Here is a 144,179-nt window from a genome sequence, read left to right as displayed (position 1 = left end):
TTTGTCTACACCCAGGCAGAGTGTGGGAAGGTCTGAGAAGGAGTGAGCGGGTAGAGGAGAGAGACAAAAGGGGGTTAGTTTGTGTTTGCCTTGGCTTTAAATTGTATTTTTTTTTTAATTTTTTTTCAACGTTTATTTATTTTTGGGACAGAAAGAGACAGAGCATGAACGGGGGAGGGGCAGAGAGAGAGGGAGACACAGAATCGGAAACAGGCTCCAGGCTCTGAGCCATCAGCCCAGAGCCCGATGCGGGGCTCGAACCCACGGACCGCGAGATCGTGACCTGTCTGAAGTCGGACGCTTAACCGACTGTGCCACCCAGGCGCCCCTAAATTGTATTTTTTTTAATGCACCAAGTAATGCATGTTCATTATGAAAACTTTTAAATATGCAGAGAACACAAAAAAGAGATACTTGAAAATTCTTTTTAAGTCCATCATTCAGGGAGAGCTTTCTGGTCTTTGGCAACTTGTATTGTTTATACTGTTTGTTTATTTGTTCTTAAAATAGATTTTACTTTTTAAGACAGTTTTAAATTTACAGAAAAAAACACGAGAGGATAGTACAGAGAGTTTCCATTTACTACATCACCCAATTTCCCGTATTATTAATATCTTACATTAATATCATACATTTGTTACAATTCATGACTTGTTGATGCATTATTATTAACCAAGGCCACAGTTTATTTATTTTTTTCATGTTTATTTATTTTTGAGAGAGACAGAGCATGAGTGGGGGAGGGGCAAAGAGAGAGAGGGAGAGACAGAATCTGAAGCAGGCTCCAGGCTCTGAGCTGCCAGCACAGATCCTGATGCGGGACTCAAACTCACAAACTGCGAGATCATGACCTGAACCAAAGTTGGATGCTTAACCAATTGAGCCATCAGGCGCCCCATAGTTTATTTACATTTCCTTGGTTTTTACCTATCATCCTTTTATTTTTCCAGGATTCTATCTGGAGACCACATTACATTTAGTTATCACATCACTATAGGCTTTCCTTGGCTATGACAATTTTTCATAGTTCCCTTGTTTTTGATGACTTGGCAATTTGGGGAGGGGGTCTAATCAGGTATATTGTAGAATTTCCCTCTATTGGAATTTGTCTGATGTTTTTCTCATGATTTAACTAGGGTTATAAGTTAGGGGAGGAAAGTCACAGGGGTAAAGTGCCATTCTCGTCACATAATATGGATACATATTATCAATATAACTTATGACTGTCATAAGTTGTGGTAGTGTTTCTCTGGTTTCTCCATTGGAAAGCTATTATTTTCTCCCCTCTTCCCATGTGTACTCTTTGGAAGCAAGTCACTATGCATAGCCTACACCAAAGGAATGAGAAACTCCCATGGTGTTTTAGACACTATGATTTTGAACAGTAGGAATTTACTAAAGGAAGCTACACTAATATGATTAACCTACCCTCTTATTCTACCAAGTATACTAAGTATATCACACATTGAATACTCACTGATTGCAGCTACTGTGTAGGACATCCTCATTATTCTGCTCCTACTCATTGAGCCATATACCTACTAGCCATTTCTATTTGTTCCCAAACCTACAAATGCTAATTGTATTTGACATTGTAACCATATTATTTAATTATTAGGCAATTCAATAAACTGCAAGTGATAAAAACTATTAACCAACCAGTGAACAAGCCTAACTGAAATTCATTAAGAAGCGTCTATGGTAGCGGCACCTGGGTGGCTCAATTGGTTAAGTGTCTGACTCTTGATTTCAGCTCTGGTCATATTCTCACTGTTTGTGAGATCAAACCCCGTTTTGGGCTCTGTGCTGACACAGTGGAGCCTGCTTGGGATTCTCTCTCTCCCTCTGTTCCTTCCCTGCTCTCTCTCTCTCTAAATATAAATAAACTTTAAAAAAAAAGGCTCTATTGTAATATTGTTTTATGTCCAAAAAGTCTTGCCTATATTCATTTTTTTTCTCTGCTAGATTAGAATCAGTTTGTGAGTCTAAAGATACTTTAAAAATCTTGTTGTGATTTTCAGTTTTGTTTCTATGAGGATGAACTTGGATGATTTGGAAAGAGCCAATAAAAAAGTCATTTTAAAATCACTACTTAATTAGAAATGGTTGGGTCAATCATTTCTGTTTACATTCTCATTCTTAAAACAAAAGCTCCTGAAACTGAAAACTGTGTGTTGTATTATGTGTACAGATTTTGCAAGGAAGATTATGCAGAATTCCAACCAGCAGATCTACACTCTAAGATGTTGTCCTCACAGCAAGTTTGGTGAGTAAATATGCACATATATGTTTTAAGTTAAAGTAAAATATTTGAAGTAGATATGAATTATATTTTATTATTTCCCACTTTATTAATAGTGCTTATTAACCTACCAGTTAGTAGGCCTAACCAAAATTCATTATGCAGTTTCTATTGTATGTCATATTGTTCTATGTCAAAAATGTCTTGCCAAATTTATTTATTTTCTCTGCTAGATCAATTTTAGAAGCAACTTGTCAAGATATATTAAAAACTTCTGTTGCAATTTACATTGGGATTTTTAAAATTTATTCATTAATTTGAGAAAATTGGCTTTATAATACACATTTTTATGATGGCACAAATCTCTCTCCTTTTATTCAAATCTTTTTTATATTCTTTAGTAAAGTGTCATAGTTTCACTACATAGCTGTTCTATGTTTTTTTTTAAGTTTATTTATTTTAAGAGAGAGAGAAAGTGTGAGCAGGGAGGGGCAGAAAGAGAGGGAGAGAGAGGATCCCAAGCAGGCTCTGCACTGACAGTGCAGAGCCCGATGCCTGGCTTGAACTCACAAAACACAAGATCATGACCTGAGTTGAAACCAAGAGTCAGATGCTTAACCGGCTCAGCGACCCAGGTGTCCCACTTTCTGTGTTTTTTATTAAGTATATGCCTAGGTATTATAAGGACTTTGTTGTTACAGTTAATATTATTAGATTTTCAAATTGGTTATTGTTGGATTTACAGGGAAACAATTATTGTGTGTCGATCTTGTATTTAGCACTGACATCTATTGATTTTAATAATTAAAAAAATATATTATCCTGAATTTTTTAAGTGATCATGTATAGGCTGCATGTAATGACAGTTTTATTTTTTCCTTTTGAATATTTGTATCACTTACTTTGTGTGTACTGAATTGGTCTGGATCTCTGGTAAAGTGTTGAATAACAGCAATAATCAAGGCGTCCTTCTTTGTTCCTCATTTTAATGGGCAAACTTCTGTTTTCACCATTCCTGGTAGATTAACCTACCTTCTTATTCTACCAAGAGTTTCCTTGTATCTCTATTTTGAAAAATAAGATTTTTATTTATAATGTTAACATATAAATTATATCCCTAGTGTTAACCACTTTTGCATTCCTGAAATAAATCCTATTTGGTCATAAGATATTATTCCTGTATTACATGGCTGTATTTAAGAATTTTACATCTAGTTTATACATACGATTGGCTTATAATTTGTCAGGTTTTGTTATTAGGATTACTATAGACTTTTTAAATGAGTTTTGTATTTTTCCATCTTTTTTCTCTGCTCTGGAACAATTTATATGTCATAAGGATTATCTGCAACTTTTAGGCTAGGTAGAGTTTACCCATGCATACACCTGGGTTTCATGACAAAAAATTTTCTAAACATTTCAATTCAGGAATATCATACACAGAGATAATTACTCAGTTTATAAGTGTGTGGCTTGATGAATTATCCCAAAGTTAGCATACTCTAATGACCACCAATAGACCAAGAAATAGGCCATCACTTATACCCCCAAAGCCCTCTCCTGTCTTTTCTCATTTGCTATCCCTACTTTCCTCCCCAAAGACAATTTCTGCTCTGACTTATACCACTTTAGATTAGTTTTGCTTTATTTTGCAATACAAATGAAAACATACAATATATATGATTTTGTGTGTTATTTTGCTTGGTGAGATTCATCTTGTCGTGTGAAGCAAGAGTTTTCTCATTTCAGTTGTCACATGGTATTTCATTATATAAAATTTGCCACAATTAATTTATCCACTATGCTATTGAGGGATATTTGAACTTTTCAATGTTAGACTATTATGAATAATCCAGCTTTGAACATTTTTGTACATGTCTTTTGAGCATACACATGCATAATTCTAGTAAAAATGAAAAAATAGGATCAATGGGTATGCATGTGTTAATCTTTAGTAGGTCCTAACAACCACTTTCCAAAATGATTATATAGGGGCGCCTGGGTGGCGCAGTCGGTTAAGCGTCCGACTTCAGCCAGGTCACGATCTCGCGGTCCGTGAGTTCGAGCCCCGCGTCCAGCTCTGGGCTGATGGCTCGGAGCCTGTTTCTGATTCTGTGTTTCCCTCTCTCTCTGCCCCTCCCCCGTTCATGCTCTGTCTCTCTCTGTCCCAAAAATAAATAAATGCTGAAAAAAAAATTTCAAAATAATTGTATAAATTTATACTCCTAAAACTAATGAATGAGAATTTTAGTTGTTTGATATGCTCACCAACACTTGGTATTATGAGCCTTTTTAAAATTAATATTTTAGCCATTCTTGTGGGTGTTTGGTTGTATTTCAGTCAGTTTAAGTTTGCCACACCTGATAACTGAGTTGAGCATGTGTTCTCACATGCTTTGGCAGCTTGGCCATACATTTTTCTGAATGTCTATTGGTGTCATTTGCCCATTTTTTTCCCACTTGGTTGTTTATCTTCTTCTTAGTGATGTATAAGATCATTGATTTTCAAATTAACTTCCTTTTCCCCCAAATATATGCACTTAAGGCCATTTACTTTCCCCTATTAGCTGGATCTTACATATGTTTATATGTCATATTTTCATAATAACAATGTTTAAAATATCTACTACTTCTTCTTTGTCCTAGGGGTTATTTAGAAGCATATTACTTAATTTCAATTTTATGCAGATTTTCTCATTATCTTTTGTTATTGACTTCTAGTTTAATCTACTATGGTCAGGACATAATCTGCATGATTTGAAAATGTTTTGAGGCTTGTTCTACAAAATAGCATACAGTCAATTTGGACATATATGTCTTGTCAAGTCCATATACACTTAAATGAATTCTATAGTTATTGGGCACTGTACTGTATATATGTAAATTAAGTCATTTGCTAATTATGCTGCTCAAATCTTTTATATCATCACTGGTTTTGTCTGCTTATTTTATATTTTTTAAAAAACATGTCTAAATTTCCCACTATGGAGCTTTATACTTATAATTTGTATACTTTTCTGCATATGATGTGTTTTGATAAAAAATTTACTAAATATTTCTCATTGTAGTTATGGGTTTGTCTATTCCTCCTTTAAGTTTTGTCAACGGTTGCTTCATATATTTTGAGATTGTGATTTTCTTTTGGTAAATGCAAATTTGCAATTTTTATATCTTTCTGGCAAAATGAGTTTCTTGATCATACTAAAATATCTTCCTTTTTCTCTGCTAAAGAGATATCTCTATATTTCTCACTTTAAAATTTACTTTGTCTGATATTAGCACACCTGAAAGTTTTGTTTTGGTTAGTGTTTTTATGGTATTTTTTTCATCCATTTATTCTTAACTCTTCTGTATTGTGATATTTATGGTATTTATTATGTAAGGAATATAGAGTTCAATTTTGTTTTTCATCTAGTCTGAGCATAGTTTTGTCAGCTGGACATTTTAGGTAATTACAGACGCATTTATGTTTAAATATATCATCTTACTACTTGACAGCTTACTGCTTGACAGATTAGACACAGCGGAGAAGAAGATAATTGAATGGGAAAATAGCTCAGAAAATAATTAAAGGTGCAAACAATGAGAAACAAAAGGGTACACAATATATAGGGAGAGTATATAGCAAGAGTATAGGTGAAAGACATAATATACGTGCAACTGGAGTCCCAGAAACAAAGCAAATTCCATGTTTTTCTTTTTTTAACTTTTTGGGAAGTATTTGTTTTAATCAATTTCTATTAGCTTGTAAAAAATATATATTTAACTTTATATATGTTATATGTTCATATGTTATTTGTTAATACATATATATGTTAATATGTATGTATATTTAACAAATTAATAGAATACACACACACACACACACACACACGTATATATTACTGCTTACCTTAGAGATTTTAACCTGCAATCTTTATCTTATTACGGTCTAATATAAATGAGTACTTTTTCTACTTTATAGAAAATTGCAGGTCCTTAGAACACTTTAACTCCATTTATCCCCTTGTAACTTTGTACTATAGTTGTTTGTAAATTATTTTCATATCGATTTGAACTTAAAAAAATTATATTTTTATGTAGTTAATATTTATTTCCATTTACCCATATACTTTTCCTTTCTATGGTTCTCATTTCTTTTTGAATCTCTGTGCTTCCATTTAGAAACATTCTCCTTCCACCTGAAAAATTCCCTTTTCTGTTTCTTTTAGCATAGGTTTGTTAATAAAGTTTCTCCAATTACTGCTTGCCTGAAATTTCTTTATTTCACCTTTATTGTTTTTTAAAACAGTTGTTTATTTTTTTAATGTTCATTGTTGAAAGAGAGAGAGAGAGAGAGAGGCTCTGAAAGTCAGCACAAAGCCCATCGCAAGCCTCCAACTCATGAACCATGAGATCATGACCTGAGCTGAAGTCAGATGCTTACCCAACTGAGCCACCAGACGCCCTTCACCTTTATTTTTGAAGTATATTTTGCTGGATATAGAATTCTAGATTGCCAATTATTCTCTTCAGCCCTTTGAAGACATCATTCAACTGTCTTCTAGCTTTTACAATTTATGTTGAGAATTAAGGTATCAGTGTTGTTTTTCTTCTTTTGAAGGTGATTTTTTTTCCTCTGCTGCTTTAAGATTTTTATGCTTTTTTTAAAAAAAGATTTCCTGCAGTGGCCCTAGGTGTGGATTTCTTTGGTTTATTCTGTTTAATGTTCAAAGGGTTTCTTAAACATGTGGGTTGATGTTTTATTTCACTGGGAAATTCTCATCCAGTATCTCCTCGAATACTATTTTTGTCTCATTTTTTCTCTCCTGGGATTTCAGTTAAATGTATACTAGTTCTTTTCACCCATTCCAGTAGTCTTATATTTTCTTTTATGTATTGTCAATCTTTTTTTCACACTTCTTCAGTTTGGATTTTTTTGGCCTATATTTCCATTAATCAAATTTCCCTTTGGCTGTGTTCATCTAATCTAATCTGCTGTCCAATCTGTTGCATTTTTAATTTCAATTATTGAATTTCTCAATTCTAAATTGCCACTCTCTATATAAAATCTTTTTTTTTTTGTATATAGTTTTCAGGTCTCTACCAAAGTAGTCATCTTTTCATTTGATTTATTTAACATATTTATGTTTTTTTAAAATAGGTTCAACCCTGAGATCAAGGGTTTCATGCTCTACCGACAGAGCCAGCCAGGCACCACTAATTTATTTTACATATTATTCATCTTTTTAAAAAAGTGTCTGTCTGATAAATACACTATATGAATGCTTTGTGGGTCCATTCATATTGTCTGCTATGTCTCTTTCTGTTATTTTGAATGCTTGTTTATTTGACAGGAGAGGGGGAAGTAGAGTACTAGACAGATTTTTTGTATAAAACATTGGAGAGATAATTTGACTTCCTAGATGGTATCTTCCTGCATAGAATTTATTGTTGTTGTTTCTTGTAGACATTTAGATTAGGGCTGATCAACTAGTCCAATAAAATACTTGAAGATGGGCTAGTGTTTGTGAGGGCTGGTCTAATTCTGGTTCACTGCTATTCCTAGGGTATAGCCTTTTGATATCTCAACTAAAAACCTGGGAGGCTAATTAGCACCTTTCTCTTGGGGAACTCTGAACCTCAAATACCGTTCTCCAAAACTTGAGAGGCTGCTGAAAGTTCTTTACTTGACTTCTTCGCCACAATTTTTGATCAAATGTCTCTAGGGGAAGAGCCATATAAAATGTTGGACTCCTCAATCTGAACTTCCTTTTTCTCTAGGTCCTTATTCTTATAAATATTTGCTTCCCTGGTAGCCCTCCAGTCCCTTGAGTAGATTATTTATTTTTGTGACATTTAACCTAGCTCTTCTAGTTGTTCTCGGGGACAGATTTGGTCTAAAACAGGCTGGAAGAAGCTTCCATTGCTGAAAGTAGGAAAGTTATAGCATTCCCTGATGCCGTTAAAAAAATTTTTTTTAATGTTTTTATTTTATTTTATTTTGAGAGAGACTGAGCACGAGAGGAGGAGGGGCAGAGAGAGAGGGAGACAGAATCTGAAGTAGTGTCCAAGCTCTGAGCTGTTAGCACAGAACCCATCACAGGGCTTAAACTCAGGAACTGTGAAATCATGACCTGACCCGAAGTCTGATGTTCGACCAATTGAGCCACCCAGGCACCCCATCCACCACTCCTGATGCTATTTTAAAATTTATCTTTCAGTACCTTTTCACTTTTTGATGTAATTATTGCTCTCAGTCAGGTTTTCTACACCTTTTGAGTAAGTCTTCTAGAAAATCATCCATTTTATTTAAGTTAAAGTTTATTGTTATAAAATTATATATGGTATTTATTCTCTTATAATTTAAAAAATGTATTGTGTCTTTTGCCATGTTTCCTTTCTCATTCTTGAGTTTCTAAAAATATGTGTTTTTTTTCTTTATCAGAGTTGGCAAATATTTATCTACTTTATTGTTCTGTTCAATAACCTGGTTTCTTGTTATATCAGTTAAGTTTATGGTTTAAAATATTTTTTTAGTGTTTATTTATTTATTTTCAGAGTGAGAGAGCATGAGGAGGGGAGGAGCAGAGAGAGAGGGAGAGAGAGAATCCCAAGCAGGCTCCACACTGTGAGTGCAGAGCCCCACTTGGGGCTCAAACCCACGAACCGTGAGATCATGACATGAGCTGAAATCAAGAGTCAGATGCTTAACCAACTGAGCCACCCAGGCACACCTAAGTTTATGGTTTTAATTTTTTTAAAAAAAAATTTGTTCTCTAGAGGATCTCAGTTTTGTTTTTTCATTTTCTTTCTTTCTTTCTTTCTTTTTCTTTCTTTCTTTCTTTCTTTCTTTCTTTCTTTCTTTCTTTTAGAGACAGAGAGAAAGTGAGCATGAGTGGGGTAGACGGGCAGAGGGGGAGAGAGAGAGAAAGAGAGAGGGGAAAAAAATCTTAAGCAAGCTCCATGCCCAGCATGGAGACTGAGCAGGGCTGGTCCCATGACCCTGGGATCATGACATGAGCCAAAATCAAAAGTTGGCTCAACCAAACTGAACCACCCAAGCACTAAGGATCTCAGTTTTAGGCCAAGTCAAGATGGTAACTTGGGAAATAATATTTAAAAAAATAAATAAATAAGCCTTCCCTTTGGTGTAAAAGAGTCAAGTTTCAATCCTGACACTATCATTGGCTATCTGTCTCATCTTAGGCAACTTTCTCCAAGTCTCTGAGCTTCACCTGTGAAAGGGCAATAATATCTATTCTATAGGATATTGTGAGATAGCACATTAAAGAATTTAGTACAGTGCAAGGTACATGGTTAAATACATAGTGGTTGTTATTATTTTGATGTGTGAACAACCGAGTAACAATATAATTAGAATTGTCATAACACAACTGCTGACAAATATTTAGGATGTCATGTAAAGTGATTACTCTGACAATAATGGAACATGGAAGATAAGAGCTAAGATTTAATTAGACAGACTTGGGTTTGGATCCTGGCTGTACCACTTACTTAGCTGTGTGAACTTGCACATGGTACTTAACATCTCTGAGCCTCAGTTTTCTCATCTGTAAAATGTGAATCATAATAGGATCATTTCAAGGGCTAGTCGATATAACACAAACAAAGTTCTTAATACAGGGCTTGGCACATAGTCTTTAATACATTTTAGCTATTGTTATTAAATTGCTAATTCCAGAAGGCAGGGCTAGAAACAACAAGTAGAGATCTCAATATAAGAAGGATGTTTCCAAAGATTAAAGTTCTCCAAAAAGGGAAAGATCTAGCATTGCAAGTAGTAAGTTACACATGAGTTAAACACTCAGTCTCCAAGGTGTTTTCAGCTCTGAGATTCTATGATTCCATGACAGTATCAGTGTTCCAGATCTTTCCCCCTTTCTAGATTCCTAAGCCATTTGCCTTTGCTATCTCACTTGGCAACTACTTTGTTACGCTATGTGTTCTTTTTGGCTTGTCTCTTCATTCATTTAATCACAGTGCAGGAAGCCCCATGCCAGATGTTGAGAATAAAGTGAGGAACAACGCTAGACACCCCCCGCCTCCCCTGAGGCTACAGTCCAGCAGGCAAGAGAGACATTAATCAACCAACCTTACTGACTACTGAGTGTGTGACTACAGCCTGAGATAAGAACCCTGAATATGAGAGAGCATGGAGAACCTGACCCAAACCCTCAGCTCAGGATTTCCCTGAGTAAGTGACATGTGAAGTGAGATTCACATTTGACTAAGAGAGACATTAATCAATCAACCTTACTTACTACTGAGTGTGTGACTACAGCCTGAGATAAGAACCCTGAATATGAGAGAGCATGGAGAACCTGACCCAGACCCCCAGCTCAGGATTTCCCTTGAGTAAGTGACATGTGAAGTGAGATTCACATTTGACTAGGATGGCTGAAGTAAAACAGGGAAATGAGCAAGTCTTGTCTTAGATGTCCATCCACTTCTCCTAAACCTCACATCTCTCGACTGGGGCTCATGCTACACGGCAGCCATTGCTTAGGCAATTCCTTATGTGGGGCATGTCGCCTGAAACCAATCCTCCCTGACTTGCTCGTACTAATCAGAACCTACCCATCTGGTGTCGCATTTCCTTATGCTTGGTTCAGCACTAAGTCAAGTTTAAGATGACACTTCTTTTCAATTAAATCGGTGCATTTTATCAAAGGCTTTAATGTGTTAAAGAAGAAGGATGAGTAATGAGGTCATTTCAGCCATTCTCTCAGGCTGGTAGAAGGGATATTTTTGGGCAGAGAGCCTTTCTCTTCCTCTAAACTACCTCACGCCATGGTTGTATACTTGACCTACCTACGCTGGAGTTCCACTCCGCCTCTCTACACCCCATCCCCCACCTCAAAGCCCCTCCATCTTCCCACACCCACAGATTCACCACAAAGAGCCCTGGGTCTCCCCTACACAAGCATTCACAGCCACAATGTGCTTTCTGCAGGGTTCCAGGGGAAAACAGCAGACAAAGGAATGTCTTCCACATGACCCAAAGAAGGAGACATTGTTGAGGAAGGGACACTTGCTCTGTTCAGCCTTTTCTCTTGGGTAGCAATTATTATCAGCTGCTGTCAGCTCCTCCTTCAAGGAAGAGAGAGCGTAAGGGGAACCGAAGGGTGCCTGCCTTGTCACCTCTGTGTCTGGCTCGGTCAGCTTCAGTTATCTGCCTCAAACTTCTCTCTTAGGTATAGGAATGCATAGAAGTGTTTTGTTTTTGGAGCAAATTGACTATGAAATGATAAATCAGAAAGGTTCTACTGAAATAGATATGAAAGACTTCTGTCTGCTTTAAAATGCTGCATGATATTAACTGTTTACCTTTTTTTCTCTTCCTCCTCATAAAAAAGAAATGCAGGCAGTACCATTTGGTGGTGGTGTTATTGTCACTACTATTTTTATAAAGTGTCACGTTGGCAATGATTATCTGTGTGCCTGCATGGTCTGCCTGGAGTCATGGAAGATTTATTTTGTGTCACCAATCACAAATTCACTGATGGGTGTGAGGGAGAGGAGCAGGGCTTGCAGTCTCAGAGAAGAAGTCAACCAGGGCTATTAAATGTAAAAAAATAGGGGCGCCTGGCTGGCTCAGTTGGAAGAACCTGCGCCTCTTGATCTCGGGGTTGTAGGTGTGAGTCCCATGTTAGGTGTAAAGATTACTTACATAAATAAAAATCTTAAAAAAATGAATACAAATTTAAAGTTTAAAAAGTATATTCGCGGGGTGGATAATCTACTTCTTCGGAGGATTTCAATAGGTTATCAATATAGGAATCAAGAGAAGTAGTGGGCAGTGTGGTGGACTAATGGTTTGGAGTGCTGGCTTGTAAGGCAGTAGAAGGCACTGCACTTATATGCAGGATGAAGGCCTACAGGAGTTCTAAAAGAAAGCTCCAGAATTGATCAAATATGCAGAACATGGGATTTTGGAAGCAAGACATCAAAATCACTCAGTTCAGAGAAGAGATAATTGAGAAGTGTTCAAGGATGTGAATGAGCCTCTAATCACTGATGTACTACTGTTGTTCTGGAATCCAAGGTTGTTTTGATATTCCATCAGTAGACATTTAACTAAGACATTTATGACCAGAATTGGTGCTTGGACCCTAACCTGCACTGATAAGGCAACTAACAGCAAGACAATCAGCATCTTAATGGTTAGTCACATCTTTGCTTAGAAGAAGGAATATGGAGAGGCACCTGGATGGCTCTGTTGGTTGAGCATCTGACTCTTGATCTCCACTCAGGTCATGATCTCACAGCTTCATGAGTTCAAGCTCCGTGTTGGGCTCTGCGCTGGCAGTGCAGATCTTGCTTGGGATTCTCCCTCTCTCTCTGCCCCTATCCCAGTCTGTCTGACTTTGTTGCTCTCAAATAAATAAATAAACTTTCAAAAAAAAGTATAGAAAATGAGAAATTACCTTTGGCTTTGAAAAGTAGGAGAGGATCACAAAAGAGACATTTGGGATGGGTTTTGAAGGATGACTAAGAGTTTGCCAGGCAGTAAAGGAAAGAGAGGGGAAAGATCATATGCAAAATACAGCTGTTCTGAAGAACATTATTTGTTTGGAGACTAAGGAAGCAGTTCTGTGGGCCTGTGTCAAAGGCTGATGTAAAAAATTAATAGAGACTTTATTGTACATTTACTGAGAACCAGGCAACATCCAAGCGCTTGAAGCATATTAACTAAACTAATTCCTACAACAGTCATGTGAGCTTTATTATTCCCTAACTGATAAGGAAAAGAAGATATATTAGAGAATAAAATGATTGTACCTTTTCATGTAGTTTTATGAGGAGCAGGATTAGGTGGGGGACAGAGGGCAATGAATCGGCTTCATTTTAAAGAAAGAAAAAGCGGGGCACCTGGGTGGTGCAGTCGGTTAAGCGTCCGACTTCAGCCAGGTCACGATCTCGCGGTCCGTGAGTTCGAGCCCCGCGTCGGGCTCTGGGCTGATGGCTCAGAGCCTGGAGCCTGCTTCCGATTCTGTGTCTCCCTCTCTCTCTGCCCCTCCCCCATTCATGCTCTGTCTCTCTCTGTCCCAAAAATAAATAAATGTTGAAAAAAAAATTAAAAAAAAAAAGAAAGAAAAAGCATGCTGTTTAGTATGCAGGAAGCCCCTCTTATCAGATATTTGCCAATCGTTCTTAATTGCCTTCAACTTACAGGATAGGTGTCGTAGTGTTCATGATCCAGGCTTCTTAACTCTGATAAGTCCAAAACATGTGCATTTAGGAAGAGCAGCTATTCATCTCTGTTTGAAATAAAAATGGGACAATTTGTGTCCTAAGTAAGATATTTACAAAAGTCAAGACTTGTTTTTCTTTAAGTACATGGCTCTCTCCCTTATTCAGAATTACTTATTCTACAACTTCCACTGCCTAGAATCAGGAATACTTCGGAACAGTCAAAATAGACATTGTATTGACTATGTACTAAAAATGCGTGGATGTTATTCAGACCCATTTCTTCTTGCCGACGTACAATTCTTATAAGCTATGATGCTTTATAAACTGCTTTCAAGTACATTATTTCATTTTAATTTTCACTCTAATTTTTGTGTACTTCCTTACTTTCTGGAAATAAAAGGTGCACAAGGCTCATTTTGGATATTTCCTGACCCAATGCTAAAATCGGCTATGTCTTCAAGAAGCCTGGTTCCTTTTCAGGGCGCCTGGGTGGCTCAGTAGGTTAGGTGTCCAGCTTCAGCTCAGGTCATGATCTCACGGTTCATGGGTTCAAGCTCTGTGTCAGGCTGTGTGCTGACAGCTCAGAGCCTGGAGCCTGCTTCAGATTCTGTGTTTCCCTCTCTTTCTCTCTGCCCCTCCCCTGCTTGTGCTCTCTCTCAAAAATAAATAAACATAAAAAAAATTGTTTAAAAAGTAGGTTTAAAAAGAGAGTGCTGTTAGAAGCCAAGGTCTGGGTATAAGGTGTGTCAATTTCTCCTGGAGTACCATTACTTTTAGGCAGACCAAGGAGATACATGTGCGTATGCTAGTCCATGCATGAATACATGTCTATAAGTGCTTCTGTGTATAACCATGCATGAATGTGAGTCCATACTAATGTCTCCAATTCTAATCCATTACTATGTGGTTTGTTTTGGCCCCCTCTTCTTGCTTATCTGTAATCTCCCACTCCAATAATAAAAACCTGGCCCCCGCAACTCACTTTCCATTTACTTAGTTGTTCATTACCAGGATACATGTATAGCAGAGTCAGAATACAGTGTTCAGGTAGTTTCTTTTGCCTTGAGTCTTATAGGCTCCATTTATTTCCCAAGTTATTGAAAGTTGTACATTACCTACTCCCTTCAGTAAGGTTGTTCGATTCATTTGTTACCGTTATGTTATTTTGATCACATAGGGCATTCTGAAACCTCTTAAATGATTTTTTAAAATTTACATACATTAAAAATTTATTCCTTGTTCTATGAAGATCTATGGATTTTGACAAATACCTAGTGTCATGCATCCACAATTAGTGTCATACAGAATAGTTTTACTGCCTTAAACCAAACCAAATCAAACCTGGGCTTTATCTATTCAACCTCCTCCTTTTCCCCCCAAACCCCTGGTAGCCACTGATTTTTTATTTTTACCATTGCTATAGTTTTTTCTTTTCAAACTGGCTTTCATTTATCCACATGTCTTTAAATATTTTTTTAATGTTTATTTTTGAGAGAGAGAGCATCAACAGGGGAAGGACAGAGAGAGAGGGAGACACAGAATCTGAAACAGCCTCCAGGCTCTGAGCTGTCAGCACAGAGCCGGATGCAGAGCTCAGACTCACAAACCACAAGATCATGATCTGAGTTGAAGTCAGATGCTTAACCGACTGAGCCACCCAGGTGCCCCTATCCATATGTCTTTAAATTAAGGTTCATCCATGTATTTTTGCCACTTTTTGTCTCATTTCTTTTTCTTTTTCTTTTTTTTTGTCACTGATTAATATTCCATTGCATGGATGTACCACAGTTTGTTTAAATCAATCATCTATTAAAGGATAACCTTGACATTGCCAGTTTTTGGTGATTATAAGTAAAGCTTCTATAAATATTTGTGTGCGAGTTTTGGTGTGGGCATAAATTTCAAATCACTTGAGTAAATACCTAGTAGCATGAATGTTTCATTTTGTAAGAAGCTGCCAAACCGTCTTCCAAAGTATTTGTACCATTTTGCATCCCTACCAGCCATGAAAGAAAGTTATTGCCCCACTTACTCACCAGCAACTGCTATTGTCAGAGTTCAGAGTTTCAGGCTTTCAAGTACGTGTGCAGCGGCTTTTCATTATTCTTTTAGCTGGAATTCTCTAATAATAAATAATGTGCAGCATTTTTAATATGCTTATTTGCCATCTGTATGTGTTCTTTAATGAGGTGTCTGTACAAATCTTTTGCCTATTTTTAATTGGGTAGTTTGTTTTCTTATTGTTGAGTTTTAAGTGTTCTTTGTACATTTTGCCTATGAGGTTTTTTTTTTTTATCAGTTACATGTTTTGCAAATATATTCTCTCTTGTCTGTGGCTTTTTAAAATTTGAGCATAGTTGACACACAATGTGACATTGCAGGCGTACAACATAGTGATCTGACAAGTTTTTACATTATGCTATATGCACCACCGAGTGTAGCTACCATCTGTCCTGACACATTACTATTATAATAACATTGACGATATTCTTTATGCTGTGCTGTCGCCTGTCTTTTGATTCAGCAATGTCCTCTATGGAGCAGATTTTAATTTCAGTCAAGTCCAACTTACCAAAGCTTTTGGTGTTGTACTGACTTATATATATTAAAGGATTTTCTACATCAAGCAAATATGTCTTCTGCAAAGACAAAAAATTTTTCTTTTGGCCAAATTTTATACCCTTTATTTCTTTTTCTTGCTTCTTTGTACGGGGTAAGACTTCTGGTACAATGTTGAATAGAAGGGGTGAGAGATGTTAATCCCATCCAGTAAATTAAAAAAATTAATATATATTTATGAAATATATATTTCAATTTGGTTATTTTATTTTATCTTTTTTTAAAACTTTTTTTAAAACATTTATTCATTTTTGAGAGGCAGAGCACAAGGGGGGGAGGGGCAGGGAGAGAGAGGGAGACACAGAATCTGAAGCAGGCTCTAGGCTCTGAGCTGTCAGCACAGAGCCCGATGCGGGGCTTGAACCCATGAACCGTGGGATCATGACCTGAGCCGAAGTCAGACATTCAACTGACTGAGCCACCCAGGCACCCCTATTTTTTATTTTATCTTTTAAAAAATGTTTATGTATTTATTTTTGATGGGGTGAGGAGCAGAGGGAGAGAGAGAGAATCTCAGGCAAGCTCCACACTGTCAGTGCAAAACTCGATCCCACAAACCATGAGGTCATGCATGACCTGAGCAGAAATCAAGGGTCGGACACTCAACTGAGTGAGCTACCCAGGAGCCCCAGAGTTTGGCTATTTTATATAGTTTCTACTTCTCTGTCAAGATTTCCTATTTGTTAATGTATTATTAGCATATTTTCCTTTATATATTTGAACATTGTGACTTTAAAATTCCTCATACTTGCCAAATACAATGTCTATATTCTTTTGCGGTTGATCTCCCTTGATTGCCTTTTCTTTGGAAAATGAGTCACATTTTTATGTTTCTTTGTATGTCTACTTATTTTGTATTATACCCTAGACACTGTATGTGGTAGAGATTCTGTATTCCTTTGAAGAAGGTTTAGTATTTAGTTTTAGTGGACAGTTAACTTACTTGGACCATGCTCCATGCTATGTGCCCTCTGAGTGTTGGCAAGAGCCACTGATAAATTACTTCAAGTTTAGCAGGAGTCTTTGGACCCTGCTACATAGATTTGTAATTCAGGAACCAGCCAGCATTTATATACAGATTTGGGGGCTTTTTCTTTGTGGCTGTCTCCAGTCTTGGATTTCTCCCTTCAATTCCCAGATGATTGGGATTCCCCAAATTATATCTTCTGGTACTGTAAGCTAGTTAGACTATTGATCCTATTTTTAATCACCCTGGTTGGGTGCTGAACAAAAAGCTGGAAAAAAGGAAAAAAAAATCCATAGGAATCAAAAGCGAAAGTAGACAAATGAGACTACATAGAAATTAAAAGCTTTTGTGCACAATCAACAGAGTGAAAAGGCAATCTATGGAATGGGAAAAAATACTTGCACACACACACACACACACACACACACATATATATATATACACATATATATATATATATTTTTGAGAGAGAGAGAGAGACCATGTATGCATGGGGAAGAGGTAGAGGGGGAGACAGATGGAGAGAGAGAGAGAGAGAGAGAGAGAGAGAGAGAAAATTGCAGTCAGGCTCCATGTACATCATGGAGCCCAATACAGGGCTCAATCCCACGACCCTGGGATCATGACCTGAGCTGGAATTAAGAGTCAGATGCTCCAGGCACCTGGGTGGCTCAGTCTCTTAAGCCCAGGTCATGATCTCACAGCCCGTGGGTTCAAACCCTACATTGGGCTCTGTGTTGATAGCTCAGAGCCTGGAGCCTGCTTTGGATACTGTGTCTCCCTCTCTCTGTCCCTCCCCCTGCTCATGCTCTGTGTGTGTCTCTCTCAATCTCTTTCTCTCACAAAAATAAATAAACATTAAAAAAAATTTTTAAAAGTCATATGATCAACCAACTGAGCCACCCAGGTGCCCCTGCAAATAAAATATTTTATAAGTAGTTAATATACAGAATATATAAAGAACTCGTAGAACTAACAAGCCAAAAAAAAAATCAAATAACCTGATTAAAAAATGGGCAAACTGGAATAAGCATTTCTCTAACAGTAGTATTGAATAGAAATATTATGCTATCTTTTCTTTTGGGGGGATGTTAATGTAAATGGTATTGTGTTTTTAACTTCACATTCTACTTGTTCATTGCTGGTATATAGAAAAGCAATTGGCTTTTGTATATTAACCTTATATGCTACCACCTTGCTAGAATCACTTTTCTAGTCCCCTCCTCCAGTAGTTTTTGGTATATTCTTTCAGACTTCCTACATAGGTAACTTATCATTTGCAAACAAAGACAATTTTATTTCTTCCTTCCCAATTCATATACCTTTTATTTCCTTTCTGTTTTTTTGTTTTAGCTAAGACTTCCAGTATGGTGTTGTAAGGAGCAAAGAGAAGAGACATTCTTTCCTTTTTCCTGATTTTAGGAGGAAAATTTCCTCTTTCTCACCATTAAATACGATGTCAACTGTAGGGCTTTCATAGGTGTTCTTTATCAAGTTGAGGAAGTTCTTCTCTATTCCTGGCTTATTGGTAGTTTAAATCATAAATGGGTGTTGGATTTTCCCAAATGCTTTTTCTTATCTATTGATGTAATCATGTGCCTGTTGATGTGAAGGATTACATTAATTGGTTTTCTGATGTTGAGTCAGCCTGCACACCTGGGATAAATCACATTCGGTCATGGTGAATAATTTTTTTAATGTATTGGATTAAATTTGCTAATATTTTGTTGACATTTTACATCTGTGTTCATGAGATATATTGGTCTATAGGTTTGTTTTTCTATAGTGTGTTTGTCTGTTTTTTTGTATTAGAGTAATGCTGGACTCATGGACAGAATTAGGAAGTACTTCATCTTCTTCTTTCTTCTGAAGAGATTGTACAAATATATAATTTCTTCCTTAGATATTTGGAAGAATTTACCAATGACCCAATCTGAGCCTAGTGCTTTCAGTTTGAGAAGGTTATTAATTATTGATTTAATTTCTTTAATAGATGTAGGTCTATTCAGATTGTCTATTTCTTCCTGTATGAGTTTTGGCAGATTGTGTCTTTCAAGGAATTGGCCCATTTCATCTAGGTTATCACATGTGTGGTCATGGAGTGGTTCATGATATTCCTTTATTGTCTTAATGTACATAGGGCTTGTAGTGATGTCTTCTCTTTCATTTCTGATATTAATATTGTGAGTCATTTTTCTCTCAACTAGCCTGGCTAAAAAAGATCAACTTTATTGATCTTTTTCAAAGAACTAACATTTGATTTTATTGATTTTCTCTATTGATATTATGTTTTAATTTCAGTGATTTCTGCTCTGATTTTTATTATTTCTTTTCTTGTGTTTACTTTGGGTTTAGTTTGTTCTTTTTTCTAGTTTTCTAAAGTGGAAGCTTAGTTACTGATTTTAGATATTTCTTCTTTTTCTTCTCCTCCTCCTCCTTCCCCTCCTCCTCCCCCTCCCCTCCTCCTACTCCTCCTTCTTCTTCTCTGTCTAATATATGCCTTCGCTGCTATAAATCTCCCTTTAGGCACTGCACTGTTTTTTCAGCATCCCCAAAATTTTGACTAGTTATATTTTCACTTTTATTTAGCTCAAAATTTTTTTTAAATATATCTTTAGATTTCTTCTTTGACCCTTGCATTGTTTAGAAGTGTTTTGTTTGATCTTCAAGTATTCAAATATTTGGGGATTTTCCACCTATCTGCTATCAATTTCTAGCCTAATTCCATTGTAGTCTAAGAATAGATATTGTGTTAATTCTATTCTTTTAAATTTCTCAAAGTGTATTTTATGGCCAAGAGTGTGGTTTATCTTGGTGAATATTGCATGTGAGCTTGAGAAGAATGTGTATTCAGTGTTGTTGGATGTAGTAATCTATAGATGTTCATTCTATTCAGTCAGTTGATAGTGCTGTTGAGTTCAATTATGTCTTTACTGATTTTGTCTTCTGGATCTGTCCATTTCCAAAAAAAGGGTACTGAGGTCTCCAACTCTGATGGTGAATTTATCTATTTCTCTTTGCAGTCTATCAGTTCTGGCTTCATGAATTTTGATGCTCTATTGTTAAATGCATACACTTTAAGAATTGTTATGCATTCTTGGAGTATTGACACCTTTTTCATTATGTAATGCCCCTCTTTATTTCTGATAACTGTCTTTGTTCTGAAATCTGCTCTCTCTGAAATTAATATAACTATTCCTGCTTTATTTTGTTTAGTGTTAGCATGATGTACTTTTCTCCATCTATCTCGAAAACTCAGGTTTAAAATGATTATTGATATAGTTGGATTAATATCTACTACATATGTTACTGCTTTCTTTACATTGGTCTTGGTCTTTATTCCTATTTTTGTTTTCCTATTTTTTCTGCCCTTTTTTGCCTATTCCTATTTTTTCTGCTTTTTTTGTGGTAAAAAAAACATGCAACATGAAATCTATCTTCTTACACATTTGTAAGTGTACAATACTGTTAACTATATGCACGTTGTTGAGCAGAGGATCTCTAGAAATTTTTCATCTTGCATGATTAAAAGCATAGACCCACTGAACAGCAAAGCCCTCTTCCCCCTCCCCTACACCCTGGCAACCACCATTCTATTTTCTGCTCCTATGGGTTTAACTACCTTAGACACCTCATATAAGTGGGATCATGTGTATTTTTCTTCTATGACTAGTATACTTCACTAAGCAAATATCTCAATATTCACTCATGTCTAGCATATGACAGAACTTTCTGCTTTTATAAGACTGACTAATATTACATTGTATGTGTATACCATATTTTCTTTGTCCATCCACCTCTTGCCTACTGTGAATAATGCTACAATCAACATTGCAAATATCTCTTCAGACTCTGTTTTCAATTCTTTTGGATGGATACACAGAAGTAGGATTGCTGAGTCATGTGATGTTCTATTTTTAATTTTTTGAGGATCCTCTAGTTTTCAATAGCAATTGCACTATTTTACTATCCCATCAACAGTGCAAGAGATTTCCCATTTCTCACATTCTTAGCCACAGTAGTTCTTTTCTTTTTATCATAGCAATCCTAATGGGTATGAGGTAATATCTCATTGTGGTTCTGATTTCCATTTCTCTGATAGTGATGTTGAGCATCTTTTCATATACCTATTGGTCATTTGTATGCTTTCTTTGGATAAATGCCTATTCAAGTTTTTTGCCCGTTTTTAAATCAGTTTATTTTGTTTTGTTTTGTATTGTCTCCTACTTAGTTGTGAGAGTTCCCTTGGATATTAATACCTTATCATATAAATGGTTTGAAACTATTTTCTCCTATTCCATAAATTGTCTTTTAAGTTTGTTAATTATTTCCTTTGCTGCAGTTTTTTTTAATTCTGATATAGTCCACTTGTCTAGTTTTGTTTTTTCATATTCTTTCCCTTTTGTGGTTTCTATTATTCCATTTTCTGCCCTTTCTTAGCATATCAATACTTGTTTTTTGCTTGTTTAGTGGTTGTCTTAGAGTTTGCAATATGCATTTACAATTAACCCAGTCTACTTTCAAATAAAACTATAGTTCAAGTACCTCACCCATAGTGCAAGTACCCTATAATAGCAAAATAATCCTAATTCCTACTTCCCATTTCTTTTTTTATTCCTGTCATTCATTTCATATTTATATATATTATAATATTATATATACTTATATATTAATAATACATTAATATTATATATAATTCAGTGTTGCTATTATTATTTTGAAAAAACTGTTATCTTTTGGGTGAATTAAGACTAAGAAGAATAAAAGCACTTATTTTATCTTTACTTATTTCTTCTCTAATGTACTTCCTTTCTTTATGTGATTCTAAGTTTCTGATCTGCATAATTTTCCTTCTCTCTGAAGAACTTTTAACATTTCTTCCAAGGTCGATCTACTGGCAATGAATTCCCTTAATGATTGTCTAAGAACATTTTTATTTATTCTTTACTTTTGAAGGATAATTTTGTAGTATACAGAATTCTAGTTTGGGGTTTTCTCTCTCAACACTTCGAATATTTTACTCCTCTTTCTTCTTGCTTATATGGTTTCTAAGATGTAATTCTTATCTTTGTTTCTTTATAGATAAAGTGTTTTCCTCCCTCTGGCTACTGTGAAGAGCTTTGTCTCTATTTTTGATTTTCTGCAGTTTGAATATGATATGCCTAGTTGTAGTTTTTGTGACATCTATCCTGCTTGGGATTCCTTGAGTTTCCTGGATCTGTGGTTTGATGTTTGATATTAATTTGGAGAAATTCTCAGTCACTATTTTTCAAATATTTCTTTTGTTCCTTCTTTCTTTTTCTTCTCCTATTGGTATTTCCATTGCACATACGTTATACCTTTTGTGGTTGTCCTGCAGGTCTTGAATAATTTTTTTACACTCTTTTTTCTTCTTCCTTTTCTGTTTTGGAAATGATTTCTATTGAGATATCCTCAAGCTCAGAGATTGTTTCCTCAGCTGTGTCCAATCTACTAATGAGCCCATCAAAGGCATTATTCATTTCTGTTACAGTGTTTTCAATCTCTAGCCTTTCTTTTTTATTCTTTCTTAAAATTTGCATTTCTCTGCATACATTGCTGATCTACTTTATTCATTAGAGTCATTAGAATATTAATTGTAGTTGTTTTAAATTCCCAGTCTGATCACTCTAACATCCCTGCCACATTGAGTCTGGTTCTGATGCTTGACCCATCTCTTTAAACTTTGTTTTTTGCTTCTTGGTGTGATTTGTTAAGTTTTTTCTTGCTAGTTGGACATGATATCCTGGGTAAAAGGAATTGTAGTAAACAAGTTTTTAATAATGTGGTGGTGAGTGGTGAGGTGTGGGGGGAGGGGAAGACTTTTATAGTCCTATGATTAGGTCTGTTTTTTAGTGAGCCTGTGCCCCAGACTGTGAATTCATAAGTGCCATTCACTCCCCCACTCCCATGCCTTAGGAGGGACAAGATGTCTAGAGTGGCTGGAGTTTAGTATTTTCCCTCCCCCATGAGGAAGGTTAGTGTAAGTGGAGTTGGCTATTTCCCTTCCCTACATGGATAGCCAGAACAGGTTGTAGTTAGCTATTTCCCTTTGCCTATTGGATCATCTCTGATAAGACCTCAGTAGGCTAGATTCTGGTAAATTTTTTTTCTTACAGACAGGCCTGGAAGAACAGAGTTCTCTGGTACATCTTAAAATGACCCCTTTCCTTTTCCTTTCCCCTGGCCAGATGCATGAGGGGATTTTTCTCTGATACTCACTGTGAGTACCTGGTCAAGATCCTGGAGGTAAAACTGACAAAAAGGAGAGGGCCCCCTCTGAGTTTTTACCTCTCAGACTTGTCCATCCTGAGCCTTTAGCAACTTGTCCATCCTGAGACTTTGTTGGTTACAGTTTAACATGTCCAACTGCAGTACTGGCTCCCATGTAGGTTTCTACTCCAGTAAGTTGTGATTTTCTATATTTGCCTTCAATTTTTCTGTATTTCCCTCCAATTTTGGGGGCGGTAGCTTGCCTTGTGACTTCACTTCTCTGATGGATCTAAGAAGACATGTTGATTTTTTTTAGTTTGTTCGGCTTTTTCTAGTTGTAGGGATGGAGTAATGACTTCTAAGCTCTTTATGTGCCAGATCACAAACCAGAAGTCTATGATACCCTTTCCATTCTTTATATGCACAAAGATCTGACTCTTAAGTAGTCCTTAAGCAAGGAATTGCTATTCTGCTAGAGTGTTAGGTAGCAGATGAAATGTGAGTATCACATGCCCACAGTGCATGGAGCTCACCAGGTTATTAATCTGCTTGCCTGGAGGAAATTATCTTAGATCAGTGATAGTTCTCAATCAAGAGAGATTTTATTCTCCATGGAATATTTGGTAATGTCACGTTTTTGATTGTCACAACGGGGGAAGCTGCTATAGGCAACTATTAGGTGGAGGATGCCACTAACCATTCCTCATTGAGCAGAACAGCCCCCCACACCCCAGCAAAAAATTATCCAGTCCCAGATGTCAATAAGTGAGACTGAGAAACCTTGTCCTGAGTTAAACTTGAAGTTTTCTTCTCCTCCATCTTCAATAAAACCAGTGTTGAACCAACTTGTTGCCTTGAATGCTATTTTACAACTTTGAAATTCAACTATTCTCTTGATTATTTTTAGGTCTTGCCACCATTATTAGGGTATGAGTCAAGATTCAGCCAACAATGCACTGAGTATCTATGACCCACCAGGCAGCATGCCTATTACTTTCTCTTGTTATCTTGCTTCATTCATCTTCATTAAATATTAATTGAGCCCTTCATACATGCCAGGTACACTACTTCAACGTGAAAGAAGGATTGTTTTCCCTGCTTTTACAGATGAGGAAGCTGAAGCTCAGAGAGGTTACCTGATGTAACCCAAATCATATAGCTCAGAATTGGCTTGTCAGTCAGATACATATGCTGAGAGAAGCCACCATAGCCTTCTCTCTGCTGAGAGTTGTGGGTGCCCATATGCTCTGGCTAACTGAGGCTAGCTACTAGCATCAGCATCTGTCAAAGTTTGGGAAACTGAGGCAGGGTTGAGGAAGCGACACCATGAGTGGCAAAGAGAGGAATAGAACCCAATGTTCCAAGTCCCCACCCAGGTGCTCTGCAGGCCTCCCAGAGAGCATGAATGGGTTTTGATGGGGATAATAGTCTCTCTCCAAATACACTCACTGCTAGCCTTTCTTATTGAGCAATTCAGCTTTCAAATGCTCAGTACATTAGACCAAAGGATGGGTGTTTTGTCTTCTTTTTCCCCCTGGCTTTTTCTTTTTTAGGGAAAGCAATTTGCTCCTTTCTGATTTAGAATGAGATCTGGCAAGTAAGTGCTTGTTCTCCCTCCTTCCCTTGTTTCCCCACTCCCTCCCCACCCTTCAGTTTAAAAACAAGTTGTGGGGAGAGGGAGGGGGAAAAAGAACACAGGATCCATGCTAAGCAAAACTATTTGCATAAGCTGTACACTTGGTTCTCAGAGCCTGAGCTGATCTAACCTATGACAAATTCCTCCGTCTCGGCCACCTGCCAGCTGCGTTTTCATCGGGGCTGGCAGGACAACTGAAGTCTACATTCTGTACTAATTAACGACCTTCGGGGAGAAGACCACCAATTGCAATGCCAGCACACTTTGCTTGTTAAAGGGGACAGGGGGCCGTGTTGGACAAGGCCCAGGCTTTTTTCTTTAGGGTGGTGGGCGGGTAAGCAGGCCAGGAGGAGTGAGGGGTGGACAGGGTTGGGGGGTGCAGTAAACATACCAGAAAGACAAACTCAAAGTTGTAGTAACAGTTGAGAAGACATCTGCACATGCCAGAACATTGTCGTGAACTCTGGCTTCTTCAAGGTAACTCTTTAGCAAGTAGGAAAGGGGCCTAGGAGTATGGGGCTATCTTTTGGGGAAAAGACTTTGGTCCTGAGAGTGGCAGGCAGAGCCCATGCTACACAGGGCAGCCAGGTCTGAAAACATTAGGGTTGCTTTATCTGTGCCTGCCAGTCATCCCCACAGAGCAAACAGTCATCAGCTTTTGGTAGCATCACCTTGTGGTACAAGGATCAGAGATATGGGTCTACAAGCCATGCTTCAAGAAAAATCTTCTCCCCCAAGATCCCATCCATTTCATTTTTCTTTACTATTGGGGCTTGGGGACATGATAAGAGGACATTCTCAAAGAAAGTGGGGACAAGGAGAAGACTCATCCATGAATCTCCCCATCTAACTCAGTTGCTCATTTATGTACTGGCAAACGTCACACTGCCTTTGCCACTTTGTGTGTATTCTTGTAGCCATCCTTCATTTTCTTCTCCTGGATGCAGGAGGCCTCCAACTATGACACATGAAGGCTGAGGAGACTCTATGAGATCATTTCACATACCCTTCTGGCTCCAAGAATTACTCTTTAGAAACTAACCCTAGGTGGGTGATGACACAGTAAGCTTTTAAAGAATGAAGAAGTGTCCCCCAGGGTCCTGCTTGTCCACTCGTATGTTGGGTGGTGTAGGGAATCTCTTTGTCCAACAGAAATGTTCCTGGCTGATGCTCCTTGGCCTAGGACCTCCTGCCCACCTGCCCAGCAGTGTCACTCCTTGAGGGAAAACAGAGCCTTTGGTCTTCCAACTCACCTCCTCACACCTCAATCTCCAAAGTCTGTGACATGGAATTAGTTTCTTTCTTATAGGCACATCCATTCGAACTGTGGGAGGTAAAAGAAGGGCCAATTGTCCCTTCCCTCAGGAGGAGCCTGGAGTAGAAAGGTGGGGTGTCCCTCTGCTCACCCTTATTCCCTGTAGGCCCCCAACCACCCCCATAACACCAGCCCCATGCTTCATTAAGGGAGCACAATGTGTCCCCGTGGTCGCCTGCCAGCCGGGATGTCCTGTGTGACAGCAGATGCAAAGAGAATGAACAGGCGGCTGAAAGAGCTGGGGACAAAAAGAGCACATTGTCCAGAGCTCTGAAAGGGCTGCCTGAGAGGGGACATATGCATCTGAAAAAAATACCCCAGTGGGTCCCCCCCTTGCTGGCCTCAGCCCGCCCTCACCCAAACCTTCAACTGATGCTGCACAATGGCGTCTCTAGGCCCAGCAGGGCCAGGCCAGCTCCAGGCTAACAGCAGACACAGAGGTTAGAGGGTGAGTGCGAGGCACAGGTTCCCTCCAGGAAACTCTCTACCCCTGTCCCCTATCACTGAACTGCAGAAGACCAGAGCTGGGAGTGTCTGTAGAAATTACCTGGCCTCCCTCCCTCACTTTGCAGGTGAAAGAGGCTGAGGTTCAAGATAGGTGAGGCCAGGATTCCTGGGCACCCAAGTCTCCTACTGCCTGCTCTGCTCTGCTTTGGGTGCCACAGATGCATCAGAGAATGAGGGTGGACTTTCCAAAGGGGTTAGGTATTCTCACTAATCCTCCCTCTGCTGCTCTGCCAGGGTATGGAGCCAAAACTCAGCTCAGGAAGTGATTGCATCATATCCGTAAGAATCCCAGGGCTTGGTTGGATTTCCGAGTTTGGAGCCCCAAGAAATGGGAGAAGAATTAAAAGAGCTTACAAACAAGCTGCTATTTTGTGAGAGACGACTTCATGGTTTTGCAAAAGGAAAAGTATACGGGTTTACAAGTCAAATGTAAGAGTCCAAGTCCTCTATTCTGTTTTGTGAACTCAGACAATCCATGGAACTGCCGCAACTTCAACTTCAAAGTTAGAAAATTAGGGCTAATGCCAGTGTCAGTACCTTTACTGATAACCAATTCTGGTACTAACAATCATACTAGCAATAGCTGCCCTGCCTCTCCCAGGGAGCCACTCGAAGATCAAATGTGATACCATGAGTGAAAGTTCTTTGTAGACAATACATCACTATATAAATTAGAATATTATTTTTAACACTAGAAAGCTTGGGGAAAGCTGTAATGCATGGCCCAGGACAATATTTCTTTGGAAGATACTTTCTAATCAGAAATTGCTTCTTGAGTTTTTGGAGGAGGGGAGAAGGACTTAGTGGAAGTCAAGGTTCTTTTTAAAATCAATTATAAATTGATAAATCCTTTTAACCATAATGGCAGAGAAACTTTCTGGAAAACCAACTCTCCTAGTCAAGGAAGGTGTCCGTAGAAGCACTCAAACTTTAGCCTGTCTCCAGTGAATTTTATGACATGAGAAAGTTCCCCTCCACCTGGGGCCACTTCCTCTTTCCTCCTCAGCCCCTCCCAAGGTGTACTTAAGTGGACCCCACAGACTCAGACTGCGTCCCCAGGAGAAATGAGCTCACCGGCTGTATGCTAGCAGATGTGGGGAAGTCTGTGTGGTCTCTCACAACAGCTGTTCAGAATTCTTTTCCCCTGAAAGTTTCCATTCTGTATATGGGGAGGTGGGCAGGGGGGAAGGGCAAGCCGGCAGGCAAGGAAAGAATGTCGGCTCTCCACCCTGTTTTGGAGCTGTTTTGTTTCTTTGAGATCTCAGTGTTTCAGAGACAGTGTACATGCTGGAAGATGTCATAAATGAGTTTGTTTTGTTCCAGATGTATGACACCAGGATCTCCGGCTTGGATTATACATATTGTGTTGCCATGCCAACATACACACACACACACACACACACACGCACACACATGCTAGTATCCCAAACCGTGCTCAACACTGGGGAGGGAATGAGGGGCCTCAGAGAAATATTTTTTTTTTTGTCTCAAAGGAATTTCCCATGTGAAGTCAAGTAACATATTCCTGAATCAATTAGAGGCCTGGTAAATATCACACTGCCCGGAACCCAGAAGAAGGAGTGTTCTTTTTGGACAGGGCTAATCAGAAGAGAGTTAGGGTGAAGGTGGGACTTGAGCTGGCTGGAAAGGAGGGTATAGCTTGGGCAGAAAGACAAAGGCTGGACACCCAAACAGGGTAAAAGGGTATACAAGGTGGCAGAAGTGGGATGAGCCCCTTTCTCCTACCCACGGGCATCCTACATATGTCCAGAAGTCTACTTAAAGATTCCTAGAGCAGAGAAGACCAACTCGTCTATCCCTATCTCCAAATGGCTTCATGACCAAGTCATCCTCTCTCATTCATAAAGCTTATTCCAGAATCTCTAGCACGTTGTTCTAGAGTTTTACAACTGTAACTGTCAACAAATCTTTCCTCATACTTGCTTTTAATTCCTCTGGCAGCATGGTATTCACAACCTGAAAGCAAGTCTTAAATTTGTTTAAACCAATGGCTCCAGAGAGGTACTGTGTATAGGGTGAAAGGAACTCACTCAGCAAACACTAACAAACACCTATGGTGTGTCAGGCTATACATTAGGCTCTAAGCATTCAGAAGTTAGGATTTTCTTCCCTTTAAGATGTTCATAGTGTAGTAAGCAATTAAAGCATAATGTCAGAAAGCCCATTATAAAATATAAGCAAAAAGAATTCACATGAATGTTACTGTTTGGGGTTTGGGAGATGATAAGGAAGGTTGCATGGAAGAGGTTATAGTTGCGCTGGATTTTGAAGGATGAATAGCGGTTTGCCAGGTAGACATAGGAGAAACTGATGTTCTAGGCACAGGGATCAGTAGGTGTGAATATGTGAGGGATAGACAAGCATCCCCTCCTTATTTCCTCCTTTACTGTCATAAAGTCAATTTAGCATAAGCTAAAAGAACAAAAAATGAAAGACCAAACACATAAATAGCACAACACTTCACAGAAATAAACCTTAGAGGCACACAGGGTCTTTCATTAATTGGTTGGTGCCCAAGACAGTGTCTGAGACTGATGGTGAGGTCAAAGTTCTTAGCAGAGTGCCCAAGCATGTGAAGGCCACTTGATCATTCACTTATTTATAGACTACTCTGAGAAAAGGGATTCCAATGGAGGTAATGAAAGCCTTAGCTAAATCCATGAAAGATAGAATCATAACAAGAAGAGGGGTATAATGTTGGTGTAATGAAAGAAGACATGTTTGTGTATTGTGGCCCTTGGTCTCTTCTCAAATGTTTCTGTTACATAATATAAGTCTGGTTTCCTTCCTCATTGAGCTGGAAGAGACACACACTACAACAATAGTAAGTATGATGGCAATGGTGGCAATGGAAACTTACCATGGACCACGCTCTGCTCTACATGCTTTGTATTTATTAACTCACTTAATCCTCATGATCCTGTAAGGTAAGTGTGATTATTAGCCCCTTTTTATAGACAAGGAAACTGGAGAGTCAACTCAAGCAATTTACCCAGGATCACCTAGCTAATGGTTATCAGAGCCTGCAGGTGAGCTTAGGTGGCCTGGTCCCAGAGCCCAGATGCCAATCCATGACCTTCTGGGTCTTCTTCCAGTGATATAGGACAAACAAGAACCCTTTCCCTGCACCCTTGATGCCTATTTACTGAGTCTCAAATGATAAAAATCATTGTTATTATAACTGCCTTCTGGAAGTCCTTTCCTCCCACCCTCACTTCTTCCAAATATCAGAATAGGGGTGGTGGCAGAGGAAAAGCGGACCCCCCAACTAAGATGTTGTTTGATGATTTGAAAGGGGTTCTGAGCATCTCTGTGTCCCTGCCTTTTTCTTTTGCTGGGGGGATTACAAGCCCCACTTTGACCTTTTGCTTTACTTCTCCAAAGCCTTGCAAGAAAGATTATCTCATTATAAAGATGAGAAACTGAGGCATGAGGGCAACAATTCATGTACCAGTCATAAGACCCTGAGAACATCAAGGCAAGATAAGACAGCAACTCCTATTATATAGTTCCCCTGACCACACAGCTCATGTCACTAGCATCACTAGCCCAGCGCCAGGTGAGAACAGATGGCGGCCATGTGACACATCTGCCTCTGTCTCCCGTTCCTGCTCCAAGACCGACTTCACACATCCATGAGGGCATTCTCTTCCACTGAGTTTGGATGCTGCCTCAGAAGACTTTTTTCTTTTTTTCTAAATTTTAAAAAAATGTTTATTTATTTTTGAGAGAGAGAGAGAGAGAGAGAGCATGAGTGGGGGAGGGGCAGAGAGAGAGGAAGACAGAATCTGAAGCAGACTCCAGGCTCTGCGCTCTCAGCACAGAGCCTGATGTGGAGCTCGAACCCACAGACCACAAGATCATGACCTGAGCTGAAGTCGGACGCTCAACTGACTTAGCCACCCAGGTGCCCCAGAAGACTTCTTTCTCAGTTGAGTGCTTCAAGTGGTCACTACATCTCAATCTGATTTGACCCATGAGATAAAACCCTTTTGATATCCCTGGACCAGCCATTAGCCGTTTGAAGGCTAAGAAGTCCTTGGGGCCCCTCTTAGATCTAGAACCAATATACCACCTCTGAGGAGAGCTGGACATTTTCTCACTGCAAGGCTGTTGGGCTAGCTAGTGTTTCTCTCCTCTTTTATGGGACCTGAGCTAGAGGAACAAACATCTGAGTAGTGGCCTTACTTGAGGTTAGATAAATGAACTTTTATTGTGTGTCAGTCCCTGTTAAAAATGAGATATAACAATCCCCAAAGCTTCTGCTTAGGATTGTACAGAATATATTCAGACTACAATGTGAATGGCACCCCAGAGGGTTGAGCAGTGCACAGTCTGTACCACTGTCCCTTGATGCCCTCATTATTCCTCCCTTAGGGAGCTCATAATTGAGTTGGGGTAATGATATCTAAATAAACAACCATAATTCAGTCTCATCAGCGCTATCACTGACGCACATCCAAAGAATACAGCAAAGGAGGAAACCAGTATCTCCCCATCTGAGAGCTGGGAAAGTCTTCATAGCATAAGTGCCTTTAAAGCTAAGCATTGAACAATGAATAGGAGCTCCTCCAAGACAGCAGGAAAGAAATGGCATTCTGGGTAGAGGAGCCGGAATGCAGAAAGGCATAAGTGCATGGCAAATGGTTTATCATGTGTGTAGAGAGGAGGGGGTTGTGGGGATGCGGGGAGTTCACTCACTCTGTTTTCAGACCACACGGGCTATGCCTGAGTGCCTGCAGTTAGATCAGGCCACTCCCAGGAATCTTCTTGTCTGTACTGCTCAAGGCTGTCTGGAGAGGAAAGGTCCTCAGAGACAAGCATGTCCAATCAGAGAGGAGATGGAGAGATTTATTTTTTTTAAGGCAACCCCCCCACACACACCTCAGTCCCACAGTACATCAGTGTGTGAAAGTCAGAGCACCGATTCACAGCTTTCTGGGAGTGAGGTGAGAGCAAGGCTATTCCCAGAGGCTCCAGTCTCTGTTTGTGCAGACAGCATGGAATCTTTTCAAGCCATGACCATGTGGCATCCGCTGTTTCCCTCCAGGAAAATTCATAACATGGTGAGGAATGGGCCAGGTTGGTCTGCCAGGGAAGGGGCAGACGTTCTGGGGCCCTGCCCGTTGTGGTGGTCAATCCACTTGAGAGACTGTAGCAGTTAAAGGCTCAGTCTCAAGCTGAACATAAAAGCAGTCCCCAGGTTGAGGAGAGGGAAGCAAGAAAGGGCTTTTAGGGACCAAACCTTCCTCAAGGAAAACGCTCCAAGGACAAATAAATCCACTCCTAAGCCAGATAAATCCCCAGGCACTCGGCCACTGAGCGAAGTGTCCATCATCTCTGGCAAGGGTTCGTTTTTCTCCTGCAGCCATGGGGGAAAAGTGCAGACAAAGTCCCAGTAGGCTCAAGCCACAGGGCAAATGCTGGCTGACCATCTGGGCCAGGACGATTCTGTCAAAACTAGATTTGGGGTACCTGTCGCTGTTCCAAACACTTCAGGGACTGTCCTTGTCTATGAGTAGAATCCAAAATCCTCACTGTGGCTTATTTAGATCCATCACTACCTCCCTCTGTCGTTCAGCTGCTGCACCATTGGCCTATTCTCACTCCCCACGGGTGGCTCTCCCTTCCCTGGGAAGTTCACTGTTCCCTGAGCTCATCACAGCCATAGTGCTGCACTGCCAGCCGGCAAAGCCCGTCCGTCCCTCCCTTCTGAGCTGTTGAAAATGCAGCCTACCCCCACCCCCCACACCCACAGCTGACTCACATGTTGCCCCTTCTATACTGCTAAGTCATGATCCCTCCTCTTGTTCCTCCACATGACTGCACTATGTTGGTCCCTACCTTATTTTGATCAAAGATAAATTCAATTTGTAAAAAAAAAGTATGCAAGGTTGTATCTCTTTCATTGGATTTCGAATTTCTTAAGGGCAGGGACCAATCTCCCACAGTGTTCATGTAAGTGTCTTACACTTAGTCACCATGTGCCTACTGGAAAAAAGGAGTGAGGGAAGGAAGGGAGGATGGAGAGGTAGAGAGAAGAAAGGAAAGAAGACTACTGTTTTTTTTTTGAAGACTACTGTTTTTTTTTTTAATTGTTTAATGTTCATTTATTTTAGAGAGAGAGTGTGTGTGTGTGTGTGTGTGTGTGAGCGGGGGAAAGGCAGAGAGAGAGGGAGACACAGAATCCGAAGCAGGCTCCAGGCTCTGAGCTGTCAGCATAGAGCCTGATGTGGGGCTTGAACTCACAAACCATGAGACCATGACCTGAGTTGAAGTCTGACGCTTAACTGACTGAGTCACCCATGCACCCCCAAAGACTACTGTTTAATGAGGTGTTTTTTTTAAATTTTTTTAAGTTTACTTATTTATTTTGAGAGAGAGAGATGAGAGCACAAGTGAAGGAGGGGCAGAAAGAGAGAGGGAGATAATCCCAAGCAGGCTCTACAGAGTGCAGAGCCAATGTGGGGCTCGAACCCACAAACCGTGAGATCAGGGCCTGAGCCAAAGTCGGATACTTAACCGACTAAGCCACCCAGATGCCCCTAATGAGGTGATTTCTTATTCTTGAAAGCAGACCTTACCAATATCGCCTTCTTGTATAGATATAATCAATTCTGTCTGAAAGAGAAACCCTGTAAGCCAGATGTTTTCACAAAGATATCTATGTGTGATGTGGCATCACATATTTGAATACATGAAAAATGATAGTTGCTTTTCATAAAATGTTTCCTTTTTTTTTTTCAATAAAGATTTCACAGGCCCCTACACTGTGTCGGGCACTACACAAAAAGAGACTGAAACATGGGGGCAGATATGAGCTATGTCCTCTAGAAGCTCCGAGTCTATAGAAAAGGGAAAGGCATGAGCCAAAATATCAAATGCAAGGTGAAAATCCTTACACAAGGTGAGGGCTGGTGAAGAGGGAGGTTTACCTCCAGCCTGCAGAGATGGGAAAGCGGGGCTTTCTGCCTTGAAGGTCTGGGGAGGAATTGCAAATCTGTTTGTTTATTGCCAAAGAATGCTTGCCTTGGAAACTGGAGAGTGCCTCAGATTCAGTCCCAGTGATAGAGTGTCTCTAAACTGGGTCAGGGACAAAGACAAAGGACAGACGATACCATAAATAACAAACTTATAGGGCAGAAGGTGTCAGCTCAAGTATTTAGAGGCTCTCTGCGAGAGAGAGGGAACCAGGGGTGTAATCCTTGGATGAGAGAGGTTTAGGAAAACTTCAAAACCAAAAAGTCAATTAATTATTGAACTCAGCACTTTTCTTTCTTTCCTGGCATGTTACACCTTCTTCCAAATTGATTTCCCCAACTTCAATCTCTCCCTGGTCTTACCTACCCTCCACAGTATTGCAAGGTTGATTTCCTCAGACAACGCTTTGACCACGTTATTTCTCTTGTTACAAATGTAATAGTTCCATTGAAAAAGAATAAAAGTAAAATTTTCATGGGCTAAGTCATTTTAGCTGCAGCCTGTTTTAACAATGCCCCCAAGTGATTCTGAGGCATGCTAAGATTTGCAAATTATTGCCATATGGCTTATCTCTTCTCCCAAGGAAGTATATGTATCTTCTGAGGCAAGAGCCCTCCCTAGTATATCTCAGAGTCCCTCAGCTCAGAGGCTGGCACATGGCAGATGTTCTAGAAATCATGGAAAGGTAACATATATATTCAAAAGTTGCTTGTCAAGTGGAGTGCTGGGTGCAGAGGGAAATGGAGCAGAATTAGATGTGTTAATGGGCGTTTGTTCATTTTTTCTATCCCCCCCTTTTCTCCCATGACTTATTTACTCCATAACTGGAAGCCTGTACTTCCCACTTCTTTTCACTCGTTTTGCCCATCGCCCCACCACTCTGTCCTCTGGCAACCACAAGTTGTCTGTATTGATGGGTCTGTTTCTGTTTTATTGTTTGTTTCTTTGTACTTAAAAAAAAATCCACATGTAAGTGAAATCGTATAGTATTTGTCCCTCTCTGACTTATTTCGCTTAGCATAATACCCTCGAGATCCATCCGCGTTGTCACAAATGGCAAGATCTTAATCTTTTTTGTGACTGAGTAATATTTATTGTATATATACATACTATGCCTTCTCTACCAATTCATCTTCCGATGGATGGGCATTTAGTTTGCTTTTACATTTTTACTATTTTATTTATTTCTTAAAATGTTTATTTTTGAGAGAGAGTGCAAACAGGGAAGGGGTAGAGAGAGGGGGGGGGGCAGATGGTCCAAAGTGGGCTCTGCCCTGACAACAGCAAATCCGATATGGGGCTTGAACTCACAAACCACAAGATTATGACCAAAGCCAAAGTTGGACGCTCAACCGACTGAGCCACCCAGGTGCCCCATATTTGACTGTTTTAAATAATGCTGTGATGAACATACAGGTGTATGTATCTTTTCAAGCTAGTATTTTCATTTCCTTTGGGTAAATACCCAGGAGTGGAAATCATCTGATTTCTATTTTTAGTTTTCGGAGGACCATCCATACTGTTTTCCATAGTAGCTGATCCAATTTGCATTCCCACCAACAGGGCACAAGGGTTCCCTTTTCTCCACACCTTCGCCGACACTTGTCATTTCTTGCCTTTTTGATGCTAGCCATTCTGACTGGTGTGAGGTGATATCTCATTGTGGTTTTGATTTGCGTGTCTCTGATGATCAGTGATGTTGAGCATCTTTTCATGTGTCTGTTGGCCATCTGGATGTCTACTGTGCATTTGTTTTGAGTCTATTGGAGGAGACAGAATTGACACATGCAGCAAGTGAGAATAACACAGTGCTAGTCTGTAGGGGGCAGTTCCTAAAAGCAACACAAGCATAGAAAAGGGGATGAGCCCGGGTGGCTTAATTTTATGTCTTTATACGACTGAACTCTTCTTTCACAGTGCTTGTTTTATTCCTTATATGTCTAGGAGTAGGTGTCCAGCAAACCAGAGGATGATGATGATGATGATGGCAACAGTAACAGTCCTATTACTACTTGTGATAATAATAGCTAACCTGTATGAGGTGCCACTAGCATTTTATATAGGTAGCTTATGCAACCCTCACAGCAACCCAACGGTAGATACCAAGGAGGGGTTGAAGTTGGGGAAATCAATTCAGAAGTTACTGCAACGTGCTAAGTAACTCAATGAGATAATGTTATTATCTGAGTCTATTACTGAGGCACAGGGAAGTTAGGGGAGATTCTACTGATGTGAAGCAACAATCAGGTTGAACACTTCTGTGGACCGAAAGGGCTGAGAAGGGATAGCTAGGGTTCCAGCAAAGTGCAGGATGGGACTTTAGACTAAACGGAAATTCATGATGTCTTCAGCAGGAGTCTTTCTGGATGGCTGCAGCTCCATATTTGGGCTTCCATGAGCTTTCTGGCTCTGCGATTAGCTCGCTTTCCCACCTCCAGGGGAGACCTCCCTTTTTCTTTATCCATTCTGCTTTAACCCATTTCACCATCCTCCTGTCCCTTTAGAAACCCCCAGATACTTCTAGGAGTGATATACTGACATCTCATCGCCCCTTTTCTTCCTTTGCCCCTGGCTTGGATAAGCTCACCATTAACACTGAGGATCTTTGAGGTCTCTCCTCCATCCTAGAACATTCTTTTCATTTCTTTTTTTCTATCCCATCAGGTATGGAACAACAAGTTCCTATGGCTCCCCTTACGTCTGGATTTTAAAAACAGATGCACAGAGAGTTAGAGTTCAGTGTGATCCCGCGGGGTGGATGCTTTAGGAGACTTGCAGCAGCTAAGTTTTATGCCATCTCTGACTTACTGTGTGACCTTGGGGCCAGCCACTTGCCCTCTCTGTGTCTCAGTCCCCCGCGGTGGGATCATAATATCTACCGCCAAGCAGTGCTCAGAGCATGAATGAATTATTATCCTGAACGCCCTCTGAGCTTCTGGGACAAAGGTGCTATGTTAATACACAGTATCCCTCTTCTTCTTCTTCTCATTAGTATTATTCAAACCCAGATGGCATTATTATTGTTGTTGATTGACAGCCCCGCATAGCCCCATTCACGGGTGTCAGAGAGCCAGGCGGTAGTTAACACAAGCAAAAACCATGTTTAAAACAAAGCCCAAGGAACACTCCAATAGTGTGTGCCTTGGGTTGCTATTAAAGCCAGAGCAGCTGCATGGCATCGCGGAGGGACAGGGCAAGGAAATGCATCCCGGAGCACAAAGAGGGGAAAGTGGGTCTTGACACTGATCATATAATCGTGCTGGGCTTTTATAGACACTGGGAGGCCTCAAACAGAATAAATGCTTGAACTTTATCCACGGTTTACAGGCAGCGGCTGTAAAGGTCTTTGTTGCTGTTGCTGCCATGTTAATGACCCAGCTTGGGGCGCTGCCGCGGCCGCCGGCCGCTTCTTCCAAAGAAAACAAATCAAAGTGAGTAACTCGATGTCCAGCAATGAGTTTTCCATTATATAAAAATAAGTATAAATCTTTCCCAGTTGGGCAGCCGTACTGCGACGTCGGAGGCTGGTAAAGGGGTCAAGGGAGCTAGACGCTTTGAACCCCTGAACCAGCACATCAAAAAGAGGCTCCTTCTCTTTGTTAATTGCAAAATAAACAGATAAAAATAAACTGTGGTGTTCTGGCTCTGTGGACAGTGTTTGCACCAAAGGAGAGAAGATCGGAGGCAGCCTGGGAGGGGCAACAGGGTCCCTTGATCTGATTCTCTGTTCCTTTTCCACCCTGCCTACACTGGTAAAACCCCAGGAGTAACTGACCCTCAACCAGCAGAGACATTAATCTTCAGCTACAGGGCCTGCCTTGCAACATTGGAAAAGTTCAGTCAAAGTGGTATCGTGGGCAGGTACAATTTAGTGCCTCGGAAGCTTTAAAAAATGATGGTCCATAAATATTCTGATCGTTTTAACAGAACTTGGGAGTCCTTGGTAGCGTGAGGAAGCTGAAAAGTGGAGGCAGCATGCCTTTGGTGGAGGTTTGGACAAGCGGGAGCTCCTAGCACATGAGAAAATGGATGAACTAGGGTAGCTGGGAGGAGGAGAGGCAAGCATGTGAAAGAAGGTAGGGTGGAAGTGGAGGGAGAAAGCAGGGACAACGAAGCAAGAGAGAAGTCTGGGGGAGCTTGTCCCTGGTTGGCGGGGGGGGGGGGGGGGGGGGGGGGGAGGGCGGTGAAGGGAGTGACAGGGACAGAGTTAGTATCAAGGGAAGGAAGTTACACATCTGTGGGCCCAGGGAGGGAAGACTTGGATGGGGAGACAGATGATTCCTGAAGGGTGCTGTTTATAGGGTCTGGGACCCATCCTCTTCCCATACCTATTCTTCCTTCAGTCACAGCAGAAAGAACACAATGTGCTGCTTGAATGTGGCAGTCTCCCAAAACAGAACTCATCACCCCCAACAAAAATAAATGTGTTCCTTTTACCCACACACTTACTGAGTTTTCATACTCTTCTTCCTCACCAAGTCTCTTTCCTTCCCTGGATCCTCCAGACTATCTCTTCTTCTCCACCAGGTGGGTATTCATCTATCCATCTTTTCACTCAGTCACCATGATGGAACCCATCCTGTGCTACCTTCCAGAAACCATACAAGCTGTTTTAGATGCTAATAAGGTAAGGTCTCTGTCCTGAAGCTGCTCTCTTCCCAGCGTCAGAGACAAACTGGTGCCATCATAAGTGCTTGAAGCATGGGGTGGGTCAGGAACAAGATCAGGTGAAAGGGAAATCACTGGATTATGAGATGAGGAGACTGGAGGGCAGGGTGTGGGGTGAGGAGTGACTGGTTAGGAGGCCTTGTCATCTCTGAAGCAAAAGGCCACTTGGTCTGAGCTATGCCAGAGGGAGCAAAGAAGGCAGACTATCTAAAAAGGTGGAATCAGGAGCGCCTGGGTGGCTCAGTCGGTTAAGTGTCTGACTTCAGCTCAGGTCATGATCTCACAGCTTGTGGGTTGGAGTCCCGTATCGGGACAGCTCAGAGCCTGGAGCCTGCTACTGATTCTGTGTCTCTCTCTCCCTCTGCCCCTCCCCTGCTCATGCTCTCTCTCTCTCTCGGAAGTAAATAAACATTTAAAACATTAAAAATAATAATAAAATAAAAATGTAGAATCACCTAGAGAGGGAGGTGTGAGAAAGGCAAGGAGAGGAAACCTTTCAGAATTCTAGCAAGTGTAATTAACTCCCTCCTCACCCCGAAGTGTGTCTAACACCCTCTGCGTGTCTCTGCTTTTGCTGCCTCCCCCCCTTACTTTCCTCCCCCAGGCATGTTCCCAGTGATTTCAAACTTTCCTCTCCATTCCCCAACATTCCTTCTCCTTCAGATCTCATTCTCACCTCCATATTCTCTCCTTTTTTCCGCTTCCCTGCTCTTCCCAGGGGGCTCCGCAGTGACATCCTACTGACCAGGGCTGCTGGAGGGAAGTGTGGAAGGATTCTCCTGGGAAGCACGACGAGGGAGATTGGGGCCCAGAGAGGAGACAGACCCAGAGAGATGAGGTCAAGGGTGCATTTGAGGCAGAAATTAAATTAAATTAAACTGGTCTTGTTTCTTCCCTGACATAGTCTGTTGGGAACAGATTTAATGTGGTCCCTGGAGATTTCACATTCCATGGTCCTAAATTTGAGATTTTGTTATAGTGTGGGAGAGAACCTAATTCCTAAAAGGGCACGAGGGAAGCTTCCCTTCCTGTACCCCCCACCTCCCAGGGAGCGGGAACCTACATTCCTGATTCTAAACACCTCAGGAAAGACCAGCACAGCCTTCAGAGAGACGACAAGGAGTCGTTTCTGTGGTTTTCCACACTGGTGGGTCCAGAGTGGTTTACTAAACATCTGCTAGATGTTCTGCTTAGCTTATGCATATGTGTATTGCTCATACATTATGTGTCTTCTACTCCTGACATCAACCTTGTGAAATAACTGTGATTAGAATTCCACCTCAGAAATGCAAATACTGGGGCTGGCGGAATTAAGAGACTAAGCCATGTTCGCAGGAGGCCTCAGCCAGCAGCCTTTCCCACTCGGCCAGTGCTCTTCAAAAATAAAAGTAAAGCATTCCTAACCCATATTAGCCTGATGTACATTTAATCTGACATTTCTTCATTCTCTCTCCTAAAATGTTAGAAACAGATTCACTTTCTGGGTTTTGCCCGTAGCACATTTAAAATGTTTCCCATATAATTATGACACTTTTCCCCAGATGAAACATTTGGTATCCTGGAAAGGGTTTGGTTGCTTGGTTGGTTGGTTTTTGAAGGATGACATCAAATAAAGTCTTTCACTCATCTCATCTTCCAGACCTTTCCCAAGAGAAGCTCCTCGGAGGAACTGATCTCTGGGCCGATATGTGAGTATTCTTTCCCAGGACTGCCCCAAGGGGCAGGCATTCTGGAAGAAAACTGTCTGCCTCCCCTGCATGGAAGGGGACCAGAAGCAGGCTTGATGGGCAGTGGCTGGAGGTGTAAATGGGCAAGGGGGCTCAAAGTAGGGGTGCAGAAGGTGAGAGAGAAGTGGAACACTGCTGTAATTAAAAAAAAAAAAAGATAGAAACTATGAAAGTGGCTTTGGGAGAGTGGAGGACAGAAGCTGGAAGGCCCTTGATGAAGGTACTGGTAAAAATCCAGAAGATCTCCAAAACACTGTTAGCAGAAGCCTGATATCCTTCCAGAAAGCATCAAAGATTAAGGAAAAATGAGGCAAAGGTAACTGGAAATTAGAGACAAAAGGATCCCTCTTTTGCAGTGGCAGAAAGGTTAACCACACTCTTGCCTGCAGTGATGTGGAAAATAGAAAAGGTACCTCATGAACTGGGTGGCCTGGCTGAGGAGATTTCCGGACACCATTCAAGGTTCCCCTGGCTTCTTCCTTCTGCTTGTATTAAAATCTGACAGGAGAGGGATAAGCTCAAGGAGGGAAATAAAGTTAAATATAAAGGAGGCGAATCTGCATTGTTGGACTATCCCCTGCCTCTTCGAGCTGAAAAGCAACGTTAAACTAAGAATGGCTTCTAGACAAAAATACAATTCAGGGAATACTCAGAATAACACATTGGAAAGATGAAACTGAGATGGTGGTGATAAAGTCCTTTGTGAAGACCTTGGAAAGATTTAAACTAAGAAAACTATTTGGTCAAAACCAAAAACAAACAAAAACACAGGACTTTTAAGGACCCTTGGCAGCCTCAGCAGAAGCCGAGGTACAGAATGGTTTATCATGAAAAGATTTGTGAATGTGGCCTTTTTCCTTCCCCTAATTGCATGAACCACAATAAGATTCACAGGAGGCTCCCAAAGATTTAAAGAGAATTATAAAAACAGAAACATCACCAGTTTGGACTAAAAGAGAGAAAGAAAAGTACCAAAAAAAAAAAAAAAAAAAGTCTTTGGATCTCCAAACTTCTATAGGGCCGAGAAAACTCAGTAGCAAATATGGGCTACCTTTTACAGAAAAAGAAGAATGTGACAGAGGGCAGAGCCAAGAACCACAGAGAATAATTCCCAGGGCTTTATCTCTCATGAGAGGACTGACCACATGTGCCCTGCCACAGAATTACTTTAGACCTTGCATTCCTATTTGCCTCCTGTTTTCCCCCTTTCTGGGTGGAGTGTCTATAGCGGCTATCCCACACCTGTGCGTAGGATTGAATGTTGGGTGTGGCAGAGGGGTACAGATAGCTGCTCCCTTTAATTCCCAGGTTTTCAGATAGAAACGAGCTGTGCTGGGGGAATGGTGTTCATATCTCTATAGAATACACCTTCCTTGGCACTTTGCACACTCTGTTCCCCCTCCCTAGAGTTGTCTTCCCTTTGTTTCTCTACCTGGATAACTCACTCTCATTCTCTAAGATTCAGTTCAAAAATCAGTTCCTCCATGAAGCCTTCCCAGCTTCACCAGTTAAAGTTAGTGGCTAGGTTTGCTGTCTTTCTACAGGACCTACCATGGCTTTACTTTCTGTCTTCTCCACTGGCCCATGAGTTCAAAAATGGCAGGGACGATGTTTTATCACTTTTGTTGTTTACAGAAACTCATTGCAAAATTAGTACAGATGTTCAGCACATACATGATGGTAAACAAACATGAAACATATATATTTAAACAGATAGCATGCCATCTTTGAAGAGAGTGAGTTAAGAAAACCTAAATGGTGTGCTTAATAACTGAGGCATGGAGAAGAGGAAGTTTGATAAGCGTGGAGCTGCGGTCCTGTCTGGAGGTCAGTGTCTTTGATTTGGTGTTTGGAAAATCTGAATGTACTTGCCAGGTGGTAAGAGTATACAGGAAAGACACAGCTTCATTTCTTTGGGTGCAGGTGAGGAATTTTTTTCTCCTCAGCATACAATCAGTGACTTCTAACTCAATCTCAATCTCACAGAACATGAAGGGGGAACCAGGGGTTCTGGAGATGTGAACATCATCAAATTCCCAGAGACCACCTTAGACCTAAAATGTTCTGTTTGGAGAAACCAACTTGGAAACAAACTTGTGTTAAGCTCCATGTGACCAGAAACTTGCTGTGTCTTCCTTTGTCACCACTGGCACATAGTAGGCATAAGAACATTTCGTTAATGGTTGATTATTGGCATATGGGAAGGAGGAAGAAAGGAAGGGAGAAGGTTAAGGGATCTCTTTAGAAATTTTCTAATGTAGATTCAGTGAGCAGGATTTTTTTTTTAAATGAATGGTGTGGATTTCTGGAGTGGGGGTGATATTGTAAAGGAGGTTTTACACCACCACAATAGTGATCTCCAATACCCATGGTCTCAGACTTTTCTCCAGAAGGCCCCTTACATCTGGATGTGACTCTGCTCTCCCCTAATTCTTAGTTAAGGCTCATTTCTGACAAAGTAGGAGACAGAAGCCCATGCCTCCTGCTGTCATGGAAAACTCCATCTGAATGCCAGGGAACCAGAGTCTTGAGGGCAGATGATTCATGTTGGGCCCAAAATAAGATTTACTGAAATGATTGATATTTCTGTTCTTTTTCTGTCTCTCCTCGTGAGAATCTTATAGCTGAGATGTAAGAATTATCACAAATACACAAATATGTGTATCCCAGACTACATAGAACAACATAGGGAGCCACTTGCAAGATACATTTTAAGAGGGGCTGGTGAGGGCTCTTTCCTCCTCCACCTGCAGCACAAAGCTGCCACTGGCCAATACAGTGGCTTTGTAGAAGTTAGAAAAACGATTTTTTCCTTCGAGAAGATGGCAGCTCTGTGCCAGGGTACATGGCTTAGCGGATAGAGGGTAGAATGGGTTTATGGCGTCACCCACCCTGTTAGCTTCAAGTTCCTCAGTGAAAACAAGTCTACACATTCCCAGATGAAAGCCTGTTGTCATGGAGTCCAAAGTTCCACCATTTGGATTCCATTCTTTATGACTGGATGAAAGTAGTGTTCCCTCCTTCATCAAGTGCAAGCGCCCCTGCATCGTGACCAGGGCTGCATCGACACCAGGCTCCTATCAGCCATCACTGCATTACTCTACCAGATGACAAGAATTCGGGGCAACAACATGGGAGGAGCCACCAGGCAGAGGCAGGAACTAGTGCAAGGCCCAAGGAGGAACAGACGGGCTTGTAGGAGGAACTTAGTGGCCCTGGGAGGCTGAAGTTCTGGGGCAGAGGGTGGGAATGGTAGGGTGAGACTGAAGGTCGGTCAGACCAGACCACATTCACCTATGTCCTTGTAATGGGTTTTAACGTGGCTTATAGCAACTTTAAAATTACACGTATAGCTTGCATTATATCTCTATTGGGCAGAAATAGAACTTACTCTCGACATTAACGCAGTGCCTAGCACCTAGCAGGTGCTCATATACAGGACTTGAAGTGAGATGAAACTAAATGTACCACAATTACATGTCTAAGAACTGTGGTTGATACCCTTTCCTTCAGCAGTACTTCTTTCTCTAATTTTTGTTATTTTATTTTTTTCCAGTTCTATTGAGATATAATTGACATGCATCCCTGGATAAGTATAATGGTTTGACTTACCTCTATCGTGAATCTTGTTCTCCTTTGCAAAAATTCATATGGATACTTAGCATGAAAAATTAAGACAATGAGCCAAAAGATACCCCTAGATACTTTTTCTGTAAATAAAAAATTCCCCACGTCCCTCTCCCTTATCTCCTTCTCTGGGATATGCCATAATTGCTCAAGTACAGTGAGATAGTTGGCTGTACAAGTAGAAAAGACAATTTATTAACTTTGGATCCTTTTTGTAGATGGTGAAATTGATTCAGAATTCTAAATTGTTTAGGGGCACCTGGCTGACTCAGTCAGCGGAACATGACTCTTGATCTCGGGATGGTGGGTTTGAGCTCGGTGTTGGGTGTAGAGACTACTTAAAAATAAAATGTTTAAAAAAAATTCTAAATTGTCCAAACTCTAAATCCTTTTTGAGGGCTTACCATGGATTCAAAGTCAGTATCTATAGGAAATACAGCACAGAGCAGAGGAAGTAGTTAATGCCTTTTTGTTAAGTGAAATTGAATGAATAAAGCCTTGAGCCTGAATTAAGAATGTGCTGGGAAATAGAGATTTGGAGAAAAATTTTAGGCTTTTTTCCCCCCTGAATTACCAGGGATATGAAATCTCGAATAAATTTCATCTGGAGTTTTCAGGAAGCTGGGACAACTAGTGGAATCAGGAATAAAGTTGTAACGTGACATGGGACAATCGCTTCTCGTTCTCAGCTCTGTTACCCACAGTTCCCGCATGCAGCTTTGGTGTGACTCAGCCCTGTGTCCCAGAGTGAGCCCTCCGTGACAGTGGGCCAGGTGAGAGATGGCGCGTGCAGAAGGAGGTGGCTCCCAAAGAAGCTCCAGGGGCGGAGGTGCAGGCAGGAAGCAGGCGTAGACAGGTAGGTGCCAGAGGAGACTGTGGTTTTAGGGGAGTTTTTGTTTGTTTGCTTAATTACTTGTTAGAATGGATTTAGTTTCTCTCCCCAGAAGAGATACAGATTCAAGATGAATTTTAGATGTTTTTAGAACAAAAATGCTACTCAGTTGAATTTCTGTTTTTGCCATAGCCGTGCAACTGAGCTGGAGGAAAAGAAAGCACAAGTATCCCGCACCCAGACTGAAACTGTTTTTTGTTTTTTCCGTGTCACAGAGCCTTCATTCTGTTCCTGAGGAAGAAATAGTATCCTGAAGGAGTCCAGAAAAGTTGGACAATTAAGTAAATATTTTTGCTCAAAAAACATGCCATTTGGTGCCATTTTCCTTGATAAATTATCTTCTCCTTGTCAAAAAGGGACCAAAAAAATGTAACCCTTCTCCTGAGATAGAATCATAATGAACAGAAAGATACAATTGGGCTTTTATAGATGTTAAAGCATTTAAACATACTAGACCTTGAAGTAATTAAGCTTTTTTCCATCATATTTTTAACATTCCTGAAATGGAAAAAAAAAAAAAAAACAAACAACCAACCCAGCGCTCATGCTAACATCTCTTCTCTTTTTAAAAGAATGCTGTGAAATTGAGGAAGGAAATGAGACGGTTTGTCCCTAATCGTCTTGCCTTAATAGTTGTAAAGGCCACACTTTTACAGAAGTATATTAGGCTATCTAAACTGGTTTCATGCAGAATTAACTTAATGGCCATGATACAAGACAACCTTCATGGAAAAACTGTGTCCACTGCTTTCCCCCTACTTACACAGTCGCTCAGAGCAGACACTTAGCTAAACAACAATTGACCACCGAGGTAGCAATATGGCAGTAAGTCACACGTCTTGTGTGTTCACTCAGTCTTGCTTATCATATGATTCATCCATTCATTCATTCATTCAGTTTATATGTATTGAGTGCATTGTGCAGAGAAGAAATAGAAATAGCTTAGCCTGTAGGATCTGGAGCCAGCTTCCCAGTTGAAATGAGTTTTGATCAAGGTCTTAGAGTTAAAGGTGTGGCAGGAGGGCCATGCTGACAGAAGGAACAGAGGTGTAAGGGCACAGGAGCATGAATGTTCAGGGAACAGCAGGAAACCCCATGTCAATGGAGTGTGGGACGCCTGGCAGTGGAAGTGGGGTGGACCTGAATTGCAAAAGATGTTGAAAGGCAGCCTAAGGAGTTTATGTTTCAATTTTTAGGGAGAAACTTGTCTGAAATGGATATCCTGTTAATTTGGCTTTCCTTAATCTTATATTTCCCTGCTCTCTAAGCATAAAGCAATAAACGACAGGTGTAAAAAGAAAAGCAAACATAATAAGATGTAGCCAAACTCAAATACGAGAGAACAATATCTTTCTGGATCACTGCAGAGCAGTGAGAGTGGATGGAGCCATGGGCTTGTGGGGCTCCAAGTCCAAATCAGACAGCATCAGGAAGAACCCTAACTCCTTTGGGGGCAACCAGGACTGAGCCTCTATGCACAAGATGAGAGTAGCAGGCTAACTCCCTGGAGACGGGGTCTGACTCTCTCAGAAGATCTGGGGCCAGGGAAGGAAGATTTAAGACCCAACCTCCTGACTAGGAACTGATCCAGGTTCTGCGACGGACTCTGTAATACTCTCATTGTCACCGTGGGGCAGGAGCCCCTCGACATCACTATAAACTGGTGAAGGACCGAGAGGGCAGGGTCCTGGGTGGAAGCATCCACAAAACTTCTCAATTGGGTGCAAGAGAGATCAAAACAAACAAAACAGAAATCCTCTCATGCAAAATGAGTCTGCAAACTTTCCAGAACGTATGTAGAAATGAGACAATCAACAAAATCAATCTGTAACTCCAGTGAAAAAGCAATTTATGAAGCAATTTGACAAGAACTCACGTAAGATGATCAAAGATATTAAAAAGAAATTAGATACATTGACAACGAGCAAAAGTTGTGACAGATAACAGGGAGAAATTGAACTAGATAGATTTAGTATCAATAACCTTTGGTTACGTCACAAACTGCCCCAAAACTCAGTGGCTCAAAAATCAAACCTGTGTTGTATCTTACGGTTTTGTGTTGAGTAGGCAGTTCTGATCTGAACTGGCTTAGCTGGAGCTGCATGGTCCAGGATGGCCTTATTTGCACACTTGGGGCCTCAGCTGGAATCACTGGGACAGCTAGGTGGCCTCTTATTGTGCTTTCTCATCTTTTAGGAAGCCAGTCCTGGCTTCTGCGCACGGTGATAGCATTTTCCTGCAGCCAGAAAAAAGGTCAAGCCCCAGTGTACAAGCTCTTCTCAAGCCCCTGTTTGAATTATATTTGCCAATGTCCCCTGGTCAAAGAGAGTCACGGAGCTAAACCCAGATTCAAGGATGGAGAAAGATAATCCACTTTTTCATGAGGAGAAACTCAAAGTCACATTGCAAAGGGACATGCGTGTAGGAATGGGATGAATTTGAGGCCATTTTGCAAATCACCACATGTAGGTATGCAAAAATGATCTGCTGAAAATCTTGGAACCTAAAAATATATTATTGAATGGAATAAGAAACTGAATAGGCAGGATAAATCCTTTGGGCACAGTTTAAGAGATCATTAGTAAATGAGAAGATAGTGCTGACAAATTCACCCAGATTTAGTACAATAAAACAAAGAAATACAAAATTTTAAAGAGAATAGTTAAAGGAATGGAAGATTAAATGAGAGGTTGCAACACAAAGGAAAACTTGAAGGAGTGATGGAGAAGCCATTTTTTGAAAGAGAGTAGCTCAGAATTTTCCAGAATTAAAGGAAAGCATGATAATTCAAATCAAAAGTGTGCTTTGGGTATCTAGCAGGATAAAGATACATCTATATCACAGTGAAACTGTGTAACGAATTCAATAAAAGAAAAATCTTTAAAGTTACCAGAGAAGAAAAAATAGATTACTTCTGAAAGATTAACAATTAGACTGAAGTTGTGCCTTCAACTTTCCACCCGTAGCAATAGAAGCCAAGAAATATAGGAATCATATCTTCAAAGTGCTAAGGGAAATTTATATTCAGCTAACTGAGTCAAAATGCAGTATAAAATTTGAAAAATACAGTATAAAATAGAAACATTTCAGAAATGAAAAGGCTAAAATCTTGCCACCAACTAATCCTCACCAGCAGAACTTATTATAAGTTATATTTTGACAAGAAAATGGAAAAATAATCGAGTAAACAGAAATTAATTAAATATGTTACTAAATATAGTGAATTACTGACAATAAAAGTAATACTTTTTATTTATAAAGCAGTGAAAGTAGAGTTCAAGAGAATAATAAAATGGAAGAGGAAGAAGAAGATGAATTTTATGTATTATCAGAACGAGAATAAAAATATTGAAAAAAGTTTAAAAATATTGAAAAAGTTTAGATTTGTTAATTAAAATTTTTTTTAATGTTTATTTATTTTTGAGAGAGAGAGCGATAGAGCACAAGCAGGTGAGGGGCAGAGAGATAGAGGGAGACACAGAATCTGAAGCAGGCTCCAGGCTCTGAGCTGTCCCCACAGAGCCCAACACAGGGTTTGAACTCACAAACCGTGAGATCATGACCTGAGCCAAAGTTGGACGCTCAACTGACTGAGACATCCAGGCGCCCTTGAGATTTGTTATTTTTTTTAAAAAGTATATTATTGTTGACTGTTTAAGGATAAATATAATATTTTAAAGGATAGAAATGCATACCATAAGCGGAAGAAAAAGTAGTGGTAAAAACTATCAATCTAAAAGCACGTAGAAAAAGAAAAAGCAAATTTAAAAAAGACAAAAGAAGGATAATAATAATTCACACTAGTTACAAATGAATTATACATATTTTCTGATCACTGTGTGATTAAGTTAGACACCTGTAAGCCAGAGGGGAGGTTTTTTTTTTTTTTTTATTGTTTATTTATTTTTGAGAGAGAGAGACAGAACATGAGAGCAGGGAACGGGGGGCAGAGAGGGAGACCTAAAATCCAAAGCGGGCTCCAGGCTCTGAGCTGTCAGCACAGAGTCCGACGCAGGGGTCAAATCCACGAAATGGAAGATTATGACTTGAGCTGAAGCTAGCCACTTAACTGACTGAGCCAACCAGGTGCCCAGGTGTTTTGTTCTTTTTTGTTTTTTGTTTTTTTTATTTTCTTGAGTTTATTTATTTTGAGAGAGAGAGAGAGAGAGAGAGAGAGAGAACACAAGCAGGGGAGGAGCAGAGAGAAGGAGAGACAGAACCCCAAACAGGCTCTGCACCATCAGCAGAGCCCAATGAGGAGCTTCAACGCACAAACCCTGAGATCATGACCTGAGTTGAGATCAAGAGTCAGATGCTTAACTGACTGAGCCCCCTAGAAATCCCCCCAGGGTTTTTTTTTTAAGTTAAAAACAAACAAAGGAACAAACATGTTTGGGAGCTTAAAAATGCTCTCCTAAATAGTTTTTGGGTTCAAGAGGAAATCACAGTGGAAAGTCCAAAATATTTTAAACTAAATAAAAATGAAAGGGTCACATATAAACGTAAGATGCAGCTAGAGTGAAATTAAAAGGTATAATTTTGTACATAGAGCTACATAATGGTACATATTCAGTCCCTTCAAACCCATTGCCTATATCCTTTTTTTCATAATCATTAAGGGATTTGTATTTAATTTTCATGAATTGTTTTGTGTGATATTCTTTATTCTGATTCTGAACTTTTCATCAGGGCTATGTAAAAAAAAAGGTACAATTAGAACCTACAATTAATTTATAAAAAGAAAGATGAAAATTACATGAATGTACAATCAATTCAACTCAGAAAAAGCCTAGAAACACTAGAAAGAAGGAGATAATAAAGCTAAAAGAGAGATCAGTAAATTAGAAAACAAACTGTATCAAAAGATCAATGAGTAAGATTGGATTTTTTGAATAAAACAAAAATATTTAGCAAGGCTACCCAAGAAAAAAAGGCATAAATAAACAATATTGAGAAGCACAACAGAAAAGAACAAAAAAAGAACATACGCATACCACATTAAGATATGGAGTAAACAAACCATGGGGAGAAAATAGATAAATGTATGCAAATAAACTTGACAATTCAGATGAAAATGTTGAAGTTTATTTTTACAATGGGAGAAGGGGAGAATAAATACTGGATGAAGTCAACAACCTTGGCCATATGTTCTAGTCCTAGTTTGTTAAGGTTTAAAACAAAAAATCACAAGTCTGTGACAAATTCTTTTTTTTAATTTTTTTAATGTTTGTTTAATTTTGAAGGAGAGAGAGACAGAGCATGAGCAGGGGAAGAGCAGAGAGAGGGCAAGACACAGAATCCAAAGCAGGATCCAGGCTCTGAGCTGTCAGCACAGAGCCTGACACGGGGCTCGAACTCACAAACCATGAGATCATGACCTGGCTGAAGTCAGACGCTTAATTGACTGAGCTACACAGGCGCCCCATGTCTGTGATAAATTCTATTAAATGCTTTTTCTTCACCTATTGGGAAAAGCTTTTCCACCTTTCCCATGAAGATGGTGGAATGTGAAAGTAGAAACCAGAATCTCTCAGACTGAGATGCACTCGCTGTGTGCCATTTGAATGGACTACCTCTGGACATCTTGAATGTGAGAAATACATCTCTATCTTGTTTAATCCACTGCTATTTAGACTTGTGTTACTTGCAGCCAAGCCTAATGCAAACTGATACAAAAAGGAATAACTTAACCAAATGAGGAATATTTATAAAAATGTATCACAAAATCACACATAATGGCAGAGTCATGTGATGGAGTCCCCTGGAGTCATGCCATACTGAGACCTAAGATATAAAACTTCATAAGGATTCCTATCAGAGTCAAGAGGAGCCAGGACTGGTTACTGTAACTGCTCCTTCTCAATACTTTACTGAAAGCCTAAGTAATACAATAAGATAAAGAAAATAAGTAATAGACACAAGAATTTAAAAGCAAAAGGAAAACTGTCCCTACTTGCAGATGATATGATAGTATGAGATTTTCTAGACAAACTTTTGGGAATTAATAAAAGTGATCACGAAGGCTGGATATAAGACCAACAAACAAATCAGTAGCCTACCTCATCATCAGTAGCAGATAATAAGAAATATAATTTTAAAAATGTTTTATTCACAAAAATGTAAGAAGTGTCTGTGGCAAAAATTAGGAAATAATACTGAAGGAAATGGAAAAAAAAACCAAACGCCTGTTACATTCATCAGGATGCTTTCACATGCTAGTAACAGATACCCAACCAAAAGTGTCTTAAATCAGAGAATGTTTATTATTTTGCATAAGAAGTCCAGCATAAGCAGGTCCAGGGTTGTTTAATTCTGACACTCAAAGATGTCATCAAACACTCAAGCTCTTTCCATCTTTATGCTGTGTACTCTCCAGCAAGGACTTTATCCTCAGATTTGTCTTCTCAGGGTTGCAGGTTAGATGTCCTAACTCTAGTCTGTGTGCAAAGTCTTCCTCACATAGCCCTGTTCTGAAGGACGTAGAAGTATCTCTTCACACATCCATTATTATCAAACCTTTCTCATAAATCTTCACCTTATTCCCCACTGCCCAGGAGGACGTCCTGAGGTCATGCCTGCCAGTAAGGGAGCTGGGAGAGCATCTCCTGTCTGCAGCCTCTATCATGGGGCTTGTTGTTCTAGCAACAAGAAAGGCATGGGGTAGGGCATGTCGCTGATGAGTAGGTGACCAGCATACCCTGCCACACCTGAATAAATGGATGGAAGGACTCAATATCATTAGCTTGTCAGCTTTTCCCCCCAATTTAAATCCATAATTTCAGTGCAGTGACAACCAAAATTAAAATGAGGGTTTTTTTTTCAAGGACCTTGAAAAGCTCATACTAAAATTAATATGGAAGAACAAAGGGCCAGAATAGCTAAGACAATTTTGGAGGGAAAAACATTAGAGGCGCTTGTCCTGTCAAAACATCCTATCAAGTCACAATAATTAAGCTGGAATTGCTTTGGGGTTCCTGGGTGTCTCAGTGGGTTAAGCGTCCGACTCTTGATTTCAGCTCGGGTCATGGTCTCACAGTTGTGGGATCAAGCCCTGCATCAGGCTCAATGAGGAGCATGGAGCCTGCTTGGGATTCTCTCTCTCTCTTTCCTTTCTCTCTCTATCTCTCTCCCACTCATACTCTCTCTCTGACTGTCTCAAAAATAAACTTTAAAACATTAATTTAAAAAAAGATGGAATTGCTTTGACATAGAAACCTAGACCAATAGAAGATAGAGAGCCCAGACATAAGCCTGACTGTATTTAAAAATACAGTGAAAAAGGTGGCATTATTTCATCAGTGTTTCTCAAACAGCAGCAGTAAAACTTTATTGCTCCCTTTGATAAAAATTAAAATCCCAAGCACTCATCTGCACTCTCAAAATAATATGCTCTCCCAAAAGGATTGAGGGTTATAGTATTGCCTATATATCACTACCAAGCAGGAAATGTATTTATGAGCCAAGAGCTTTAATTTTTCTTTTCAAATAATGTCTGATGCTTTGAACCATGCTTCATTTCCTGCTAAGATTCCAAAATGTCCCTTCCCAACTGGGTTAGGAGTCACTGTGGGAGACAACGGGAAACTAAAGAAATCTAAACAGGGGGCTGACATGGTCGGATCTGCATTCTAGAGACATCGTTGAGTAACAGGAGGATGGCATGGAAAAAGAAAAATAACATATAATCTTACCCGAATGGGTTTTTAAAATCTGGCAGCCTAGCTATGAAATACACTTGGTGTGAAGGACAAAAGACCCTCCTATGGGAGCCCATAAAAGACTGCCCAGGGACTCACACCAGAGGAGTGACATCTTATCGTGGAAAGTGCCAGGGAACAGGAGCTGGAGGATTGGGCTGTGTCACTTGAGCACTTCAGGCCTCAATTTTCTCATTTTTAAATGTGGGAGAATGATAACACCTACTTCGCAAAGCTGTTACAAGAATGAAATTACAAGGTGTATATGAAAAAACGCATTGTTGACTGTAAACTGCTATCTAGATGAGAACCAATACAGAGCACAAAGATGTATATTGTATCTCTGAGCTACAGTGCTCACCCTGGCAGTAAAATTAATGACATCGACTTCTGTCCTCCTTACCTGCCATAAATTCTTCATGCAAGCAAGGTCACCGAAGGGCAGTTTTGTTACTTAGAAAGCAACACCAAACCTTCCAGTTGGAAGAAATCTTTGAGGTTATTATTTCTGCCTCTCACGCCATGGAGGAATCCGGTCCACAAATTCCTGCCCCGGGTGGCCATCCTGCCTCAGCTTGAGCATTTCCCATTGTGGCCATTGGTAGGCAGCAGGAATCGTGATAGATGGAGCTGTGATCAGACTCCCCCCAACCTCTTTCCACTCTCTTCATTCAACCTCTGGAACAACACAGCACTAATTCTCTCCCTCTCCCCTGTGACAGCTCTTCAAGGATTTGAAGACAACTTTCAGGGTTCTCTCAGTCTGCCCTTCCCTGGGACAAACATTCTCATTTTCTAACTGTCCCTCTCATGACAAGGTTTCCAAGAGCCTTCTCTTAATTTGCTGCCCACCCAGAGTTACTCACTGCTTTGTCGGTATCCCCTTTAAAATCTGGTGTCACCTCCCTGCCACACCTCTAAAAAGAAACAGCTTAAATGAGTCAATGTAAACAATGTAAACAACCTAAATGAGTCAATGTAAACAGATTAAGGCATATCCATATGATAATAGAATGTGTAACTACTAAAGCTGTGTTTTTAAAGGATGTATAATGAGTTGGGGAGATAATTCAGGATACGATGTTACTTTTTAAAACCATATAAAACTACATAAGCCACAGTTTTATTTATTTTGGGAGAGAGAGAGAGAGGTGGGGGCCGGAGGGGGGGGGAGGGAGAATGCAATCCTGGGGGAAGGGGCAGAGGGAAAGAGAGAATCCCAAGCAGGCTCCATGCTGTCAGCTCAGAGGCTGACATGGGGCTCGAACTCACAAACCATGAGATCATGACTTGAGCCGAAATCAACAGTAGAACACTTAACCAACCGCCTGAGCCACCCTGGTGCCCGTACGTTTTCCCCTTTTTAAAACTTTCTCCCTTGGGGCGCCTGGGTGGCGCAGTCGGTTAAGCGTCCAACTTCAGCCAGGTCACGATCTCGCGGTCCGTGAGTTCAAGCCCCGCGTCAGGCTCTGGGCTGATGGCTCAGAGCCTGGAGCCTGCTTCTGATTCTGTGTCTCCCTCTCTCTCTGCCCCTCCCCCGTTCATGCTCTGTCTCTCTCTGTCCCAAAAATAAATGTTGAAAAAAAAAATTAAAAAAAAAAAACAAAACTTTCTCCCCTTTGCCTCCTTCTTACACTAAAAAAGATCTGAAGGATGCATACCAAAATGAAATCAGTAGTGATCCTCAACTGATGAGAGAACTAGATTGCTTTCATGTTCTTTTTTTACCTCTCTACATTTCTAAGTTTCTAATGATTATATTTTGATTTTATAACTAAAAAAAAAACAATGACAAAGGCCCACAAAGCTTAATATGAAGGAGAAACCCAGTGCCTAGGGCAAACCCTGAGACCCTGAGGGAAGTGGCCCAATGGCATGCTCATGACTGGGGGGGGGGGGGGGGGCAGGGGGGCGCCCTATGCTTCCCTCACTGTTGCCTGATGAACATGAGTCTTTTGTAGCCATGTCAGAACTTTTGGCTTATGTTGAGCTTTTTGAGCTCAAGTCCTCAAAACTTCTTTACATTAACTATTGTCAACAGTTTTAATAACTGAGTTGTTGTTTTCTTTAAATCAAAATGAAAAACTTTCATTCCCCTCCCCCCCCCCATTAAATTCCACTGTGTTTGTTTTGGCTCCTTGTTCAGGCAGACCATATCCTGTTTCTGTCATGCAGCATATTATTTATATTTCATTTTGTGTCAGCCCATATTTACATGTTGGCATATAGTGCATGTCACTGAAAGATTTTCAACGGAACCGGTCCCAAACAGGGACCAGAGGCATCTTGTTGTATCTACCTCTCCTTGGGGGACTTCGCTCAATCGTGCAATGCTTTCTGGATGCCGTGGTTTGCCTGGTTGTACCTTCACTCAACTGGAAAGCATCTGGTCCTTATCTATTCATCTTACCATGAGAAACTTTGTCAAAAGCCCTGCTGAAAGATTCGCTCCCTCTGGAACAATCCGGTGAGTTTTGGTAACCTTTCAAAAAAAATGTAAAAAATATGAAATGATGTCAGTATGATGTGGTTTATTCTGCATGAATTTGTACTGGCTTCTTGAGAATACCACTTCCTTTTTGATGTGATTATAATCTCACTCTTTAATAACCCAGGTTAGGGTTTGCTGGGATCAAAATTAAACTGAACAGTGCAAACTTTCCCGAACCTACGTAGTCTCCCTTTTGACAACTAGGACAGTTGCCCATCACTATTTCTTTGGCATCCCTCCAGAGATTCCTGAAAGATTACTGACAATGGTTCTGTGATTAAATCTACAAGCTGTTTCAGTCCCCAGGCATGTAATTTGTCAGGGCCTGGAGACCTGAGCTTATTTAGAGAGGCCAGGTATTTATTTTCTAAGGAGCTTCGCACCTAGGGCTACAATTTCCTCTTCACCATGTTTATACTCTTTCCAGCTTAAAGATCCTTCTTGGAGATAGAGAGGATGGAAGCTAAGTAGGAGTTGAGTAACTCTGCTTCGTATCTCTCACCTGCTAGCATTACATCCTCTGCCCTAAGCACTGGACCTGTCCTTCCCTAGTCTTCCTGAGCAGAACATATATGCATAAAGCCCTTTCTGCTGTTCCTGAGCACTTTTTGCAAGTCTCAGCTCCTTCTGAGCCCCTGACTTGCTAACGTGGTGGCTACAAGCGAGTGACACTCTGCTTTTCTGCTCTGATTCTGTGCCCCTCCCTCCCACTTTTGTAAAGGCTCTTTGAAAACCTAAGGAGTGCTGTGGAGTTTTCGCTTCTGGCTGTGCCGGGGTCCCCTTTGCGGCTGGACATCGTGTTTTCTGAATTTGATTTAATTTGGTGGAAAATGTTTCTTTAATACAACCTCTGTCCTCCTGTCCTTTAAAAATAAAACACAATAAAATAAAACGAAACAGAGTAACAACCAAAAAGTTCCTCTTCAGGTTTGCTTCCTATCACAGATGCAAATGAGGTCTGGTAAACAACTGGTGGACTTTTAGGCTCATCATGTTCAATTTGCCTAGAAAAATGTATGACAAATGATAAAAAATGTTGCTTAACTTGCTTCAAATAAGAATGTGGAGGAGCTGTTCTTTCCAGTTTATTGTGCAATGCGAAAGAGGGGAGAGGGCAGAGAATAAGAAAGAAGAAATTAACATTGAGTGCCAACAACACTATTTCATTTAATTTGTGTATCACTCCTGTAAGCACTGTCCTGAATTTGGAGATGGAAAACATGAAGCTTGGTTTAAGTAACTTGAAATAACATTGTCTGTGATCTAATAGATCGAGCCAAGAGTCTAACTCAATCTGTATGACCCTACTGCTTATTCTCTTTTTCCTGCATGATAGGTTGTAGGGAAAGCAGCTCACAGGACCAATTTAGCCCAGAGATGTGTTTTGTGAACCATATGGCATTTAAAAAAAATTGAATATATTGTCAACATTTACAATTTAGGAGATTTTCCATCATCAAATTCCAGATTTCCAGCTTCTTTTGAAAATTTGTAGACCCACATTTTTCCCCTGCCAACCACTGGCCAAGTTGAAGAGAGGTGATCCCTTTAGGGAGATCATGCCCTCCCCAGGTCTTCATGATCTGTACTTCTTTCCTCATTTACATTCTCTACTTGGTTCTGCTAGGTATTTGGGTTTGCAAAGCCCAGGGCCATGCTGTGGCTCCATTGTTTTTCCTGGTTTCAGAGAGAAAGCCTTCTGCCACATGGAAAAGGAGGGAGCAAAGGTTATGAAAATCACAGATATGTCTCTTACACTCAATTCAGCCTTGTTATTCTCCTGGAAGAGGGGCTCCCAGAAACTCCAGGGGTTCCAAAAAGAATGTACTTACGTTACTCATCTTGTCCAAGCTCCTCCATTCCCAATAATGTACTCACTTTCTGTGCTGTGGTTTTTTAACCACAAAGTCTGACAAGAATATAATTTAAGACGTTAGAACCTCTAAGAATGGGGGCAAAAGTTTGTTCCTATGACTGCTTAAACAGGGTTCTCAAGCATAATCAAAGCTTATGTTCTCCATGAGTTTCTGGCTAAGCATGCCATCATAGATGGGCACTACTAACAGAACATTAAAAATATTTAGAGGCTGGAATGACCAGGCAGTGGAGGTAACCTAGGCTGAGAATCAGGAAACCTGTTTAATAGTCTTGGTTCTGTTACTAAAGGACACCAGGGCATAGGATATTATAGTAATACAGACTTGAGAAAATAAGTTCTAAACTAGGGCTGGTAGCTAAAATGGAGAATATAGGAGGAAATCTGAAAATCATCTTTAAAAAAATTATTTTAGAGGGAGAGAGACAGCAAGCATGGGAGAGGAGAAGGAGCGGCGGGGGTGGGGGTGGGGGGAGAGACAAACTTAAGCAGGCTCCATGCCCAGCACAGGACTTGATCCCATGACCCTGGGATCATGACCTGAGCTGAAATCAAGAGTCAGACACTCAATTGACTAGCCACCGAGGCACCTCTGAAAATCATCTTCAAGGGAGAAATCCATTCACTCATTCAGGTACTTGACACATATTTACTATGTGTCCACATTTTAGTCAATGAGGGTTCAGAAGTTAACAAGACAGACAAAAATCCCTGCCATCACGGAGCTTACATTTTAAAAGGGAAAGGTAGGCTATTAAAAGAAAAAGAAAAACAAGTAAATATACATAATGACAGTTGGTGATAAGGCTGTGGAAAAATCCAAGCAGGGTAAGGGAGTTAGGGAGCTTTGAGACTGGAAGAAAGCTATTTAAATAGAGTAAGTGGGACATCTTCAGCAGGAGATGAAATTGGAATACAAACCTGAAGAAGTAAGGAAGCAAATCATATAGGTATTTGGAGAAGAGTATTGGGGTAGAGGAAAGACCAAGGGCAGATCCAGAGGTGGGGCCACACCCAGCATGTTTGAGATAAAAAAGAGGCCAGCATAGGTAGAGTGGAGAAGGCAAGGGGGAGAGAATTTAGAAACGGGGCACAACAAGCAACAGGGCTTCAGACCATGGAGGGACTCGCAGACCACTGTAGACACTTTGATCTTTGTTCAGGTCATCGTGGGAGGCAGGGAAGTGACAAACTCAGGCTACACGGGATTGCTCTGAGAGCTCTGTTGAGAATAGCATGTAGGCAACCAGGCACAAGCAGGGAGTTAGGAGGCCATTACATGGTGACTGGACTAAGGAAGTACCTTGGAAGTGGTGGGTTGCAGTTGTATTATGCACATTACATTGAAGGTAAAGAGAACAGGATTTGCAGAAGGATCACCATAGAATATGAGAGAAGAGAGAGGGAGCAGGGGGTGGGGGGAGGAAGGAGATTGGATTCTAAGATTTTAAGCCCCAGCAACCAGAAGAATGCCATTGACTAAGATGGAGAAGGTTGTGAGAAGACCAAGTTTTGGTATAAAGACCAGAGTTCAGTTTTGGATGCCTTCAGATGCCTCTTATACATCCAAATAGAGATTGTGAATGGGCAATTGGATACATGTACATGCAATTCCAAATGCAGGCATCATAGGCATATTGATAATATTTAAAACCATGGACTGGATGAGGTCACTCAGGGAGAGAGAGTAATTAGAAAGAGGTCTAGGGACTGGGTCCTGGACATTCAAACAGTAAGAAGTGGGGAATAAGGTGGAATCAACAAAGGAGCCTGGAAAGCTGTATCCAGGAAGGAAGAAGGAAAATCCGAAGAGGGTGGCTTCCCAGAAGCCAAGTGAAGAGAGTGTATTAAAGAAGGATGGAGTGATCAACTCAGCCAAATGCTGCCAAGGGGTCAGGCACAGTGATTACTTGGGATGACCGCAGACTGCAATGGTGAGGCAATTATTGGTGATTTTCATAGGAACGGTCTTGGCAGTGATGGCATGAGTGGGAGGGCATGAGAGGGTAGGATGCTGTGAAATCCTAATGAGACCGAGTTCAACAGAGAATATGGGAGAAGAAAGATTGGAGACTATGAGTATAAACAACTACTGAAAGGAGTTTTGCTGTGTAAAGAAGAGAAACGGGATGGCAGCTGGAGGAGGAAGTGGGGTTAGGGAGGTTTCCTGTGTGTGTGTGTGTGTGTGTGTGTGTGTGTGTGTGTGTGTGTTTAAGATAGAGCCATGTCTGAATGCTCATGGGACAGATCCAGTAGAGAGCAGAGAAGTGATTCTCCAGAACAGAGGGGAGAATTGCTAGGAAAATGTCTGAGTAAATTTGCAGGATGGGATCTGGTGTGTGCATGGAGAAAGTGGCCTTTGCAAGGACCAGGGCCAGCTCATCCATAGCAGTGGTATAAAGGTGAGATACAGGGGTGTCTGGGTGACTTAGTTAAGCATCTGACTCTTGATTTTGGCTCAGGTCATGATCTCAGGGATGTGAGATCAAGCCCCACATTGGGTTCCATGCTGACAGCACGGAGCCTGCTTGGGATTCTCTCTCTCTCTCTCTCTCTGCCCCTCCCTCACTCACACGCACAAGTGCTCTCTCTCTCTCTCTCTCTCTCTCTCTGTCTCAAAAATAAGTAAGATAAAAATTTTAAAAGAGAAAAATAAAGTTGTAACACAGATATGTTGGTACATGGGGTGACAAAAACGTGTAGCTATAGCTGGTCTCGCCACCAAGTTGAAAATGTGTAGGACAGGGAGAAGTTAGAAAGCCAGACCGAAATACTCATGAAGAGGTTGGTAAGGGATAGATGTGTTTAACTCCACTAACTGAATCTGAGAAGACACCAAGTGGAGGCATCCTCTAAGTCATGAGACAGAGTAGACTTGAGGGTCACAATTAGCTGGTCTACTTCAGGCGCCATGACCATAGGTATTTCTCCTTTGTCACGCTTCTTTTTTTTCTTTTTTAAGTTTATTTATTTATCCTGGACACTGCCACTCATAGAGACTCATAACTGCAGTTCTCTTCAACTCCCACACCATCATAAAGGTCAGAGATTCATCTTCCAAGGCCAGGGACCCTTTAGGAACTAATGCCAGCACAATCTTCTTTAATCCTGACAGTTCCACCTTCTCAATGTCCTCTTGCTCCAAAGGCAAAAAGAATATTTGGGTCTTTGATGGCCAAGTGACCCCTTTTTGCCATGCAGAAAGTTTCTCTGTTGTTTTCTTTTTCCTACTCCAAGAATATTTCCATTTACCAGTTCATTAAAAGGTATGATAAGGATACAGATGACCATTCAGATGGAAGAGATGCATAGGGAAAGGTGTAGGGAAGGGGTATGGAGCTTCTGTTCTATATAGAGATACTCCATTCTCTTGAAATCTCCATGTGTTCACCAACCCAGAAGCTCTGAAAGTCACAATTAGAGATGAAGACTGTGGGCACTGCCATCTGAGATGATGGCTAAAAAGCATGAGATGGGATGAGTTCACTGAGAAAGACAAAAAAAGGAAGAACATAGCCCAAGGAGTAAGTGTTGCAGGACACCCACACTTAGGGAGCTGTGCATGCACGTGTGTGTGTGTGTGTGTGTGTGTGTGTGTGTGTGTTGGGGTGGGAAGGCAGAAAACACAGAAAAAAGGCATTGCTTGGTTTGTGAGTTCATACCTACTTTCGTGCTCAAGGGAGTGAAGATAACCAAGCATGCCAGAGAGAATGGAAGAGTATTTTCAGAAAGGAGTCTTTAGCTGGGTGACCAAACCCAGGGAGGCCCCAGGGCTGAGAAAGGGGGCAGGGAGGGTAGCTTAGGAAAGTCACCAGATTTGAGAAGAAGAAGGTCACTGGCTTTCAGGGGAACAGTGGAAGAAGTTGGGTAGATGCCCAGTCTCAGGGGCTTAAGATGTAATTAAAAAAAGAAATGGAGACACTAGGTGGGTGTAAGGTTTTACACATTGAAACAATGTTCCCATGAAATGAAGAAACTTCTATGAGAAACCATATAGTGTCTCTAAAAACCAAGCAAAACACTTTGAGGGATATCCAGGACGACGTGAGGAAAGGGAATCATGGAGAGGGCAAGAGAACCCCGGAGGGAGTGTTGTGCCTGCACAGTCCTCAGACTGTTTCTGGCTGGGCTGTCCTGGTAGCATAGCCAGAAACTCTGCGGTGCAGGCGGAAGGACACAGCCTCCTGGTAAGATTGTACACAACAAGCAAATGGGAAAGCAACATGTGCTGTGCCCTAAAATCCCCCGGATCTGTCTTTCTTGGCCTGGAGAAAATGATAGGAGGCAGAACATGTAGATACCGAGTCTTCTGTTGCTTTCCTTGTTCGTTTTCTGAATTACTTTTCCCACAGGCCTCTAAGTCTGGCTGTTAATGTGTGTCTTTGAGGGGTTTTTCTAACACCCTCCTATTCCACATGAGAAGTCCAGGAGTTTATTCTTGGGGATGGCGCCATCAGAGATGGACCCTACAACTTTTGGAGAATGACAAATATTGTGCTTTGGGTCCTAAAGCCTCCTCCTAGCTATGTCTTGTGGAGGCCTTTATTGACACTGAGAGCCAAAAACTTCAGCCACAGTAGAATAAAACAGCTTCAGGCCCCCTGTGCTCCAGTTTGCTCTTTGACATTCTTACAGAAGGTCTCATGAAGCCTTTAGGACTAAAGCACACTGAACATTTTTACTTTGGAAAGAACTCGTGTTTTTCTTACATTTTAAAGATGCTTGCATTTATTTATTAATCCATTAACACATTTCTTTTTTTATGTTTATTTTTGAGAAAGAGCATGAGTGGGGGAGGGGCAAAGAGCGAGAGGGAAACCCAGAATCCCAAGCAGGCTCCAGGGTCCCAGAGGTCAGCACAGAGTCCGAGTGGGGTTCGAACTCACGAACCGTGAGATCATGACCTGAGCTGAAGTTGGAGGCGAAAGGGACTGAGCCACCGGGCGCCCCCATTAACACATTACTTAATAAATACATTAAAGTGCAGAAAATGAAGTTAAAAAAAAATCACCTCTCCACCTAAGGCAAGTCATTTTCTCGAAATAAAACAGATTTCAAGTACTTGAAATAACCGCAGTCATGGGGCCACGTGCTTGACCCGCATCACCAGATTGAATCTTCAGAACAAATTGATGAGGTAGGTATTTACTGTAGCTATTTTATAGATGAGGAAAGGGAGCCTCGGGGACATTCATGGGCCCAAGACCAAGAGCTGACAAATGGCAGAGCCAGAGTCCCATTTCCAATCTGCTCCACTGAACGTGTTTTTACACCACTGCAATCCCCCATGGTTTTTGGTCAACAGTTTTTCACATGGCGGCCTCTCTTTCACGGCTGTGGTGATGAGGGGTTTCCTTGTAGGAGGAAGTCCTCTGGGAAATCCATCGGGTCCCCTTTCCTCCTCCCCCAGTGATGCTACAATTCTCAGGGAGCTTGGACACCCCCCCCCCCCCCCCCCGCCCTTCCTCCTCCATACTGAGAACCTCTGTGTGTAGAGGGAAGACAAGGCAGCAATGGAGCCCCCTGCTGGTGAAGGGCAGGATGTGCAGACAGCTCAGAGGCTTGCAAAACAGGCCAGGTCACAATTCCTGTTCAGGGTCCCCTGGGGCCCTTACTAGAAGTGTGACTTGAGACAAGTGGCAAAACTCCGTGGGCCTCCGTTTCCTCAGGTGGAAGGAAGAAGTGATCTCATCCTCCTCTCTGGGGAGGTACGGTGGGGGTGGGGGGAAAGAGCCTTGCCCAGTCATCTGAGACCAAGCTGGAAGAGAAAAGGAGAAAATGTGGGGAAGCCATGGTCCAGGCAATGGGCCGGCTTGGAATTTGCAACCCAGTGAAGGCTGCAGGGGGGGGGGGTCAGGGGTTCAGGCATGTGAGAGATAAGGTTGGCTTCACAGGGATGGGATTTGCCAGGGAAAGTACTTTCCTTGATTTGAAGTGACAAGTGCTCTTGACAGTGCTCTTTAAGGGAAGGAGATGTGGCTTCAGTGGTGTAATTTCTGGATGACTGTTACTGGCGAGCAGGAGTTTATGTTCCCACGGCTGATGATGCGTCCAGCAATGCATGTGGCTGGGCTGTTTCTTCACACACTTTTACTTTTGCTTTCCTGTAAAGAGTTCCAGTGTTATCATTATGTTTAACAGTTATAAACACTCCCATTTATTACGAGCTTACTAAGCACTGGCTTTACTTGTATTTGCCTGGGAAATTTGTGCTTATCACCCCCAACCAGGGCAATGAGTGAGCTGTACAAACACTGCTTTATAAGCCTCAGGCTGGCTTGTTAGTATGCAGCTCTCACTATAATAGTACATGGTTCAGCCTCCAAGTTCCCAACTGTTCCTGGTGTTGGAAGATGGCAGGGGTAGTGACTACCAGAGAACTTAGCTTCTTCTCAGGTGTGTGGGGAGGTTTCGGGAGGTTGGGAGTCCTACACAGGAACAAAGATGTTTGCTGCCTTCTACATTCTACCCAGGCCCCTGGCCCCAGTGGATTCACAAATCACCGACATAGCATTTTGCTTACCACACAGTCCTTATCTGTTTCTTTAATGCTCTCTCCCCCAAGAAGGTGAGCTCCTCATGAGCAAAATCTAGATATCCTTTCTATTATCTCCTCGTGCCTAATGCCAATGTCCCCAGTAGGGTCTGGTACATAAGTGGATGTTCAGTGTGTGTTGAACATAAGAATGACTTCTTTTCTCAGCTCTGTTTCTGACATGCTTTGGGAGCAGCTCATTTTTGGAAAGAGTTTATTTTTCCTCTGTCACAAACTCATTCCAAGGCTTGCCCACAACTACAGGACAAGTTGACCCTTGAACGACATGGGTTTGAACTGCACAGTTCCAGATACACGTAGATTTTTTTCCAGTACAATATTGTAAATGTATTCTCTTTCTTAGGATTTCATTAACATTTTCTTTTCTCTAGCTTACTTTTTTGTAAGAATACATGCATGTAATATGACATATTACATATGTGTATATACACATTACATATAACATATAACACACAAAATACATGTAAATCGACTGTGTTATGGGTATGGCTTCCGGTCCACAGGAAGGGATGAGTAGCTGAGGCTTGGAGGAGCCAAAAGTCATACATGATTTTTTCTTGTGCAGGAGGTTGGTGCCCCTAACTCCCAAACTGTTCAAGGGTCAGCTGTATTTTTATGACAGTGGTGTGATTCTGAAGTGTTCTGTTGAGATTACTCATGACAATTTATAATTTACTATCAAGAACTATTTCACAAACATTGAGGGGAGAAGCCAGTTCTCCCTGGGATGCACTTGATATTATGTAGGACACACAACAGTAGTTTCTCCATTGTTAAGAAATGTAACTATACCATTTATTTGGTGAAATATAAATGCGTTAGGCTGTTGGCCAATAGAAGAAGGGTTGGATTAGAATAGGATGGGCACCAATGATGCAAATTGATCCTGAAGCAATTAGTTGTCCATTCAACAACTTTTCTCAAATTTCATAGCATAGGGAGGAAAGTGAGCTAGTTTGGGCTTTGTTATCAATTGTGTACTAAAATCCTTTTCTTGCTTTAAGATGAAATGTGTTCTAGTATTGAGCTATGTGGGCTTACTTCCTATGACTCCTAAGATAAAAAAGAAATTTCTGCATATTAGATTATTACCTAAATGTTCTGATTAGGAAAAACTGTCAATGGCTTGGAATTCATTCAATAGCCCACCAAACTTTTTGGAGTATCCCCTGGACACTGCTCAACAGGAAGAGGGGAAGAGGGAAGAAGGGAGCGGCCCAGGACACACAAATCAATAACAACACAATTCAACACCCACACCCAAATGCCACAAGGATTATTGTGATCAAGTGGCAGACCAACTGCACTGAATGCATCAGAGATTTGGAGAGAGGAGAGCACTGTGCCTGGGGGTGGTTAGGAAACACTGCCCAGGAGGATTGGTAACTGCACTGGGCTTTAAAGGGCCGGTGAAACCCCACTGAAAGAGATGGCTGGGAATCACATATCACATTTCACCTTAGGGAAGTGGCCTTGGCAAAAGGATGGACGGGCCTGTGCACCTGGAAGACGGCATGGTCCATCTGAATGGATAGTAGGCTTGCACCTGGGTGGAGGGGACACAGCCAGAATTAAACGCTGGGGCCAGATATGTCGGACTCTGAATGCCACACTACAACATTTGGATTCTAAACCAAAATGTATCTTCCAAATTAAAAAAAAAAAGGTGGAATAAATTTTATTGAGAGGAAACTGAAAGCCGAGATCAATGAAAAAAGCTAGTAAGAAAATGTTAGATTACTTGAGACATAGAACAGAGACCATCAGACCTTGAAGGGCCCTTCAACATCATCTGGTCCCAATGCCGTATTTCACAGATGGGGACGTTTCAGCTGAAATAAAATCAAAACGTACCCACGCTCACTCAGCTAGTAAAGGGCAAAGCCAGAGCTAGAAACTAGTGTGGTGTTCTTTTCACCCCCCTTAATAAATTCAAATCTCCAGACTTTGACAAATCACATCCCAGGTTGCTCAAAGAACTCCCAGAACCATTGTCAATAATCTTTGAAAAAGCATGGAGAATAGGAGAACTGTTAACAGACAAGAGAAGAACAAAGTTGTCCCGATTCTCAAAAAGGGGGAAAGGGGCATATTATAAAAACTATAAGCCAGTCAGCTTGACAATTATCCCTGGCAGAATTCTAGAACAGAATTTTAAAAAGCTATTTACTCCACAAACATTATTATAATAATAGAAACGAAGGGGGAAATAACCCACAATTTCCCCACTTTAACCCATCAACTGAACAGATTATTAAGTAGACTCTTTGTAAGTCTTTAGAAAAGCAGAGATCACTCAGAGCCAACCCGAAATCTCAGAAAACAAAACATGTCTTCATTTATTCCTTTTTGGATAGGGATATTAGACTGGCAGAAAGAAGAGGCATCAAAACCATACTTGCTTTCAGCATGGCATCTGACGAAATCTATCATAATCACCTTGTGGATGAGACATGACCTGGCTGATAGCCAATGGGTACAACCACGGCTGGTGTAAGAATTATACCTAAAGACTGCTGATTAGTACATATGTCAGCCTGAAGGGAAGCCACAGCGGTGAGCCCCGGAGGTCTCTCTCTTACACGTCTCTGAAAGGATTTTTGTCTGTGTCTTACAGGAGATGCTTATCAGATTTTCATATGCCATGAACAAGGAGGGATAGCTGAAATGAAGGATGATTGGATAATATTAATAATAATAATAATAGCAAACACTTAGCGTACACTTGCTATATTGCATGAACTGTGTTAAATATTTTTCCACAAAATTATCACACTTAAATTGTACCACTCTCTGAGGCAGGTGGTACACTAGCCCAAGATGACACAGTTCATGAGCAGAGGAACAAAATTTTGAATCCCATTATGTCTGGCATTGGAGTCTGAATTAAATGAATCTATGTAATTTTGACAGACCACAGCCAGAAACTGAAATCCGTGCCACATCTCAGAGCTGAACACATGCATTATAACTTAAAAAATTAATTTCATATACAAGGATTGGGCCGGTCTGACTTACCACATCCATGGGAGTGACCTAGGAGTTGGCCACAGGCTCCAAAAAGAAAATGGTGAAGAGAATTCACCAAATGTGGGTCCTCTTCATAGAAACACAGTGTTTGAACCAAGGCAGCTAATGGTCCTGCTGGCTATGTGATCAGAACACGTTTTAAGATAAATCAGAAAAAGGCAACCAAAATCAATTCAGAAACCATGTTATATAAAACATGGTTGAAGAAAGGGCTGAGAAGTCCTAAACCATCACATATATTTTTAAAATTTTTTACATGTTTTTATTTATTTTGAGAGAGAGAGCAAGAGAGAGAGAAGGGGAGGGGCAGAGAGAGAGGGAGAGAGAGAATCCCAAGCAGGCCCTGTGCATGAGCACAGAGCCTGATTTGGGCTCGAACTCACAAACCATGAGATGATGACCTGAACCAAAATCAAGAGACAGTTGCTTAACTGACTGAGCCACCCAGGAGCCCCTGAAACATCACATATTTAAAAACAAGTCATATGAAAAAAAGCTCAGAATTCCTTTAAAAAGAAGAATGGAAATCTATGGGTAGAAGTTATAAAGAGCCATGCTTTGGTTCAACCTAAAGGATTCTCTGTTGGAATTCTCTGGAAATACGATGGGCAGTTTCTCAGAGTGGCCAGTTTGCCGTTACTATGAGTTTAAATAGACGGAGTGAGCCCTTGTTAATGTGGAAGAAGTTAGTGTGGGAGCTGGGAGGAAGACAGAGGTCATGTAAGCTCCTTTCCAAATCCAAAATTCTAAGACTCCACTTAGATGTTATCTTAGCAGAATTTGGTTAGTGGTTATGGTTCCAATAGTGAATAACTTATCAAATGGTCCATCAACCAATCCTGAAACAGATACAAATATGTTCAAACAATATGATTTGTTGGGAAATAGGAACGTTTCTACTTTAATTCTTAATTGAATTTGTAGCTACCTGAATATATATCAGTATTATTTAACTGGCAAAGGTCCATCCATATCAATCCATATCAGAACAAGAATGTAAAACTTCTCACTTTTAATTCTACTGCACAGTTGAGCCTCCTGACCACCTATCTCTTTTTGACACTACATAGTTGAGAGATCTGTAGTTTTTTATAAATGCCTTTACTCCTAAATACACATTATACTGCTTTCATTCGGTCTTGACCATTTGGTTGATTTGGGGTAAAGCAGCACAATTAGATTATTGCTACTCCAGACAGCTATTCTTAAATGTGCTTGACAAAAGCTGATTTTGCCCACCCAGAAACAAAGGAATTCTCTGGCTTATTAGAAAGTTTGTGCTCCCTTTTTTTTTTTTTTTTTTAATTAAATCACAGCCATTCTTGCCTGTGTGCCAGCGCCATCTAGTGATGAAATGAGCACATTTCCAGTCAGGGAGTAAAAACCCTGTTTCAGACAATCTGAGGGACCACCATTCCTATCTGCATCCCAAAATATTTGGAGTGGAAGATACCTCAGGGGCCAAATATTCAACAGGCTTGTATCATCGTCTCATCTAGGCAGGCTTTCCCCAAGATCCTTCCCAGAGACAGTGATTTTTAGTCTAGTCCCAGAGTAAGTATTCACCCAGGAGAGCCCAGGCAGAAAGATATCCTCCCAGGACAGATGAAAATGAACGAATTGAATGGTAGAGATCACGCTGATTTTTTCCTTTCTATTTGTTTTTAGTTTCACTTTTTTTTTTTTAAGAAGTCATGGCAAGTGAGGACATGCAAAGGCATGTGACTGGAGACCTGCAGAAATGCTTAGAATAGCCTCAGGGAGTGGGAATGGATGCGAAATGAAAGCATGACATAGGAAAATGTACAAGCGCCCTACGATAGAGGGGAGGAACTTAACTTTCTTCAGGGCAGAGGTTTTTGAGAAGTGATTCCCAGGCAAATCTTGTTCAGTTCTATGGTAATGATCAGCCTTGTCTTAAAGCCATTCCACATTTCACCCACTGGACTTTGAAGGGAAGGATATTACAGGCATTCCTATTCCAGTTTTAGAATTATTCAGGATCATGGATAATGTTAAGAGTATCCTATCAAGTAAGAATGTAAACATGAGAGAGCATCATCGACAAATGTTAAATGTTGATGGAGGGATTTGGATTACATGTTTGCTAGGGTTCATTTTCTCCTCTGAAAGTTTCTTATTCTGTGATTTGAGTTCATCCACAAGGTCTACAAGGAGTGCCTTTGTATCAGGGGTACCTATCTCAGAGGGCCCACGGTTTGACAGAGTAAGAGCCTCCTTGTTTCTTTAGTTGCATAGGTGAGTCAAAGCAAAATGATCTGGACAGGAGAACTGATTCTTAGCTGATTCCTGTCCTTGCATTCTTTGGATGGCTTGTGTATTTACTTGATATCTTTTACAAGTCTTACATGTAATTCTCTTTTTAGTTTCCTCCAATAGATTAAAAGTTCCTCAAAGGCAGAGAGTTTATCTTTTGCTTCCTGGATGTCTGGGCATCATGGCGCTGATATACCTTAGCCCAGCATCTGATCTGTCTCATTATGACACCAAATCATGGACTGTGAGATCTGGCAGCAACATTGGAGATAACCTGGTCCAATGATCTCATCTTTTAGATGTGAAATTGAGGCCCCTAAAGGGGATGTGACTTGTGCAACATCACCCAGCTAGTTAGGACCAGAGCTTGGATCAGCCTCTGAGTCTCCTGACTGTTCTAGACTTTAACATGTCATCTCAAGCTTCTCTCCCATAAAGGCAGGGAACACGTGCCCCCTAACCCTCAGCTGGAAACAGTCAGCCACAAGCAAGAAGCTGCTTCTAACATGTCATCTCAAGCTTCTCTCCCATAAAGGCAGGGAACACGTGCCCCCTAACCCTCAGCTGGAAACAGTCAGCCACAAGCAAGAAGCTGCTTCTAACAGTATGTGACTATTGCCTTCTCATGTATGCGAATATTACCTTCTATTGCATAATAGATACGTGCTTGTCTCAACATACAAATGTTAGAATTATTGTTTTCTAATAAGGAAAATTGGTACCAAAGGTATAATGGGAAAGTCATTTATTCCTTGGCATAACGCTGTAAGCATGGAAGTCAAAACAAAGTTGTAACTTTGGGTGGAGTGCTTGGGGTTTAAGACTGGTGGACATCTATCTGAGTATGGTTCTGGACTCCCTGAAGCTATGTGAAGGAGGCCAGAGGAGGGTAAACCATGGATGTGAAAGCAAAGATCCTATATTTAAAAAAAAAATGAATTGTTTTAGCCGCTTTTTTTGAGCTGTAATTCACATACTGTACAATTCCTTTATTTAAAGTGCATAATTCAATGGTTTTTAGTATAAAGGCACTCTATCTTGAGAGAACAGGAAGAAAGCATGAGAACAGCCAGTGGTCAGTGTATTACAAACACACCTCCTCCACACGGTGCCTTTTAAAGTGGAAGGAAAGACAATACATATCTAGTTTTTAAATGCAGTGTATGCTCTGTCCTGCCTCCTAGTGATCTATAGGGCATTATTAATCTACAGAAGCCCCCTCTATTGCTCACCAACTCCCCCTCCCACACTGAATCAAAGCTCTATCCGTAGACACGTCCTTGATTTGCTGGACGAAAGCAATGGACTTCACGGTGAACTTGCAGAAAAGAGCAGTCCTCGAGTTGGTGGGCAAAGGGTGCAAAGGGTCAGGGAAAGGGATGTAGGCAGTAAGGCAACAAGTAACACTGCCTTTTTATAAAGAAGAACATAAATTTATCTTGGGGGAGTACTTGAATTCCAATTGCAATTGGGTAATCAGGTCTGGTGTCAGAAGTAGATGGGTTGAAACCACATTGAAAACTGGCATAGAGTAGTAATTAGGGGCACAGGCTCTGTAGCCAGCCACCTAGGTTTCAATCTTTGGTCTTGGGCCAAGGTAATTAATCTCTCTGAGCCTCACTACCCTTACGTGTAAAAGGGGGTAATAAAGGCACTTACTCTATAGGGTTGTTATGAGAATTATATTTGTTGGTATATAGAAAGAGCTTATAACAGGGTCAAACACATACTTTGTGCTGTGTATTTGCTAATTGTTATACCAGGCCCAGTTCAATCTGCACAACTTATCTGCTCCCTGCTCTCCAAACATGCACACTCAGACACACTCACACTCTTAGGAAATTTGCACCAACTGTTCCCTCTGTATGGAATACTTTTTGCCCAAATATACATCACACTTGCTCCCTTACCTCTTCCAGACTTTTCCTCAAATGTTACCTTCTCAATGAGGACCATCCTGATTACTCTCAATATCCTTACCTTGTTTGTTTTTTTTCTGTAGTCCTCATCACCCTATAACATACTGCACAATGTTGTGCCTGCCCCCCTAGCATGTAAATTCCACAAGAACAGGGATTTTTCTCTATTTTGTTCACTGATCTATCCTAAAAAGCTAGAGACAGTGCCTAGAACATGGAGCGTGGTTGGTAAATATTTGTCAAATGAAGAACTGAAGAGTGATTCATATCAGATAATTTGTTCTAATTTCTTGACCTTCCTGGACGTGCTCATTAGGAACAAGAGAAAGCCCCACATGCCTGGAATGACCTAATGCAGGCAGGACACCCTCCGGCCACTCTTTCCATCACCCAAAGCTTTTGCTTGCCTCCCTGTCTCCTAATTTTTAAAATTATTTCTTATGGAAGTGTTTTCCTGCTTTCTGCTTTTAACCTCAAAGCTTCTCACACTCTTTTCTAAGTCATTTCTGTTGTCCCTTTCCGGATCAGTCCTATTAAGTCCTTCTTGACAATGTGATGACCAAAACCCTAATGTGGCATTCCTGGAAGGAAAGCGCCAGCCAGGAATGTCACAGCCCCAGAGCCTTTTCAGAATCTCCATCCTCTAATTAGGATGGCCACACATCTCAGCTGCTGCTTTTGACTGCTGCTGTGAGCTGCATGTTGATGCCCAGCATTGTGCCCAGATAATTTCCCTGAGCAGCTAAAACTAATAATCAGTGGTATTTTCAATAGAGCCTTGCCATTTAGTGGGGGAGTTATTTAGCACTTCATTTTTTTTTTTCAGTTGAATTTAATTTCTGGTCATGTTTCCTAATTAGGAAGATTTATGGGATTCATTTTGATTTTTTGAAAAATTCCTTCCCAGGAATGCTTATCTCGGCTTCAGCAAATGTTTCATCTGCTTGTTTCACCTCTTAATTCCTGTCGGGGTTGTTAATGCGTCAGACTTCAACAGCAGGGCTGATTCTGGGGCTGCCTCATTGTTGGCTCTTTTTCAGGCTGAGGCTGGGTCTTTATGTTCAAGGCTGATGGGCACAAATGCTGCTTTTTCTCCCTTACTCCGGGTACCCTCTTGTGGCCCCTCGGCGTTCCTTTTGCGCCTTCTTCCGGTCTCCGGCTCCTCCTTTCTGTCAAATCCAGCCTGTCTTCCATGTGCATTTTGAGCACTCCCCTATTTCTGGCTGTAAATGAAGATTTAAAAATAAAAACAATTGTGAAAATTACATTAAAATTATAAGTGATGCTATATCTTGCATCTCACCACTTACTGGTTCTCTTTTCTCCCTCTACTGTCTTTATGTGACATTTGGTTTTCACCACTTTCCCTTGCCACTCAACTAATGGTTTTCTGATCATTTTCATGCTTTCCATTGACAGGTCTCCACTGCTCCTTTTATTCTCCTCTTTCCTTTCCCCTCAGGCATTTCCTCCCTCCTCTCCTGGTATTCAAAGATCTAATACAGTCAAGCAGGTGGAAGGGGGGCTGCGAGCACTCAGTATCCTTGGGCTGGGGTTAGCATGGCTCTAGACGCTTCCACCCAGAACACATATAGAAAACATGTAAGATAAAGTAAACTGTCTTCCATTTGTTTGGTCTTCCTGAGAAAGCCAGTGACCATGGGCAGTAAGCATAGTTTCTACTGCCATGGCACATTGCCCAGAGCCATAATGTAGAGGGAAACATTCCCAGTGCCAGACCTTGTGTGACAGGAGACATTTCAAGCATTACATGCAGAGAGTAATCTATTGAAAGACTGAGAGGCTGGGCCCCAGTGATGGGGCCCGTCCTTGAGAGGTATAGAAAAGTATAGTCAAGTTGTTTCCTATGAGGATATTTTAGAAAGTCCCAGATCCATTGCATTTCCTTAGCCAAATAAGAGGTGCCTTATTAGTACAATTTCAAATACCTAGATGGCCCAAGTAGGTAATTTAAGGATGAGAGATATTGGCCTGGTAACTCAGGTAAAGCTGAGAGGCCATTCCTAGTGGGACGGGATCAGCAAGACTTTAGCCAGTTGTTGGCGTATGAGAATACCGAGTCTAAGCGAAGCCAGAGTCACAGTATTGAATGTGAAATTTCCTAGTTTTAAAATGGCAGTAACTTACCTCTTAAACTTAGATACTCTGTGTGTGCTAAAGCTCATTAGCTATCAGTTTGCGACCCCAGGACTAAATGGTCATTAAGGTCCCTTCCCACTCTTGTTCTCTCAGTGGTCATAAATCAAGAATGATAGGAAAAAAGTTTAATACTAAACTTCGCACAGATATTTTCAATTTATGAAATATGTTCCCTTCATATTGCTTTGAGATATAGCAGTTTATATTTTAAAAGCTGATATATATTCAAACCAGTTGTGTTCTCTCCATTCCATTCTTTGATCACCACCACTGGCAACTCTAAGACTTCAAGGAAATGAAGTATAGTCCCAGCCCCACAAGGGTGGAGGACATGGTCTTAACTTGCTTTATAAAAATCCCCATCTTTGAAAAAGAGCTAAATAGTATTCACTTAATAAAAATTGTTGAACATGAACACAAAAAACACTAGTAACAATGGGCCAATTTCATTAATTATAAATAAATTTTAATCCTAAATAATGGAATCCAGTAGTGTATTCAAAGAGTAGTGAACGCACTAAAGGGAGTGTTTATTTCAAGTATGTAGGGGTGGGCTGGACATTAGGAAATCTAGTACAGTTATATTAACAAGTCAGAGTAAAAAGTGAACATAGTAATAGAGCTTAAAGACAGTTCATAAAATTTAACCTCCTTTCCTACCTAAAACCTTGTAGGACACGAGGATTAGAAGGAAGTTTCTTTAAAGATGACTGTATTTTTAGGGGCGCCTGGGTAGCTCAGTCAGTTGAGCATCCAACGTCGGCTGGGGTCATGATCTTGCGGTTTGTGGGTTTGAGCCCCACGTTAGGCTCTGTGCTGACAGCTCAGAGCCTGCAGCCTGCTTCAGATTCTGTGTCTCCCTCTCCCTCTGTTCCTCCCCCACTCGCACTCTGAAAACAAATAAAAAAAAATTGAGAGATGACAGTATATTTTAAGATTTTATTTTTAAGTAATCTCTACACCCAACGTGGGGCTCAAACACACAACCCCAAGACCAAGAGTTGCATGCTCTACCGACTGAGCCAGCTAGGCACCCTAAGGTGACAGTGTATTTAAAAGATATCAAGAACGAACTAGAGACAAATGCTTGTTTTACTGCATTGTAGACTGAATGTTCATTCTCTTGTCATATGTTCCTCAAAAGTTTTCTGAGGTTTTGGCCAATGCAATAGTAAGAGAAAAAACTGCATTATTTGCAGGTAAAATGATTGTTGACATAAAAATTCAGAGAGATCAGCTTACAAACTATTAGAACTAATAAGACATTTTTCAGTGTGTAGGGTTACATGTTAAATAGACAAAAATCAATAGTTTCCCTAACTTACAGTAATGAAAAATGTCTCATTTGCAATGACACCAAAAAATTATAAAGTATATTGGAACAAAATTCACAAAAATTGTGCAAATCTTTGTGAAAAAATATGTATGTATTTGAAAATATAAAATAACTAAATACATGAAGAGATGTATTCCTGAATGGGAAGACTCACGATTTTGAAAATTTTGAAAAAGAAGGTAATTAGGAGAGAACTTGCTTTATGAAACAGCAAATATGTTACAAAGCTACAACGATTATAAGTGTGACATGGCAGGGTAATACACAGATAATAAAATAGACAAGAATGTTCAGAAACAGATATGCCTCCCTCCCACACATTTAGTTTGTAATTAACGTGCCACTTCAAAGCATTGGGGAAAAAATGGGTTATTCAATAGGTGATATTGGGGTAACTGGTTAACTATTTTGTAAAAAGTAAAGTGGAAAAAATAAGGTGAAGATATCTATCTGAATCCATTTATAAGAAAAAATTAGAGATTTCAAATTTAGACACTATTCTTGAGTGTGATTTGGCAATATGTACCAAAATTTCTATAATCTCTTATTTAGATTATAATCTCTATAATCTCTTATTGAACAATTCCATTTATAAGAACTAATCCAAGGAGGTAAGTGGACAAATGTATAAGAATGTTTATTGCTGCACTTTTTAGAATAGCAAAAATTGAAAACAACTTAAATATTTAACACAATGAATTACTTCAAATGTGTGTGTGTAAGATATACATACAAACCGCGGAATGCCATGGGTCTCCTTCAAAATGATGAAATAGGCTTAAATGCATTGGAGTGAAGGCTATCCATATGATATTAAGTGAAAGAACCAGGTTCTAAATCTATAGGTATTCCTTGATCAAAAAAAAATTTTTTTTTAAATGTGTAGAGCTATGTAGAAAAGCCCGGAAGGATAATATAAACAAACGGTTTCTTGGGGCGCCTGGGTGGCGCAGTCGGTTAAGTGTCCAACTTCAGCCAGGTCACGATCTCGCGGTCCGTGAGTTTGAGCCCCGCGTCAGGCTCTGGGCTGATGGCTCAGAGCCTGGAGCGTGTTTCCGATTCTGTGTCTCCCTCTCTCTCTGCCCCTCCGCCATTCATGCTCTGTCTCTCTCTGTCCCAAAAATAAATAAACATTGAAAAAAAAAAAAAAAACGGTTTCTTTTCCCTTTCTCCTGGGTAGATTCTATTTCTTTGCCCAGAAGATTCTCCCTATCTCTTAGGGTTCTTTATCCAGGTAAGTTCAATAGTGTATCCTTTAGGTCTTAGCTTAAACTCCGTAGGCAGGAAGAAGGAAAGTAGACACTCTGTCCTAGGTAAGCGGCTCTCATAGAACCCTGTGCTTGCCATACTATCTATAAACCATACTGTACCTTTTTATTTACCTAAATTAACTTTTCCTTTCTTCCCCAAGACTCTAAGCTCTGCGAGGGCATGGGCTGCCTACGGGTCAGTCTAGCATGCCAGAGCCTAGCTAGCTGTCTGGGAGCTCTTACTGCATGTCAAATACTGTGGTCGGTGTTTTAAATGATCTCACTACACCCTCAGGCGGGTACTATTACTGTCTCCATTCTGAAGAGGAGGAACTTGAGAGACTGAAGTTTGTCCCAAAAGCCACTGGCCACTCTGGGATTAATTCTCAGGCCTGTCTGATTCTTGGCACTCTGACACGACACTCACTACGTAGTGATCAATAAATATCGTTGGAAACACAACCATCCGCTGCTTGAGGATCATTCGGGGAGGAAATGTTGCCGTGGGGACTCAGCACCGGAAAGGTGGTTGGAGAAGCCCTTTAAATTCCCTTACACTCCCCTTACTCGCAAGCCCCGCCCACCGCGATCCGCCCACCGCGATCCGCCCACCGGCCCAGAAGGGAGCGGCTGGGGCGGGACGAGCTTCCGGAGGCGGGGCGGGGCCAGCGCTGGTTGGCCGGTTCGGGCGGAAGTCGGGAGGGTCGGTGGTCCGAAGACGCTGGCTTGTGACAGGGCGGGGTAGAAGGAAGGCCTACATAAAGGTTGCCTCTCCATCCCTTCGCTCCCGGGAACCCTCGGAAAAAACCCAACACCCCGGTCCCGCGGCTAGCCCCTTCCCCCAGGCTCTCTCCGCTCGATTTCGCCACCGTTATGTGGGAAGCGAATCCGGTGAGTAGCCGGGCGGGACGGGGCGGACCCAATGGGCGGGGTTGAGGCGAGAGGGGAGGGAGGGGGTTCCCGGGAACTGCTCCCCCTCACCCGCTTCAGGCTGGGTGTTGAGTTCCGGGACCCCGAAGATCCCGGCCCTTGTGGGTTCTACAGTCTCTGGCCTTTTGAGCGGTAGAGAGGATTCCGTGGGATCCCCAACGCATTATTTCTTTCTGTTACAGTTATTTATTTGACTTGCTGTGGTTTCTCTGCCTTCCGCCCTTCACTGTCTTTTTAAACTTTGTGTTTTGCTTCCTGATCGGAGTTACGGGGCTTTGGACCTGTTACTCTTCCTTTGCTTCAGGTGTACCTGCCAGTCCCATCCGTCCAAAGCGAGGGGGATTCGACCCCCCGTGTCTTGAATGGGCCTAAGAGGAACCATCAGTACTCCTTTTCCCTTCTTGGTGGACAGTCATTTCAAACTTGGGGGACTGAGTGTATGTTCTAAGCCTCTAGATGGGGAAGTTCTTAGATTTTTTTTTTTTCAGTGGCCGGAACTGATGACCCGGGACTTTTCAACTGCAAGTCTTGTCTCTCTCTCTCTTGTTTGACTCCGGTATTTGCGTTGTGTCTGCACGTATTTTTGTCTGCTTTGCTTTTTATACATTTATTTAATGTGCCGCCCTCAAAGAGTGGAATCTGTTTGCCGAATATTCCATTAATCTCTTGTTAGAGTTGAAATCGCCTAGTAACATGGCAGACGTACACTATATACACCGTAGGAGTTGACCGTGGAAATGGCAGAATCACATTTTGCCAAATTGTTGAACTGTGTGAAACTACCTCCTATGCTGAGATAACTGCCCAAATTTATTTACAGCCCCGTCTACATACTTGCAACAAGTCTTTTGCTGTAATCAACACTTATTTTTTCCCATTTCTGGAATATATTGCCAGATGAGTTGGAGAGTTTATCAGTTAATTCTGTTATGTTTTTAAAGTTTTTGGCCAGTAGCAACTAGTCTTTTGGTCCGCACTTGTTGGTTGTACATCCCAGCCCATCATGTCATCATCTAAGATTTTTGTTGTTGTTTGTACATATAATTGTGCAGTGTCAGGCCTCATCAGAGAAAAGTGATTGCTGGCATTTGATTTTAGCAAAAGTAATTTAGGATTATGAGAATGTGCTCTCTGCTTTTATATTCATTTTCACTGTCATCAACCGTCTTCATTTTATATCATTATATGTATATGTGTGCATGTATATGTGTACATTTGATGTGTGTGTATTCAATTTTTATTAACAGTCCCTTTTGTCTTGGTTTCTCTGTACAAACTTTCTAGTCACCGCAGTATGTCTTGCTCAAATTCTTCACTATATGGTAAGCTCTAGATGGGCAGGGATTTTTGTCTGTTTTGTGAGGATTTTTGTATCCTCAGACTAGAGAACAGAGCCTGGCACTTAGCAGGCACTCAGTAAATAATTGTTGAATTAATAAAGGTGATTGGATTAGGACTAGAGAGAGTCCTTGGCTCCTACTGTTCACTCTGCCTCCTCTGTCACATAGATAGTAGCATCTGCTGTTGGCTTATTTGTAAGTTTGTAAGGATTATAAAGATATTAGTGAATGTCTCATATATTTAGTTTGCTATATCATTATCTCATTTCTTTGTTTCTTCTGACATCACCCTAATGATTTTGTTTGATTTCAGTAGTGCAGACTGACTTTTTTGTTAGTAGTGGTGAACCTTCCACATACAATCCCACATTCTTCTTTGACTTTTATCATGCCGCCTTAGTATGTCTTAATGCTACTGTGTTTTTTTACTAGTACTGGTTTTCTTCCGATGAGCATATGAATCCCATCAATAAGGACAGTTTAGTTTTTTTAATTTTTAATTTTTTAATGTTTATTTATTTTTGAGAGACAGAGTGTGAGTGGGGGAGGGGCAGAGAGAGAAAGAAAGACACAGAATCTGAAGAGGCTCTAGGCTCTGAGCTGTCAGCACAGAGCCTGACACGGGGCTCGAACTCACAAGCCCTGAGATCATGACCTGATCCGAAGTGGGACGCTTAACCGACTGAGCCACCCAGGCGCCCTGAGGACAGTTTAGTTTTTGAAAATACAATCAACATCTGTATTTGTGTTTCTCGTGTAATTTATTATCTTATATCAATACAAGAGGCATCTGGACAGTTTGTCCAGCTGTGGTCATGGAATGAAAATTAATTTTAATGTTACCCTAAGCCAAACACATTGGGAATTAAAAAAAAAAAAAAACCCCACAATGTATCCTAAAGATAAATGCAGAAGACTTTTGCATTACACAGTTGAATTTACTATAAACTGAAATTCCTATTTACCATTTCTTGCCATTGAATGAGATAATAAATTCTGCTTTGTGAGGAAAGGCCACTGTGAACTGCTTTAATTGAAGTCTTCTGCCTCCTTTCTCCCTGTATATGTTTGGTAGCATATATGGCCTTAATAGACCACCTATGAGCTACAGATATGCCTCCTACTGCAAATACACCTTCAGCATGATACTGTATTCTACTCACAAATGGCTTTGAGATAATGTTACACTGATGCTGGCCATGGTAATACTCCAAAGCAGCTGCCCCTTCCAAGCGAAAAGTCTCTGTGACATAGTTTGAGTGTGGAAAATCACCACTGAGCTTGCAACATTTACTCAGGGGGGAAACTACGAGAGAACCAAGGAGTTATAAATAAACTTTGTCTCAGTACAAAATTTTATTTTATTTTTCAAGACAGTCATGAGGTCAGTGCTATCTACTCGAGCTTTTCACTGACCAGGCACCTTGAGGTAAGCATAATGTCCCTGCCAAGGCAGATCTGGTTGACAGAAGCAGCAGGCACACTCAGTTCTGATATGAGCTCTTGGCAGTTCTTCATCCACCTGGGGGAGGTAGCCCTTGACTGATGTCCCCCAGTTTAAGAAAGGGGCAAAGTCTGCAGAGAGGAATTGCCTTTCTCTGCCCCTTTGTCATTGTCTTCTTCCTCTTTTGCAGGGTTGGAATAAGTAACCACTGTTACGTATGAAGGAGTTTCAGTTTCCCTCCATCACACGGAGAAAGGAAACTGAAAAATGACAAACATCTGTGAGGTTACAACCCCATTTATTACAGTATTAAGACCTTACTTTCAATGATAAACTCTTCCATAATTCCTTTCCACATATTACTCATACTGTTAGCATCTGATGAGTTAGCTAAGGGAGGAGAAAATGATTTTCTCAAGATCACACAGGTGAGTGAGCAACAGAATTATATTAGTGCCCACGTCCTGTCTTATGAGGTCGTAGCAGTGGTAACATTTGTGTGTTGGTGCGGTGCTTTACCTGCTGAACCGTCTTTTTCTCTGTTATTTTATGTTCACAGCTGCCACCAGACTCACTTGGCACTGTGATTTTTATCTTTCCTTCTCCTTTCAAACTTCTTGAAAGAATAGTCTTAGGCTTTTTGTCATTCTTATTCATACTTCTGCTCTGCCAGCCCCACCTCTGCCCCTAACACCTTACTGGCTAATGGTCACCAAGAATTTTCAAATCTACACATATAGAAGCGACCTTTATGCCTCCATCCTCTTCTTTCTGCAACATTAATGCACTAGGGGTGTTTCTCAGGAGTCTTTTTTATTCTCCTGGGACTGTATACTCGTTTGGATTTCTTTTCCTTTCTGTGATTTATTTCTGAATAATAATCTTAACTGCACTGCCTTCTTCTACCCCTGAGATGTTTTACTGTTAACCTTTGTTTTTTCTTAGCACATCTTTTTTTTTTTTCCTTGTGAGTTCTAAGGCTTCAGATATTACTGTAGTGAATGTGCCTGCCAAATGTACATTTTCAGTCCTGAGCCTATTCCTGAGCCAGGTCATGGACACCTCTACTGGTTGTCTCTCTGATAGTTCCAACTATCAACTATAGGTCAGAACCAGACTACCAGAGAAACCAATCATTGATTCATTATTTCACCCACTCATCAAATATTTACTAAGTATCTACTACATATAAAACGTTCTAGACACTAGGGAGGAGGATTACAGACATGGATCAAGTCAGAGTCTGCCCCTAGGGGTCTTGCAATATGGTTTGGGGGAGAGAAGGTGATACCAGAGCATACAGGGGACTAGGAGGGTTTAGTAGCGTAAGTTACATTTGAGCTAGGTGTCAAAGTTATAGAAGTGGTCTTATGGGAAGGTGAGGAGGGCAAAATGACCATAGACCACCAAGGTGAAAGAGAACAACAGGTACAGTTTGGATAATGGAGTGAAATGGGAAGAGTGCATACCTGATGAGTAGAGTCTCAGTATGGGCATTTTGAGAATGAGGATGAAGGGGTTGTGGGTGGTGGTGACTAACATCTGTGTATTATCTCTTCTGAGTCAGGCAGTGTCCCTCAGGCCTGGGGGACGATGGAGGTAAGATTTGTTCCTGGAAATGGAAGTTCTATAGCGAACATAGTGTCTATGAAGATGTGTTCCTAGATCAACAGACAGTCATGGGTTCATATACTGATAATCTGTATGTTGGCATTCTTTGTAATCGTCCTAGTAGTGGATTGAGTTAAGCTTAGAGAGTAGTGTGATGTGCCAGTGTTTGGTGGCTGAGGCGGTGGTAAACAAAGTATATGCACACTGAGTTTATCTAATACCCGTGCAAGGTAGGAATTAAATCATTATCCTCACTTTTTTAGTGATGATACTAAGTCTCAAAGTTTGGTGAACTTTCGGAATAAGGACAGAAACAGGTTTTAAATCTAGGACTTTCTGGCTCCAGAACACATATTCTTGCCAGTCAGACTTAACATATGGGATTTCAAGCGGGTAGAAAAGGACCTGTGTGAGGCAACTGGGTGGCTCAGTTAAGTATCTGACTTTGTCTCAGGTCATGATCTCACAGTTTGTGGGTTCAAGCCCTGCATTGGGCTGTCTGCTGTCACCACAGAGCCTGCTTTGGATGCTCTGTTCCCCTCTTTGCCTCTCTCTGCTTGCTCTCTCTCTCTCTCTTGCAAAAATAAATAAATTTTAAAAAGAAAAGAAAAAAAGGAAGAGTGGTGTCTGGGTGACTCATCGGTTAAGCAGCTGACTTCAGCTCAAGTCATGATCTCACAGTTCATGAGTTCGAGTCCCGCATTGGAATCTATGCTGACAGCTCACAGCCTGGAGCCTGCCTCAGATTCTGTGTCTCCCTCTCTCTCTGCACCTCCCCCGCTCATGTTCTGTCTCTCTCAAAAATAAATAAACAGTGCAAATTAAAAAAAAATAAAGTAAGAAAAGAAAAGGACCTGTGAGGAAAGTCACAGGGAGTTGAGATAAGGAAAGGTTCCTGAGTTGCAGAAAATCATGAACTTTTTGTGACACAGACTCTCATGTGTTTAGAACTTGTTTCTAGTGGTGCAGCACCTGAGCACGAGTAGGGAAATGACACAGCCTCCTCAGGATTGGCACGGCACATGCAGCACATGGCCGAGGAAATGAGTCGAATGTTTTTTGGTGTCTCAGAGTTTGGTATACAGGCTACAGGCAGACATTTGCAACAGGTTTGAAGGATGGGGTGAGGGGAAATGCTGAGTATGACCCACCTGTTCTAAAATTCTCAAGCAGAATGTTGAGGTCTTTGGTTGATGCAACTCACCCCCTAAGAGTTAGGTCTGGTTTTTTTTGTTTTTTTTTTTTCAACGTTTATTTATTTTTGGGACAGAGAGAGACAGAGCATGAATGAGGGAGGGGCAGAGAGAGAGGGAGACACAGAATCGGAAACAGGCTCCAGGCTCTGAGCCATCAGCCCAGAGCCTGACACGGGGCTCGAACTCACAGACCGCGAGATCGTGACCTGGCTGAAGTTGGACGCTTAACCGACTGCACCACCCAGGCGCCCCGAGTTAGGTCTGTTTTTGAAATAGTATCTGATAACACTCATCTATTTATTGAGCACTTAATATAAGTCAGTCAGTTCTATGCCTCTGCACTTACAGTGGTGAACAAAACAGACTAGGCCCCAGCCCTCATAGGCTTGCAGTGTAGTGCAGGGAGGCATTAAGCCAATAATTAATCATACAAGTAACATTTAACTGCAACTGCAGTAAAAGCTTTGAGAGAAAAAGAACAGTGAGGGTGCCTGGGTGGCTCAGTCAGTTAAGCGTCCAGCTCTTGATATTGGCTCTGATTGTGATCTCACGGTTCCTGAGATCAAGCCTAGAGATGGGCTTTGTGCAGACAGTGCAGAATCTGCTTGGGATTCTGTGTCTCCCTCTCTCTCCTGTCCCTCCCCGACTCATTCTCTCTCTCTCTCTCTCTCTTAAAAATAAATAAACTTAAGACAACAACAACAACAATGACAATGTATCATAGAGGGAGCTAATATTAGATTGAGAGACCGGGTAAGTCCACTCTGTGAAAGTCACTTTTACAGCAATCTGAAGGATTGAGCAAGAGTCAACCAGGTGAAGGTTGGATGGGAGGCCAGGAGGGCTATTTAGACAACAGAAATAGTGTGAGCAGAGACCCTGAGACAGAAAGGAACTTGGTGCCTCAGGCAGAGAGAAGCCATGTGTGGCAGGAACCCAGTGAACCAGGAGATGAGGCCAGTAGGTAGGCAGAAACTAGCCAGGCATGTTTAGAATTTTGAATTTTGTCCTTAGAGGAGTGCAAAGCCATTGAAGGATTTTATATAGGAAGTGGCATTATCATATTTGTGTTTTAAAAAAGACCATTCTGACTGCTGTGGGGAACATGAGTTATGTATTAGGGAGGGTGTTAGGCAGAATAGTGACCTCCCAAACATACCTACATCCTAATTCCTAGAAGTTGTGAGTATGTTAGATTGCATAGCAAAGGGGAATTAAGATTGCTAATCAGCTGACCTTATGATTGGGAGGTTGGTTATTTGGATTATCTAGATGGACCCAGTGCAATCACAAGCATCCTTAAAAGCAGAAGAAGGAGACAAAAAAGCCAGAGAGAGATGTTACTATGGAAGAACAGTCAACATTGCTGGCTTTGGAGATGAAGTAAGGGAGACACAAGGCAAGGAATGTGGGTAGCTTTTAAAAGCAGGAAACGCCAAGGAAACAGATGCTTTCCCTACAGCCTCCAGAAGGGAATCAGGCCCACGGTGATTTTAGCCTAGTGAGTTCCATGTCAGACTTCAGCATAGGTGTGAGATAATAAATTTGTGTTGTTTTAAGCCACTGAGTTTATGGTAATTTGTTCCCTCAACAATCAAAAATTAATCCAGAGGGGCATCAGAAAGGCTGTTGGAAGACCACTTGGGGATCTATAGTGTAGTCCAGGGTGAAGTTGAAGGTGATCTCGACTAAATCGATGGTAGTGGACAGAGAGAGACAGAAGTGGATCAGTTCATGCTGCGCTTTGGATGAGGAGTGACAGATTTCTGGCATGGGCAGCTGGGAGGAACGAGATACTTTTCACGGAGATGGGGAGACTGGGAAAGTGGAAGTTATGGTGGAGATCAAGAGTTTGGTTTTGGGCCTGTTCTAGGTTTAATGTGCCTGTGAAGCACTCAAGCAGGAAAGTCAAAGAGGCTATTGGCTATTGGGTAGTTGGGTCCGGAACTCAGAGGAGAAGACTGAGCTAGAAATGGCATTTTGGACTTAATCTATGTGGATGGCTTTTAAAGTCATGAGAGTAAGTGAGGCTCCTAGGACAATGTTTCTCAAACTTTGAACACCCATGCAGATCACCAATTTTAAACAAGAAAGTAGTATTTAAAAAATTGTTTTCAGTATTGAAAAGGATGATATTTTTGCAGCCTCTTACAAAGTATATATCTGTCTTGTTGACAGATAGCTTGAGATGTAGGTTAGATCCAGACACTCTGAATTGTCCCCCCTGTATTTCTACTAAATTAGGAGACTCCATGATATAGTTATAGATTGTCAAGATTTGCAACTGGTACTTGCTAGCTCTGTCACATGTTTTGGGATGCCAAGACCAAACACAGATTGAGAAAGTATGAGATTTTTCCCTGAAGACTATTCCTAATGCTCCATCAGTTGCCAAATTGACACACTTAAAAGATTAAGTAACTGTAGGGGTGAATGTTTCAACCAGCCTAAATGTTTGGAAGATAGGAGCAAATGGATTCTTAGTCATTCTTTGAGTACTTCAGTCTCTGGAAAGTATCTGTTGGTGTTTTGTTGTAACATTTGGATGTGTTCCTTATATATCCACAAGCATAAAATCATTCTCACTTTGCTGAGTGAAGAAAGCCATCCAATTCTGGGAAGGAGTCACACCTTAGCAATTCAACCATTTGCAGCATAGTTTCGTGACCAGCAAATCTGGTATCTTATTCTCCTTATTAAAAACTGAGATATTTTGGCCTTGAAGTAATGGTTCAGGTTAGTTAAGCTGCTGGGTGTATTTTAGCTAAGCAGCCCTCTGGAAATCAGGAATGGCTATTAGTATTATCAGCATCACAAAGAAATATTTTTATCTCGTCTCTCCCTGTGGAAACTCTTGTCAGCGCTTTTTTCCTTGACACCCTTTACACTCGAGTAGGAAGGGTAATTTTGCAAACACTGCCATTTCTTTCCACACAGCCAAGAGCACATACTGAGTTGTCAAGATTTGCTGACACTCAATTTTCATTATTTCCTTCAACACTCAGTTACAATCAGGAGGCATATTGTTGACTTCTAATTGTTCCATGTGTCTAAAACGCCTTTTAGTAATGCAGCAACACCTTTTCTTGTTTGTATAGCTCATGCTCTGTCGGTTTTGAGCGGGGTGCACCTTTTCCAGCCCACGTCACGGCTCACAAAAGCATCATCGTCTAAATGAAAACTGTCTTCCCTTGTGCCGTGAGTTTTCACTGATAAGCAGAACAAAAAGTTATTGGGTACTTCTACCTCATTACAGCGTACATATACTACATGGACCGATTTGTGTTTTTCCACAAGTAGTTTGTTCAGTTTTAAAACAAAATACATGCTGAAACACTCATGTGAAAATAATTGCTCTCTCATATCATGTGCCATTGATATTATGTGATTTCCAGAAGAGTCCTATAATAAAGAAATTTTGTCAATAGCTGTCCCCCCCCCCCCCCCCAATTAAATTGGGCATTAAATTTGGGCTAACAGCTTCTTAGGAATATTAAGACCTTGCTGTTTTAGCTGAGGAATGCCTCTAGTTTTGGTCTCTTCTCTACCCTGTCAACAAAGTAAATTGATTTGAGGCTTTGTTTGAAGATGAGGTGAAAGTTCACTTGGTTCTACACCACCATATTTGCTGAACACTAGCTGATACGCACTGATCAGCAGAGATTGAACATACTGACATAGCAAGTTGGTAACTTTAAAGAAATCCATGAAGATCACTATTACTTATATATTTCAACTTTACAAAATGTATATGAGCAAATTTCTTTAATTTTTCCTCTGAAAATGCCTGTGAACTACTTCATGATTCTTGAGGACTGACCATGTTTTGAAGTTGCTGAGAAAGACAAGAAAAGGGGCTAGGACTGAGTGAGCCCACAGAACCTAAAAGTTGCAGGCGATAGATTTTGTGGCGAAAAATGTAAGACAATCTAGAAAGTATGATTTCATGGAAATCAAGAAAAGAGTAATTCAGGACAGAGGGTAAGCTGTGGAATGTTACAGAGAGGTCAAGTAAGATGAGGACTGATAAAAGAGCATAGGGTTTAGCAACATGAAGCTAGGATTGGAAATCCTCGCAAGTCCAGTACGTTTGTTTGCTTGTTTGTGATGGTGGCAGGAGGTATTGGGCCAGAAGCTAGAGAAACTAAATTAGAGTGGATTTTACAGTGAATGGAAAGGGAGGAAATGAAAAGGTGTGTATAGCAAAGAGTTCTAGTTAATCCACCAGTGGAGATAAAATGGAATCCTAAAAGTGTACTGAATCCAAAAGAAGATAGAAAAAGATGAAAAGGGAACAAAAAACAAAAGGAACAAGTAAAACGCAAATGGCGAGATGATAAACTTAAACCTAATATCAATAATCATACCATAGTAAATGCTGTAAACACTTCAATTAGAGGACAGATTGTCAGATCAGAGTAAAAAGTAAGACCCAACTCTAAGCTGTCTACAGGAAACACACTTTGAATATAAAGATGCAAGTAGGATAAAACTGAATGGAGAGAGATCTGTGGTGCTGACAGCAGTCAAGAGAAAGCTTGAGTAGTATATTAAAGTGGGTTTCAAAGATGATGATATTAGAGTAAAGAACGTCATTTCCCATGATACAGAGGTCAGTTAATCAGTAACAACCCTAAACATTTATATACCTGATAATAGAGCTCCAAAATACCCGAAGCAAAACTAATAGAACTGTAGGAAGAAATAGACCAATCCCATTATCGTTGGAGACTTTACTACTCCTCTCTCAATAATTGCCAGAATAAGTAGATAAAAATGAGCAAAGGTATAGAAGACTTGAACAATACCGTCAGTCAACCAACTTGACCTAATTCACATTTATAGACCATTACACTCAACAATAGCTGAATACACTTTTTTTTTCAACTATACAGGGAACATTTCACAAGATAGACCACATTCTGGGCTGTAAAATAAGTCTCAGTACATTTAAAAGAATTCAAGTCATATAAAGTATGCTATCTGATCAAAATGGAATTAAATTAGAATTCAGTAAAAGAAAGATCTGTAAAACCCACAAGCGTCTGGTAAGTAAATAGCACTTTAACCTATCGGTCAAAGAGGTAGAAAGTATGAAGGTAACAGATCAAACTTGTGATAAGCTGCTACAACAGTACTGAAAGGGAAATTTATAGCTAAATTGATGCCTATATTGGAAAAGAAATGTCACAAATCCATGACCATAGCTTCCTCCTTAAGAAACTAGAAAAAGAAGAGCAAATTAAACTCAAGCTGGAGCAAGGAAATAAAATTTAGAGTGGAAATCACTGAAATGAAAACAAAATCAATGAATGCAGAAGCTGGTTTTTTTGTTGTTGTTGTTTTTGTTTTTTGTTTTTTGTTTTTTTTGAGGAGCATCAATAAAATTGATAAACTTCTAGCCAGACAGATCAGGAGAAAAAGAATAGAAATTATCAATATTAAGAGAGGTGACATCACTACATATTCTACAAACATTAAAGGGTAGTGAGGGAATGTTATGAACAATTTAATGTTAAAGACACAAACTACCAGAGCTCACTGAAGAAGAAATAATATGAATAACCTAAAATCTATTCAAGAGTTCAAATTTATGGAAAAGGCCTACCCACAAAGAAAACTCCAAGCCCAGATGGTTTCTCTGGTAAATTCTAACAAATATTTAAGGAAGAAACAGTACTAATTCTGCACAAGCTTTCAGAAAATTGAAGAGAAGGTTATACTTCACAACTCATTCTATGAAGCTGGCATTACCCTGATACCAAAACCAAAGACATTATAAGCAGCTAATGAACACGGATACAAAAATTTTAAGAAAAATTTTAACAAATTGAGTCTAACATATAAGAAGGTTGATGCATAATTACAAAATGGTATTTATCCTCAAAATGGAAGGTTGGTTTAATATTTGAACAGCAATCAATGTAACTCACCATATAAACAAACTAAAATAAAAAAAAACATATGATCATTTCAATGTATTCAGAAAAAGCATTTGGCAAAATCCAGTATCCCTGATAAAAACTCTAACCTGGGAGTAGAAGAGAACTTGCTCAACCTGATAACGGATGGGCAGAAAAGGGCTAACTCAACAGGCCTGGGGTGCTCAAACTGTGTACATTCTCAAGAAAGGCCTGGGCTCTTAAAATAGTTTGTCTGATGAGTATATTTGCTTGCCTGAGATCTTGAGCCATGCTATCCCAATTTATCTAGATAGTTTATACTGGCAGTGTGATTTATGGTGAACATTTGCTTTCTCTCTGGAGGTCTGAAATGTCCGTAGCTGAGGTCAGTCACATAGGGTGCTAAATGCTTACGTGACTAACTCCTAGTAAAAACCCTGGACATGTAGGCTCAGGTGAACATCCCTGGTTGGCAACCCTTTGTACTTGTTTTCACATATGGTTGCTGGGAGAATTAAGTGTGTCCTATGTGACTCCATTGGGAGGGGACACTTGGAAGCTTATACATTTTCCTCTGGACTTCATGCACTTTTCCCTTTTGCTTATTTGACTCTGTATACTTTTACTGTAATAAACTGTAACCATGAATAAAACAACTTCTGAGTCCTGTGAGTCCTTCTATGAGCCTGAGGGTGATTGTGGGAACCCCTGACATAAGGGGCATCTACAAAAACCTGTGTCTAATATCAAACTTAAGAGTGAAAGACTGAATACTTTCTCACTTAGGTCAGGAACAAATGATGCCCATTCTTTATTCATCATTGAATATGCACTGGAGGTTATAATCACTGCAATAAGGCAAGAAAAAGAAGGCATGAGAAATAGCAGTCATCTATATGCTAAAACAAAGTAAGGCAATCTGTATCTCTCTATCTCTCTATCTCTAGAAATGCCTGTATAGAAGATCTGATGGAATGTCCAAAAACCTAGAAGTAATAAGAAGGTTTAGTAAGGATGCTGAGTACAGGATCCATGTACAAAAAATAATGTGCCTCTATATATAAGCAACATTCAACCAGTAATTGAAATTTTAAATGCAATTCCATTTACAATAACAAAAAATGTGGAATACTTAGGCATGAAGCTTGCATAAATGATGTGCAAACCCTATACCCTGAGAACTATAAAACATTACTGAAAAAAAGGTAAAGAAGACCTAAAACAAGTCAATAGATACGCCTCAGGGCGCCCAGGTGGCCCAGTCTGTTAAATATCAGACTCTTGATTTCAGCTCAGGTCAGGATCTTACAGTTTGTCAGATTGAGCCCCGCCTTGGGCTCTGTGCTGACAGTGCAGAGCCTGCAGAGTTCTCTTGCTCTCTCTCTGCCTCTCCCCTGTTCACGCTCTCTCTTTCAAAATAAATACATAAATGTTAAAAAAGAAAGAAAGAAAGAGATGTGCCTCATTCATGGGTTGAAATTCTCAACATTATTAAGATGGCAATTATCTCCAAATGGGTCACATACTACACCATCCCAATCAAAATTGAAAGGACCTAGTAGAGCTAAGCAATTCTGAAAAAGAACAAATTTGGAACACTAACACTACCTGATTTAAAGATTCATTGTGAAACTGCAGTCATCAAAACTGTAGTATTAGCAGTAAGATAGAGAAAATGATTATTAGAATAGATCAGAATCCAGAAATAGACCCACCAACATAGATACTGATTTATTGTTTTTTAATAAAAGGATTAAGTGGAAAAAGGACAGTTGTTCGATGTTTGGTCAGAGGTTGTGTTTAAGCCTCTTGTGCCAGTGGAGGTTTCCATTCTGTGTTGATCCCTCCATATGCAGCTTAGGAAATGTTTTCAAGTCTGTCCCATGACCTGCTCTGATCATTCCTGGGTAGGTACAGCCTGGTACTTGTACACAGCCTTCCTGACTCTCATGGTTAACTGTAATCCCAGGAGGGCTTTCCTTGGTCATCCCTGTTTCTCTATATTAAACTTCCGTATGCTCTACCATTTGGCTTGTATCGGAGCTTTGGGCCTCTTCATTGCTTTTCCTGGATATTTCCATTATTTTCAGTAACGCTCTTTGGCATGAGGTTCTCTATTTTCTGTTCCAAATAAAGTCAATCCCCTCAGAGACATGGAGCTCTTTGTCCCTACAGTGTGTCTTTCCCCCTCAGTAGAACCCTGTTGCCACTATACCTGTGGCTTGGGGTGGGAGTGGCTTTTCCCATAGTGATTGATACCTGGTCTTTGGGTGGAAGTGGTGTTGGTAGCCCTGGGTCTTCTTGACTTACTCCTTCTGACTTGGAACTTCCACCTTATGAGTAAACTAGGGTGGTAGCAATCAGGGCTCAGTATCTCTAATCTACTGGGCCTGGAGTAGAGTTTCCACCACATGAGCTAGGACTGGGTGGAGGAACCACGAGGTCCGTCCCATCTATGGCCTGCCCAGAACCTCTAGGCTGAAGGGGATGAGAAACACCAACAGCCTGCCCCTTCCAGGATGAAACTAGCCCAGGACTAGGATATGGAGGGAAAGGGAACCCCTGTCTTCTTCTCTGCACAGACCTGAGGTAGAGCTTCTGTAACAGAGTGCTGGAGGAATGGAGTAATGGAACAGATCTTGGCTCAAATGCCACACTCTCACCTGTTCTGAGATTTAGTAGATTTTTTCTGAATAAATGTTTCTCCATTTGCTATATGCCCTTAGAGACTTTACATGTGTTTGTTTGTTTGTTTGCTTTGGTTTTTAAAATGATGCTCACCAACTAAAATGCAATTTTGCTGGGAAGGCCCACTGAACTCCTTACTGTGTCATTCCAAAAGCTCCACCTTGTTTTTAAGCTTTTAATAGCAGGCTTTGGATCTTTGGATCTTCTTCTTATACAAGAAGATTTCTTGTCTTAGAGACAAGAAAGTTTTCATTACCAAATATGATTTTTCTGAAGATACTGTGTTTATACTAATATTTTGTTAGAATTTTGTTCACTGTAATATTTTATTCACTGTAATAAACTTATCAGAAATCTTTTAACTGGTCTGGAAGATGGCATTATTTTTCTCCTATAGACTGGGATTTTGATGTTAAATTACTTTTCCACATAGCCTTTCTATTTGATGACCCAGATTGACTATTCCCAGGTTCCATATAGTCTCTTTGGATAGATAGCATTATAGACAGATTTGACCAGCATACCCACTGCACTTGAAAATTTATAAAATGCTTTTCCGGTTTATACTAGCTTCTTTTCTTCATAGCCTGGTGTGCCAGAAGCATCAATCCTGCCAATTAAAAACTGAACATTGGCATGGTAGCTGAACTAATTTGTTCAGCTAGCATTTATTAATTGCCTACTCCACGACAGACAGCTTGCTCACATTCCTCTTATTGCCTATAAATGTGTTCTAATCTAGGTCCATTATTACTATGGTTAATGTATTGTAAAGTTATTAATTTAAACTTGGCTTACTCTTTGAGCCTCGTTATACAGAGTAGCCCTTCCTTTGGAGGAGTAACTTATTGTAGAAAACTATAAGACTTAGTCTTATGAACTAACTCTTGGGAAAAAGCCATAATGTCTGAGAAGTAAAGCAACCAAATTAAGCTTTCACAATAGAGGAGAGAAGGAGCAACTGTCCATATATGAAAATGAAGCCATCCGCATTGGCAGTTTAGGGAAGAACTGATGCTCAGGAAGTCTTGGGTGTTTCTTTAATCTCCTTTGTACTGCTAACTCTATGATTCTGTTTTTTACTTTGTTTTTTGTTTTTGTTTTTGTTTTTTAGTTTCAAGGTTTTGTTTTGTTTTGTTTTTAGGTCTATTTTTTGAGAGAGACAGAGGCAGCGTGAGTGGGGGAGGGGCAGAGAGAGAGGGAGAGGCAGAGAATCCCAAGTAGGCTCCCTACTGCTAGGGCAGAGCCAGACATGGGGCTCAAACTCATGAATCTGTGAGATCGTCACCTGAGCAGAAACCAAGAGTCAGGTGCTTAACCTAAGAATGAAACAGGCGTCCCTCAAGTTTTTATTTAAATTCCAGTTAGGTAACATATAGTGTAATATTAGTTTTAGGAGTAGAATTCAGTGATTAATCACTTACACCCAGGGCTTATCACAACAAATGCCCTCCTTAATACCCATCACCCATTTAACCCATCCACCACTCACCTTCCCTCAGTTTGTTTCTCTGTTGTTAAGGGTCTGTTTTATGGTTTGCCACTCTCTCTCTTTTTTTCCCCTATCATCATCTGTTTTGTTTCTTAAATTCCATATATAAGTGAAATCGTATGGTATTTGTCTTTCTCTGACTGAGTTATTTTGCCTAGCATAATACACTCTGGCTCTATCCATGTTACTGTAAATTGCAAGATTTCATTTTTTTTTATTACTGAGTAATATTCCATTGTGTGTGTGTATCTATGTATGTTTGTTTGTTTATTTATATGCACATCACATCTTCTCATTCATCAGTCGATGGACATTTGGCTCTTTCCATTAATTTGGCGATTATTGAAAATGCTGCTGTAAACATTAGGGTGCGTGTGTCTGTCCCTTCAAATTAGTATCCTTTGGGCAAATACCTAGTAGTGCAATTGCTGGGTCATAGGATAGTTCTATTTTTAACTTTTTGAGGAACCTCCATACTGTTTTCCAGGGTGGCTACACCAGTTTGCATTCCCACCAACAGTGCAAGAGGGGTCCCCTTTCTCCACATCCTCACCAACATCTGTTGTTTCCCGTGTTGTTAAATTTAGCCATTCTGAGGAGTGTGAGGTGGTAGCTCACCGTAGTTTTGATTTGTATTTCCCTGATGATGAGTGATATTGAGTCTGATGATACTTTCATATGTCTGTTAGCCACTGGATGTCTTATTTGGAAAAATACCTGTTCATGTCTTCTGCCTATTTCTTAACTGGATTGTTTTCTGGGTGCTGAGTTTGATAAATTCTTTATAGATTTTGGAAACTAACCCTTTATCAGATATGTCATTTGCAAAATATTCTGAAGGTTGCCTTTTAATTTTATTGATTGTTTCCTTCACTGTGCAGAAGCTTTTTATCTTGATGAAGTCCTGATAGTTCATGTTTGCTTTTGTTTCCCTTGCCTCAGGGGATGTGTCTAGTAAGAAGTTGCTAAAGCCAGTGTCAAAGAGATTGCTTCCTGTGTTCTCCTCTAGGATTTTGATGGTTTCTTATCTCACATTTAGGTATTTCATCCATTTTGAATTTATTTTTGTGTATGGTGTAAGAAAGTGGTCCAGTGTAATTCTTCTGCATGTAGCTGTCCAGTTTTCCCACACCATTTGTTGAAAAGATTGTCTTTTTTCCGTTGGATATTCTTTCCTGCTTTGTCGAAGAGTAGTTGACCATATAGTTGGGGCCCATTTCTGGGTTTTCTATTCTGTTCCATTGTCCTATGTGTCTGTTTTTGTGCCAGTACCATACTGTTTTGCTCACTATAACTTTGTAAGATAATTTGAAGTCCAGAATTGTGATGCCCCCAGCTTTACTTTTCTTTTTCAAGATTGTTTTGGCTATTTGGGGTCTTTTGTGATTCCATACAAATTTTAGGATTGTTTGTTTTAGCTCTGTGAAAAATGCTGGTGGTGTTTTGATAGGTATTGCATTAAATGTGTAGATTGCTTTGGGTAGTATAGAAATTTTAACAATATTTGTTCTTCCAACCCATGAGAATGGAATGTTTTTCATTTCTTTGTGTCCTCTTCGGTGTCTTTCATAAGCATTCTATAGTTTTCAGAGTACAGGTCTCTTTACCAATTTGGTTAGGTTTATTTCTAGGTATCTTATGGTTTTTGGTGCAATTGTAAATGGGATCGATTCCTTGATTTCTCTTTCTGCTGCTTAATTATTGGTGTATAGAGATGCAACCAATTTCTGTGCCTTGATGTTGTATCCTGAGACTTTACTGATACCATATACAACTTCATATATCAAGTTCTAGCAATTTTTTGGAGTCTTTCAGGTTTTCTACATAGAGTATTATGTCATCTGTAAATAGTGAAAGTTCAACTTTTTCCTTGCTGATTTGGATACCTTTTGTTTCTTTTTATTGTCTGATTTCTGAGGCTAGGACTTCCAGTACTATGTTGAATAACAATGGTGAGAGCAGACATCCCTATCTTGTTTCTGACTGTAGAGAAAAAGCTCTCAGTTTTGCTCCAGTGAGGATGATATTAGCTATGGGTCATTCATATATGGACTTTATGATGTTGAGGTACGTTCCCTCTATCCCTACTTTGTTGAAGGTTTTTATCAAGGATGGATGCTGTACTTTGTCAAATGCTTTTTCTGCATCTATTGACAGGATCACATGGTTCTTAACCTTTCTTTATTAATTTGGTGTGTCATGTTGATTGATTTGCAAACACTGAACCTCCTTGCAGCCCAGGGATAAATGTTACTTGATCCTGGTGAATGATTCTTTTAATGTACTGTTGGATTCGATTTGTTAGTATTTTGTTAAGAATTTTCGCATGTATGTTCATCAAGGACATTGGCCAGTAATTTTCTCTTCTAGTGGGATCTTTGTCTGGTTTTGGAATCAATGTAATGCTGGCCTCATAGAGTGAGTTTGGAAGTTTTCCTTTCATTTCTCTTTTTTGGAACAGTTTGAGAAGAATAGGTATTAACTAATCACTTAATGTTTGGTAGAATTCTCCTGGGAGGCCATCTGGTCCTGGACTGTTGTTGGTTGGGAGATTTTTTATTACAGATTCAATTTCTTTACTGGTTATTAGTTGTTCAAATATTCTATTTCTTCCTATTTCAATTTTGGTAGTTTATATGTTTCTAGGAATTTATCTATTTCTTCTACCCAGTTTGTTAGCATATAATTTTTCATAATATTCTCCTTTGTTTGTATATCTGTGGTGTTAGTTGTGATCTCTCCTCTCTCATTTGTGATTATATTTATTTGGGTCCTTTCTCTTTTCTTTTTGATAAGTCTGCCTAGAAGTTTATCAATTTTATTACTTCTTTCAAAGAAACAGCTCCTGGTTTCATTGATCTGTTCTTCTTGGGTTTTTTTGTTTGTGTCTCTATCATTTATTCCTATTCTAATCTTTACTATGTCCCTTTTTCTGCTGGCTTTAGGCTACATTTGTTGTTCTTTTTCTAGCTCCTTTAGATGTAAGGTTGGGTTGTGTATTTGAGATTTTTCTTGTTTATTGAGTTAGACGTGTATTGCTATATACTTCCCTCTTAGGACCACTTTTGCTGCATCCCAAATGTTTTGGATGGTTATGTTTTCATTTTCATTTGTTTCCATGTATTTTTTAAATTTTGTACTTAATTTTCTGATTAACCCATTTGTTTGTTTTTGTAGGATGTTATTTAGCTTCCATGTATTTGTGGTCTTTCCAAATTTTTTCTTGTGGTTGACTTCAAGTTTCATAGCATTGTTGTTGGAAAATATGCATGGTATGATCTCGATCTTTTTGTACTTATTGAGGGCTGATTTGTGACCCAGTATGTGATCTATCCTGGAGAATGTCCCATGTGCACTCAAAAAGAATGTGTATTCTGCTGCTTTAGGATGAAATGTTCTGAATATATCTGTTAAGTCCATTTGGTCCAGTATGTCATTGAAAACTATTATTTCCTTGTTGATTTTCTGCTTAGATTATGTGTCCATTGCTGTGAGTGGGGTGTCAGAGTCCCCTGCTATTACTGTATTATTATCAGAGTTCCTTTATGTTTGTTATTAATTATTTTATGTATTTGGGTGCTTTCAAGTGGGGGTATAAGTATTTACAATTGTTAGATCTTCTTGTTGGATAAACCCCTTTATTTATTTATCATTTCTCGTTAAAGTCTTTGGTTTAAAATCTAGTTTGCCTGGAGGCCTGGGTGGCTCAATTGGTTAAGCATCCAACTCTTGGTTTTGGCTCAGGTCATGATGTTGCAGTTCGTGAGATTGAACCCTGCCTTGGGCTCTGCTCTGGTAGCACAGGGCCTGCTTGGGATTCTCTCTCTCCCTCTCTCTTGTGCCCCTTCCCTGCTCACACTCATTCTCTTTCAAAATAAGTAAATAAACATTTAAAAAAAATGTCGTTTGTCTGATGGAAGTATGGCTACTCTGGCTTTCTTTAATGTCCTTTAGCATGATAAATGATTCTCTATCCCTTCACTTTCAATTTGGAGGTGTCTTTAGGTCTAAAATGAGTCTCTTGTTGGCAGCATATAGATGGGTCTTGTTTTTGTTTTTGTTTTTAATGTTTATTTATTTTTGAGAGACACGGAGAGACAGAGCATGAATGAGAGAGGGGCAGAGAGAGAGGGAGACATAGAATCTGAAGCAGGCTCCAACTCTGAGCTGTCAGCACAGAGCCCCATGTGGGGCTCGAACTCATGAACCATGAGATCGTGGCCTGAGCTGAAGTGCTGAAGTTGGACGCTTAACTGACTGAACCACCCAGGCACCCCGATGGGTCTTGTTTTTTTTTTTTTTTTTTAATCCGTTCTGACACCCTGTGTCTTTTGCATTTAGTCTATTTACATTCAGAGTGATTATTGATAGATATGAATAGTGCCATTGATTTACTTGTTAAGTCATTGTTTCTGGAGATTTTCTGTTTGTTTTTTTTTCTAGACTTTTTTGCTTTTGGTGTTTCTTTCCCACTCAAAGAGTCCCCTTCAATATTTCTTGGAGGGCTAATTTAGTGGTCATGAACTCTTTTAGTTTTTGTTTGAGAAACTCTTTATCTCTCCTTCTCTTCTGAATGACAACCTTGCTGGATAGAATATTCTTGGCTGCATATTTTTCCCATTTAGCATGTTGAATATATCATGCCACTCCCTTGTGGACTGCCCAGTTTCTGTGGAGAGGTCTGCTGCTAACCTTGTTTGTCTTCTCTTGTAAACTAGGGATTTCTTTTCCTTGCTGCTTTTAAAATGTTTCCCTATCTCTATATTTTGCAAATTTTGCTACGATATGTATTGGTGTTGGCCTGCTTTTGTTGATTTAGATTCAAATTCTCTGTGCCTCCTGGAGTTGGATGTCTATTTCCTTCCCTAGATGAGGAAATTTTTCAGCTGTAATTTGTTCACATAAACCTTCTACCCCGCTTTCCCTCTTTTCTTCTGGGACTCCTATGATATGAATGTTATACTTTATGAAGTTGCTGAGTTCTCTGAGTCTACATTCATGATCCAATATATTTCTTTCCCTCTTCTTTTCTGCTTCATTAGTTTCCATAATTTTATCTTGTTTTTAAATTCTTTTTTCTTTTATTTGAGGGACAGAGACCACACGCCAGGGAAAGAGGTAGAGGAGACAGGGAGAGAATCTTAAACAGGCTGCACGCTCAGTGTGGAACCCAATGTGGGGCTTGATCCCATGACCCTTGGATCATGAGCTGAAATCAAGAGCCAGATATTCAACTGACTGAGCCACCCAGACACCCTGATAATGTTATCGTTCTGCATTACTTATCCATTCCCCTCCTTCTTCCATCCTTGTGTTCATTACATCCTACCAGTTTTCCATCTTGGCATTTTTATTTTGGCCTGACTAGTTTTTAGGTCTTATCTCTGCAGTAAGCGACTCCCTGGTGTCTTCCATGCTTTTCTCAAGCCCAGCTAGTATCTTTATGATTTTTGCTTTAAATTCTGAATCAGGCATATTACTTACATCTGTTTCGATTAGATCCCTGACCATGACTTTTTCTTGTTCTTTCTTTTGGGATGAGTTCTTCTATCTTCGCATTTTGTCTAGGTCTATGTCTTCTTCTCTGTGTTAGGGAAGCCTGTTATGTTTCCTGTTCCTGAGGCTTTTTGAAGAAGAGGTCACATAGTGTCCAGGTCCTTGTGCTTCAGGGAGTTTCTCTGGTGTGTGCTGTGTGCACTCTGCTTCTGTGTCTTAGCTACTCTATCCTTCAGACTAGTCATCTGCAGAGGCTCTCCTTGTCTACAGTAGGCAGTGTTTGGACCTTGACCAGAGTGTGGCAAATTTTAACTGGGTGTGCTCTGGTCTCCTTGTTAAAAGAGACCAGATCCTATTTCCACTAAAGCTAGGGCTTTGCAGCACACTATGGTCAGTAGACTTGATGGGGTGGGGGGTGTTTATGCTGGCCTTCTGGGGGAGGGGCCCACTACTCTGGTTCTCAGGCACACTTGCCATAGTAAAGAAGCACCTGCAGAGTGCATGGGAGTGGAGCTTGGTGTAAGCAGTTTAGGTCACCACTGTTGGCACTGTGCCGTTACTGAAGTTAGTTTATGCTGTGGGACAGGGGAGGGAAATGGCACCAGCCCTCTCATTCACACTGGAAAGGGGAGTTTGCAACCACTGCTGTCTGGGAAGCCCTCCCAGAAGAGCAAACAGTCTCTCTGTTTTCCAAGTGTCCCTGAGATCCCTGCCTTCACCCTATGTCCCAGCTATCTGCCTACACAGCAGTATAGTGCACCTGTGTTGTATCCCAGGCAGGCCCACTGAGTTATAAAACTCTAAACTTTAGGGACAGTGTGGCACAGACGTGCACTGGTCCTCTGGAGAAGGGTCTCACTGGGCTGGTGCTGGTTTGTCTCAGAAAGGCCGTGGCACTGAAGTGCAGGAGCTTGGAGTTTAGAGTAAAGCACAGCAAAAAGCTGGTGCCCAGGTTAGCCACCCTCAGCAGGTGTCTCTGCCCTTATGCTAATAAATGGGGCAGTGCAATGGCACCTGCTGGCTATTTTGTCCCCTGAGAGGCACCACCACCTCTCCCAGATGTGCTCCAAGAAGGGAGAACCATTTCTCCCAGTCCATCCAGGGGATCCTCAGATCACACTGTCTGCTCCTGGGCCTCTGCCCTGCTTTCCCACAAGAGCACCACAGTGCCTACCAGGCTCCACACCAGCCACAGTGCAGACTTCGAAAACTTCAGTCTTTGAGCCCCACTGGTTATAAAAACTCGCCATAATCAGCCCCTCTTGTTTTCCCAGTCAATGACTTTGGGCAAGTGTTTTCCTTGTATGATTCCCTCTGTGCTCTTTCTTTCTTTCTTTCTTTCTTTCTTTCTTTCTTTCTTTCTTTCTCTCCCTCCCTCTCTCCCTCTCTCTGTCTCTCCATGACCATGGCTCCTTCCCCTCTGCAGCACCTGTGATCCTTCTCTCCCCCAAACCATGTCTCTGCACCTCCTACCCTCCACAGTGTGGCCTCTTCTCTCCCCCTAGTTGTGCAGTTTGTTCTGTCCTCAGATCGATTTCTTGGGTGTTCAGAATGATTTGATATTTGTCTAGCTGTGTTCGAGGGGTGAGGCACGCCTAGGGTCCTCCTGCTACTCCACCACCCTAGCCCCTTCACCCCCCACTAACTATGATTCTAGACAAAATAACTGCATTTTCCCTGCTTGATTTTGTCTCTAACTTTGATTGGAAGATAGTGACTTTTCCTGCACATGGGGTTGTAAAAGACAAAATATTTTGTGGAATTTGAAGTGCTTTAGAAATGTTCACTACGGTGGCACCTGCCTATAGTGATGCCCTCTCCAAAATAGGGATAAATATGAGTCTGTCCTAGGTCCCACCTAAAGATATTTATGACAGGAAATTCTGGAAGGACTTTGGTAAAGTACTTACATTTGTAGCCTGGCTTAAAGTGTGATCTTTGGGACAGTGTGACATAGCAAAGCACAAGTGATGCATGTATACTGTGTAAAGGGTATTTTCTGTTTCCCATTTCTTGTTTTTATTTCCCTCTTCTAGTAAAAAAAGATAGAACTCCTAAGCCAAATATTTACCTTAACTATTACCTTTAAACTCATCTTTCTAAATTTTGGGAGTTACTTTCAGAAGAAAAAATAAATTTAGGTCATTCTTGCTTTCTCACAGTGGAACGAACAAATGATGTGAACAATAATAGAAGAAAGAGCAGGAGCTGGAATAGTTAATATGAACAATTGATCTTAAATTTTAAACCATTGGCTTTATTTTCTGATTGAAAGGTATAAGGCAAATAGTCGGTCCTGTACCTGAAGCTCTTGACCCTAGGGTGTTGTATTTTTCATTTCTTAGCAGCCAATCAACTTTAAAACATGAAGGAAAAATCCAGAAAATAATCGTAAAGCATTCCTTGGAGAAGTTTCCAAACATGAGTAAAAAATAACAAGCCCCCTTCATTGAGCTCAGGTACTGTACTTGGTACTTTACTGCATTATCTCATTCATTTCTAACAAGAGCCCAATGAGGAAGGAGCCTTTAATCTCCGTTTTATGAAGCAGAAACTGTGGCCTAGACGAGGTAATTAGAAACTTATCCTAGGTTATACAGCTTCTGGATACAGGGTGGACCATCTTAAGTAATGAAATTTAAAACAAATGTTTTATAAATTACTCAAGTAGTTACATATTCTTTGTAAAATAAATCAAAGCTGTAGGAAATACAATTTTTAACAAATCACCAATAACTATATGTTTGTATGTGTGTATATGGTTAACCGCCCCCCCCCCCCCCGCCGCCACACACACACATCTGAAACACACATAGTAAGTTGATAGTCTTGGTTAACCCTGAGGAAGGAAGGAGAGAAGATACCAGAAATGGAAGTGATGATGGTCGAAAACGTTTTTAGCTTTATCTTGAATGTTTTGACTTTTTGCAAGGAGAATATTTTCATATATTAATTGTGCAATTTAAATTTATTCAGAAACCCTGAGGACACATTCCAGATAATTAGTCTTCTTTGGCTAACCTCATTGCACTTTTTCTGGTGACCCTCTCTTCATCCTAGTCTCTACCCAAGAATGTTTAAAACTTTTCAAAGATCACGTGTACATGAGTTACTTGATATAGTGGTGATTATAAAGTCATCATTGATGAAGTACAAAGCAGTATATTATGGTGGTTACAGGCACAGGCCCTGGATCCAGACTGCCTGGGTTTGAATCCTGGCTTCCTTTTTGTATGACCTCTCTGTGCTCCAGTTTCCTCATTTATAAATTTGGGATAATAATACCTATTTTACAGGATTGTTATGAGTCCTAAATGAGCTATTATATGTACAGCACTTAGTGCTTGGCATATTTTAAGAGCTAGATAAGAGTTACTGCAAATTATCCTAACACTCAGAAAAAAACTATGATAAATTGTATATACATCCAAACTTTCTTCTGTGTGTGTGCGTGCCTGTATGTGTGTGTGTATATATACACATACATACATGTACATCCAAATACATTCATATGGGTAAATATAGATGAATTTTTTAATTAAAATTGGATTATACTATTTCTATGTATTGTAATCTTCCTTTTTACTTAACTCTATAGATTGCAAACATCTTTCCATGTCATTAAATGAAGTAATGAATGTTTAAAACAAAACTCAGGTGTATTTGGTTTTAACTAATGTGATACATGGATTCTTTTGACCAAATGTGTGAACATATGGTAAGACAGAAATTTCTTGGCTCTGTACTGAGAATCTGGAGTGCTTATAGATATTGAAATATCTTAAATCATTGGCACATTGATATATCTTACTTAAGTGTATTATTATTTGTTTTATTTGTTAAGCAGTGATATTCAGCCTTTTTAAATGTTTGTCTTCAGAGTCAATATGCCAGGGAAAATGGTATTTTTATTTTTTAAGTTTATTTATTTATTTTGAGAGAGAGGGAAAAAGAGTGCAAACAGGGGAGGGACAGAGAGAGAGAGAGAGAGAGAGAGAGAGAGAGAATATCCCAAACAGGCTCCATGCTGTCAGTGCAGAGCCTTGATGTGAGGCTCAATCTTACAAATGATGAGATCATGACCTGAGCCAAAATCAAGAGTTGGACACTTAACTGATTGAGCCACCCAGGCACCCCAGAGGATGGTATTTTTGCAGTGTCACCGTGGTAAGGACACTTGGAATACAGTTCTTTGTAAGAAGAAAAAAGATGTATAAAAAGTACATTGATTGTTAAGAAACGTATATTTCTTCTTCTGCCCCTTTCTGGCTCTTCAGGAGATGTTTCACAAAGCAGAAGAATTTTTACCCGGAACGGCAAATAGTGAGATGGATGAGATGGACACGTCAGACACCCAGTGGGGCTGGTTTTACTTGGCAGAGTGCGGGAAGTGGCACATGTTTCAGGTACCTCCTTTCCAGAATGTAGCACAAGGGCGTCCCCTTCACTCAGCATCACTTTGCTGACGCACAAAGTAGCAGTGCAGACCTGGAAGGAAATCAAACCTTAAGGAAATCAGGTAGCTTGACTAAAAGAAAAGTGAGAAATTCTTCTAGTCCTTTCCTTCTCCTTTCCCCAGGTTTTCTCAATCATGTATTTATTTATTTTTTTTAACGTTTATTCATTTTTTTTGATAGAGAGAGATAGAGCGTGAGTGGGGGAGGGACAGAGAGAGAGGGAGACACAGAACCTGAAGCAGGCTCTAGGCCCTGAGCTGTCAGCACAGAGCCCAACGCGGGGCTCGAACTCACAGACCGTGAGATAATGAATGACCTGAACCGAAGTCGGACACCCAACCGACTGAGCCACCCAGGCGCCCCTCAATCATGTATTTAGAAGAAGCAGTGCAAGTTCACTGTGTGTACAGAGGCGAGTGTGACTGAGTTGCGTAGTCTCAGTATGGCTGAACAACTCCAAGTTCCATTTGGTGAACGAGGAGGAGGGGAAGAGAGCAAGCCCATATTAAGCACCTTGTGTCCGCCAGGTATTATGTTAGATGTTGCAGGTATATTTTCTACTTTAGCCTCACAGCAGCTCTGAAGCAGATGTTTACACTCTGTCTCATGGTCAAAGAGAGCAAAACTCAGAAAGGCTAACGGAATCTGTCCAGAGTCATGGCTAGTGAATTTCAGCCAGTACCCAGAAGCTTGGTGGTCTTTCTTTACTTAGAAACCTACCTAAAGAAGATTTAAGTTGAGCCGGTTAGGAAGTTGTAATTATTGTAATCATTTGTAGAAATTGTAACAATCTGGAGAGAGGGATTCTCACCAGTTGCTGGAGCTTCTTCCCTGGAAGTCCTTACACCGTTTTGCACACGCTTGCTTAGCCGTGATTCTCCCTGTGTGTGGGAACTAGAACAGGCGCTCAGTCAGTTCCCCTCATCACGCCAGTCTCTGTCTCTGTGACCACAGAACCGCCTCTGTGGCCAAGTCATTGACATGAACAGCTGGTAAATGACACTCTCTGGTTTGTCTTAAAGCCGGACACCAACATTCAGTGTACAGTTAGCAGTGAAGATATCGAAAAAAGCTTCAAAACAAACCCTTGTGGCGCCATTTCTTTTACTACTTCCAAATTCAGCTACAAGATAGACTTTGCAGGTATGTTTTTTTCCCCTAATAGTTGTGTGTTTTTAGCATATTGATACAGTAAAATCTACAGTTGTGAAGATGAGAATTAGTTAATATATTTGTGCACAGTGAAATAAGTCCTCTTTGTCATACACAAAAATCTCTCTATAAAAATTCAAGATTTAAAATCTTGCACAACATTACCTTTTGTAAAGGAATATTTGTATGCTTATCAATACTAACATGTATGGAGATTGTCATATCTTTTGAGCTTATGTAACAGTTTTCCTCTAAGGAACACAAAACACTTTTTAGCTGTTGTTTTGTTCACCATTGAAATATCTGGGAATCTTTGTATTTTAAGGATCCATCTGAGAGGTTAAGTAACAAAGTCATAGGTAGCTAGTGATAGTTTTAAGACCAAAGTTCAGCTGAATGACCCATCTCTTAGTGTCTTTACCAGAAAACTATTTCTTTAATGGATGTTGCCTTTTGCCATTTTCTGATTTCATTGGCTCTTTCACAGAACAGCCAGCTAATCTGGAAATCAGTCCTACTTTGGATTTCATCCATGATCTATGGGCATGGTTTTAGGTATCCCATGAAAAACCCGTCGGATTCAACTCTTTTAGTTTCAAGCTGTTGGTTTCAGCTGTTTGTGGCATAGAGGCATACAAGACCTAGAAAGGGAGCCTTTTTGTTTTTTAAGGTTTTATTTTTAATTAACCTCTCCACCCAATGTGGGGCTCAAACATACAACTCCAAGGTCAGGAGTCACATGCTGTACTGACTGAGCCAGCCAGGTGCTCTGGAAGGCTTTCTTAATAAAGCATATTTTGGCTGCCACGTGGTTCAGTCATATAGATGTTCCGTCCTAGTTTCTATGAGTAGTGTCTTTTTGTTGTTGTTGTTGTTGTTCTTTATATATATTTTATTGTCAAATTGGTTTGCATACAACACGTAGTGCTCATCCCAAAAGGTGCCCTCCTCGATGCCCATCACCCACTTTCCCCTCTCCCCCACCCCCCATCAACCCTCAATTTGTTCTCAAGTATTTAAGAGTCTCTTATGGTTTGCCTCCTTCCCTCTCTGTAACTTCCCCCCTGCCCCTTCCCCTTCCCCTGGTCTTCTGTTAAGTTTCTCAGGATCCACATATGAGTGAAAACATATGGTATCTGTCTTTCTCTGCCTGACTTATTTCACTTAGCATAATACTCTCCATTTCTATCTACATTGCTACAAATGGCCAGATTTCATTCTTTCTCATTGCCAAGTGGTGTTCCATTATATAAACCCCATCTTCTTTATCCATTTGTCGGTTGATGGACATTTAGGCTCTTTCCATAATTTGGCTATTGTTGAAAGTGCTGCTATAATCATTGGAGTACAAGTGCCCCTATGCATCAGCACTCCTGTATCCCTTGGGTAGATTCCTAGCAGTGCTATTGCTGGGTCATAGGGTAGTTCTATTTTTAATTTTTTTAGGAACTTCCACACTGTTTTCCAGAGCGGCTGCCCCAGTTTACATTCCGACCAACAGTGCAAGAGGGTTCCCATTTCTCCACATCCTCTACAGCATCTATAGTCTCCTGATTTGTTCATTTTGGCCTATGAGTAGTGTCTTTATGGCAGAGTTGTGTTGTGTTGTGGTGTGGGCACACCTAAGGGTGGTGACACCTAAGCAAATTCCCTTGGATGAACTAAGGCCCAGAAATGGTGAAGGGGATTTGTCCAGTAAGAGATTGATGCAACCAAATCTCTAATCATTATTGTCCCCCCAAAGTTTTTATTTTATTATTGAGAATTAAAACCATTATATTCTTCTTCCCAACTAACCCATAACTGCTTTTTTATGACATTAGCTAAATAGGCTGCCTTCAAGGGCCCTGACATTTGTCTTTTTGCTGCAGTGTAGACAGAAGGTATTCGCTAGACCTTTCAGACATCTTGTGTACAAGTGCCAGTTTGAAGCAATACTAAGACGTAGTGATATGCACACACATCAGGCTTCATGTAGAGGATGAAGTTTATCAACACATTTAATTCAGCAAGCCACACGTTTCTGAAAGAATATTTGCTAATAAACTGTATTTTGGGAAGAGCTTTCTCTCAGACCATACAGTTTGTTAAAAAATGTCTTTATCAAAGAATAGGAGTCACATTCAATAATTTAATTCCACCAGCCCCTCTATATGATGATACTCCATCAAATGTATCATCAGCATTTCGAATGTACTATTTGCAAAATTAGCTCCAACTGTTTTGCCGTAAGGTGACTCAGGTGCTCTTGGTAAAAATGGTGAAGAGGAAACTCACAGTGAGGTAGTAGAAGACCCTGCAGCCTTTGCCTCCTGTGCTGAGGTGATCTTGCTTTTTCCTGCACAGCGGTGATGCCAATGTGTGTGCAGAACCTAGGGGAATCCGAAAAGGGCAGGGCACACTTTATATTTTACAGCATTTGCCTGGATGGGCGAAGCTCTTCATTTTGGAATGGAATGATGCCAATTAGATAAGATACACTGACTGGGATCTCAAAGTAAGCCTCAGCACTAAACTTTGTGGGAACGAAGACATGAATCTGTAACAGTGCCACAGCTAAGGCACAGAAGAGAGAAAAAGATGACACTTCCAATTAGTTGTTAGTCTTACCTCACCAGAACCTCTTGAAGAAGCACGTATTTAGTCTAGCTAGATTTTCTATTGTTGGTTTTGGTATATGGTGTAGAGAAGGCCAGAAATGTACCAATTTTTGAAATTCTGTGAATTCTTTCAGTTTTATAGTGGTAGTGTATCTTTTTATCATTCCCAAAATTTTTGGAGCAATCAAAGTACACTTCCCATTTCATAAACTGACCAGAAGATTCGGTACTATAATTTTATTCTCTTTCTAATACTCTTCATTTTCCTAAGTCTTGCACTGTAGCATCAGCTTAAGCTTAAGTGTGCTACAGAAAGGTACGGACCCTGTGTATTTAGCAGTCTGAGCCTAGCATCCTTTGTGTGACCGAATGATGAAGCCATGTTCCCTGAATAGCGCTCCTAGGATGTCATGAATAGATGTGTGGCAAGGGGTCCTTGATACACTGTGCTCGCCAGCGCCTCCCCAAGTGCCATGGTTCCGGATCGCCATGTGCTGTGGCTACACATCCTCGTAACTATTTGTAGCACAATCTGTCCCTACCGCCTATCTAATATCTTTGTCTTTGCCTACAGAAATGAAGCAAATGAATCTCATCACTGGAAAACAGCGCTTAATAAAAAGAGCCCCCTTTTCTATCAGTGCTTTCAGGTATTGTAAAGAGAACAGGGATAGAGAGAGTGGGCTTTCCTCCTCTTTTTGAGTGTTTGACAGAGGCACAAATAGACTGAAAATGTTTGGGTAGCTTATTTAACGATCTTCATGTTGGTCTTTTCATGGCTGAATTTTGCATTAGTTGATGAAGTACAGTATGATGGTTGTCTGCCCTTGTTTCCTTTCCCGTTATGCTCTTCATTTCCCCTTCTGTATTTACATTTTTCATGTCTTTAGGATGCTCACAGAATGCCATATGGTCTCTGCTATAAATCCTTAAAATAGCTTGCTGAAGTAGGTTTGAATTAACTTGTAAATACTCTAGAGCCATCCAGTTATATGGGCTACTTATAACTCCTAGGCACTTGCCCCCTTTTTCTCTACCTCCACTGAGCCCCATTGGGCAACTCCTGGGAGTGATTCCAAATCTGTAATGACCAAAGGAGACCTAAAGAAGGTGTGAGCTCAGTGGGACGGCAGCACAGCCCTCTGCTCCTGGCTCTGGGTCGCACATTGTCCTGTTTGGTTTCTCTGGCGGTACACAGCCCTAAAAGAGAGCTGTAGATGCCAGAAAAGAGTAAGTATTTGTTATTCCTGTGAATGAAATTGAAGGGGAAAATCTTCGAGAGCATACCTCCTACTTTCTGTCATGGTCCCTCAAGTAAATATTGCTGTTCAAAGAACATAAAATAAAACAGAAAAAAAAATGGTAGCATGTGAATTGGAAGGGATACCCCTTTGCTCTTTCCAAGGAGATATTTTGAAACAAGGATTCAAATAAGGAAAGAAATGCTTTAAGTTTCTGTCAGTCTGTTTCTTAAGGCTTTTGGCTTATATTTTAACATCCTGATTTAAAAGTTATTCAAGCACTTCTATAACAAATGCCCTAGTACTGCTGTGGAATGTGGAGGATATTATTTTCTTACCCACCACATCATATCTTTATTCTTAGGCACAAGGAATATAATAAACGAATTTCTTAGCTTCCCAAGTGTATGTAATCTAGGGAAAAAATGGGACATAATAACGGAAAATGTTATTGTAATTGTACGTTATTATTTCTGGTATACTTTGGAGGAGAGAAGCAACAACACTGTGGGGCCGAACACTTTGTTCTGTCACAGACGATACAAATCATAGAGCAAAGACAGGAGAGGGAGAGAATTAACCAGAATGGACGAGAATAAGCAGGATAATAGCAGAGGAGAACAGTTAGGTATGCCACAGTAGAGCAATGCTGGTAAGTGGGTGTTGATACAGAAATTATTTACGCAGGAATATATCAAGTGTGTATTACACAAGGTGAATAGTTCACATTTCCTACTGGCCAGGAAATTACAATTAATTAAGGCTATGGTCTACATAAAAATTAAAACAACACAAACAAAAAAAAACCCTTTTACATAGCTAAAAGGTACTCCAGGCAAAGTAAAAAAAAAAAAAAAAAAAACACAACAAGAACAAAAAACAAGCAACAACTGGGAGAAGTATTGTTACTCATGATCATAAAGGGCTCATCTCTGTAATATATAAAGTACTCCTAGGAATCTCTGAATGGTAGAAGACCAGCAAATCATTAGAAACATCTGGCCTCACTCAGAATCAGGGAAGTACAAATTACACCAGACAATTTTTTACTATCAGATTGTCAAAAATTCAAAAGTTTGATAATGTGCCTTTTTGGAGAGGTTGTTGGAAGTAGGGATTCTCTACATTTCTGGTGGTAATGTTAATGAGCATAACCTTCAGAGAGGGCATTTGGACAGTATCTGCCAGAATCTAAATAATAGTCTTTGACCCGGAAATTCCATCTCACAGATGTCCTCCTACAGATATACAAGTAGACAGGTAAGATGGCAGAAGAATCAATTTGTGGTTTTGCAGCATTCTTAACAGTAGCAAAAAGTCAGAGACATACTAAATACCATCAACAAGGGACTTGTTACATAAATTATGGTATGTCGGTACCATGGAATTTTCTGCATCTGCAAAATAGATTGCACTCATTTGTTCAACCAGTAGGTATTGCATGAGCCAGGTTCTGTGGTAGGGGCTGGGAATGAGGTTACTCTCTATCTATTGATGCAGAAAGATCTCTAAGAACATATTAAGTTGGGGGGGATGGCTGCAGAAAAACCCCGTAAATTTTATGTGTGGGGGAAAAATTTGGCTTGTGTGAACCTAAAGAAGTCTGGAAGAATACCCCCAAAGACTAAAAAAAAAAAAAAAAAAAAAATACAAAACTGATTACTTGGAGTTGGGGCAAGAGTTGAAAATTGGACAGATTAATTTTCACTGTTTCTTTATATGTGTTGTTTCTTTATATGTGTTAATTTTCAAATCATATGACTGTAGGATCTTTTCAAAAATTAAAATGAGCTTTAGAAATTAAGCTAAAGATAGGCTTGAAATTTATGACTTTCTTCCAGTAACCTCCAGTCCCCAAGGAGGATTAGTATGTCCTTTTCAACCTTTTGCCATTAAGCCCTCCAACTTACTTTTTTTCTGTGTTTACATCCAGTGGCTTCAACTTGGTGGGCAGGTTTTTCAAAGTTTCTCTGGCTTCACTGGGTGAATTAATGCAGGCTGTGTATGGGGAAGAGAGGGCAGTAAACAGAGAATGGCTTAGGTGTGAGTTAGAGCTTGAAGCACATTGCATGTATTGCCAAGAGGTTTGGATTTTATTTGATAGGCAGTATCAGTCTTTTAGAGGGTTTTGTTCTGTTTTGATTTTAAATCGAGAGTTTCATTTCTTCTTGGAAATTCCTTTCCTTTATCTAAAATCTTCCTTATATTTTAAGGGAATTGTGACAATTTAAAAAAAAAACATGACAGCATTAAACAACTGTTTGTGAAATTTTGATGTTATTTAAGACTGGATGTTTTCCACCAGAGTTTTCAATTCCGCACCTAAAAAAGTAGCACACAGAAGACATGCAGTAAATATTTGAAAATAAAGAGCCGAGAGCTTCAGTTCATTGCGTTTGTCACAATGCCCTAGACGTGAAAATTCAGCTTTGGAGAAAAGGTGAAATTAAAGCACTGACAATGATTATTAACAGCTTCTAATATTTTGTCTTGTCTTTTGCTATGTAAAGTTATATATGTGAAAACGAGGCTATCCCCATGCCCCCGCACTGGGAGAACGTGAACACTGACGTGCCCTATCAGGTAAGAGCAGAGTTGATGAACCCCACTGTGGAAGAGCGGAAAGGGCCCCAGTAAAACTATGCAAACTTCTTTTTCCAGCTTATTCCTTTGCACAATCAAACACATGAGTATAATGAAGTTGCTAGTCTCTTTGGGAAAACAATGGATCGCCACAGAATTAAAAGAATTCAGAGAATTCAAAATCTGGACTTGTGGGAGTTCTTCTGCAGGTGAGACGGTGTCCAATCTAAACCCTCTCTTTGGCCTCTAAGACCTTTGTAGTCTTAGAGATAGCAAAGCATAGATATCTAACCAGACTGCCCCTCAGGTGTTGTACCACCTGTGGAGATGCGCTGTGTGTTTCTCTTGTGGTATCTCAACCCTGTCTGTCAGTGCTCCTCCTCAGCACTCTAGGGGAGTGACACAGAGCTGCCCTAGAGGTGAAGGTCAGGCTCACTTCCAGCCCTGTGACACTACCCCCAAGGGCAAAGACCCCCTCTCCTTGCCAGGTGCAGAACTGTGCAGTCTTGGCTGAAATCTGCATTAGAAGGGAATCTAGGGAGCTCTTTAGTTTTGTTGACATTACTTTGGTGGTACAGACCTGTCTGTGGAATTAGAAGTCTCTGAAAACATTGTTGAACTCATTTATTTATTTTTTATTTTTTAGAGAGAGGGAGGGTACGTGTGCCAGTCGGGAAGAGGCTGAGGGAAAGGGAGAGAAAATCCCAAGCAGGTTCCACACCCAGCATACAGCCTGACTCGGGACTCGATCCCACCAACGTTACATGATGACCTGAGCCTAAATCAAGATTCATACGCTTAACCACCTGAGCCACCCAGGCACCCCAACATTGCTGAAATTTTTTTAAAAAGCAATTACACTATCTTGCCTCTAGTCATTTGCTTATTTTGTTTTGAAGGACATTGTGGAACATACTTTCAAATGTCTTGTTAGGCCCAAAGTTTAGGTAGTAGATTTACTGCTTAATGTAGGGTATAAATGAGCCATTGGATTGCTCAGTATGCACTTCATCTAAAAATAAAGTCCATTACAGAAAACTTAAATGTATTGTCCAAATTAACCTGTTGTGCTGTATTTTTTAATAGCACATGCTACTTAAAATAAGTGGTTTATAAGTGGAGATATTTTTATTAAATTTTTATTTGTTTTTATTAAATATTTAAATTAAATTTATGATGATAGTTGATTTTTAATTTTTTAAATATAAGCAGGCATTTAATATTTGCTCAGGAAAATTTCAAATAATAGAATCTAATATAATGAATATAATGAATCATACAATGTATCCATCATCCTGACTTAACATATTTAACCACACATAACCCATTTCCTTTTTGGTTTTCTATTGTTGTTGCTGAAGTATTTCAAAGAAAATCACGGACCTTAACTCATTTCATTCGCATATACTTGAAAATTAGGCTGACTTTTGTTTGGTAATGATACATGGAATTCTTTCATGCTCCTGATAAGTAGTTAATATGGCCTGAATATATTCCTGGTTTTATTGTCATAATAGTTTATGGTAAAATAAGGGGTTTCAGCTTGTATTCTTTATAGTCCTGAGTCTTTGGACCAAGCTAACTTTTATTTCTGACAGTAATGAGTTTAACTGAGTGTAGAAGGTTTTGTTGGGTTCTTTTTTTTCTTTTTTAATGTGAAATTTATTGTCAAATTGTTTCCATATAACACCCAGTGCTCATCCCAACAGGTGCCCTCCTCAATGCCCATCACCCACCCTCACCTTCCTCCCCCCCCATCTACCCTCAGTTTATTCTCACTTTTATTGGGTTCTTGTTGACATGATTCTTTTGTTGAGGAAGATGGAGGCCTCTCTCCCCTTAAATTTTATTCTCTCAGTGAATAAAGTGAGTTTTTCTAAAATGGTCTGATGAAAACTTAATTCATTATTCTTAATCAGGCCTCTGAAGTGGAGTTCAGTTATAACTAAACTCATAACTAGAGTTGTCTCAATTTAATCATAGTGGTAAAAATGTACCAGTGAATCCACATGTTTAAACATTGTACACTAGGAATTTCACTGAAAAAGTATCACTCTGTTCACGCCCTTCATGATTTTATGTAATGTTGGCCTATAGAAATCTGTGATGGTAAATGAACCTGTCACCTGCTATGACATTAGAAAATACTGGGTCTCGTAGTAAGGACAACCTGTTATTTTGACATCTCCATTAAGAACTAAAATCCTGGTCAATCTTGTTGTCACATAACCTCTGACTCACCATACGGGCGGTCAGACATCCATTTCCATGTCGCTCAGCCCTTTTTTTTTTTACTTTTCTCCTTTCTTCTTCAAAAAAAACTTTTTTGTTGTTGTTTACTTATTTTTGAGAGAGAGAGAGAGAGAGAGAGAGAGAGAGAGAGAGAGAGAGAGATGCAGAGGGTAAGCAGGGGAGGAGCAGAGGGAGAAGGAGACACAGAATCCGAAGCAGGCTCCAGGCTCTGAGCTGTCAGCACAGAGCACAATGCGGGACTCGAACTCAGGAGCTGTGAGATCATGACCTGAGCTGAAGTTGAACACCCAACTGACTGAGCCACCCAGGCGCCCCTCTCCTTTCTTCTAATAAGTATATCAAAGTACCTACTTTGTGTCATGCACTTTCCTAGGCACACATGGGATATAGTAGTATACAGGACCATAATTTAGACAAGGAGCCAGACAATTGTATCACAAAATAAAAATGAAAATTAAGATGAGTGGTTAGAGAAGAAGGTAGAAAGGTAGTCAGGAGGTTGAGCATGGAGGAGTTTGCAGTAGAGCCATTGGGATAGTTGTGTGATTTTCTTCAGTAGCCTTACCAGAGTTGAACTGACCCAGAGTTGAGGTCAGAGAGTCTGAAGGAGTAGGCCATGCAGGGCCTTATAAATCAAACTGAGGGGTTTGGATTTTTTTTCCCGGGACTGTGGAAAGCCATTATAGAATTTTAAGCAAGAGAATGATCAATATGATTTGCATTTTAGAAAAATAATTTAGCAGGCTGTACTGTGGAGAAGGGGTCTAAAGCAGTGGTCTCAGTTAGAAGTGATTTTGCCCATCAGGGGATATTTGTCAATGACTGGAGATGACTTTTAATTGTTATATGGTGGGGTGAGGAATTAATACTGGTATCTACTGGGGAGAAGGCGTGGGTGCAAAACATCCTACAGTGCACAAGACAGCCTCCTACAACAATTATTTAGCCCAAAATGGCAATAGTGCCAAGGTTGAGAAACCCTGGTTTAAAGGGGTCACAATCAGAAGCAGGAAGACCAGTTTAGGAAATTGTTTCAGTAATTAAACTGAGCCACATTGGGTGGCTTGAACCGAAGTGGTATGTGCTGTGTTGGGAGGAAGAGGACGGTTTTGAGATATCAAGGATGTAGAATCATGATTTAATGTATTCAGTGGTGTGGGTAAGGAGATGGGAAAGAGAACTCCAGAGTTTCTGACTCATTTTGGTTGACTAACGGAATATGGGCAGAAACAGATTTTGGTCTTTGTCTTCAGGGAGGATGGGCAGGAAGCAGTAGTTAGTACATGTGTCATAGCTCAGGAGAGTGGTGTAGACTAGAAATAAAAGTTTTGGAGTTGTTAGGAAATGTGAGGTCGTAGAAGCTGTAGAATTGATAAGATGACCAGGAAGTGTATGTAGATTAAGAAAAGAAGAGGACCAAGGGCTGAACTCTGCAAGGGATGGACAGAGGAAAACTCAAGAAAGAAACTGAGAAGTAACAACCACAGAAAGTGGAAGAAAAACAATATACGGTGGAGTCACAGAAACCAAAGGGAGAGAGCGGTTTAAGCAAGTAGGTCTCATCCTCAGGGTCACATACAAAAGAGATGCCAAACAAGATGATATTGAATTTGTCCTTTGGATTTTGCAACAAGGTCATTGGTACCCTTGATGAGAGCAATGTTGGTAGATGCTATATTGTGTATACACCAAATGTGACAGCTCTTCCAAGAAGCTTAGCAGTGAAGAGGAGGAGGGATGTGAGAAGATGGGTACCATGGAGTTAAGAAAGGTGTCTTTGTTTTGTTCTGCTAAGATTTTTGAATTTAAAGATGGGAGGGACCTGAGCATGTATAAATTACAATAGGAAAGAACCCAGGGAGGGGAGTTTAAAGGACAAGAGAAAGGGGAGAGTAATTGATGCGTTTAGGCTCCTAAAGAGGTGTGATGGCATGGAATTCAGAGAATTTACTAGAATGTACAGAAGGAGCCAGACAAGGGTGGGCCAGTCATGTTTATAGATGAGTGGAGGTAGAGGATGAGGAGAGGGGTTAGGTTATGGAATTCCTGAAACTTTGAGTGTCCTTGCTGAAGTAAGCGAGGTCACCTACAGAGAATGAAGGGTTAGGGAATGTGGATAAGAGAGAGCGATAGGGGAAGAGGGGAGATTTGGAATGACCACTATGGAAAATGGGAGAGAAAGAGCTAACTTGGGGACCATAGCATTTCCATCAGTGCTGAGGGTTTAGCTGATGTTGGAATATGTGAATTTGGAGTTGGGACCACGGGGATGTTGTGTGATCTATTTCAGCAGTCCATATGTAAAAGCAGAGAGTGAAGGTGGTTGGGTTGACCCAGGGTTGGGCAGGATACGGCATCAAGGAAATGAGAGCAGTGAAAGCTGCTACCTCACTAAGAATATGGATTTAGGGGAGCGGTGCTCCAAATCACCTGCAGAGCTCTTTAACATGCGGCAATGTCTATCACCCATCCCGGGTCTACTAAATTAGAGCCTCTGTGTTCTGACACTTTTACCTTTCAAAAGTTCTGCAAGTGGTTCTGATGGAGAATCAGCAGCCAGGATGGAGAACCACTGGTCTGAACCTAGGTGAACTTCCTTCAATCTGGAGCATGAAGATATTCCTGTTGCAATTCAGGACGCATGGCAACTTAGCCCTTTTGGCACCCTAGTCCCTGAGATGGTGGGTAATTGTAAGATACCTTCAAGAAGTAGGTGCTGCAGTATTTTCTGTAAGTTCAGAAATGACTGTGGGGTTGGGCATAGGAGGGCAGGGTTGTAAAGAACTTAGTGTAGCTTGAGTCCTATGATGTTTCCCAAAGGTTTAGCTGCAGCCCAAGAGGTCCTAGAGTTCAATGTGAACCTTTCTGGAACCCCAAAGCCATAGTATGTGAGGCTGCACATTTCATGGGTGCCTTAGTAGTTGGCACTAGAATAAATTATGCTGTGGGGATGCAAAGCTTTGCCCCCCCCCCCACTCTGCCTTCAACTGGTATATGCCACATCCAATCCAGTGACTCAGCAGATTTTCAATGCTCACACTAAGAGAGACTCAAGTGAATTTTCAAATTAGAAATTATTTTAATTTCTAAAAGAAATTAATGAGTGAATATCCTGATTTTGAAGTGCATTCTAGTCATTACAGATGGTAAAGCTTGACCTTAGAAAGATGTATACTAAACAAATATTTACTTGGGGAAAAAGAGTACGAATTCACTAGTGCCGTGCCCAACTAAGAGGATTACCATAGTGGTAGACAGCTGAGCCCCTTAGACAATACAACTTGATTTCTACAATATGGTTGACAAAGGTGCTTATGCTGGAGGCAAGATAGATGTATGCCAGTAGTAGTTCGAAGAGAAAAACTAATACCCAGTTATAAGTATTGGGCAGAGAGTAACTTGAGTGGCATGCATGCTTTCTTCTTGAGACCCTCAACATTTCGATTGTTAATTTGGATAGAAATGTAGAAGGCTTGCTTATCACGCTTGTGAAAGCTTTAAAACTAGAAAGGGTAGCTTATTTGTGGTGTAAATGAATCATGAGTAGAAAGACTTTGGAAGATTGAAACAAATTTGTCAAAACAAATTATATTATCTTTTTTTTTTTTAAGATTTTTTCCTTGCTTAGAACAGCAACAAATGTGTATCATAAGAAAAAAGATAAAAGTCAGTACCTAAAGGTCTAAAAAAGAAAGTCAGCAAATTTGTTCGTAGTGAAAACATGCTGGGTTTTTCTGAAGTAAATATTTGTTTCATGCACATCCTTCTAACACCATGCTTGATGATCTGAAAGACCATCACCAGTAGATCAAAGCATATACATTGAAGTTTTGTTTTTTTTTTTAATTTTGCTTATTTATTTGGAGAATGACAGAGACAGCAAGAGTAGGGGAGGGGCAGAAAGAGAGAGGGAGAGAATCGCAAGCAGACTCTATGCTGCCAGTGCAGAGCCCAATGCTGGGCTTGAATTCACGAAACCACGAAATCATGACCTGAGCCAAAATCAAGAGTTGGACACTTAACCGACTGAGCCACCCAGGCACCCTTGAAGTTTTGATACATATTGTCAAATGACTCTTGAGAAAGACCATTTCCATTTCTGTTGCTTTTAAAAAGTTTATTTAATTTGAGAGAGAGGGAGAACGAGAGGGTGAGGGGCAGAGAGAATCCCAAGCAGGCTCTGCACTGTGTGGGGCTCGAACTCACTGTGAGATCATGACCTGAGCCAAAATCAAGAGTTGGACCCTCAGCCAACTGAGCCACCATTTCTCTCGTTTAAATGCAAGTACCATTCCCCCACATAGTCACTAACCTGCATGTTGCTTATCAATTATGTATTTAAAAAAATTACTATGTCAAGTTTAATCAAAATGAACCTACTACATTAGGTTTATAAATCAGTTGTACAAATATAGGAAGCCAAAAAGAGATCGGTTTGAGAAAGTCTTGGAGGTTCTGAGTGAGTACAGAATTGTGTTTTGAGTGACTACAAATTCACGCCTCTGCTGCAAAATGAACTCGGTGGTACACCAGGAGAGCCGTGCTGGCTGATGGTATCTGGACTTTTTCTATTTCTTACCAACATTTATAAATTAGAAGGTATCCAGCAGACTCTTGTCAACTAAAGGCTGTCCAGGATAGAAAAAGGCCTGGAAGCCGTGCCCTCTGAGAATAGTTGAGGGAATGGATGTTTAACCTCTAGAAGAAAGCCTAGGTTGGTGTTCATTGGTTATATTTTGGAGAATCACAGAGTTGTTACATATAAGTGATTGGAGTTGTTCTGTGTTCAGGAGAGAATTACTGGGACCAATCAGTGGACATTAACAAGAAGTCAGATTTTGGTTCAGTATTGCGGGCAACGTACTTCCTAACCATTCTAGCTGATCACAGAGAGTTGTGCTGTCGTGCAAAGTGTGTACTGGAATGAATTGAAGCAGATGTTAAGTAGCTATTTATCAGAGATATAATGAGGGGAGGGGATTTTTAAATTTTTAAGATCTCTTTTCTATGAAGTATTTCATAGAAGTATGGAAATGCTGCAGTTAGTTCACAGACACCCTTGTACCTGACAATGAGATTTAACATTTTGATATTTGTTACATTTTTTAATATTTTCTTCATTTTTGTATGTGGGCTTTTTCATTTTTTAGTGTATTTTCAAAATTTATTTTTATTACTGAAGTTTAGTTGACACACAGTGTTGTATTAGTTTCGGGTGTACAACATAGCGATTCAACAATTCTACACGTGACTCGCTGCTCATCAAAATACGTGTATTCCCATTGGTCACCGTAGTGTTATCACAATATCATTGACTCTACTCCCTGTGCTGTGCTTTTCATCTCCATGACTGTTTAGTTTTATGTTTATTTGTTCTTATTTATTTATTTTTATTTGAGTATAGTTGATGTACAGTGTTACAGTAGTTTTAGGCATACAGCATGACGATTCAACTTCTCTGTACACAATGCCCTGCTCACCACAAGTATAGCTACCATCTGTCACCATACAAGGCTATTACAATATCATTGGCCATATTCCCTGTTCTGTGTCTTTTATTCCTGTGACTTATTCATTCCATGACTGGAAGCCTGTGTCTCCCTCTCCCCTTCACCCATTTTGCCCGGCCCCCGAACCCCCTGCCCTCTGGCAACCATCAGTTTGTTCTCTGTATTTATAGGTCTGATTATGGTTTTTTTTTTTGTTTATACATTTGTTTTAGATTCCACATGTGAGTGAGATCATATGATATTTGTCTTTCTCAGTCTGACTTATTTCACTTAGCATAATACCCTCTAGGTCTATCCATGTTGTTGCAGATGGCAAGATCTCATTCTTTTTTATGGCTGCTTAATATTACACTGTGTGTGTGTGTGTGTGTGTGTGTGTGTGTGTACACACCACATCTTCTTTATCCATTTGCCTATCAATGGACACTTGGGCTGCTTCCATATCTTAGTTATTATAAATAATGCTGTGATAAACATAGGAGTGCATATGTATTGTTTGGGCTTTTTTAAAGATACAAACATTACAAATACAGTGGAAGTGTTTATCCCATCCCCTTCCTGTTCTGCTTTCCTCCTGAGGCTGGTGTTCTACCTTCTTGTCCATGTTTTTATATTTTTTACTACCTATATGTGTTCATATACAATATACAGTATTGAGTCATTTGTCTCTTTCTGCAACATTCCTTTCACATTCAACATTATTTTTCAAGAGTTGTCTATTTTGTACATGTAGATCTGGTTTATTTTAACTTTAAGGTATGGATATATAATTATTCATTTTTCTATGAAAGAATTTTAGGCTGTTTTTAGTTTGTTTTTTACTGTTACAATCAGTCTTGCACTGAATATCTTTTTATATGTTGGAAGAGATTTGTTCACTGGGAAGTGTGTTGAACTAGATGGGTTAATGTTCCTTCCAGCCCTACGATTCAAAATTCAGTTCAATCCAACCAACATGTTCTAGTCTCTGGAGATAAAAAGATTAAGGCATGGTCCCTGCTCAAAGAATGCACTGTTTAAAGACTCTCTGAAGTTTATATTATTTTGTTGTTTATCGTGTCATTTTTAGGCATCTATAAAGCGTGGCTGGCTTAGGCATTCAGTTACCTTGACTATGATGGGGCATCATCTGGGATATCTCTATAGTTTTGAGTATAATTTTCAACCTTAAGTCTCAATTTTAACTAATAATTTTTGGTAAGATGATTATGTGTCCAAGAGCATTTGAGGTTATTCCTTTTCCAGAGCTGTTTTCACCACCTATGATTTATGTTAAAGAAGTCTTTTCTGTTTTACCCTTCGTTATTGAACTTGGCTCTTCTGAAAATTAATAAGTGCCACTTATGGTCTATCTGTGTGTTTTATGCCTATGTGTATTCTGTGCTTAGGAAAAAGGCTCAGCTCAAGAAAAAACGAGGCGTGCCTCAGATTAATGAACAGATGCTCTTTCATGGTACCAGCAGTGAATTTGTGGAAGCAATTTGCATTCATAACTTCGATTGGAGAATAAATGGTATACATGGTGCTGTCTTTGGGAAAGGTAATTATCAGAATTCCAGGCCCAGTTTGAGTCCTAGGAGACAATCTCGTCTCTTTAGAGATAATTGATTGTTTTATAATTCAGGAGTTTGATAGTCATTAAGTTAAAAGTTAAACTGTACTAGGTTCCTGGCACACCCTCAGAGTTTCTGAGCCACAGAAAAGCCACCTCCTGCATATACAAGGTAGAAGTAAGACTTTGACACCTCTACCAGATTAAGTAGCTCCCCAAGTCCCAGTCATTCAGATGGGACAGCATGTCTGTATTGGCCGATTTTTGCATTACATTTAATTTCCATGTATAAATCCTATACAGGTATGACTGTATACCAAACCGTTTTATGTCCAATGTATAAAGAACTATAAAATAAATTGATCACATTGTACCCAGGTCTAGGTACTAGTATTTTCTGTTCATTTTGTTTTTTAGAAAATGATAGGTAAGGATATTAATGAGCAATAAGGAGTAATGGGGGAACTCCTCACCTTTTTTTCTAATACTGTGAAAGTCCAAGCTCTCAAATTTATACCTACTACTCAAGCAAATTAAGGTGAGAAATGAGGAGAAAAAGTAGGGGTGAATGTTTATTTTTCTGGCCCTTACTTTGTACCTTATCTCCAGCGAGAGAGCTGGCTACCACTTAGGATCAAGATATGCTACATTTTTAAAGAGTAAATTAATTTTTAAAGTAACTCCTGAAAAGGTCATCCCATTGATCTGACTGTAAGAGGATTAGAAAAGCGTTACAATAAATCCTGTCAGCACTGGGTAACCTGAGACTTTGTGATTCGTTTCCCAAATATTTTAGAGTAAATATTCCCTTCGTGATGTCAGTCTCCTAGGCCTACCGTTTGGGAAGATTTGATGCTTCATTGACTTTTCACATGTAGGCGATGAACCTCTGTGAAATTGTACTTCGGGAGTGCTCATATGTGAATAGTGTTGCACTCTTCAGAGATCTCTTTGTGGTTGTGGGGTGGTTACTATCTCCAGAAATATTATTGATTTGTTACCCCATATCATAGAAATGTGGTTTCTTGGGTTTTGAAATAATCTCCATAGACCAGTAGTTCCCACTGTGCTCTGCAGAGCTCGGTGAATGCTGGCCAAGGGCAGTGGGCTGAGGAAAGTGCTAGAGGGAAATAGAAATGGGAGGGAGATTCAAGCAGGTAAAACTCAGGCCTTGCCTTACTTTTAGTCACGGAAACAGACTGTATCTGTCTTACGTACTGGATTTCTCTAGAAGCTTTCTTTTGAAAATAGAAGACTGATAGCTCTGTTTTGGTGGGAGCGGGGGAGGGTGTCGGTGGTGGGGAATGGTCTGTGTAACAAATCTATCTGTGGGGTGGTCCACAGCATGTGCTTTCTGTTCTTTCCTTAAAGATCTGCAGACAAGGATATTCCACATCTCCTTTTGTTATACGATTACACGTGTCTGCTCCCCTAACAATTAGAGTGTTTTTGCTTGTGTTTCCTATATTCTTCAGAGTAATCTTGGCTTCTTCTGGTCCTTTTTGTTTAAGGAACCTATTTTGCTAGAGATGCTGCTTACTCCAGTCGCTTCTGCAAAGATGACATAAAGCACGGAAACACATTCCAAATTCATGGCGTCAGCCTGCAACAGCGGCATCTGTTCAGAACGTATAAATCTATGTTTCTTGCTCGAGTGCTAATTGGGGATTACATAAACGGAGACTCCAAATACATGCGGCCTCCTTCCAAAGACGGGAGCTATGTGAATTTATACGACAGCTGTGTGGATGATACCTGGAACCCAAAGATCTTTGTGGTGTTTGACGCCAACCAGATCTACCCTGAGTACTTGATAGATTTTTATTGATTTCACTTCCAAATCTCAGTGGTCAAGGAAGTTCTAGTCTGTTTTGCAGGAAGATTTGCTCTCCTGTCATCTAGCCACTAAATGTTCACTGTCTGATACTTTTGAAACAGATATGGAAAAAAGTGGCGTCCATATAAAAAGGCATACTGACTTGAAGGTTGGTTTTTTTGTTGTTCTGTTTTTGTCCGTTGCTCGTAGTCTTGTCTGTTAAAGATTGATAACCATTGCCATTTTAACACAGAGGTGAAAGATAGCTCTCGAAACTGAATCAGCTGGGTCTCAATTAACATGATCATTCAGAGTCTGTAAAGTTTACATGTGTGTTCTATTTATTCATATATATGTTGAAAAAATAAAAAAAAAAAACAGACATAACTGTGTCCCTTCAGAAGAATTGATCCTTTGTAAGTTGAATTCTGAGAGTATTGTCCACCAATCAATATGTTGCCTTTGTTGGTCTTCTGAAGTGGGAATTTTAATTTTTTTAATGTTTATTTATTCTTTGAGAGAGAGAAAGGGGGAGAGAGAGAGAGAGAAAGAGGGCAGATAGAGGGAGACACAGAATCTGAAGCAGGCTCCAGGCTCTGAGCTGTCATCACAGAGCCCGACGTGGGGCTTGAACTCATGAACCACAAGATTATGACCTGAGCCAAAGTTGGACACTTAATCGACTGAGCCACCCAGGCGCCCCCTGAAGTGGGAATTTTAAACCCTGAGGCAGTCTGAGTACCTTGAGAGAACTCAGAAATAAAGCCATTATTTACAGTGCTGCCAGACCAGCCAGAGGGAGAAAGTCAAGGTAGAGTGTCCTGCTTCTGATTGCGTCTGGAGGGCAGGCTGCCGTCTCATTCATTCTCTTGTCCCCACGTTGACAACTGCAGAGGGCAGTTAGCCCACAATTCATCCACCGGGGCTCTTGAACTCTGGTTGCAGGACTTGCTGCACACAGTGTTTATTGCACCTTCAAAGTGAAATCCCTTTGTTTTGAGTAGCAGAATGACAATCTGCGAGCTCTTGAACAGTTAGATACAATTTATAATCATGCCTAATACAACTTTGTGTACCTGTTTCATCTATTTTGCTGTTATTCTATTCTGAAGAAGAATAGGCAATGTTGGAACAGCTTGCCGCCCCTGTAGATACTCTGGCAGAGACTAGACAACACCTTGGCAGAAATGTCATACCAGAGTTCAGGTATCAGATGGGGGAATCGGCCAGATGATCACTGTGTCCCAACCTTGATTATCCATGGTTCTTCCTGAAAAAAAGAATACACTTGTATCAAGCCTGGCCAGAAAACCGTTTCCTAACTGAGTATAATAGTGAATTCTCTTCCCATTATCCTCATTCAGTTTTGGCCGAGAGGTTGTGAACATAACTTAACTTCTCAGGAAAAAGCCAGTAAGTGCCCAGGCCTGTGTGCCTCGTTTCAATCATTTGAATTGGGAAGATATCTAGAAATAATAAAAATAAAGAGAATGGAGCAAGATTAGGCATGGTAATTCTTTAACTGCCATAAATCCCCAGATTTATTGTAGCCCAGAGTACATGTAACTGGGCAATTCAGAGTAAGTAGTACACAGGAAACTGTTATGTAGGACACTCTGAAACCAAGCAGCAACAAAGACTTCCTGACCCAGCTGCACACCCTAGCAGCCAGCTCCCATGAAATGCTGTGAGTATTTAGGAAGAGCCCATTTTAGAAACACACAGAGGTTATTATGGAAATAATTGGAGGAAAAGTCCCTAGACAACCTTGTGAGAGGCTCTAGACTCATGCACCAGAAAACAACTAGAGACATCAGGAATTCCGATCTTGAAAATCTTTTTGTTCCATGTATTTGTTATTTACACACACACAAAATGCTATGGTGACCCCCACTTCAACATGGATGTCTTGTTTTCAGTTTAACACGATTGCCCTTCCCATCACTCGAAAGGAATAAGTGTTGTAGCATTTGGGGGTTCTTCTTGTGCAGACCTTATCTGAAGGTGTGACTGAGAGCCCTAACTTGAGGTTTGCAAGGCAGTCTGTCTGAACTCTGAACTTCCCTAGCTGGCTCACATGTAGTAAGTAGAGTGCATTGCAACATTGTAAGAGAGGATTCTTTTCCTCTTGTCTGACAATGTAGTCCAACTCTCCTTTTATAAGAAAGAGCTGATTTTGATAAATTTTTTCAGTGTGATAGTGTAGCATTAATTGATGTTAAAATTCTGTTTTGGTCAATAGATTGAGTTGAGGAATCGTAATTAGTATATAAACAGACTGGACACAACCATCTGCCACCTTTTCCTCTTGTCCTCACGTAGTATGTGTGGAGAGAGTAAAGAGAACCTATTCCAGATTAATGAATAAATGACTTTTAAAAGTCTATGTTGAGTAAATTCCAGCTGATCGCGACTTTTCTTTTTCTCTTTGGTGACATCAGTCTCAGGGTAAAAAAAAAAATGTGTTTATGAGAAACAGTTTCAAAATCTTGTGGTTATGAACAGGAAGGCTTTTTTTTTAATTAGTGCAACTTTCATTTCTAGACTGTTACGGTGATGAAAAAGCATTTGGAGCCATTTTTGATATGTGAATGTATTGTTTTTACATGTGGTGATTAAAGCTTTCCGTAGCAGGGCTCGGTTGTCTGTGTATGCCATATATTTGTTTCTATGATTTCTGCGTCTCGTCTCCACCTTGCATTATTTAAGCCTACATTTGTAGCTCAAACTCGACCCTCAAGAAGTTTGTTACCTCTAACCCTTATGTAACGCACTTACAGATGGGACAAGTCTCTTGTTCTTGGTTTAAGTCATCATGAGCAATAGCTAATCAAATAATCTGGGAAAATCATTTACTCTGCTATTGAAAATTCCAAAAGCAGTCAAGGCCAAGTGCCTACAGACAGCGTCCTTTACTCTCAGGGTGCTCCCCTGCCTCAGAGGAGCCATTCTGGAGGGTGAGTCTACATTCACCTGAGGCACATGCCTCCTGCAATTCACCTAATCTCCAACCACAGTAAGTTGTGAAGTGTGTGTGTGTCCACAGTAAGTTGTGAAGCAAGTTAGACATTTCATTTCAAGCTTATGTTGGAAAAAAAAAAAAAAAAAGAAAAGGAGAAAAAAGAAAAAAGAAAGGAAAAGAAAAAAGAAAAAGGGGGGAGCTATCCAAAGCTGCCTTAATGTTAGAGGAATGATCAAGGCTACTTGTGCAAACAAATCAGGTTTTCTGTTCACTAAAATCATGTCGCAGTCTGTGTACATGTTGGCCTACTGTCAAGGCTCAGTGTGATAAAAATGCAACTTCGATGATATAGAAATGTGACATCTTTCCAAGTTTTGTTCCTAGGCCATCCGGGATGTGGGGTCGCCTCCCAGGTCACCAGGAGTAGCACTGGGAACAGTCTGTCAGCGGCCCTGGTTACACCGTAGCCTCACGCCTTCCGTTCTCCTTGGAGAAGGATATTCTGTTTGCTTTTAGAGAAACGTATTTTGTTTAAAACCAAGAGTCTATTTCTAGATGAAATTACACATTCTGCACTTGTAAAGAGGAAAAATAAAAGGGAATGGAAAATAGGCAGGAAAGGAAAAGCAAACAAAGCCTTGTCAAATATTAGTTTTCATTAGGAACTTGAGCAAAAGGATTGTACTTATTTTTACCCCTTTGCACTATATGCAGGAAGAGGTTTGGTGAAACGAGCCGCCCTGCCTCGTTTCCTAGGAATAATTTTATAACATCGCTTGGGGCAGCACTGGTGGAAGAAATCAACATTTCCAAGAAGCATGAAGAGCACCATTATTTGGGGGCTGCCTGGGTTTTGTGAGTAATACGTGCAGAAGTGAGCCCTACATATCCAGGAAGATGTTCTGAGTTCATCCATTCAGCTTTACTTTTTTGCAGATTGGCTCACTTCTCCCATTCCAGAGACTGCAGGCTAGAAGGTGGCAGAGAGCATTTGCAGTCTGTTTCCTCTGCCTGCTTCCCAGGCTGAACCGCGCCTCGCGCCTGACCCATCCCAGGTAAAAAGGTGTCTTGGTTATTCCGAACCCTGAGACAGTAAATTCCCTGCTGTTACGGAATTAAGTCTCCTGCTGTAAAATTATGTAATCCATTTTCTCAGCTCTAATTGCTTGGCTTTCATTCTTCAGCACTGCAGGCTGAGAACTTGGCTTTTATTTGAACTTTCTCACTGTGTGGCGATGTAGTTACGAATTTAACACTGATCTTACTCATTTTCAAGTGGCTTCTCATGAGATTGGAACATAGAACAATGCCAGGGACACTTATGTTTCCTGCAGCCTTTTAGCCTTGCTGTATCCTCTACCAAGAGGTTATACAGGAAACTGATTCTGACCGACTCCGGCTTATGCTGACTCCACTGTGGACAAGCCAGTTTAGGAGAATCACAATCCAGGATTTTATTCAAATCAGTTTTGCAATATTAATTCCAAGTCCAGATTGTAATTCTTGTGTTTCTGTGTTCCTTTTTAAAAAAATACCTTTTCCTGAAGGGCTCATTTTGCTTTAATGTCTCCTGGATAACAGGTGGAAGCTGCAGGCATTACAAGTTCACCTTTGATTAACACTCTTAGAGAATCAGTGTTCAAGCCCAGCTCCTCCTCTTTATTCCTTTAAGAAGGAGATCAAGCACCATCTTGGGAGTTGCTGATCCAAGTTTTATTTCTAGCTTTGATGTTTCACTCAGCGTGACCTTGGATAAATCAGCAGAGGGGAAGGTTCACTTTTCAGAAGGTGAAGTTTCTGAAAGACTCTTGTTAAAAGTAAAAGGGCCTGACAGAGCGTGGCTAGATTTCTCTAGGCAGCATCTGACCTGACTGAAGATGGCTTTTGAGTTTGGGTCAAGAAAGTCCAGCAGCAGGGATTGTGATGCATTATGAAGCAAGAGTACGGAGTAGGAAGGGAAGCTTCTCCCTGACCCTCTACTGCCAGTCAGCCCCTCTTCGACTCAGAGGTCCTGCAGTGTGCCAGGCGGTTGACAAGTTGTGCACCGCCTCTGCTCTGGGGGAACTCCACGCCTAGCGGGGGGGCATACGCTGAACTGTAACAAGAGCGATGGGCTTAACTAAAGGGGAGCTTCAGGCCACTGTGAAAGCCTGCCACAAAGGGACCTAACCTCTCCTAGAGAATTAGAGGAGGCTTCCCTAAGAAGTGACATTTGAATGTGGAGACCTGAGAGATGAGTGGGTGTTAATTAGGTGAAGGATTGATTTTAGTCCCTCCGGCAACACCCAGTGGTGGGTGCCACATCAGGCTTTCTGGAGATGAGAAGAGCAAGGTATGGGTAGAAGGCAGGTTGTAGCGTTTTTATCATTAAGGTGACAGGATCAAAGCCACTTTAAGAGCCAGAATTCTTGCCCAGCTGCAGCTGGCCCTGGGGGTAGCCTCAGGGGAATCAGAACCCCCACTGAGGGTCAGTGGAGACAAGAGCAGGGATGGTGTAGATCTTTATATAACATGCTAGCACAGTCAAGATGCTTGTTAGGTAGGCTTGCTTATTCTTGCCCCCATGCCTTTGCTCATGCTTTGCTGCTTCCCCCCCAGAACCCATACTTGCATACCTCCCTTCTCCCTCCAGAGTCCCATGTCTCTGAGGCATGGGCCCTGGAGTCAGGTGACCAGGTTGAACACTGGCTCCACCACTTACCAGCTATCTGACCCTGGAGAGGTTTCTCAATCTCTCTGTGTTTCAGTTTCCTCATCTATAAATTGAGATAACAATAATGCCTACCTTATGTGATGATAATAATAATAATAATAATAATAATCATGCCTGTGGAGTGCTTTGATAATGCCTGGCAGCTTCAGCAAATGTTTGTGGGTATTGGTCTATAAGACCCTTCCTCTTTTAGGAAGTGTTCTGTAGCTAATTCAACCCTCCCAGATCTGGGATTCTTACAGGTTTCACATTACACTTGGAGTTACGGGCATACTTTTTTTTTCTTTCTTAGCATTTACTTTGTCAATGGCCTTCACCCAAAGACCACCAGAAGCAGTCCTGTAGTTAAACAAGTTGGGTTGTAGTGAGGGGGAGCACAGACCATGAGGAAACATGGAGTGTCCCAGTGAGAGGGTGTTAGAACTTATTACAGGATTTGAACTTTGGTTAGTTAATTTGGGGAAGCATCTAAGGAAGTGGGGTTTTGCCCTAGATTGGACCCTGTCAGACAGCAGGGTGAATCTTTGATTGGGTATCTCACTAAACCATACCTGTCTGGCTGGGTAGACTAGGCAGGGAATAAGCTATAATCTGTAAAGCAGTAGCAATTTCTCATTTTGGCTGAAAGACAGGATGTTTGGTATTCTGCAGGTGGCACAGTGACCTAATTTTTGCGTGTGCTTGGACAGAATTATGAAGTAGCCTTGCTTTGTCTCATTTTGTCATCAACTCCAATAACCTTGTCTGGGGTTTGAATTCTGGAAGATAGTTTAGGCTGTAAAGGAAAATAACATGACTTAGCACGAGTACCAGGCCAGTTTCCAAATGTCAGCAGCTGATCTTTTTTTTCCTTCTCAACTTGTTAAATAACTGTTTTGTTTGGGTTAGTTTTATTCCTTTGGGGGAAGTTATATATTCATTCATTCAACAAGCATAGGCCACCATGGTAAAAACCCTGCTTTCAAGGAGCTCCAAGTCTACATGAGAGAAGATGTAAAGACTGTCTGCTTCAGTCAGTCATTTGGATGGTTTTGATGGTATAAACGCCTCCTTCAGCTTTCCTGTTAAGTTCTCCAGCTTGTGTCTGGATACAGTACCAGTAAGCACCCGCTCCCATGAGACAATATTAAAAGTTTAAGGCCAAGCGTGAGAAAATCTTACCTTGACCTGTAACCCCCTCCCTGTGTCTTCCACCACTTGGGTCCACGTCTCCCATTAAAGGCACACAGAACAAGTTTTCTGCATGTTCCCTGTAGCCCATCTACAGAGTCAACAACACATAAAGGGTGTAAGCAAACTCTGGATTCTTTTTTTTTTTTTAATTTTTTTTTCAACGTTTATTTATTTTTGGGACAGAGAGAGACAGAGCATGAACGGGGGAGGGACAGAGAGAGAGGGAGACACAGAATCAGAAACAGGCTCCAGGCTCTGAGCCATCAGCCCAGAGCCTGACGCGGGGCTCAAACTCCCGGACCGCGAGATGGTGACCTGGCTGAAGTCGGACGCTTAACCGACTGCGCCACCCAGGCGCCCCAAAACTCTGGATTCTTAATCTCAGTGCTGTACTGAAAGACTACTCATATTTTTCTCAAAAGAATATTCTCATTCAACAAATAATTTAATGTGGTTGTGTTTTCTGAATGGCTTTGCTATTAACACAGGCCTGTATTGTGTGGCTGGAGAACAGACTATGTCACTGGGGGTTCCTAGGCAGGTGGATGACATTGCGATGAGAGCTACATACACTAGATGGCAGCACCTTCCTTCAGAACTGGCAGTAAGATCTGGGCACCGAGTTCCTATCCCTGTGTTTTACAGAGCAGGGTGAAGGAACCCTCCAGAAACCATCTCTTCCTTTCCTCTGCCACCAGGTGGGACAGCCCCTGCTCAGGTCCACCTGGTTATGCCTTTGTCCCATTTGTAGAAATTGCTAGGAAAAGGGGGGCCCTTTCTCAATAGTGACCTCTTCTAATATTTTAGAGTCTTGCCTATTTGAAAGTTCTTCCAACCATTCACATGCTATCGTTTCATCTTATTTTATTTCCTTTTTTCATATGAAATTTTATATAGTCCAGAAAATAATTATTGGGTACTTTCTGAGTCCATAAACACAAAGATGGTTACTCTTCAAACCTTACCTCTTTAGGCATAAAATGAAATGAAATGAAATGATAAAATAAAAATAAAATAAAATGAAATGAAATAATAAAATAAAGTCTCTTGTTCTCTAACTTCTTTCTGGCCTCACCCTGCAGCTCTTTATGTACCTGTGGCTCTATCTCCTGGGTATGTATGCTCTATATCATTTGCAAGTTATGGAGCCCCAAAGTTTCACCATCCTCCTTCAAACAGACAAGATACTGTTTCTTACAATTGTAAAGCTAACTCCTCAGAAAGCAATACCTATATTCTTTACTCTTCATGTGTGCCAGAAAAGAGAGGCCATAAACTTGGCTTAAAATTGGAATCTATGACACACCAATACACATTTCCGAAATACCTCTCTCAAACTCTGAGGAGTTGAACTTGGTGCGCTACAATTTTTTTAAAGGTATAATTGCATACAATTCAAGTGTGCTTGGGTGGGTGGGGGGTCAGGTAATAATAATTCACCACTGTGGAGGACAGAACAAAGGGATTCCCTGAGGTCATGTTTCAGTGCCAGAGCCGGCATAGACCCCAATCACAGGCATTGTGTTTACCAGTCCAGGGATCCTTTAGCATAACTTTGTTTAATGAGACTATATTTGCCTGATCTTAGCACTGACTGATATCCTTCTTTTAAAAAAAAAAAGTCTATTTTAAGATGAACATTTTGAAAATATATGTCATATGTTTAGCATTTTGTATTTGGAAAACAATGTGCTATAATGAAAAAACATGGGTTTTAGAGTCAGAGTCAGATCATCCTATGTTAGAGACCCAGCTTTGCTACTTTATAGCCATTGTAGCCTTGGAGAAGTTGCTGGTCTCCTCTGAGCAACTGTCTCCGAGTTACTGAGTTACTCAGAGTTACTGTTTCCTTGTCTTTCCTCTTTGTCTTTCTGTGATGTTGGGAGAATTACCTGAGACTGTGTGAGTATGAAAAGCACTTAGCACTGGCATGTGCTAGTTGCTCAACAGTGAGATATAATTTTATTACAAGTTGAGTTGTTCCAAGAGGAGGGTATCTGTAAGGCAATGGTGGAAGGGCCAGAAGGTGTGGGAGAAGTCATTCTGTAGTGCTGCAGAGCTCAACACAGTCCTTCACCTCTCAAAACCGTAAGAAACATGGAATGCAGGGAAGAAAAGGCAAGGCACAGAAAGTCCAAGCGATGTAAATAAGAAGATATCTATGATTTAAATTCCTTCCCCTGCTTCTGTCCCCTGGCTTCCAGACAGATCTGTATCTTGTCCATTCCAGACAGCTCTAGAGGGCTGGGAACAAAGCAATGTTGTGGGTAAGGATAGTAGGACTTTGGATATCCCTGCCAGCCTGAGAACCTGCTGTTGAGAATGCTGTGTACATCTTCATACCCAACAATAGCAACAATAGAACCTAATGCTTTGGCTTCATTCTAGATTATCATAGACTGCAGTTAAGTAACCTACCATCATTGACTTGAATCCAGTCTTGGCTCTTCCATCAACTTGGCTAGTCACTTCCTCCTCCTAGGCCTCGGTCCCACATCTATAAAATGAGGAAGTGGTCTGAAGGCCCCTTCTAGCTCCTGTCTTCTGTGATACACAGTTTTCACTCTCTCAAAGCTGCCAACAACAAAAACATCAATTCTGCAAAGCAATTTATGTTCACTGTTCTCCCGCTTGGAGTCAGAATTGGACCAGAAAATGGAAGGTAGAAAGAAAACTAAGCAATAAGCAAAATATACTAAAATAAAGGTAAAGTAGCAAAGACTGAGGGTACTTTAATTTTTTAATATATTTATTTATTTAGAGAAAGAGAATGCACAAGTGGGGAAGGGGAGAGAGAGGGAGAGAGAGAATCCCAAGCAGGCTCCACACTGTCAGTGTAGAGCCCAATGTGGGGCCTGATTTCCAGAACCATGAGCTCCCGACCTGAGCCAAAATCAAGAGTCAGATGCTTAACTGACTGAGCCACCCAGGTGCCCCTGTAGCATAGCCAGAGGTGTTTTACAGAAAGTTAACCCTCTTGCCAGGTGACCTTGGAGAGTCCATTGTATTCTAATAAGAGGAATGATACCACGGGAGGCCATGAGATCTAGTTTATTTCAGCTGTTCCCCCTGCTGTCACACAGGTTAGATGACATTCACAGGCATGAAACACCCTCACAGGTAATCTAGATTTTGAAGAATGCCCCCATGTGTCTGGGGGCAATGAGGCATAAGTTGTAACTACACAACTCTGGGTGCTAAATGGTTACCAACACCAGCTAGCTGAACTTCATGTCTTCACCTCCTCTGTGGGAAAGCACATTGCAAAGGGATGGGATGAGAATGATCTTGAATAAACTCTAAGAACATAGCCTAAATGATACCATTCAAAAATAAAGGCTCTGTTTTAGTAATACAATTCACTTGTTACAAACCTCACAACAGGCTTGGGATCTTTGCTGTTGAAATCTATTCATCTAGGGGGAGAATTCATAACCAAACAACAGGTATGTGAACTATTCAGCATGTACCTCCACAGGTACAATGTTCATTTACCTGCCGGTGGTGCGGTATATACTCTGGAACCCAGGGAAGGTAAAATCTATATACAGTTTGGGCTAATAGGACAGTCAAAAGGCTTCAAAAATGTATGACCTACACTCAGTGTATGCCTGGGTGGTGGGTATTGCAATAACATTTGGCAAATTTGAATGCAGTATTTTGGGTGGAAATAATGAAACCAAATGAACCTACTCATAATCCTTTAGTTACATCTCATTACCAAAACTGGTTCTTAGTTTTGGTAATATGTGGTTTCAGTTAATAAAACTACCAAATGAATTCTATAAATTAGAAAATGCTAATTGTTGCTTTAGTCATTCCACATTTATTGACCATCTACTGTGTGCCATTTGATAGCCATCCACATACCAGGTCCTTTGCTAGGACTGACTTCAAAGATGAGCAATGTAGAGGCACCTGGGTGGCTTGGTTAAGTGTCCAACTTCAGCTCAGGTCATCGTCTCACAGTTCGTGAGTTTGAGCCCGTGTCAGTCTCTGTGCTGACAGCTCAGAGCCTGGAGCCTACTTCAGATTCTGTGTCTCTCTCTCTCTCTGCCCCTCCCCTGCTGATGCTCTGTCTGTCTCTCAAAAATAAATAAACATTAAAAAAACAAAGATGAACAATGTATAGTACTTGCTTTCCAAGGGCTCTTGGCCTAGTGAGGAGACAAATATGTAAACAAATAAATGATGATTCCATGTAATAAGTGCTTGTCAGAGATATGAATTAATGTGTCATGGGAAATACAAGATGTACCTGGAGAGTAGAATAAGGCTTAACCTAAGGGCAGGGCAATACAATACCTAAATCTCAGAGGGAAATACCAGGTGACAAAAGTGAGAAAGGCCAATCCAGTGCAGGCAAAGAGATGAGCACAGGCAAATGAGTGTGTCTCAGGAAGAGTAAGCGGGGGTGGTGGCGCTGTGTGGTTGTGTGGTGAAAGCAGAGGGCAGAAGAAGAAGGAGATCGGGCTGAAAATACAGGTTGGGGAGGGATTTGCTTTCCCAGCTGAGGGGTGTGGGCTTTGTTTGAGGAATTGACCAAAGGTTTTAAGAAGCTGAGGGACAGTTTGCAAGACTGGCTGAGTAGAGATGTCATGGGTGGGGGGGGAAGCATTGCTGGAGACTGTGTGATTGCATCAATGTTTTGTCTGCCTGACACTGTGCCGATTTCCTGGGAAGAGCAGACCTGCTTGCTCTCCCCTAGCCCGTGTGAATACGTGAACCTAATGAGAGCTTTAGGTTCCTTAAGAACCCCATTTCCTTAGCTATAATGATTGTTCTAGGGGGTGGATGCCACATGCAAGCTGGTCCAATCATACTGTCTTGTTCTGTTCACCCTTTTCCAAGTGTTTGGTCAATGGGTGGGCATGTGACCCAGAGACCTTCCTTGATAATTCTGCATTTTGAATTGGCAGTAAGGGAAAGAATCTTTCTTTTCTGATGATGAATCTGTGAAGTTGCAAATGTAGACATGCCGGTGGTTATGTATCATATGTGGAAGAAATTGGTGTTTAGTAGAGCAAAATGGAAACTAACACATGGAGAGAAGCAGGTATGAAAGACAGAAGGGAAGTGGGTTCTGGTGGCCTTTCAGTCTCTAGCTCCAGGCATCCATGAAGCTAGTTTAATTCCTGCCTATCCTGCAGTTTGGTCAACATGAGCCAATCAATTACCCTTTTTGCCTAAGGTCATTAGTGTTGGATTTCTGACATTTGCAACCAAGAGTACTAATTAATGAAAACAGGAAAATACATCTTGATCTTGATACGTTACAGTTTAAAAGGCTCTTCTTCAAGCCCAATGTCCATCAACTGATGAATGGATAAAGAAGATGTGGTATATCTATACAATGGAATACTACTCAGAAATGAAAAAGAATGAAATCCTGCCATTTGCAACAACGTGGATGGAACTGGAGGGTATTATGCTAAGTGAAATAAGTCACTCAGAGAAAGACAGATATATGTTTTCACTCATATGTGGAATGTGAGAAACTTAACAGAAAACCATGAGAGAAGGGAAGGGAAAAGAAATAGTTAAAAGCAGAGAGGGAGGCAAACCATAAGAGACTCTTAAATGTAGAGAACAAACTGAGGGATGTTGGGGGGGGCAGGGGAGAGGGGAAGATGAATGATGGGCATTGAAGAGGGCACTTGTTGGGATGGAGCACTGGGGGTTGTATGTAAGCAATGAATCACGGGAATCTACTCTTGAAGCTAAGAGCACAGTGTATACACTGTATGTTAGCTAACTTGACAATAAATTATATTTAAAAAAAGAAATAAAAGTAATATAGACATTTATGGTATAAAGTTTGAAAGGCAAAAGTTTAAAGAAAGAAACACGTATCTCCTGCCATCTTGCTGTTCAAAGCTACCTCTTCTGAACATCTGAATAGCTGTCTTTTCAAAATTGTATTCTAAGGCTGTGCAAACATATGTATATTATCACAAAAGCGACATGATACACTGTACATATACTATTTCATAGCCCCTGTTTTTGCCGTTTGGAAATATTTCATGGACGTTTTATCAAGTCATCAAATATTCTTTGAACATACAGCTTTTATGTTTACATTTTAATGTCCATTATACAAAAATGCCATGCTTTGTTTACTTAATATATGAATATTAAGGTAAAATAAGTTAATTTTCTAATTTGAACCATGGACAAAATGTTAGTGGAATTATGTTGAAAAAACTTTTTTTTAAAGGGCATATTACATGTTCAGTTACCCCAAAATTAAGGATCTTTATTTAAGCAATTGCAACTGAAGTTATTCTTTCTCAGTAATTATGGTTGTCACTGGAGGTAATTTAGTTTTACTGAAAGAAATTTGATTAACATATGAAGTTAAATAAAATGGTTTTATGAATTTTAAAATAAAAAATAAAAGGCTCTTCTCCAGATAGTAACAGAGCTCAAGAGAAAGGCAAGGACTGGAGACCTAGATTGGAAAGTCATGTTTGGATAAGGTGGTTGTTTTGCCTTGGAAGTGGACAACCTCATCTCAGGTAAGTGTAGAAGATGGCCAGAGGCGAGGACGGAACCTTGGAGAATGCCAGCATCTGAGAGTATCAAGAGGAGGAACCGGCTGTTTCACACTTGGGCCATCTCTGATTTTACCCAGAGCTTCCAACCGCACTGTCCTCAGTGGGGAGGGGGCAATCTAGGAAAGCCCATAGGGTGTCACTAGCTTTCCTTTTAATTTATTATTTTTTAAACTGCTTTAGGCTACATCTTCTGAAATCTGCCTCCTGTAGCTTTCAGTCATGGGGACAACTAATCCTCCTTTAGAATGTTCTGGCCTGTATTTGAAATCTATGATCTCATAACCTTGGGTCTTCTCTTCCTCAAGGTTAAACCTCTCACTTCCTCCAGCCCTTACTCATCTGATAATACCAGATTTTACTGAACTCCTCTAAATGTCAGTCCACATTGCTTATGAAGGGTGGTATCTGGAACAGACATAGTGTTTCAAATATCATGTGCCTAGCACAGACTACAGTGGAACAGGATGCCAGAGTTTGCCATACTGAACAGCATACTAGTCACGCTGTTAGGAAATATTGCACTTATGAGCAACCAAAACATCCTAGGTCTTTTTTTTCCCCCTAGAAATTGCTGGGAAACCAGACAAATAAAAACTCTAATTTTGTGATTGCCTTTGAGCCTAAATAAATGCCTTGGCATTTGTCCCTGTTAAATTATTTTGAATATGAAAGGATGATCATTGTAACATTATCTATAAGGTTAAATAATTGGAAACAATATACCTGGTCAAATATAGGGGAATGTTAAATATATTACAGCATATATACAAGATATAACATCATGTCTGTGAAAATGATCTTCCTGAAGTACATTTAATGGCATAGGAAAGTGTGTATGGCATATGTTAAGGGAAATTCTGGACTTAAACCCTGTGTAACAATTTCTTAAAAGTCCTTCCACTGGCACTCTAGAGGATGGAAGGGAGTGTCCCTGCTCAACTTAATCTTATTGGTATAAGTCTACTTTATCATCTTCAAGAAATACGTTTGGTCCTAATTGCATTGCCCAACAATTTTGTCATCCAAAACTTGATCTGTCACAAAGGAGGTATAAGTGATTATACAAGAATTGGGCAAGAATAGAGACCTGCAGTCAATATCCAGGAATGCATTGAAGTTTTGAGACATAGTAACCCAGACCTACTGGGATTTTTGACTTAAGCAGTGTATTTTTTTGACATATACTGCATTTTTTTATTGCTGTACAATATTTTGTTTTTTGGATGATATCACAGTTCTCTTGTCTGTTGATAGACATTCAGGTTGTCTCAGCTATTATGAATAATGCTGTTTGAACATTTGTATACACATTTTTGTGTGGACATATGCTTTAACTTATCTTAATACCTAAGAGTGGAATTGCTAGGTAGGTCTTTTGGTAACTCTGTGTTTAACATTTCTAAAAGCTACCAAACTATTTTACAAAGTTGCCGCACCATTTTGCATTCCCACTAGCAATGTATGAAAAGTTCCAATTCTTCACATTCTCACCAACACTTGTTATTGTCCATTTTGTTTATTACAGTCATCCTAGTAGTGAAATAGTTTCTCAATCCCAGTTCCTATACCTGGAACATCTTTCCTTTCCCTGCCCATCTTAAAAATCCATCTTTCAAATTGTACCTTCTCCATAAAGCCTTTTCTTGACCACCCCAACTGGAAGTGATTCTTTCTTTCTTTAAATTCTCTAAAACATTGCTTATATCTCTCTTGTGGTGTATTTATATCCCTTATGTTGTATTTCTTTGTATATCTTTATCATAAAGATAGAAAGTTACCACGAATGGAACTAAAATGGAAGGTACCATATCCCATTGATGTTTGTTTATTTATTTATTTATTATTTAAAAAAAATTTTTTTTAACGTTTATTTATTTTTGAGACAGAGAAAGACAGAGCATGAACGGGGGAGGGTCAGAGAGAGGGAGACACAGAATCTGAAACAGGCTCCAGGCTCTGAGCTGTCAGCACAGAGCCCGACACGGGGCTCGAACTCATGGACTGCGAGATCATGACCTGAGCCAAGGTCGGCCGCTTAACCGACTGAGCCACCCAGGTGCCCTTCCCATTGATGTTTAAAACCCTAGATTCTAAGTCTCTGAGGAGGTATGTATGGTGAAGCAAGAAGATAATCTTAAAAGGCAGATTATGATATGTACAAAAGAGAAATATTAGTAACTGTGTCCCTGTGTGTGTGTGTGTGTGTGTGTGTGTGAGTGATGGGTTACATTTTGGGAGTGCCTGCCAAATATTCCCTTAGGAAAATTACCTAATTCTAGGAATTAGGGAAGGTCAAGTCACTATATGCTACTCTGTGATAGAAATGGGAATTATGGGGCACCTGGGTGGCTCAGTCGGTTAAGCAGCTGACTCTTGATTTCAGCTTGGGTCATGATCATGGCTTGTGGGATTGAGTCCCACCTTGGGCTCTGCACTGACACCACGGAGCCCATTAAGCAGTGTATTAATCTCTAACAATGCATTAGTAGAAAATACATGCAGACCAAAGGGCTTCTTAAAAGATCCATTTCATCGATCTTTACCCCTCTAGCCAAATTTGGTGTTACACCTTTTAGAAAGAACCTCATAATCCAGCATTCCCATCAGTGGCTTGTAAGTCAAAAGCCCTGAATTCGGTTTGTGCCTCAATATAGGATTTTGACCAAAACACTTAACCAAGACTCTTGCTTCCCCTGTCTGCAAAATAGGATTTGCTTTATGTGAAGTTCCTCATGTTAGTCTAATGTCAGGACAAGATGTAGTTGAAACAAGGAACATTACATTCAGCTGTAGCAGAAGGAAGGTAGATCAGAACAAAGACATTTTCATCTCAAAGAAACTTGGATGGGAATTGAGGAGCCCTGACAGCACAATATGGAAATTAGGAGAGAAAATCAAGAAAGAAGAAGGTGGAAATCTGACAAATCAAGATGCACATTCATGGATATTTTCATTTTGATGATAGCAAAAGAATGATATATTTGCATACCATGTAAATACCATGTGTGCTTAACAAAAGTCCAGTTTCCTTTCATAGAGTTCTTGAAGGACAGGAGAGATCCATTTTTTCTGAACAGCAGTAGACAGGGAAATGATTGATGCGCCACCTTCTGAATACCTCTTCAAATCTGATATCTGTAAAATAGCTGAACTACTGGGAGAGAAGCTGAATAAAATACAAAGAAGCTTCATGGTCAATGTAGGGCAGGAAAATTAGTTCTCCCCTTACCTTCTGAATTCTTGCCTGAGACCCATGTAAGGAAAGACAGACTAACAAGAGGAAAACAAACAGCAGCTTACTAACATGTGTACCCCATGTATAAAGGGGAGAAACTCAGGGAAAAAAGAATAACTCCCTGAGGTGGCTTGGAATTCAGGCTTAAATACCATCTTAATGGGAAAGGGGGTGGGGATGTAGGCATCTTAGGGAAGAGTAAATGGGTTTTAGGGGAGATGAATGGGCCCTTGGAAGAACAGATGGGAGGTATAATAGTTTGTGACACAGTTTGTCTGGGTGTGGTGTTGACTTCTATTCTCCTCTCCTGTGATGAGAGTCAGTCTTCCGTGGTTGATGAAACTCCCAGGGAGGAGATGTGTGACAATTGAGTTCCTTTTGGAGGATCTGTCTTTAGGCAGATAGCATTGTTCAGAAAACTCCTCTCCTTGTGTTTGCTGGGTTTTTTTGTTTTTGTTTTTGTTTTTGAGTGCTTATAGTTCAAAATAACACCTAGGCAGCATATTCTGAGGTGGCATATTCTGGGGCAGCATATTCTGCTACCATTAATTAATATTTTCAAGTAGAAAAGGATTTCTTGGATCAGAAGGTATTACCTGAGCAATGGACATTATTACCCTAACAATATTCAGTACTTTGTAGTTTAAAATTACTACCATTTGAGGCATATTTCCTGAGGACTTCACAAGTAATAAATGCATGTCTTTTTTAAACAACCTAATGACATCAATTTAATTAAGATCAAGTTAAAATATAATATAGGTTTCTCTCTTTACTCCTCCTTTTACCACCTGCTTTTCCCTAAGAAGGTGACTGACTCTGAACGGGAGCAAACTCCCCTTATCTTCTAAAACAGGTTTTAACAGTGATGAAGTGTTTTTCGGGATGCATCATAGTCTGGTTATTGCCCTTGGGAGAAGATCATGGCCATCTTAAACCTGCCTACCCCAACACCTTGTGTGTGCACAAAGGCAACTGCACTGGCCTCAGGGTTGCTAAATTCCCACAGAAACCCATATGCCATGAAAATGGAGTATGATGTCTGCATTCTGTTTCCTCAGCCTACCCATGATGGGTAATCGTATCTAGATCCCAAGAGGGACTTACTAACAGTCTCAATCCCCTGAAGGGTTATTATGCAGAAGATGGTGGCCAGCTGCTGTCCATTGTCTCCAAGAGCAGACCAGAGAGACCAGATTTAAACTACAGCACAAGATGTTTTAGTTAGACACCAGAAAGAATTGATTGTTACTGTTTTAAGACACAGAATTGGTAACCAAGGGCAGCTATGAAATCACCTGCCTTGAGGATCTTTAACAAGAAAGACAGGCAGGTGGACTAGGGCAGGTGTACATAGAGGCCACTCTTCATCGATTTCCCCCTAGGGAGATGTGCACTTGTTCTTAGAACTTGTCTCATAAAAAAAAAAAAAAAAAAGAACTTGTCTCATAAGACTGATCCCGAGGTGGGTCCATTCCTTATCCCCTCTACCAGATGCTAACAATGTTTAGGGCAAGAAGAAGGCCTGGCCTGGTACCTCAAACATAGTAGATATTCAAGATGGATTTCTGGAGTGAATTAATTAAATTCAGATGAAATTTACCTTTGCAATTCCTCAATTCTTTACCTTCCTTTCTACCTCTTCCTCCTTTCAGTGCCCTTCTCAGCTCAAGCGATCTCCCAAGTCTCCTCTAGGTCAGAAATTTTAGTAGTCTGGGTTTCCTTGTGTTGGTACTACACCATTTTGCCTTTCTTTGGAAGCACAGATCTAGTAGTCATACCTGAATCTGAATTCCTTAATAAAAGAGTAATTGCTTCCAATTGTACACATTATTTCAATTCAATCTCACAACTCTGTGGATTAGGCATAATCATCCTAATTTACAAATAAGCTAAAGCTTAGAGAAACTGTGACATGTTCAAGATCAAATAGCTAACAAGAATGTAGACTCACATCTGTCTGACTCCAAAGCCCAGTATTCAAACAAGGTCATATGAGCTCTTTCATTGAGAAAGAGAGAGGTGGGTGCAGAGAGGGAAAAACAGAGAGAAACAGACAGACAGAGAGCACTCGAAGACATTTGTCTTCAGTGATGGGATAGCAACTCCCATTCTCTGGGGTGAAGGAGATATAAATTGAACCTTATAAATGCCTGCAACATTCCAGAGCAATCCTGGAATCCTGCCCCATAAGCCTATCTGACCTTACACCAGCTACTGCTTAGCACCTGCAAAATGCAGGCAGGCCCTAGTTGTCTCCTGGGATAGGGGTCTCCAGGTACCAGAAGCTATGGAGTTGCTTAGGGCCCTAATATTTGAGTGTATGTCACTGCCTTGCAACCTTAGGACTCTAGCATTTCATCCACTGGCAGAGTTACCTGTCAACCCTCCCCTTCTGTCATGGGAACCACCGGAAGTCGGATCTCTGTCAACAGTGCAGTTTGGTTTATTTTCCACTCCTTCAGTTGCCTTTTGTTCTGATCTTGGACCATTAATCCAAGGGGGAACTTTTGATCAGACTGCATCACAGAGCTCCGAGACTGTGATATATTTAGCTGCCATATCAGAAGTAAGAAATACAGAAACCAGTAGCACACACGGCCCACAAGGCCTTGTGCACTAAGTTCTCCCAGTGAAGTTCTTACTGTTCGGCCACATATTGATCTTCCCAGACTCCTTTTAAAGAAAGTTATAAATTCTCCCCACCCTACGCCTGCAACTATGGTGTAATTTCCTGGGAAAGTGTGGTTTAATTTGCACGTAATTTTCTTGGATCGAATAAATCACCCTAAAGCAATTGTATATTGAAGTTTTGTTATTACATATGCAAAGAAGATGGTCCAGTTATTGTAGACTGGAGACTGGCCTATTCTACAGGTTTACTTGTGATGGCACTGGTCCAGGTTTGCAACAGAGCGCCCTGAGCTGGAACTTGCAACAGAGCGCCCTGAGCTGGAACTCCCATTGTGGAAGAATAAGAAACTCTGGGGACACACCCAGTAAACTTTCAAATTCTCTATGTTATACATTCGTATGCAAGGTGGCGTGGTATAGTGACTAGGAATATAGACTACGAAGCCACGCAGCCTGGGTTCCAGACTTGCCGCGGCACCAGCAGGCTTCGTGACTCCTCCGCACTTCTGAGGAGTCACTGGCAAAATGGCCCTTTTCCCCGGGGCTGTCATGACTGACAGTTACATGAGTTGATATTAAGTGCTTGGGACACACCTGGCATATAGTAAGTGCCCTACAGCTAACACAGCACCTGGTGCCCAGTGGCTCAATGAATGCTTGGGAATGACTGGCAGCACATCCCTCCGCTCAGCTGTGATCATCCCGGCAGGGGACCCCTACCCCTAGATCAGAATGACAAATTGTGAGAAGTTGGAATGACGGACCAAGCAGAGAATGAAATATCTTTCTTTGAGGTTCTTATAACAATACTGAATTTCCGGAGTCAGGGATTCCCGCGTGGAGTCCTGCATATGAAGAAGGAGCTAGAGGCCTGGGGAGGAAAAGGGACCTGCATGTTCTTCAAACAAGAGAAGCAGCCTCTGCTCACCGCGCAATGCTCTCCTCCATATTGTAAACAAGCCACTGAGCTCCACTAGAGGGCGTTGTGCTGAGAGTGCTGGCTGGGGAGCCTAGAATGGCCTAGGCCTTCCTGGCAGGTGTGTGCAGAGCACCCCCCTACACTTCTCATGTACGACTTTGGTCTCTGCTGTATTTTTCTTCCTGGTACTTCGAGGACCCCCCTCCCTGTCCTCCTTCGCCCTCTGTCTTGTGATCCCAAGCCTCTGACCAAGAACTGTGCAAATCAATTGCCAACATTTAGATGTCATAGAAAACATGATTCTGTGATCCACTGGGGAAAAGCTGTGATGTAAGCATTACGTCTGTAACAGATCCACTTTGCTTCAGTATGTCTTCAATATATGAGTTTTTATGCATGTATATACATGCACATATGCACTCATGCATAAACTTTGTAAGTAATTATACATATATACACTTTAAAGACTATGATGTCTGTATTCATACTGCCCTAAAGTATAAAATGCCTTGCTTCTTTTTTAAAAGTAGGCTCCCCACCCAACGTGGGGACTTGAACTCAGCCCTGAGATCAAGAGTCAGATGTTCTATCAACTGAGCCACCCAGGTGCCCCTTAAAATGCCTTGCTGCTTCTGCTGCCTGAAGCTTTTGGTTTTGTGTTCCTCTACCTTTCCATGACTGAAATCCCCAGAATACTCCCATTACATCAAATGCTGAATGTAGTTCAATGCCTAGAAGAGAAAGAAAAATCTGTCCCATCTCATATTTTTCTAGCATGAGAATGCTTTATATCTTTTCAGAAAGGATTAACTTTACCAGCTGATGAACTTGATATTCCTACCAAGTATATTAGTTGACCATAGTTTTTTTTTTTTTTAATGTTCATTTTTGAGAGAGACAGAGAAAGAGACAGAGCATGAGTGGTGGAGGGACAGAGAATTAGAGGGAGACATAGCACCCGAAGCAGGCTCCAGGCACTGAGCTGTCATCACAGAGCCCGACGTGGGGCTCGAACTCGGAAACAGTGAGATCATGACCTGTGCCAAAGTCAGACGCTTAACCAACTGAGCCACCCAGGTGCCCCCAGCTGACTGTATTTTATGCATATCTCAGTTTTGACATTTGCTGAGCAGTATATCATCGCCTATCTCCACCTTGGGCTCCCTATCCTCCAGACTCTAGTATTCAAGAAAGGAGATGGGTGCTTCTCAACCTTCCCTAACAGCACCCAAAATGTAATTTGTTAGAGGCGCCTGGGTGGCTCAGTCAGATGAGTGTCTGACTCTTGACTTCCACTCAGGTCATGATCTCACCGTCGTGGGATCAAGCCCCATGTTGGGCTCCAAGCTGAACGTGGAGCCTGCTTAAGACTCTCTCTTACTGCCCCTCTCCCTGTTCACACATAGTCTCTCTCTCTCTCTCTCTCTCTCTCTCTCTCACACACACACACACACACACACACACACAAACACATTATATATATATATATATATATATATATATATATATATAAATGAAGTAGTGATGTTCATGTACTTGTGTATGTGAGAGAGAGAGAGACAGCGTGTGTGTGGGGGGGGGGGTTGTCTGCAAAGAACAGAAACTCACTTCTAGCTCAAGAGAAAAAGGTCAGGGTTTGATGGTAGGAATTTCTGAGAACACTAGAACTGGAAAACACATCAGGATTTCAGCAGTTTCAAGACACCCATCCTCTTTCTCACTGCTTCAAAGTCTCCCTTGTGACAAATTTTCTCATCTTTGCATATCAGTCCTTCTTCCCTTTGGTCCTCAGTGATCCATCTCCTCTACATTCTTCGATGTAAATTCTGACAGACTTGGCTCATTCCTACTACACTAGTGGACAAGACCATTTCCACAGGCTGCCTCGTGGACTGATGCCCACCCTGTGACTGGGCTGTCTGAGGTCACAGGCACACTCTGATCTAGTCAGTAGCTACACCTTCCCAAAATACTGCCTGGCCTTGCCACTTTGAAGGATGGGAGGTGATGGGCTGTGGACAACACGGTTAAAGAGGACAATAGTTAAAGGGAATAATAAATGCAGCAAGAACATTACAATTCATGCAGAGTATCCCTGAAAAGGGGTGCTGGGACTGTAACAAACAAGCAAATGGATGACGACTGCGTGATTGTTATCTGCCAACTTTGTTCCAGATCCTTCACACATAATCCCTCACTTGACCTTTGATGATGTGGTATTAGGGTTGTCAGATTTCGCCAATAAAAATACAGAACGGATGCCCATGCACTATTTGGGACATACTTATACTAAGAAATTATTTGTTGTTCATCTGAAATTCAAATTTAACTGGGAATATTGTATTTCATCTGGCAACCCTGTGTATCCCCCATTGTACAGATGAGAACACAAGCATGAGAAGACAATTTGCCCAAGAACACACATCTAGGAATTGGCAAAGCCAATTTGGCTTCAGGTCCTGTGCTTTTTTTTTTTTTAACCTTTATTTATTTATTTATTTTTGAGACAAAGAGAGACAGAGCATGAACGGGGGAGGGTCAGAGAGATGGAGACACAGAATCCAAAACAGGCTCCAGGCTCTGAGCTGTTGGCACAGAGCCCGACGTGGGGCTTGAACTCACAGACCGTGAGATCATGACCTGAGCTGAAGTCAGACGCTCAACCGACTGAACCACCCAGGCACCCCACAGGTCCTGTGCTTTTAACCACTGTGCTAAACCGCCACATGCAAACACTCGTGTGCACACGTACACACATGCGCGCACACACACACAGACCCACAGACCCACACACCCACACACCCTAATGAGGGTGTTTTGTTCTTGTCAGCTTTCAAAAATAAAAGTCAAACACCAATGAGTCCTTAGCGGGTGTATTAATCAGGATCCAGGCAGAAGACAGAAATCACAGCAGAAATCCCAACAGGAAACATTTTAGTATAAAGACTTGTTAACTCTATGAAGGTTGTTAACTTTTAAGAGGTACAAGCGAAGGCTCAGGGCTGGAGAGGCAGTAACTAGAGGAAGCAGGAATTTCACCCAGGACTCAGGGAAAAGAAAACAAGGAAGAAACTTAGAAACTCTGAGAAAAGGGCCCTGCAAGGCTGGGTCCTGACCTCAGGAAGAGTTTCCGGTTGTGACAGGAACATGCCACCTGCAGCATGGGGAGAGGGAAGGGGTGCAGGATGCCCACTCTTGAGCTGCAAAAGGGCAGCCTGCCACTGCAACAAAATGCCACTGGGATACTGCGTCTGATCTGTGACCTGCCACACCGAGAAACAGAAGACCAGAAGGAGAAGAAAAAGACCTTCCTTTCTCATCCAGCCTTGCATTGTCCCTCCCACACTACTATTGTCAACGCCTAACATTAAGCCAGCTGGCAAAGAGAATATAGCCCATAGAGTCCAGCTCCTGTAGTACAAAGCAGGATACAGGGGGTGAAACTGAAGTTTGGAGCTGAAAGATACTAAATTAATAACAGGTGCATCTTATCCCGAC

At 40.7% G+C, this 144,179-nt stretch overlaps 1 protein-coding gene across 5 annotated transcripts; it reads left to right on the top strand.

The window, feature by feature from the left end:
* The first annotated feature begins 54,615 nt into the window (after nt 1–54,615).
* Nucleotides 54,616–123,124, top strand: PARP11 (poly(ADP-ribose) polymerase family member 11). Of its 5 annotated transcripts, none has more exons than XM_043564222.1 (9): nt 75,913–76,115; nt 99,670–99,783; nt 101,602–101,730; nt 102,804–102,924; nt 106,108–106,183; nt 109,285–109,357; nt 109,436–109,566; nt 118,509–118,660; nt 120,184–123,124. In XM_043564222.1, the coding sequence occupies exons 3-9, from the start codon at nt 101,605–101,607 to the stop codon at nt 120,498–120,500; spliced, it is 996 nt and encodes a 331-aa protein (XP_043420157.1). In that variant the 5' UTR covers nt 75,913–76,115; nt 99,670–99,783; nt 101,602–101,604; the 3' UTR covers nt 120,501–123,124. The 5 variants fall into 5 exon arrangements, with proteins under 5 accessions (XP_043420158.1, XP_043420155.1, XP_043420157.1 ...); XM_043564219.1 differs by lacking the exon at nt 99,670–99,783 and adding an exon at nt 84,844–84,943; XM_043564223.1 differs by lacking the exons at nt 75,913–76,115; nt 99,670–99,783 and adding an exon at nt 54,616–54,796.
* The last annotated feature ends 21,055 nt before the right edge of the window (nt 123,125–144,179 follow it).

The sequence above is a fragment of the Prionailurus bengalensis genome, chromosome B4 (assembly GCF_016509475.1).
Source record: "Prionailurus bengalensis isolate Pbe53 chromosome B4, Fcat_Pben_1.1_paternal_pri, whole genome shotgun sequence".
In the NCBI taxonomy this organism is placed as follows: domain Eukaryota; kingdom Metazoa; phylum Chordata; class Mammalia; order Carnivora; family Felidae; genus Prionailurus; species Prionailurus bengalensis.
This window is presented reverse-complemented; position numbering and strand designations above follow the sequence as displayed.

What these genes read in the sequence shown, in the direction of transcription:
- PARP11 (XM_043564219.1), top strand. Translation starts at nt 84,920, where the DNA reads ATGAAAACTGTCTTCCCTTGTGCC. An exon ending in GGAAGTGGCACATGTTTCAG is followed by an intron (nt 101,731 to 102,803) that starts GTACCTCCTTTC and finishes TTTGTCTTAAAG; the next exon opens with CCGGACACCAACATTCAGTG. An exon ending in TTTTCTATCAGTGCTTTCAG is followed by an intron (nt 106,184 to 109,284) that starts GTATTGTAAAGA and finishes TGCTATGTAAAG; the next exon opens with TTATATATGTGAAAACGAGG.